The sequence below is a fragment of the Salvelinus namaycush genome, chromosome 26 (genome assembly GCF_016432855.1).
Source record: "Salvelinus namaycush isolate Seneca chromosome 26, SaNama_1.0, whole genome shotgun sequence".
Lineage (NCBI taxonomy): Eukaryota > Metazoa > Chordata > Actinopteri > Salmoniformes > Salmonidae > Salvelinus > Salvelinus namaycush.
Genome location: NC_052332.1, coordinates 1,531,335 through 1,675,513, shown reverse-complemented (window position 1 = coordinate 1,675,513; position 144,179 = coordinate 1,531,335). Strand labels below are relative to the sequence as shown.

The window sequence follows — 144,179 nt, the reverse complement described above, 5'->3', positions numbered from 1 at the left end:
ACTAGACAATGCATTGAAACTCATCACCATGCCAACAGCCCGGTGTGAATGGCGAGTAAAGCCACACAAAAAAACGTGTTGTGTCGTCATTCATTCACTTGATATGAAATAGTGGGGCTGCTGCTGTGTTTTCGTAGTTTTTCAAAATTGGGCCTTTATTAGTTCATTTATATATTATTTTATTCATATCCAGGTTGATGATAGGTGCAGTTTCAGTGGAAGAGAGCATTGAGGTTGATGACAGGACCAGTCCAGTTTCAGTAGAAGAGAGAGTCAGGGAAGGCCAGGATGCCAGACCAACTTTTGATTATTTCAAAGTCATTTTTATGCCAAGTCATTTTTATGTTTCCACCCTATGCAGGAATCAAAAAACTGTTTTAAAGACGGCACCAATCGGAAATGGCTGTCATACAGTGAAGAAAGCCATGCGTTATACTGTTAAATTTGTATGGCATTTGCGAAGCCTACTGACAGCAATATTTTTATGAGTGGAATGAGAGATTGGAAACATTTTCACCAAAGGGTAGAAGAGCATGAGATGAGCAACATGCACAGAAGTAGTGCTGAGGAAAACTTTCATTCATTCAAAGTCTGCTCAGTGGCAGTCGGGTGTTCTTGTATGCATTTATTTGAATGAGTGTGTGTATATGCATGTGTACAAACACCTGCACGGCATCAGCCTCAGGCAAACCGGCATTACTTGTAAAAACACTGCCCCTCAGTGTCATTCAAACATACTTTTTATTATGCTTTATTTAGACTTTAAAAAAAACTTGTATCTTTGACCATCATTCTATCTCCCGCACAGCAACTCCACTCCCACTTGTCTCCAATTCCACCTCCCAACCCTCAGCTTCCCTCAGCCCATCCCATCTATCACTGCTGGCCACCCACTTCGGGTTTCTATGGAACACATATCTTTCAACTATGCTGTGATGTTTAACGTACAATTTCAATCTATCTAATCGAATAAAATCCACAGATTGCGAGTTGAAGATAAATACTTTTACTAAGAGTATTAGTATATTAGCAATTGACTGACCCGGTCTCTCCAGATCTCCTAATAGTACTTTTCCTAGGGTCAATTTTAGATCAATGCTATGCATTTTCAGCCATTCCTAAGCCTGAGACCAGAAACAGGCTACCTGAGGGCAATGCCAAAATAAATGGTCTATTGATTCTGTATCCTCACAACGAAATCTGCAGAGCTTCGTTGATTTTATGCCTCAAATATTCAACATTTTGCTGGTGGCAAGAATTCTACATAATAATTTTTTATTATAATTGAAAAGCACAAAGTCTTGATTCTTGCGTTGTTTTATATATAAACTCATACACCCTGTACCATGGAATCGGTACATCAAAAATCTCTTCCCAACTATTTTGCAATCTGTATGGCACAGTTGTCAACATCCTGGTCCTCAAATGAAACTGGTATACTTTCCTATATATGCTATTTTTTATTCCTCCGCCAGTTTTGATCCTTTATATTGGGCAGACAGACCAGTTCCCTACCTCCTCCCGCTGCCACCTGCCTCCTCCATTTTGGGGGTAATGCTGTAATCAATTGGCTGTACTCTTGGATTGAGCAGACCTTCCCGTACAATTCTGATAACTCCATGAAGGACATAAATCTACCATTCCAATTTACAATATCATTTAAGAACAAATTACCCTTTTCAAACATCTTTCCCATAAATACAGGTATTTTATCAACCAGCACATTTAAGTTCAGCCATAATATTTGTTGTAATATTTGTTCTATCTTTTCAGGGGGATGAAATTGAAATTGCAGCCAGCTCTGCAATGCTTGTTTGAAAAAGAGAGATACTTTGAAACTTTTTTAAATGGATGCGCTTTTCTTAGCAATCTACTTGAGAACCATTTAGGGTTCAAGTAAAACTTTTGAATTAGTGAAGCTTTTAGAGAGATGTTTAGTGCTTTTATATTTAATAATCTCAAACCACCAAATTCATATTCATTATATAGATAGGCACATTTTATTTTGTCTGGTTTAGCGTCCCAGATAAAGCGAAATATTTTTTGCTCATATGATTTGAAAAACGAATCATCAGGTGTAGGCAACGTCATAAGTAAGTGAGTAAACTGAGATATGACTAAGGAGTAAATCAGGGCAATTTTTCCATAAATAGACAGGAGGAAGTAAACAAGCACAGGGAGCAGTGGAAGGAGTGATTACGTGAAGGTGTAACCCTGGGGGTTGGAATGTAGTAATAAGGCTTAAGACAGCGTTAAGTAGGTTTCAGTTGGAATGTGAATGAGGAAAAGTTAAATATTTAAGTTAGGAAAAGGGTCAAGGTTAAATTGGATTAAAGGTTGATGGTTTATTTAAGATGTCAGGATTCTAGTACGTTTAATAAGACACTGCTGTAAGGAAAACTCTGAAACAAAGAGCAACAAACCTTCCTAAATTATGTTTTTATTCATACTTTTGATTTATTTATTTAATTTGTGGTTGCAGGATCTTGTCTATTTTTACAAGTTTTCTATTGAAATTCATTGTGGAGAGCTTATTTATATATTTTGTGATATGAATACCAAGTATGTCTACTTCACCATCAGCCAATTTTATAGGTAAACTGCAGGATAATGTAAACTTTTTATTTTTTAAAGATCCAATACGTAATATTGTACACTTATCATAATTAGGTTTAAGTCCAGAGAGTACAGAAAAGTTATCTAGATTTTCAATGAGACATTGCAGGGATCTAGCTTGCGGACTTAATATAAAACTTGAGTCATTGGCATACATGGACACCTTTGTTTTTAATAGCTAGCATTTCGATGGCCATAACAAATAGATATGGTGACAGCGGACACCCTCGTTTAATAACTCCTCTTGACAATTCAAAACTCTCAGAGAAGTAGCCCTTATTTACTATATTACACCTGGGGTTGCTATATATTATTTTTACCCATTTTATAAGAGAATTACCGAAATTGAAAAAATCCAGGCATTTATGAATAAAGTCCAGTCTTACTTTATCAAATGCCTTTTCAAAATCCGCTATAAATACCAGGCCTGCTTCTTAGATATTTCATGATGTTCTATTATTTCTAGTAGTTGTCGTATATTATCTCCAATGTATCGTCCATGTAAAAACCTGTCTGATCAGGATGAACAATACCTGGTAAAACCCTTTTAGCTCTGAGTGCTATGCATTTCGCTAGTATTTTTGCATCACAACATTGCAGTGTAAGGGGCCTCCAGTTTTTAAGATAGACTGGGTCTTTATATTTGCCATCTGGGTCTTGTTTTAATAACAGAGAAATCAGACCTTCCTGCTGAGTACCTGACAGACTACAATTTCTATAGGAGTAGTTAAAACAAAACGAACAATGGAGCTTTAAGTATATCAAAAAAGGCTATATACCTCTACCAGTATGCCATCAAGCCCTGGGGTTTTTACAGACTGAAAGGATTTAATAGCCTCAAAAAGTTATTCCTCTGTAATTTGGCCTTCGCACTGATCTTTCTGTACATTTGTTAATTTTGGATTTTTAAAATATTATTTGGAAAGAATTCCTTACGGTAATCTTCATTCAGTCGGAGAGGATGAGACGGAAAAGAGAACATCTGCCTAAAATAATTAGCTTCCTCTTTTAAAATATAATTCGGAGAATCATAGATGACTCCGTCTTCAATAACGAGTTTCTGCAAATTATTTTTGTTAGCGTTCCTGTATTGGAGATTCAGGAAGAATTGTGTGCATTTTTCTCCATATTCCATCCAGTTTGCTTTATTTTTGTAATATATTACATTAGATCGTTCTTGAATAAGTTCAAGTTCTTTTTGTTTTTCCTCTAACTTATTTTGTATTTCTGTAGTATCGTTTTTATTGCTATCTACCTGTACTATTAGTTCATGGATTTCCCTTGTTAGTCTTGTCTCTTTAGCCAGAAACTGCTTTTTTATTATTGATGAATATTGAATGGAATGACCTCTGAAGGTACATTTTTAAAGGTATCCCAAACAATAAGGGGATTTTCTGAACCTATATTATACTGGAAAAATTCAGTTATAAATTATTTTGTCTTAGTTAAAAGTAATAAGTTGTCCTCCAATAAACTTTGATTAAATTTCCAATATCCCCGTCCACGTGGAAAATCTATAAGAGTTATGTGAAGGTCAATTAGATGATCGCATTCTGTCTCATATTAAAACTTTTTTTAACCTTTGATGCAAGAGAGAAAGAGACAAGAAAGTAGTCAAGACGACTAGCTTGATTAAGTCTCCTCCATGTATATCTCACTAGGTCGGGTTTTTTTAGTATCCAAGTATCCACTATGTCCATAATATTTCTGATTTCCTTAAGTGATGATAGTTTGTAGAGTGATTACCTTTACGGTCCATTGAGGTACTTAACACTGTGTTATAGTCTCCCACCATAATGATTAGATCACTGTTGCCTGTAAGTTCAATAAATTGGTATAAATGTTTTCGAAGAAGTATGGATCATCCTGACTTGGACCATATAGATTAATGAGCCAAATCTCTTTTTTGTCCACTTTCATATTCAAAAGGATCCACCTTCCTTGCGAGTCATTCCTGACTATTTGCACATTCAGATCGAAATTTTTGTCAATTAATATCATCACACCTTTTGAGTTCCTTTGTCCATGACAGAAAATTATTTCACCACCCCATTCCTTTTTCCACGCAACTTCATCTAAGGATGTAGAGTGAGTTCCCTGTAAACAGTATATGTTATATTCCTTTTCTTTTAGCCATGTAAAGACTGATCTTTTTTATAATCTGCTAAACCATGACACTTATAACTGGCTATACTTATTTCACCCCTTGTAACTTGATACTATTCTCAGTCTAAATTGACCATAATTAGGGCTTGTAAAGTTACTGCCATAAGAGATATTATGACGGTCAAAATTAGAGCTTTCAAATGTCTGATATTTAGAATTCAAGAAATAGGTTCTAGCAATATGTTATATTCCGTTGCCTGTTTGCCTGTGAGCCAATGCCACAGATGTTAGAACATTGAGACAAGACATGTGTGTTGTAAATCTGAGAAGGTTGATGTGTATGATATTGGATGTGATTTAGTGAGAATGTGTACAATGTCTATATAAGAGTAAGACTATATATGACTATATGTGTGACGTCCAAATAATTAATAAGTCCGCCAATTTGCATGGTTGAGTGTCTGTGTGTAACATGTAGTGCTGTCACGGTCGTCGTAAGGAGGAGACCAAGGCGCAGCGTGATAAGAGTACATAACTCTTTTAATGAACAAAGAATAGTTAACAAACGAACAAAACGAACCGTGAAGCAATATGTCTAGTGCAAAACAGGCAACTAAACATAGAATAACAACCCACAAAACCAAAATGGAAAATGGCAACCTAAATAGGATCCCCAATTAGAGACAACGATAAACAGCTGCCTCTGATTGGGAACCAATTCAGGCCACCATAGACTTACATATACCTAGACATACAAAAACCCAATAGATATACAAAAACCCTAGACAGGACAAAACACCTAGACAATACAAAAACTAAACCAACCACCCTTGTCACACCCTGACCTAACCAAAATAATAAAGAAAACAAAGATAACTAAGGTCAAGGCGTGACAAGAGCGTATAGCCTTAATATTCATGATGATAATTGTAATCCATATCGTATCACCATTATAGTTGCGTCATAATTACCTTTAACATCATTGAAAAACACATCCCAGCATTTCCATAGCAATTGACGTTTCACATGATCATCAAAGAGACCTTGCATTACTCTATGGACGCCTTCACTACAGTACAAATGTAATCCGTACAATATGTTATCATTCCCCAATGCCCCTATTCTGATATCTTTCCCTTGCTTGTTGTAAACATATATAAACTTGTAGACAAATACATAAAAAAGATAGACAAACAATAAACACATTAAATTCTAAAACAGTTCTCGACAATAGAGAGGGAGAGAAAAGAGAGAGTGAGAGAAGAGAGCGAGATCAGGTGTGTGTGTATATGTATAAGTCCGTATGTGTAATTGAGTACGTGTGTGTTCATATCCAGTTCATAATGTTCAGATATTTTTAGTTCCCATACTTTCTTTTTTTCGTAACCGGAAGTCTCTGTAGAATTTAGTACAGCCATGGTGTTATGGAGCTGTCTCGGAATAGCTGTCCATCTATAAAGAGTTTGTCCACAATGAGGAAGGCACGCCTACCATCCATCCTTTGTTGTCTTTGTACCGGATACAGTCTTACTACGTTCGTTTATCACCCTTGGAAATTGGTCATAGAGACCGAATTTGGTCCCTTTAAGCTCCCTTCCCCTGCTTTTGATCAGCTCCTTTTGTTATTGGTGTTCAAATTTTCCGGTGATCGATCGGGGACCCTTGGTCTTGTCGCTCCGAGCTCCAAGTCTGTGTACTCGGTGGAAAGCCACCTTGTTTACAGTCTCTATAGGAAGTTTCAAGGCGTATTGAATGAATTCTCTGATCGCGCCCTCTGGATTATTGGATGTGTCCTCAGGAATCCCAGAAAAAATATGATATTCACGCATGCTACGACTTTGTATGTCTAGTAGCGACTCCATCACACTGTTTTCCCTGAGTAGACAATCCATGTTGGAATCATGGATTTTTACCTTGGCTGTGAGTGCCTTGTTTTCTCCTTGGAGCGTGAGAATTTCACTCTGGCTAAACTCTTAACTCCCCTTCAGCCCTGATACCTCCAGCCAGAGCACTAGCCTCTACTTCAACGGTAAATAAATCGTCCGTGTCTGCAGATGAATCTGTTTCTTTTTTTTTCTCGGTTAAAGTTATTTTGTGAGGTAGTCGGATCTTTCCATGATGGAGTATGTTGTTCCTCCATAGCGTAAAGCTGTTGGTACTCGTCGATTTCCCTCAGGATCTCCATAGTATCCAGGTTGGCTCTGTTGTTTTACGAAAAGATAACAATGAGTCTTTCCCAGGACGACGACAGGTGTCTGTAGTACAGCCATCTAGCACTTGCGGAATCCTTGCAAAAAATGTAACACAAACTTGCAGTCCCAGGCGTAAAGGCTAACCGCGTCGTGGAATCCTTAGCAACAAAACTTTAGTTCTGATTAAAATTGTAATTTTTTTATTTTATTTAAACAACAAACCGAGTGTAGACATTACAACGTTCTGTTGCGCGCTCTGATGACGTATCTGATGACGTGTGGGCAGTTTTGTTACACCATACTTTGTTGACTACAAAATTTCTTTACCCAACCGTGGCACACTGTGTTTGTTCCCACACTCGGGACTCTGACTCTCTATTGGTTACACAGACTTTTGGCCTCCCATCCTATTCTAACCACCTCTCGCCGGCTTTGTATTCATGTTACCTGATGAAATTGCTGTACAATATGATCTTGTTGCCATCGAATGCACATTCAGATGTCATAAATCAGCACTGCAGAGCTCTCCCTGTACTATGCCATGCCTTGATTGTATTACTGTTGTTGATATCTGGAAATGTGCATCTACACCCTGGCCCATCTACAGTTGCAAGGCCCCAATTCTGACTTGTGCTCTGATTTATACCAATTTATTGAACTTACCTGTTTCACTGATTTCTGCTCTCGTAAAAGCCTGGGTTTTCTGCACGTTAACACTAGAAGCTTATTACGTAAAATGGATCAATTGAAAGTGTGGGTTCACAGCTCCAATCCAGATGTGTTGGTCATTACTGAGACGTGGTTAAGAAAGTGTGTTTTGAATACTGATGTTAACCTTTCTGGTTGTAACCTTTTTCAGCAAGACAGATCTTCCAAAGGTGGTGGAGTGGCAATCTTTACCAAGGATCACCTTCAGTGCTCGGTTGTCTCCACCAAGTCTGTCACCAAACAATTTGATTAGCTGGTTTTAAGCCTTAAACTTTCAAATAGCTCTTTGTTGACTGTTGCTGGGTGCTATCATCCTCCATCAGCACTGGCCTGTACCCTACCTGCCCTAAGCTCTCTCCTGGCCCCTTACACTAAGTCTGAATTTGTCCTGCTTGGTGATCTAAACTGGGACATGCTTAAGCCACCTGACCTAGTCCTAAAGTCCTAAAGCAATAAGACTCCCTAAATCTTTCTCAGATTATTACCAATCCCACAAAGTATGACTCCAAACACCCAGAAAAGGCTACTCTCCTCGATGTTATCCTCACAAATAATCCTGATAGGTATCAGTCTGGTGTTTTCTGTAATGACCTTAGTGATCACTGTTTTACAGCCTGTATTCGTAATGGCAGTTTAGTGAAACAACCTGTCCTGATTGTCATAGACGCTTGCTAAAAAACTTTAATGAGCAAGCCTTCCTTTATGAACTGGCCTCTGTGAAATGGTGTAGAATCAGCTTGATCCCCTCTGTCGAAGACACTTGGACCTCCATTTTTATTTTCAGTGGTATTGTTAACAAACACGCCCCCATAAAGAAAATGAGAATTAAAAACAAGACCGTGATCTTGCAGAGTTACTCCATCTCAAGAATTGCATTTGGCGAAAGGCTCGGCACACGCACACTCAAGCTGGCTGGCTATCGTTCAGGCAAATGAGAAATAAGTGTACTCAGGCTATCTGGAAGGCCAAAGTTAGTTACTTTAAGGAGCAGTTCTCTGTGGGTCTAACCCCAAGAAACTGTAACTGTTCTGGAAAACAGTTAAAGACTAGGAGAATAAACCCTTCTCCTCACAGCTGCCCATGTCCCTTAATGTTGAGGATGTGGTTGTTACTGACAAGAAGCACATGGCTGAGCTCTTTAATCACCACTTCATTAAGTCAGGATTCCTATTTGACTCAGCCATGCCTCCTTGCCCGTCCAACATTTCCTCATCTCCCACCCCTTCTCATGCGACGATCACCGGATGCTTCTCCCTATTTTTCCCCTGCCCCGCTACAAAGTTTCTCTCTGCAGGCAGTCACTGAATCCAAGGTGCTGGGAGCGGCAGCGTAGCCTAGCGGTTAGAGTGTTGGACGAGTAACCGAAAGGTTGCAAGATCGAATCCCCGAGCTGACAAGGTACAAATCTGCCGTTCTGCCCCTGAACAAGGCAGTTAACCCACTGTTCCTAGGCCGTCATTGAAAATAAGAATTTCTTCTGAACTGACTTGCCTAGTTAAATAAAGGTTAAATAACTAAAATTAAAAAGGAGCTCCTTAAACTTGACCCCAAAAACATCTGGGTCAGATGGTTTAGACCCTTTCTTGTTTAAGGTTGCTGCCCTTATCATTGCCAAGCCTATCTCCAACCTTTTTAACTAGTCTCTCCTTTCTGGGGAGGTTTCCACTGCTTGGAAGGCAGCCACAGTTCATCCTTTTTTTAAAGGGGGTGATTAAGCTGATCCTAACTGTTTTAGGCCTATTTCTATTTTACCCTGTTTATCAAAAGTGTTGGAAAATCAACGGACTGGTTTTCTTGACGTCTATAGTATTCTCTCGGGTATGCTAATCTGGTTTCCGCTCAGGTTATGGATGTGTCACTGCAACCTTAAAGGTCCTCAATGATGTCACCATTGCCCTTGATTCTAAGCAATATTGTGCTGCTATTTTTATTGACTTGGCCAAAGCTTTTGATACGGTAGACTATTCCATTCTTGTGGGCCAGCTAAGGAGTATTGGTGATTCTGAGGGGTATTTGGCCTGGTTTGCTAAGAGTGCAGTGTATAAAGTCTGAAAATCTGCTGTCTCAGCTACTGCCTGTCACCAAGGGAGTACCCCAAGGCTCAATCCCAGGCCCCACGCTCTTCTCAATTTACATCAACACCATAGCTCAGGCAGTAGGAAGCTCTCTCATCCATTTAAATGCAGATGATACAGTCTTATACTCAGCTGGCCCCTCCCCAGATTTTGTGTTAAATGCTCTACAACAAAGCTTTCTTAGTGTCCAACAAGCTTTCTCTACCCTTAACCTTGTTCTGAACACCTCCAAAACAAAGGTCATGTGGTTTGGTAAGAAGAATGTCCCTCTTCCCACAGGTGTTATTACTACCTCTGAGGGTTTAGAGCTTGAGGTAGTCACCTCATACAAGTACTTGGGAGTATGGCTAGATGGTGCACTGTCCTTCTCTCAGCACCTATCAAAGCTGCAGGCTACAGTTAAATCTAGAATTGGTTTCCTCTATCGTAATTGCTCCTCTTTCACCCCAGCTGCCAAACTAACCCTGATTCAGATGACCATCCTACCCATGCTAGATTACGGAGATATAAGGGTGCTCTCGAGCGTCTAGACGTTCTTTACCATTCGGCCATCAGATTTGCCACCAATGCTCCTTATAGGACACATCACTGCACTCTATACTGTAAACGGGTCATCTCTGTATACCCGTCTCAAGACCCACTGGTTGATGCTTATTTATAAAACCCTATCTGATATATCTACTGCAGCCCTCGTCCTCCCCATACAACACCCATTCTGCCAGTTACATTCTTTTAAAGGTCTCCGAAGCACACACATCCCTGGGTCGCTCCTCTTTTCAGATCGCTGCAGCTAGCGACTGGAACGAGCTTCAACAAACACTCTAAATCTAATATCTAAATCTCTTTTTTTAGACTGAATCTTGGACACTCTTACTGACATTTGTGGCTGCTTTGTGTGATGTATTTTTGTCTCTACCTTCTTGACATTTGTGCTGTTGACTGTGCCCAATGATGTTTGTACCATGTTTTGTGCTGTTACCATGTTGTGTTGCTACCATGCTGTGTTGTCATGTGTTGCTGCCTTGCTATGTTGTTGTCTTAGGTCTCTATGTAGTGTTGTGTTGTCTCTCTTGTTGTGATGTGTGTTTTGTCCTATATTTATATTTTATTTATTTATTTTAATCCCAGGCCCCCGTCCCCGCAGGAGGCCTTTTGCCTTTTGGTAGGCCGTCATTGTAAATAAGAATTTGTTCTTAACTGACTTGCCTAGTTAAATAGAGGTTAAATAAACAAAATATAAAAACTATTGGGGGAAGCAGTGGGGAGGGTGGGTTTCTCTGGGGCCTGTTACTGTGTTTTGTTTTTGTTTTCTGCTGTCAGACAAGTTTTATTTTAATTTGTACAGGTTTAAGATGTTTTATTAGAATACATTTATTTATATAAATGCCAGGAAACGATCATGGGAATCAGTCAGATGTTAAAGTTGCTGACATAATTTTCCTGCAAGAAACACACATAAAAGCCACGGACCAGCGGCATCTGAGATCCAACTGGACTTCAAGTTTATCAATTATCCTTCTCTTCCAAGGCTAGAGGTGTTGCTATTCTCTTTTGTAAAAACACCCTTTTTCAACTCTCGTCCATGTCTACAGTACATACCCACACGGTAGCTACATCATAGTATCAGGGAACATTAACTGTTTCCCTGTCACCCTATTGATTCATTAGTGCAACAGTTGCAAACGAGAGTTTCCATTGGACAATTTCAGGTATGTTTATCACCATTTCTCAGTGTTGTAAAATACTTTAAAGAACTACTGAAGTAGTTTTTGGGGGTATCTGTACTTTACTATTTATATTTTTGGACTACTTTTACTTTTACTTCACTACATTCCTGAAGAAAATTATGTATTTTTTTACTTTTTACTTTTCCCTGACACCAAAAAGTACTAGTTACAATTTGAATGCTTAGCAGTACAGGAAGAAGGTTAAATTCACACATTCCTGGTCATCCCTACTGCCTCTGATCTGGTGGACTCACTAAACAGAAATGCTTCCTTTGTAAATTATGTCTGAGTGTTGGAGTGTTCCCCTTGCTGTCAAAAAAAGTAATACAAAAGGAAATTGTTGCCGTCTGGTTTGTTAAATATAAGGAATTTGATATTTAGCATTTGCTTTTACTCAAGTATGACAATTGAGTACTTTTTACACCACTGTACTTAAGTACGTTTAAAACCAGATACTTTTACTCAAGTAGTATTTTACTGGGTTACTTTCACTTGAGTCATTTTATTTATGTTTTTATTTAACCTTTCAGATAAGAACAAATTCAATGATGATTTACAATGATGGCCTATCCCAGCCAAACCCTAACCTGGATGACTTTGGGCCAATTGTGTGCTGCCCTATGGGACTCCCAATCACAGCTGGTTGTGGCCTTAGACCACTGCACCACTCGGGAGCCCAAGTATCTTTACAAGTATGACAATTGAGTACTTTTCCCAACTCTGCCGTTTCGTTGGCTTCCGTTTAAGGAAAGTTGTTCAACAGAATTGGCCGAATGAATACACCCCCTGACCACACTCAAACACAGAACTAGCAGCCACATTTAAACCGCATGATCGCTTTTCTCGTTGTATATATCATTTGTGTTGGAAATTATATTCAAGTGAGAGAGAATTTGTCATTTCTTCAAACAATCATCTTTATTCAATATCGATTAATTATCGCAATAATGAAACCATCGACTCAACAGCCTTGACTGTTGAGCCGAGAGTCTAAAATTATACCACCCTGGGTTCATCCTGTCGTTTATCTGCACGGGGGGTGTTATTTTACTCCTCCATGCTAAGTTTCCCAGATGCAAAAATGAGAACAAACACTGAAATGTTTGTTCTATTCCTTCAGGCTATCTCATCTATAGAATGCAGGCCCAGTTAGACCGGAGACATTTGTTTCACATGCACCACTAATGATAGACTGGAATGTGGCTGTTTGAATTTTTTATCACCGAGACATCAATCAATTGTCAGCTTCAAGCTATCTCTAGTAAAACCTATGTCCTCGACACCCAGACTAGCTGCAGGAAGCTAGAGAGACCATAAAAAACACATTAATAGGACTATTCAAGTATATATTGTTAACTATTAACCTCAAACAAATAAGGTGAATACATAATTTTTCCCTCACAAATTCCTTCTCGCATCTACGCTCTCTCCACTTCTCACCTTTTGTCTTCGCTTGTGGACTTCAGTGCACAATAAAACAGCTGTCTGTGACCAGGCGAAAAAATCTTTCCAAGCCAAACTTTCAAACCAACCGCTACACACAGCCTACATCTTTGTCACCATATTAACTTTATAGTCAACATGCAGTGAATTCAGGAAGTATTCAGACCCCTTGACTTTTTCCAATTTTTTTTAAGATACAGCCTTATTCTGAAATGGATTAAATCGTTTTTTCCCTCATCAATCTACAAACAATACCCCATAATGACAAAGCAAAAAAAGGTCAAAATAAAAAACTGAAATATCACATTTACATAAGTATTCAGACCCTTTACTCAGTACTTTGTTGAAGCACCTTTGGCAGCAAGTACAGCCTCGAGTCTTCTTGGGTATGACGCTACAAGCTTGGCACACCTGTATTTGGGGAGTTCCTCTCATTCTTCTCTGCAGATCCTCTCAAGCTCTGTCAGTTTAGATGGGGAGCGACACTGCACAGCTATTTTCAGGTCTCTCCAGAGATGTTTGATTGGTTTCAAGTCCGGGCTCTGTCTGGGCCACTCAAGGACATTCAGAGACTTGTCCCGAAGCCACTCCTGCATTGTCTAGGCTGTGTGCTTAAGGTCGTTGTCCTGTTGGAAAGTGAACCTTCGCCCCAGTCTGAGGTCCTGAGCGCTCTGGAGCAGGTTTCATGAAGGATCTCTCTGTACTTTGCTCTGATCATATTTCTCTCGATCCTGTCTACTCTCCCACTCCCTGCCACTGAAAAACATACCCACAGCATGATGCTGCCATCACCATGCTTAACTGTAGGGATGATGAAAGAAGTGACACTGGAGGAAACCTGGCATTCAGGCGAAAGAGTTCAATCTTGGTTTCATCAGACCAGAGAATCTTGTTTCTTATGGTCTGAGAGTCCTTCAGGTGCCTTTTGGCAAACTCCAAGCGGGTTATCATGTGCCTTTTACTGAGGAGTGGCTTCCGTCTGGCCACTCTACCATGAAGGCCTGATTGGTGGAGCGCTGCAGAGATGTGTGTCCTTCTGGAAGGTTCTCCCATCTCCACAGAGGAACTCTGGAGCTCTGTCAGAGTGATCATCGGGTTCTTGGTCATCTCCCTGACCAAGGCCCTTCTCCCCCGATTGCTCAGTTTGGCCAGGCGGCCAGCTCTAGGAAGAGTCTTGGTGGATCCAAACTTCTTCCATTTAAGAATGATGGAGGCCACTGTGTTCTTGGGGACCTTCAATGCTGCAGAAATGTTTTGGTACCCTTCCCCAGATCTGTGTCTCAACACAATCCTGTCTCAGAGCTCTATGGACAATTCCTTCAACCTCATGGCTTGGTTTTTGCTCTGACATGCACTGTCAACTGTGGGACCTTATATAGACAGGTGTGTGCCTTTCCAAATCATGTCCAATCTTTTGAATTTACTACAGGTGGACTCCAATCAAGTTGTAGAAACATCTCAAGGTTGAGCAAAGGAAACAGGATGCACCTGAGCTCAATTTCGAGTCTCATAGGGTCTGAATACTTATGCAAATAAAAGGTATTTCTGTTTTTTATTTTTAATACATTTGCAAAAATGTCTAAAAACCTCTTTTCGCTTTGTCGTAATGGGGTATTGTGTGTAGATTGATGACACATTTTTTTATTTATCCATTTTAGAATAAGTTTGTAACGTAACAAAATTAGGAGAAAGGGAAGGGGTCTGAATACATTCCCGAATGCACCGTATCTACTAGAACTAACACGTTAGTAAACCCACTACAATCATGCAGTACCCAGGTAGCAATGAGGAATTGGCCCAAAAGCAGCCCTCTTCCGGGGGACTGGAACTGATTAAATTGGCCCGGAATCGGGTATCGGACTCGGCCCAGAATCAAAATGAATGACTGCCCAGAATTGGACCAAGTTCATCGGGCCGTTTCCGTTACACCGGTGGGCCCCGTGCCAATAAATGTATAAAACCAAAAGCTTACCTTGAAAGACTTCCAATATTGGATAGCCATAGCCAGCTAACATAGCATCACTCTCTGTTTGAAACGGGTGTTTGAGTAGGCTAAACTAGCTAGCTAAGTAAGTGAAAGTAAAAATATATATATATACACTAAAGTTTGGGGTCACTTAGAAATGTCCTTGTTTTTTAAAGAAAAACACATTTTTTGTCCATTAAAATAACATCAAATGGATCAGAAATACAGTGTAGACATTCTTAATGTTGTAAATGACTATTGTAGCTGGAAACGGCAGATTTTTTATGGAATATCTACATAGGCGTACAGAGGCCCATTATCAGCAACATTCACTCCTGTGTTCCAATGGCACGTTGTGTTAGCTAATCCAAGTTTATCATTTTAAAAGGCTAATTGATCATTAGAAAACACTTTTGTAATTATGTTTGCACAGCTGAAAACTGTTGTTCTGCTCCGGAAGCAGCACTGCTCCAATGCCATCTTTGGAGGCGTCCGTGGACACCTTAGTAGGCCTGTCAGGTTCGAAAAAAGTTAGCACTGGATCTTCAGCCAAAATGTTCTTTACATCGTTCCACTCTTTTTCATGTTCTCTGTTCCATGAGAACTCTGGCTTGTCCTGAATAAGTGCCCTTAAGTTCACTGGGCTGATAGGTTTGGTACAAACTTCCCTAAATAATTGACCATGCCCAAAACACGCTGAATGCCTTTCCTATGTGAGGGATTAGCCATCTCCCTCACTGCTTTGACCTTGGCATGATCAGGCTGCACACCATCCGAGGACAGCTTATCCCCAAGAAATGTGATTTCCTTCACACAGAACTGTCATTTAACTCAATTTAGCTTTAAACCATGCTTCTGAACCCTCTGCAGATTCTTTTCCAGCCGCTCAGTGTTCCTGAATGGTGGACCCCAGACCACGGACCATGGATGGCCTTGTGAAAGAGCTCAGGGTCAGAACTTATGCCAAAAGGTAACGTCTTATAGGAATATCTTGACTGTCCACAGTTTGGTGCTGGCTACATCCAACTTCACCTGCCTGAATCCATTTAAGCATCCAACTTGGAGAAATAGTGTGCGCCAGCCATTTCACCAACTATCTCCTCCCTCTTAGGAATCTGAAAATGCTCCCTTTTGATAAATGTATTAAGGCCCTTGGGGTCCATACAGACTCTCAGATCTCCATTCCTTTTCCGAACACACCCCATGGAATTGACCCAGTCTGTTGGCTCCTCTGTTTTCACAAGCACATTGAGTTTCACCATTCTTCCCAACTCATTCTTTAGATCCTTCCGTAGTGGCACCGGAACTCTGCATGGTGCATGAATCACTGGCTTGGCGTTCTCTGTGAGAGTAATAGAGTGAATGAGAGGCATTGCTCCAAATCCTGTGAACACATCAGAATATCTTTGAGCAAATCACCTCACCATTTTGATTACTTGTCACCCGTTGAACACTGTGCAGCCAGTAGAAGTCATTAATGGTGTACACTCGCTTAACCAGTCCCAACGACTCACATGCTGTATCCCCCAAAAGAGAATCATGCCCCTCTGGAACAATCACAAACGTAAGTGTGTGGCTTCTTGTTGTCCCCTTTAGAGTTAGCCGACACAAACCTTTAGTCTCAATTGCTTGGCCATTGTACGCTTTCAGAGCCACATGCTTTTGCATGACGGCTGGTTAATGCTTTAGTTCATGAAAATCCCTCTCATTGGCCACGAGTACTAAAACCCAGTGGTCACTAGCTACAGTATGGACCTGTGAGGGTTCTCGTCCGTCCTCCATGCAATCCACAGTGCCCACAAACAATTCACTTTGTTCATTCTCCTCCATTTCAATGGCGTGAACATTTTGTCTTCCATACTTGTCATATTCTTCCCCTTGCACTTGTTGCAACATTTTCCAAAGACTGGGCACTTCCTGGCCTGGTGCCACACCTATTAGTCATATTGCTTGTGACTCCTTTGGTCAAAGTCATACTGCGTGTGGCTCCTTTGGTCAAAGCGCCCCCTTGTGTCCTTGTCCACAAAATCCACTGCTGTGCTTTCCACCTCCACTGCAGTGTTTGCGGCTGTGGAGCTAAAGGTTTTAATATGCAATTGTGCCAGCTCATTCGTCTGACATATTTTTACTGCAGTGTCCAAATGTAACTCACTTTCCCGCAGCAATCTTTCTCTAACTCTGGAGATATTTATACCAAAGACAATCTGATCTTTAAGCATAGGTTAGGTCTAATTTCAAGTCCGTAAGAAAGACGTCAAACTTTTCACCTTGCTGTTGTACACGAAAGCGACACACATAACATTCATATATCATGTTCATCTCAGGTGAACAACATGCATCAAACTGATTCAGTACCTCTGTAAACTAGTCTTGATCCTCCTCATTTGCAGACATGAAGGTATTGAATATATCGATTGTCTGTGGTCCCGCTATAGTAAGAAAGAGAGCAACTTTACATTTATCCGGCTCCTTTGTAACTCCAATGGCAGACATACAGTGCCTTCAGAAAGTATTCAGACCCCTTAACCTTTTCCATATTTTATTACGTTACAGCCTTAATTCTAAAATACACTGCTCAAAAAAATAAAGGGAACACTTAAACAACACAATGTAACTCCAAGTCAATCACACTTCTGTGAAATCAAACTGTCCACTTAGGAAGCAACACTGATTGACAATACATTTCACATGCTGTTGTGCAAATGGAATAGACAACAGGTGGAAATTAGAGGCAATCCAGGCCTGTCTCCTGGTAGCGCCTCCATGCTCTGGAAACTACGCTGACAGACACAGCAAACCTTCTTGCCACAGCTCGCATTGATGTGCCATCCTGGATGAGCTGCACTACCTGAGCCACTTGTGTGGGTTGTAGACTCCGTCTCATGCTACCACTAGAGTGAAAGCACCGCCAGCATTCAAAAGTGACCAAAACATCAGCCAGGAAGCATAGGAACTGAGAAGTGGTCTGTGGTCACCACCTGCAGAACCACTCCTTTATTGGGGGTGTCTTGCTAATTGCCTATAATTTCCACCTTTTGTCTATCCCATTTGCACAACAGCATGTGAAATGTATTGTCAATCAGTGTTGCTTCCTAAGTGGACAGTTTGATTTCACAGAAGTGTGATTGACTTGGAGTTACATTGTGTTGTTTAAGTGTTCCCTTTATTTTTTTGAGCAGTGTAGTTTTTTTTAATCCTCAGCAATCTACACACAATACCCCAAATGTATCAAAAATAAAAAACAGTAATACCTTATTTACGAAAGTATTCAGACCGAGCAAAAATCAAGCTATGAGGTCAAAGGAATTGTCCGTAGAGCTTGTCAGTAAAGCTCTGAGACAGGATTGTGTTGAGGCAGAGATCTGAGGAAGGGTACCAAAACATTTCTGCAGCATTGGAGGTCCCCAAGAACATAGTGACCTCCATCATTCTTAAATGGAAGAAGTTTGGAACCACCAAGACCCTTCCTAGAGCTGGCCGCCCGGCCAAACTGAGCAATCGGGGGAGAAGGGCCTTGGTCAGGGAGATGACCAAGAACCCGATGGTCACTCTGACAGAGCTCCAGAGGTCCTCTGCAGAGATGGGAGAACCTTCCAGAATGACAACCATCTCTGCAGCACTCCCCCAATCAGGCCTTCATGGTAGAGGGGCCAGACAGAAGCCACTCCTCAGTAAAAGGCACATGATATCCGGCTTGGAGTTTGCCAAAAGGCACCTAAATACTCTCAGACCAGGAGAAACAAGATTCTCTGGTCTGATAAAACAAAGATTGAACTCTTTGGCCTGAATGCCAAGTGTCACGTCTGAAGGAAACCTGGCACCATCCCTACAGTGAAGCATGTTGGTGGCAGAATCATGCTGTGGGGATGTTTTCAGCGGCAGGCACTGGGAGACTAGTCAGGATCGAGGAAAATATTAAATTCACTGAGGAGGATGGTCCTTCCTCCTCTGAGGAGCCTCCACTGTTGGGGACTGGGCAGAGGCTAGGTGATCTATAAAGACTCAGGTGTTTGAACTATAAGGTGTAGATGGCGGGAGAGCTCACGGTTCTTACCGCAGTCAAACAAATGCAAGAAAACACCTCATCAAGATAGAAAGGATTAATACAGCCAACTCAACAGATCAACATTCATTCAAGTAACCACTTCTGCTAAGTTTGAGGTGCATAATGAAAAAGTACTTTTGCTACCATCCAAAAATTGTTAATTTTTTTCTAAGCAAATTGTCAAAACAATATACATTCCGGCTGTACACAAGTACACTGACATTCTCCTACCTTCCCTTTTATTTTTTATTTTTTATTTAACCTTTATTTAACCAGGTAGGCTAGTTGAGAACAAGTTCTCATTTACAACTGCGACCTGGCCAAGATAAAGCAAAGCAGTGCGACACATACAACACAAGGTTACACATGGAATAAACAAACATACAGTTAATAATACAGTAGAAAAAGTCTATATACAGTGTGTGCAAATGAGGTAAGATAAGGGAGGTAAGGCAATAAATAGGCCATGGTGGCGAAGTAATTACAATATACCAATTAAACACTGGAATGGTAGATGTGCAGAAGATGAATGTGCAAGTAGAGATACTGGGGTGCAAAAGAGCAAGATAAATAAATACAGTATTGGGATGAGGTAGTTGGATGGGCTATTTATAGATGGGCTATGTACAGGTGCAGTGATCTGTGAGCTGCTCAGACAGCTGGTGCTTAAAGCTAGTGAGGGAGATATGAGTCTCCAGCTTTAGGGATTTTTGCAGTTTGTTCCAGTCATTGGCACTGGAAGGAAGGAAAAGGGCCAAAGGAGGAATTGGCTTTGGGGGTGACCAGTGAGATATACCTGCTGGGGCGCGTGCTATGGGTGGGTGCTGCTATGGTGACCAATGATCTGAGATAAGGCGGGGCTTTACCTAGCCAAGACTTGGAGCCAGTGGTTTGGCGACGAGTATGAAGCAAGGGCCAGCCAACGAGAGTGTACAGGTCACAGTGGTGGGTAGTATATGGGGCTTTGGTGACAAAACGGATGGCGCTGTGATAGACTGCATCCAATTTGTTGAGTAGAGTGTTGGAGGCTATTTTGTAGATGACATCGCCGAAGTCGAAGATCGGTAGGATGGTCAGTTTTACGAGGGTATGTTTGGCAGCATGAGTGAAGGATGCTTTGTTGCGAAATAGGAAGCCGATTCGAGATTTAATTTTGGATTGGAGATGCTTTATGTGAGTCTGGAAGGAGAGGTTACAGTCTAGCCAGACACCTAGGTATTTGTAGTTCTCCACATATTCTAAGTCAGAACCGTCCAGAGTAGTGATGCTGGACAGGCAGGCAGGTGCGGGCAGCGATCGGTTGAAGGGCATGCATTTAGTTTTACTTGCATTTAAGAGCAGTTGGAGGCCACGGAAGGAGAGTTGTATTGCATTGAAGCTCGTCTGGAGGATAGTTAACACAGTGTCCAAAGAAGGGCCAGAGGTATACAGAATGGTGTCGTCTGCGTAGAGTTGGATCAGAGAATCACCAGCAGCAAGAGCGACATCATTGATGTCCCTCAAAGTCATTACAACTTATCCTAGATGTTCTAACAAAAATGGGAGTTTTAGATAAAAATTCTAAAGCAGAACGTTAAAGCCTTTTCTATGAACATTAACGTACAGTGGCTTCAGAAAGCATTCACACCCCTTGACTTTTTCCACATTTTGTTGTGTTGCAACCTGAATTTAAAATGGATTGAATTGAGATTGGTTGTAACTAGGCTACACACAATACCCCATAATGTCAAAGTGTGTTATTGTGTTTTTTAGAAATTTCTACAAATTCATAAAATTGAAAAGCTGAAATGTATTAAGTATGTATTCAACCCCTTTGTTATGGCAAGTCTAAATACTGTATGTTCAGGAGTCAAAATTTGCCTAAGTCAAATAATGAGTTGCATAGACTCACTCTGTGTGCAATAATAGTGTTTAACATGATTTTTGGATGACTACCTAATCTCTGTACCCAACACATACGGATAATTGTAAGGTCCCTCAGTCGATTGGTGATTTTCAAACACAGTTTGAACACACCACAAAGACCAATGCCTCGCAAAGAAGGGCACCTATTGGTATTGTAGATAGGTAACAATTTAAAAAGCAGACATTGAATATCCCTTTGAGCATGGTGAAGTTATTAATTACACTTTGGATGGTGTATCAATACACCCAGTCACTACAAAGATACAGGCGTCCTTCCTAACTCAGTTATCGGAGAGGAAGGAAACCACGCAGAGATTTCACCATGAGGCCAATGGTGAACTTAAAACAGTTAGAGTTGAATGGCTGTGATCATAGAAAACGGAGGATAGATCAACAACATTGTAGTTACTCCACAATACTAACCTAATTGACAGAGTGAAAAGAAGGAAGCCTGTGCAGAATAAAAATATTCCAAAACATGCATCATGTTTGCAACAAGGCATTAGACTCTGCAAAAAATATCACTGCAAAAAATATCGCAAAGCAATTCACTTTTTGTCCTGACTAGTGTTATGTTTGGGGCAAATTCAGTACAACACATTACTGAGTACCACACTTCATATTTTCTAGCATGGTGGTGGCTGCATCATATTATGGGTATGCTTGTAATTGTTAAGGGACTGGGGAGTTTTTCAGGGTAAAAAATAAACTGAACGGAGCTAAGCACTGGACAAATCCTAGAGGAAAACCTGATTCAGTCTGCTTTCCACCAGACACTGGGAGATGAATTCACATTTCAGCAGGACAAAAACCTAAAACAAAAGACCAAATCTACACTGGAGTTGCTTACCAAGAAGACAGTGAATATTAAATCTACTTGAAAATCTATGGCAAGACCTGAGTTGATCAGCGATGATCAACATTTGACAAAGCTTGAAGAATTTTTTAAAGAATGTTGAAATGTTGCACAATCCAGGTGTGGAAAGCTCTTAAAGACTTGTCCAGAAAGAGTCACAGCTGTAATCACTGCCAAAGGGGCTTCTACAAAGTATTGACTCTGGGTGTGAATACTTATGTAAATTAGATATTTCTGTATTTCATTTTCAATAAATTAGCAAAGAAATGTAAACAAATGTTTTAACTTTGTCATTATGGGGTATTGTGTGTAGATTGGTGAGAACAAAAAATTATTTAATCCATTTTAAATTCAGGCTGTTAAAAAACAGAAAGTGGAATAAGTCAAAGGGTATGAATACTTTCCGAAGGCACTGTACCTCATCTTTTATATGTCTGGGTGATACCTGTGGTGGGATGACACTCTGCCACATCCCAGATGCGCAGGCCCAGGTCAGAGGTGTTGGTCAGGGCCATACCCTTCACCTTGGTCGTAACAGAGCTGAGGACTGCATCTGTGTCCTTGTAGCCTTTGTTCAGCACGCATACATACCTGCATAGGTGTGCAAGAGAGGGATGCAATGATGTGGTCAATTTGAAAGACAAATAATAGTATATTTTAAACACCAAAAATGTATGAAAATAGTTGCAGTAATTCCAAAGAATCTATATTGTGACAGCTGTGGCTATACTTGTGATGGAAATGCCAGTTTTGGTGATGGGGCACTGAGCAAACATTTAGTTTGATAAGTAAACAAAAGTCCATATGTTAAGTGGTATTTAAAGCTAGAGTCCTTAGTTGCTACATCCATTCTTTGGATTCATATTAATGATATATACCCCTTAATTCTGAAATAATATATTTTGTAAATGTCTCATGAGCTAAGTTCAACAGTCGTACACCATCAGAACCTGAAATGTAAGCTTGTTTTACTCCAATGTTTGTAAACAAAGTAAATAAACAAACACTGTATAGCCTGAAAACATGGTTAAAACTATAATTTTGATATCATAGAATTGTCGGTCACTCCTTGCATTCATAGCTCTGTCTATACATTTGAGTGATTACATTTCTCTAAGCCCATTCCTCAGCTTTTTACCAAAACAGAGGGGGTTGACAGCTTTATTTTTCAATTAAGGGTTCTAGCTTTAAGAACTGATTTTAAAATCTGGTATTATTAGTCCTTATGCGACACTTACCTGATCACATATGCAATCCCTAAAGCCTGTGTGATTCTGTTGAGGGTTCCAACCTTGAAGCTCCTTATGACAATAATTCTCAGCGTTGAATATAAAAAATAAAAAAACATTGACAGAGGGACGCACAACATCCCCTATCTTCATCATGTTTGCTGCCTCATAGGATTCAAAACGCTATTTTGTATTGTGGTAAACCGTGGGGTGTTGGGTTGAGCATGCAGAGATTGACACAGAGACAGGGAGGCTTTAGTCAGAAAAACAACTTTACTTAAGACAGAAAATAAAATCCTTTTAAGTCTCATTTTTAGCCTCCACGGCTGGTTGGCACTTTCCTCTAATTACCTCCACTTAGTTGTCCGTTTCGGGGTGCCCAGCTCCCGTATTCCCAGCAGAGGGAGCCAACGTCACCTCACGTACCTCCCCTCTATTACCATCTGCCAGGGTAGACCTCCTGGGATACCACAGTATCCTTAGACAGAACCAGATAGCCCGCCCATTTTTTATATCTTTCCTGCATGTCAGACGTTTTGGAACAAATTAACATTCAGCTGAACTTTCACTCCCACTGGAAGTTCCCAGTGCCTTTTGTCTTCCACATACATTTGGATTGTAGCGGTTTACTTTTATTTCCCAATAATGAAACTGGCTACTTTGAGCAGACACGTTTCATATGGCCTACCATCTAGCATGGCATATGTCAAATGAGTTCACAGCGATGTAAAAGTCTGACTCAAAGAATGACAGGCCCATCATAGATTTGGTATAGGCAATAACCAATTTGCTTTGGACAAACTGTGGGTGATGGTAGGTGAGTAGATATGCTGACTGCATACCAATCTGTTACATACAAATGACAATTTACTGAATTACATCTGTCTAGTTAGTAGACATACAATGTGCATGGTTGCTACATCACATTATGCCAGGCTCTTAGAATCAAATAATATTGGTCTCTTGACGACCAAATCAGAATGGACACAAGGCGCTTTTCAGATATAAGGGGAAAGTGTACCACCTCTACCAAGATATCTGAACCTTATGGTACATGAGGTAGAGTGATGATCACCCATAATTGCAATTTGCAAGGTCAAGCCCCAGTCAAGTTACTCCACCTCAACTGCAACACTGGTGGTAGTGGTGGGATAATCCCCCAGTTTCTAAGGCTGGCTTTTGCATGAGGAATTTATTGAGAGAAAGGGAATAGCTTTGGGTTCATGTCCCGGGTCAGAAGTATAGTGTCAGTGACAAAACTCATGTGCTGTACCTCAACCAAGACATATTGATCTTTTTGGCACAGATAGGGCAATCCCCACTCTGGAATACTAAACAATCATAAGCACATTTCACAACATAGCAAGGAAACAATAACACTGTTAATTATAAAAGACCAACCACTGTGGCCTTCTGGTGTTAAAGTTAGTGGAGTGTCAACACACTGAACATTGTTTAGAAGACACATAAGACACACTATTTAACTCTTCCCCTAACACAAATGCACGTGCTATAGGGCTATGGGTACGACTTCATGAGGTCAGAAGTTAAATACCAGATGTGGATTCCTTCCCTCTCTCCCATGAGATAAGGAAGTATCCCTGCCAACATTTTACAGAACAGCCCACGCACCAAAACTTGCAGGAATCCACTAACTGTGATTACATTCCACACAGGGAGTGAGAGGAAAAGGTGTCTCATATTTCAGCTCCCCATCGGGGTGCATGATAGTTCTACGCAATAGCCAACGAGGCACTATTGCGTGCCAGACTTCTCTAGTCTGTGGTCGATTGTTGTGAAAGAAGAGCCAGTAGGAGTAAGTTGCAGACAGATTCATAAGAATGTAGACAGCAAAAAAATGGACACCCACCCAGTCAACTTTGAAACAGATAATATATTGTTTGCAAACGTTAAACCTAGTTGTCTGAATTCGATACGGTATTCAGTCAATCAAAAACAGTGAAAGGTAAAAACAGCTTTTTAGAACATTAGTGACAATTACATACATTATTTTTTTTATTCTAACAGGAAATGTTTTCCATAGAGGAAATGTAGACGTTTTTGTTATTACGTTACACTGTTCTGTTACATGCTGCATAGTGGCTAACTAACAGTTTGATTATTTATCTGAGGACCAGCTTCATTTCAATTCCTCTGCACTGTCATTGGAGCCTTCAGAGGAAGAATCTCAAGATCTTGGGTTTGAAGACCTGCATCTTGCTGCTGTCCATATTCTTGACCATTTCCTGGGACGCAAGAATCCCCCGGTGAGCCTCATCGAACAGCTCCTTCCCGATCTCCGCCTGAACCCTGTCTCGCCAGGCACTTAGCTTAGGTCTCCCCTCGAACACATCCAAGCCGGAACCGACAGGCTGTGGGACACCAAAACGCAGAAATACACTCAGAAGGCCCACAATATAACAATATATTACAACAAAATTGATTGTTGTTAGGTTTGTGATGATTCGTATATCAATAATTGTTTTAGTTAACACTTGTGGAAACAAGCAGCTCCAAACCAAAGACCTAAGACACAGGTTTAGTAATTGATTTGGACATTTCACTGCAGGTAGCTAAGGGGTTTTAAGAGAGTTTTTCCAGGAACCGAAAGGTCACTGGTTCGAACTAGGTGAAAAATCTGTCAATGTTCCCCTGAGCAAGGCACTAAACCCTAATTTCGCCTGTAAGTTGCTCTGGATAAGAGTGTCTGGTAAATGACAAAAAATGTAAATGTAAAACGATCTTGGTCTAATCTACTACAGTGAAGCAAGAAACTGAGAGAAGAGACAAGATCTGCAAAACATTCACCTGCATGATCTCAACAATGGCCACCAGGTCGGCCAAGGAGATCTGGTCTCCTGCGATAAAGGGCTTGTCCCCAATGAACTTTTCTTCAATGAGTTTCAGAGAGCCTTCCAGGTCCTCCAGGGCTCCATCCATCTTGTCCTTGGGGACCTCCACACCCATGATCTTTGGAATCAAGAGCTACAACACAGGCAGCCTTTTGATAATGTAAAACACAAACGTGTTGAATTCCCGAAACTTGATATTATGCCATGAAAAACGAGAAGGCATGAGATCAACCTCATCTCTCAAAATCTAACATAACAGGTATTTGGACACAGAGGTACAAAACAGCTCTGCATCAAATTCTTATAACAATGCTTGTAGTAGGATTTATTTTTTTCGCCAGTGAAACTCAAAGGGCCACAGTCACATGCTTTGGCAATGTGTACGCTGTAGTCTATTTCTTCACAAACTACTGCCCGCGCACACACATCTAACATGGAAAACTGGAAACATTTACCGGTTTATAATACCATTATTATTACCTAAATCTTCTTGGTGTGTGACTTTATTTGACCACAGGAAAAAAGGATGTTAATATGCTACTGAGTAAACATTGCTATCTAGGTTGGACTGAACAAAGTCCAAAGAACAATTTGAAAACAATTCTAAATCCAATCATGTAATAGCATCACTTACCCTGAGCCAAAACATCTTTGAGCCATGCATACGTATGCCCATGTGCTGCCAGGACAGGTATTCATTGACACGGGCCCGCTTTTGCAGATCGGCTGGATACCAGTGGTCTGAGGTCTGGTACTTCTCTGCCAGATACTTCATGATGGCAATGCTGCAGGGATGATTGGCCCGTTTAGTCATTGAAACGCTTTACCTTGCCACTGTATTAGAATCATTACTAAAATCAGAATGAGGATATGTTTAGCTACTCCAGGGATCACAAAGGATTTGTTAAGTAGTCATATTACATTGCCTCATCAGATAAGGTAGAGATGGTTGATCTCAACTCAATGTTGTCATTCCAACCTTTCAGCCAAGCAGAAGTCTCCATCTCGGATTGCAGGAGCTTTCCTGATCATGTTGATCTTCCCAAACTCTTCTCCATACTGCTCTCCTGAAATGTAGTGAATGACAGAGATACATGACAGACTTACTCCTGTAATAAGCCACCTACACTGAATGTACTGTACATTAGGAACACCTTCCTAATATTAAGTGTCACCCCCTTTTGCCCTCAGAACAGCCTCAATTTGTAGGGGCATGGACTCTACAAGGTGTCGAAAGCATTCCATTGGGATGCTGGCCCATGCTGACTCCAATGCTTCCAACAGTTCTTTCCAGTTGGCTGGATGTCCTTTGGGGGTTGGTCCATTCATAATACACACAGGAAACTGTTGAGCATGAAAAACCTAGCAGCGTGTCACATTGTTCAAAATAATGGTCGGACCAAGGCGCAGCGTACGTAGAGTTCCACATATTTTATTCGAAAGTGAAACTTAAAAAAACAAAAACAATAAAGAATAAACTAACCGTGACGACAATGCAGTGCTAACAGGCAACTAAACATAAACAATATCCCATAACCCACTGTCACGTTCCTGACCTGTTTTCTGTTAATTTTGTATGTGTTTAGTTGGTCAGGGCGTGAGTTGGGGTGGGCATTCTATGTTTTGTGTTTCTATGTTTAGGTTAGTGGTAATTAGCCTTATATGGTTCTCAATCAGGGACAGGTGTTTGACGTTTCCTCTGATTGAGAACCATATAAAGGTAGGCTGTTCACACTGTTTGTTTGTGGGTGATTGTCTCCTGTGTCTGTGTATGTTGCACCACACGGGACTGTTTCGGTTTGTTCGTTCGTTTGATGTAGTCTGTTCCTGTTCGTGAGTTCTTCGTGTATTTATGTAAGTTCCATGTTCAGGTCTGTCTACGTCGTTTTGTTATTTTGTAGTTTGTTGAAGTGTTTTCGGTTTTCGTCTTTACTTTAATAAACTTCGTTATGTCAAACCATCATGCTGCGCTTTGGTCCAATCCTTACTCCTCCTCTTCGTCTGGAGAGGAGGAGGACACCCGTTACACCCACAGGTGGAAAAAATGCTACTTAAGTATGATCCCCAATTAGAGACAACGATAACCAGCTGCCTCTAATTGGGAATCATACAAATCACCAACATAGAAAATAAACCTAGAACCCCACATAGAAAATATAAACTAGAACAACCCCCTAGTCACGCCCTGACCTACTCTACCATAGAAAATAAAAGCTTTCTATGGTCAGGACGTGACACAGCGTTGCAGTTCTTGACACAAACCGGTGCACCTGCCACCTACTGCCATACCATGTTCAAAGGCACTTCAATATTTTGTCTTGCCCATTCACCCTCTGAATGGTACACATACACAATCCATGTCTCAGTTGTCTCAAGGCTTAAAAATCCTTCTTTAACCTGTCTCCTCCCCTTAAACAAATCAAATCAAATTGTATTTCTCACATGCGCCAAATACAACAGGTGTAGGTAGACCTTACCGTGAAATGATTACTTACAAGCACTTAACCAACAACAAAGTTAAGAAAATATTGACTAAATAAACTAAAGTAAAAAGTAAGACAATAAAATAACAATAACGAGGCTATATATAGGGGGTACCAGCTTTGCACACTGTTGGAATCTTCTCAACCAGCTTATTTCATGGATGCATTTCAATTAACAGGTGTACCTTGTTAAAAGTTAATTTGTGGAATTTCTTTCTTTCTTAATGTGATTGAGCCAATGTAACGGTCGTCTTTCGGTGAGAGAGTGGACCAAGGCGCAGCGGGTGATGAATACATAATGATTTATTTAAAGAGACGAACACGAAATACACTTGATAATTTACAAATTAAAAAAAAATCGACGTAGACCGACCTGAACATGAGAACTACATATAACGAAGAACGCACGAACAGGAACAGACTACATACACGAATGACAACGAAACAGTCCCGTGTGGTGCGACATACACAGACACAGGAACAATCACCCACACCCAAACAGTGAGAACAACCTACCTTAATATGGTTTCTCAATCAGAGGAAATGTCAAACACCTGCCTCTAATTGAGAACCATATCAGGCAACACATTTAACCCAACATAGAAACACATAACATAGAATGCCCACCCCAACTCACGCCCTGACCAACTAAACACATACAAAAACAAGAGAAAACAGGTCAGGAACGTGACATAACCCCCCCCCTCAAGGTGCGAACTCCGTGCGCACCACCAAAAGTCTAGGGGAGGGTCTGGGTGGGCATCTGTCCACGGTGGCGGCTCAGGCTCTGGGCGTGGTCCCCACCCCCCCATAGTCAATCCCCGCTTTTGTAGCTTCCTCCCAATGACCACCCTCCAAATTAACCCCACTGGATTAAGGGGCAGCACCGGACTAAGGGGCAACACCGGAATGAGGGGAAGCTCCGGACTAAGGGGCAGCTCCGGACTGAGGGACGGCAGCTCCGGACTGAGGGACGGCAGCTCCGGACTGAGGGACGGCAGCTCCGGACTGAGGGACGGCAGCTCCGGACTGAGGGACGGCAGCTCCGGACTGGCTGACGGATCTGGCTGCTCATGGCTGGCTGACGGCTCTGGCTGCTCATGGCTGGCTGACGGCTCTGGTTGCTCATGGCTGGCTGACGGCTCTGGCTGCTCATGGCTGGCTGACGGCTCTGGCTGCTCATGGCTGGCTGACGGCTCTGGCTGCTCATGGCTGGCTGACGGCTCTGGCTGCTCATGGCTGGCTGACGGCTCTGGCTGCTCATGGCTGGCTGACGGCTCTGGCTGCTCATGGCTGGCTGACGGCTCTGGCTGGTCATGGCTGGCTGACGGCTCTGGCTGCTCATGGCTGGCTGGCGGCTCTGGCTGCTCATGGCTGGCTGGCGGCTCTGGCTGCTCATGGCTGGCTGGCGGCTCTGGCTGCTCATGGCTGGCTGGCGGCTCTGACTGCTCCTGTCTGACGGAAGGCTCTGGCTGCTCCTGTCTGACGGAAGGCTCTGGCTGCTCCTGTCTGGCGGAAGGCTCTGGCTGCTCCTGTCTGGCGGAAGGCTCTGGCTGCTCCTGTCTGGCGGAAGGCTCTGGCTGCTCCTGTCTGGCGGAAGGCTCTGGCTGCTCCTGTCTGGCGGAAGGCTCTGGCTGCTCCTGTCTGGCGGAAGGCTCTGGCTGCTCCTGTCTGGCGGAAGGCTCTGGCTGCTCCTGTCTGGCGGATGGCTCTGGCTGCTCCTGTCTGGCGGAAGGCTCTGGCTGCTCCTGTCTGGCGGAAGGCTCTAGCGGCTCCTGTCTGGCAGACGGCTCTAGCGGCTCCTGTCTGGCAGACGGCTCTGAAGGCTCAGGACAGACGGGCGGCGTTGAAGGCTCAGGACAGACGGGCGGCTTTGAAGGCTCAGTACAGACGGGCGGCTTTGAAGGCTCGGGACAGACGGGCGGCTTTGAAGGCTCGGGACAGACGGGCAGCTCTGACGGCTCGGGACAGACGGGCAGCTCTGACGGCTCGGGACAGACGGGCAGCTCTGACGGCTCGGGACAGACGGGCAGCTCTGACGGCTCGGGACAGACGGGCAGCTCTGACGGCTCGGGACAGACGGGCAGCTCTGGCGATGCTTGGCAGACGGGCAGCTCAGACGGCGTTGGGCAGACGGCAGACTCTGGCCGGCTGAGGCGCACTGCATGCCTGGTGCGTGGTGCCGGAACTGGAGGTACCGGACTAAGGACACGCACCTTCAGGCTAGTGTGGGGATCAGCAACAGGGCGCACAGGGCTCTGGAGGCGCACAGGAGGCTTGGTGCGTGGTACCGGGACTGGAGGTACTGTGCTGGAGACACGCACCACAGGGCTAGTGCGTGGAGGAGGAACAGGGCTCTGGAGACGCACAGGAGGCTTAGTGCGTGGTGCCGGAACTGGTGGTACCGGGCTGAAGACACGCACCATAGGGCTAGTGCGTGGAGGAGGAACAGGGCTCTGGAGACGCACAGGAAGCCTGGTGCGTGGTGTAGGCACTGGTGGTACTGGGCTGGGGCGGAGAGGTGGCGCCGGAAATACCGGACCGTGCATCCTGTGCGTTTTTTTTTCAAAAGGACAATGACCTAAAACACCTCCTGGCTGTGTAAGGGCCATTTGACCAAGAAGGAGAGTGATGGAGTGCTGCATCAGATGACCTGACCTCCACAATCACCCGACTTCAACCCAATTGAGATGGTTTGGGATGAGTTGGACCGCAGAGTGAAGGAAAAGCAGCCAACAAATGCTCAAGCATATGTGGGAACTCCTTCAAGACTGTTGGAAAAGCATTCCAGGTGAAGCTGGTTGAGAGAATGCCAATAGTGTGCAAAGCTGTCATCAAGGCAAAGGGTGGCTACTTTGAAGAATCTCAAATATATTTTGATTTGTTTAACACTTTTTTGGTTACTACATGATCCCATATGTGTTATTTCATAGTGTTGATGTCTTCACTATTATTCTACAATGTAGGAAATAATAAAAAATAAAGAAAAATCCTTGAAGGAGTAGGTGTGTCCAAACTTTTGACTGGTACTGTATAGGTAGGAGTAAAGTGACTATGCATAGATAATAAACAGCAAGTAGCAGCAGTGCAAAAACAAAAGGGGATAGGGGGGGTCGATGTAAATAGTGCGGGTAGCCATTTGATTAATTGTTCAGCAGTCTTATGGCTTGGGAGTAGAAGCTGTATCGTGGAGTTGTGAAACCCAGGACAGGGTTAGGGTAGACTAGGCCTACAACACACTAGGCTACTTGCGTGCAAGTAAGAATAGATGCCTACCTGACTTAAACTTCCACCTTCAGAAAATTACATTTTCAGGCTACTTCTGTAAATTACTTTTTACTGAACTTTAGATAACCTTCTATTAACAGTAAAAAATTATAGAATGAAGTTGGCTACTCTAAAAGCACAGTCTCTAAATTAAAAACAATAACCTACCTTCCAAAAGCGAAACCTTCATAAAATCAAAAGAAATGTTGTTTTTCTTGGCAAAGATATACACCGAGCGACATGGCTGTGAGAAAAGGTCTAAATAAATTTCTAAAGCCATCTTTAATACGAAGAAAATTTAAAAAATGTTCTTCACGGTCACGTTTTCTAAACCCGACTGACTTCTAGAATTTCTTGGAACCGTTCTACTTCTCTTCAGGAACTATATACCACACCCCTGGAGCGTGAGGACTCACTGAAACTCGCGTGCAAGCCCACTTTCCAGAACGCATAGAAAATGATAATGCGTGACTGAGTGGTTAAAAATGCACACATGTAACACGAAACAAGATTTTCATCAATTGAAATGATTGCATAATTGTAATGTTGCGTGGACTTCCGTATAACTTAAGTAGGCTACATGCAGACAGTTAGCTCATGATCTATGTAACATTGATAAAATCAAACTTTATTTCTATAGAACATTTCAAGGTGATGTGTAATTTATTGTGACCTACTATGAATAATGTTACAAGAATTAAACTAAAATACAATTGTTCGGTTACCCTTTTTAGTTGGGGTTGCCCTAAAATAGTGTGGCTGCTTTTTGACTACATCTGCTTGCCAACTAGGGGAGCAACAGCCTGACTTCTCTGCAGCCTCTTCTCCGCACAACATCAGGCTATGTATGGTTGATTTCGCAAATACGGGCACTTTTGGATATTGAATGTCATAATAAATGCTATTTAAGCTATATAAAGATTTGTATCGGTTTCCACAAATACCCGAGGGGAAATGTCATTGCCTCCACGTCAAAAAATTTGCTATTTTAGTTGAAAAGGAAATTACAGAAATTGTGTGTAAGGTATTTTATAACATTCCACATTGTTTTTTTAAATCAAGTTTTTTTTTTGAAGTTTTCTTAATTATATGTATTTGTCCTGTCTAAATGTCCATATATGCCTTGGTGAGACTCATTTCAATATGTTAAATTATTTCAATATGTTAAATTATTTTAGGAATTATCTTAATAACAAGCATATCAAAGGTTCACATATGGGAAAAATCATCAATATAAAAACTATGTACCGTGATGGTAATGACTTAGCGTTGTGGTAATGACAGTGTGGTGGAAATTACATTTCATATAAAACAACTGATGAAAAATACCATTCAATATTTTAATGTCACAGTTGTACATGTTTCATTTTATTGAAGACATAGAACACACCATTCAAAACCTAAAAAAAAACAAAGATACATGCCTCAATAACTTAAGTGTCTTTTAGAACAATTTTGGGCTTCAATGCATTAGGCAGAAATACATGTACAGGGTTGGAAATACTGGTTGACATTAAACAAATTATTGTTCACTGGCTGCAGTCTATTGAGTCAAACTCATGAGCGACTGGAACGAGCTGCAGCAAACACTCAAACTGGACAGTTTTATCTCAATCTCTTCATTCAAAGACTCAATCATGGACACTCTTACTGACCGTTGTGGCTGCTTTGCGTGATGTATTGTTGTCTCTACCTTCTTTCCCTCTGTGCTGTTGTCTGTGCCCAACAATGTTTGTACCATGTTTTGTGCTTCTAACATGTTGTGCTGCTGCCATGTTGTGTTGCCACCATGTTGTCATGTGTTGCTGCCATGCTATGTTGTCTTAGGTCTCTCTTTATGTAGTGTTGTCTCTCTTGTCATGATGTGTGTTTTGTCCTATATTTTTGGTAGGCTGTCATTGTAAATAAGAATTTGTTCTTAATTGACTTGCTAAGTTAAATAGATAATAAAGGTTACATCAAATAAAATGTAATAAATGAGACAGGTGTGTGTGCTCACTCAAGATGAGGTTTTGCCCTTAATGCACTCTATTGCTTAACGAGAGCGTAAATTTCCACCCAGACTGCGTCATAAAGCATCATATGCCATTTTGTCGCTGGATGAGGCTCAGGGACAAACCCAAGCACATTCTCTCATTGGCCAAAATAATCAGTTGGCTCCCACACAACTCATCGTCTTGACTAGAGCGCAGCTCTCTGCATCAACATCTTGTATAATACCAGGGTGAGGGTCTTCATTATATTACACAACACTTTCCAGTCCCTCATGTCTACAATGGGCTGTATTGCGCTAGAAGATGGCTGTACAGGTGGAAGGTTGGGGTTTGTCTGCCTCTGAATTATCACGGTTTGTGCATGGGCCAAAACATTAACATAGATGTGGAGTCATGTGAGGGGCAGCTAGGTCATCATTCTGTAGCTGTAAGACTTCAGGTGAGTGTGGTGGTGTGTTCCTTTACAGGTATGACTCCATAACCACAAAATTCTGGACAGATGACCTGTTTCTTTGGTTTATTTTCTATGGCCTCCTATTTTCATTTTTTTCTCACTGGGAAAGTTGTGAGATGGATTTCAGTTCACCACTTTATTTTCTCTTGTGTTAACTTTCTTTTTGTTTCTTAAGATACTCCTGGTATTTTATAGGATCTTGTTGGATTTTGTTTATATACACTTCATGACCAAAAGTATGTGGACACCAGAGGGCACCATTTTCTTGCTTTTTTATTTACAGATAGCCAGGGGCACGCTCCAACCTTCAGACATAATTTGCAAACAAAGCATTTGTGTTTAGTGAGTCCGCCAGATCAGAGGCAGTAGGGATGACCAGGGATGTTCTCTTGATAAGTGTGTGAATTTGACAATTTTCCTGTCCTGGTAAGCATTCAAAATGTAACAAGTACTTTTGGGTGTCAGGGAAAATGTATCATTTTCTTTAGGAATGTAAATGTAAAAATATAAATAGTAAAATACAGATACCCTGAAAGTACTTAAAAGTTTTTTTTACTTAAGTACTTTACACCACTGAGGATGATGACACTAAGGGCCCATACTTATTTTTTCTCGGTCTTAAAATGTGCCAATTAAAATTGTTGACGTCGTTGCGCATGATGAAATGCTACACGTTAGCTGTTTTCATTACATAACCTGGCACATTATGCCCTGTTAATCACTGTCACCTGCTCAGGTTATTTCCTGTAACAAATTCTGCATCAGCCTATCAAATATCTTAAACTTTAAAACCACCAATGAATGGCATTTCTTAAAATATGTAAACCTGGCCACCAGAAGGATATTTCAAACCTCCAAATTCAAGGTTTACTTTTGTTCCGCTTGGTCTGTCAAGTGTAGAGTTCCAATATTGCATCATGCATCCTTGACTACGCTACTAGCTACTAACGTTAGACAAAATTCAAAAAGGCAAGTTTTAACATATGATAAAATCCCACGTTTTTTGCTCATCCGTTTCTTACACATTCATGTACTTTTACCAAACAAAAGATAAAGGTCTATACAACATTTCAGTTTATTATACATCATACAAAAAAAATTGTTGAGGCTTTTGGACTTGTCAAATAGCTGTCATGTACCATCTCCATCATTGCTTCTGGGTGGCACAATATCGGGGATGTAGGTCGGGGTGCCTTGTAAGGATCCGACAGAGAGTGGGTAATCTGCCTCTACCATCAGTCCTATTAGCCAAAGTGCAATCATTGGATAACAAAAAATAGACGAGCTACAATCTCGAATATCCTACCAACGGGACGTTGAACTGTAATGTCTTATGTTTCACCGAGTCGTGGCTAAACAACGACATGGATAAAATACAGCTGGCGTGGTTTACGCTTCAGCAGCATGATAGAACAGCTGCCTCCAGTAAGGCAAGGGGTGGCGGTCTGTATTTTTGTAAACAACAGCTGGTGTACGAAATCTAATATTAAGGAAGTCTTGAGGTTTTGCTCATCTGAGGTAGAGTATCTCATGATAAGCTGTAGACCACACTATTTACCAAGAGAGTTTTATCTATATTTTTCGTAGCTGTTTAGTTACCACCATAACTTCTCACGAGTCACCATCCCGGATCCGGGAGCACCCTCATCAGTAAAAAAGCTGACTAGCATAGCCTAGCATAGCGCCACAAGTAAATACTAGCATCTAAATATCATGAAATCACAAGTCCAAGACACCAGATGAAAGATACACATCTTGTGAATCCAGCCATCATTTCCGATTTTTAAAATGTTTTACAGGGAAAACACAATATGTATTTCTATTAGCTAACCACGATAGCAAAAGACCCAACCGCATATTTCCACCATTTTTTTACTGCATAGGTAGCTATCACAAATTCGACCAAATAAAGATATAAATAGTCACTAACCAAGAAACAACTTCATCAGATGACAGTCTGATAACATATTTATTGTATAGCATATGTTTTGTTCGAAAAATGTGCATATTTCAGGTATAAATCATAGTTTTACATTGCAGCCACCATCACAAAATCTTACCAAAGCAGCTAGAATAACTACAGAGACCAACGTGAATTACCTAAATACTCATCATAAAACATTTATGAAAAATACACAGTGTACAGCAAATGAAAGACAAACATCTTGTGAATCCAGCCAATATTTCAGATTAAAGAATAAACCAGCAAAAGATATACATTTTTTCACTAACCTTCTCAAACTTCATCAGATGACAGTCCTATAACATCATATTACACAATACATATATGGTTTGTTCGAAAATGTGCATATTTAGCGGTACAATTCGTGGTTGAACAATGTGAATACTAGCCAAACTGCCCAAAATAATCCGGATATATTTCTGACACTCACATCATCTAATCAAATAACTTCTTGCGACTACAGGGGGTGCTGTTCCGAATTAGCATTTTGTCGTCTCCAAATTAAACTGCCTAGTACTCAATTCTTGCTCGTACAATATGCATATTATTAATTCTATTGGATAGAAAACACTTTCTAGTTTCATACAAAGTTGGAATGATGTCTGTGGGTGACCCAGAACTCTTTCTACAGCGAAATCCATGACAGACAGTGAAAGGTCTGAGAGCGAAGCTCTGGTTTCAGATCAGTTTTTAAGGTCTCTGTCTATCCTATGGAACGACACGAACTGCACCCGCCTTCCCCTGGATGTCAGTAACCAATGAGAAGTGGAATGGGCCTTCTCCGTAGCTCTCAGAGGTTATAAAAGACCAAGGAGTGAGAGTAGCCCCCCTTTCGACGCTCGCCCTTACGCAGGAGGGGACCTCCGGATGCCATTTTCACAGGCTCGGTTATCAACTTGAAATGTATCCGTCTGTAATTTAATTCGATATAGGACTTAGAAACATCATAAGGTAGTTAATTTAAACCGTTTTATAGCAATTTATATCCGTTTAGTGCGATTTTGATGCATTTCTATGTGAAGCACCGGGCACATTTCGGGGTCCCGGTCGAACGTTAGCGGGCATTTAGACGGACAAAGGACATCTTTCGACCAAAAGAAGATTAAACCCAAGAAAGAATACATTGCCCAAGAATCTGATGGAAGAACAGCTCAAAGTAAGCAATATTTAATATGATAAATCGTTGTTCTGTCGAAATATTTTAAACGCATATTTCGCCATTTTGTTTGTTATCGCGTCACTTGGCGAACCCTGTATTGAAAAGTAAGGATAATTTTAAAAATGTAAGTCAGCGGTTGCATTAAGAACTAATTTGTCTTTCGATTCCTGTCAACCCTGTATTTTTTAGTCAAGTATATGATTAGCTTTCAATTAAACTAGATCACTCTGATAGATGACGTCAGACATATTGAGGCTTGATTTCCTAGTATTTTTATTGTGTAACCACGGTTTTGTATGGCTAAATATGCACCTTTTCGAACAAACTGTATATGTATGTTGTAAAATGATGTTACAGGAGTGTCATCGGAAGAATTCTGAGAAGGTTAGTGAAAAAATTAATATATTTTGGCGATGATAACGTTATAGCTCCCTTTGCCTTGAATTCATGCTCTACTAACGTTTGTACATGTGGTATGCTAACTTATCGATTTATTGTGTTTTCGCTGAAAAACGCTTAGAAAATCTGAAATATGGTCTGAAATCACAAGAACTGTGTCTTTCCATTGCTATGCTTTGTCTATTTTTATGAAATGTTTTATGATGAGTAAATTGGTCATACACGTTGCTCTATCTAGTAATTCTAGTCGATTTGTGATGGTCGGTGCAATTGTAAACTGTGATTTCTACCTGAAATATGCACTTTTTTCTAACAACACCTATCCTATACCATAAATATGTTATCAGACTGTCATCTGATGAGTTTTTTTCTTGGTTTGTTGCTATCAATATCTTAGTTTAGCCGAATTGGTGATAGCTAGTGGTGGAGAGAGAAAATGGTGGACAAAGAAAGATGGTGTATTTTGCTAACGTGGTTAGCTAATAGATTTACATATTGTGTCTTCCCTGTAAAACATTTTAAAAAACAGAAATGATGGGTTTATTCACAAGATCTGTATCTTTCATCTGGTGTCTTGGACTTGTGATTTAATGATATTTAGATGCTACTATTTACTTGTGAAGCTATGCTAGCGATGCTAATCAGTGTGGGGGGGGTGGGGGGTGATCCCGGATACGGGGTTGATACTCGTGAAAGGATAACTAATCATATACTTTACTAAAAAATACAGGTTGGACAGCAAATGAAAGATACACTAGTTCTTAATGCAACCGCTGTGTTAGATTTTTTTAAATAACCTTATTACGACATACAGCTTACGTTATAGCGAAACAGCGCCCGAAATCTGGGCGGAATATAGTCTAAACATTTTTCGACAGAAATACGAAATAATATCATAAATGGTTCCTACTATTTGATGAGCTTCCATCAGAATCTTGTACAAGTTGTCCTTTGTCCAGAATAATCGTTGTTTGGTTGTAGAATGCCCTCTTCATCTGTAGAATTAGCAGCCAACGCTAGCCATGTGGCGCAGCAGTGTCCAACGCACCATAACGCAAGACAAAGAAATTCCAGAAAATCGCAATCAACTGATATAAACTGCTATAAGTCGGTTTAATATAACTAGTTTATGATGTTTTTAACACATATATCGAATAAAATCAGAGCCGGATATATCTAACGCCTATAACGACAGCTTTTCAGAACGCAATCCTGAGGTCTGTCTCGCGCCAAGACGAACGGTGAAAAGACCAGACCTTCCGTTCCAAGACGTCTTGTTCAGCCTCAGATCTAGCTAGACACCCCATTCCAACTCTCACTGCCTACTGACATCTAGTGGAAGGCGTATGCAGTGCATGTAGACCCATAGATTCCATGGAAATTAATAAACTGACCCTGGAACAGAGCCCTCGATTTCAGATTTCTCACTTCCTGACAGGAAGTTTGCTGCAAAATGAGTTCTGTTTTACTCACAGATATAATTCAAACGGTTTTAGAAACTAGAGAGTGTTTTCTATCCAATAGTAATAATAATATGCATATTGTACGAGCAAGAAGTGAGTACGAGGCAGTTTAATTTGGGAACGATTTTTTACAAAGTGGAAACAGCGCCCCCCCTATTGAGAAAAGGATAAACCGATGCTGACACTAAGTCTGCTGACACTAAGTCCGCACTCAATGAGCTGTATAAGGCCATAAACAAACAGGAAACTCATCCAGAGGCACTCCTAGTGGCCTGGGACTTTAATGCAGTCAAACTTAAATCCGTTTTACCTCATTTCTACCAGCATGTTAAATGTGCAACCAGAGTGGGAAAAAAAAAAACTCTAGACCACCTTTACTACACACACAGAGACACTTATAAAGCCCTCCCTCACCCTCCATTTGGCAAATCTGACCATAACTCTATCCTCCTGATTCCTGCTTACAAGCAAAAACCATAGCACGAAGCACAAGTGACTCAATAAAGATGTGGTCAAATGACGCAAATGCTAAGGTACAGGACTGTTTTGCTAGCAGAGACTGGAATGTGTTCTGGGATTCTTCCAATGACATTAAGGAGTACACCACATCAGTCACTGGCTTCAGCAATAAGTGCATCGACAACATCGTCCCCACAGTGTCCGTACGTACATAACCCAACCAGAAGCCATGGATTACAGACAACATCAGTACTGAGCTAAAGGGTAGAGCTGCCGCTTTCAAGGAGTGGGACTCTAATCCGGATGCTTATAAGAAATCAGACGAACCATCAAACAGGCAAAGCATCAATACAGGACTAAGATTGTACTACACCGGCTCCGACGCTAGTCGGATTTGGCAGGGCTTGCAAACTATTACAGACTACAAAGGGAAGCACAGCCGCGAGCTGCCCAGTGTCTGCCCGAGCCTACCAGACGAGCTAAATTGTGAAGCATGCATGAGCATCAGCTGTTCCGGACGACTTTATGATCACGCACTCCGTAGCCGATGTGAGTAAGGGCGCGGGGCCAGACAGATTACCAGGAAGTGTACAGATGATGCAATCCACACTTCCCTTTCCCACCTGGACAAAATGAAAACCTATGTGAGAATGCTATTCATTGACTACAGCTCACCATTCAACACCATAGTGCCCTCACAGCTCATCACTAAGTTAAGGACCCAGGGACTAAACACTTCCCTCTGCAACTGGATCCGGGACTTCCTGACGGGCCCCCAGGTGGTAAGGGTAGGTAACAACATCTGCCACTCTGATCCTGAACACTGGGGCTCCTCAGCGGTGCGTGCTCAGTCCCCTTCTGTACTTTCTATTCACACATGACTGCATGGCCAGGCACGACTCCAACATCATCATTAAGTTTTCCGACGACACAACAGTGGTAGGCCTGATCACCAACAATGATGAGATTGCCTATAGGGTGGAGGTTAGAGACCTGGCTGTGTAATGCCAGGATAACAACCTCTCCCTCAACGTGATCAAGACAAAGGAGATGATTGTGGACTACAGGAAAAGGAAGACCGAGCACTCCCCCATTCTCATCAACGGGGCTGGAGCAGAGCAGGTTGAGAGCACATTACCAACAAACTATAATGGTCCAAACACACCAAGACAGTCGTGAAGCCTATTCCCCCTCAGGAGACTGAAAAGATTTTGCATGGGTCCTCAGACCCTCAAAAAGTTCTACAGCTGCACCATCGAGAACATTCTGACTGGCTGCATCACTGCCTGGTATGGCAACTGCTCGGCCATCGACCGCAAAGCACTACAGAGGGTAGTGCGTACCGCCCAGTACATCACTGGGGCTAAGCTTCCTGCCATCCAGGAGCTCTATACCAGGCGGTGTCAGAGGAAGGCCCTAAAAATTGTCAAAGACTCCAGCCACCCTGATGGTAGACTGTTCTCTCTACTACCGCACGGCAAGCGTTACCGGAGTGCAAAGTCTAGTCAAAAATAATTCTTAACAGCTTCTACCCCCAAGTTATAAGACTCCTGAATAGCTAATCAAATGGATACCCAGACTATTTTCATTGTCTCTCCCCTCTTTTACGCTGCTGCTACTCTCTGGTTATAATCTATGCATAAGTCACTTTAACTCTACCTACATGTACATATTACCTCAATTACCTTGACTAACCTGTGCCCCTGCACATTGACTCTGTACCGGTACGCCCTGTATATAGCCTCGCTACTGTTATTTTACTGCTGCTCTTTAACTATGTTATTTTTAACTTACCTATTTTTTACCTAACACTTATTTTTCTTAAAACTCAATTGTTGCTTAAGGGCTTGTAAGTAAGCATTTCACCTGTTGTATTCAGCACAAGTGACAAATAAAATTTGATCTATGGATTATATTTCTATGGTTGGTTGCGGCTGCCACTTTTACAAATTTTACAAATTTTACAAATGTCAAAATACAATCATGAGAAAAAACGTAGGCCTACCATTTAGAAAGAAAATGCCTACCGCTGTAAGGCCTGGGTGTCGGAGTGCATAGTCAAGCGCAGGGAAACAGCAGGTGCAATAACAACTGTTCTTTAATGAACACGGAGAAACCAGGCCACCCTACTAACACACTGGGTGTACTCCTCAAACAACCCCAGACACGGGGGAAACGAACACAGTCCAGTAAACACGAAGAACGAAACAAACACCACTCTTACTAACAAACAATCCCGCACAAAGAAACGTGCGGGCCGGCTGACTAATAAGCCCAACTAATTACACCCTAATACAAAACAGGTGAACCCAATAAACACATAGGGAGGGGGAGAAAAGGATCAGTGGCAGCTAATAGGCCGGTGACGACGACTGCTGAGCGCCACCCGAACGGGAAGGAGAGCCTGCCTCGGTCGAAGTCGTGACAACCGCTGAAAGGAGAATACTTCTCTGTCTGTATTAGAAAATATAAAAAATATATAAACTTTTGAGAGATTCTGAGCGAACAGTACTGTTTTTCAAAGTAGCTTATCTTCAGATATTGGCACAAGCCATTGGCCAATGAGCAAATAGCCTATGCTTCGTCTTCATCATTGGGTGAGTGTGTCACTGGAAAGTTTATTTTGTAGCCTACTGTAGTCCATACTATATATACAGTTGAAGTCGGAAGTTTACATACACCTTAGCCAAATATACTGTATTTAAACTCAGTTTTTCACAATTCCTGACATTTAATCCTAGTAAAAATTCCCTGTCTTAGGTCAGTTAGAATCACAACATGCATTTATGCAGTTTGTATGATGGCAATTTGCATATACTCCAGAATGTTATGAAGAGTGATCAGATGAATTGCAATTAATTGCAAAGTCCCTCTTTGCCATGCAAATGAACTGAATCCCCCAAAAACATTTCCACTGCATTTCAGCCCAGCCACAAAAGGACCAGCTGACATCATGTCAGTGATTCTCTCATTAACACAGGTGTGTTGATGAAGACAAGGCTGGAGATCACTCTGTCATGCTGATTGAGTTCGAATAACAGACTAAAAGCTTCAAAAGGAGGGTGGTGCTTGGAATCATTGTTCATCCTCTGTCAATCATGGTTACCTGCAAGGAAACACGTGCCGTCATCATTGCTTTGCACAAAAAGGGCTTCACAGGCAAGGATATTGCTGCCAGTAAGATTGCACCTAAATCAACCATTTATCGGATCATCAAGAACTTCAAGGAGAGTGGTTCAATTGTTGTGAAGAAGGCTTCAGGGCGCCCAAGAAAGTCCAGCAAGCGCCAGGACCGTCTCCTAAAGTTGATTCAGCTGCGGGATCGGGGCACCACCAGTACAGAGCTTGCTCAGGAATGGCAGCAGGCAGGTATGAGTGCATCTGCACGCACAGTGAGGCAAAGACATTTGGAGGATGGCCTGGTGTCATGAAGGACAGCAAAGAAGCCACTTCTCTCCAGGAAAAACATCAGGGACAGACTGATATTCTGCAAAAGGTACAGGGATTGGACTGCTGAGGACTGGGGTAAAGTCATTTTCTCTGATGAATCCCCTTTCCGATTGTTTGGGGCATCCGGAAAAAAGCTTGTCCGGAGAAGACAAGGTGAGAGCTACCATCAGTCCTGTGTCATGCCAACAGTAAAGAATCCTGAGACCATTCATGTGTGGGGTTGCTTCTCAGCCAAGGGAGTGGGCTCACTCACAATTTTTCCTAAGAACACAGCCATGAATAAAGAATGATACCAACACATCCTCTGAGAGCAACTTCTCCCAACCATCCAGGAACAGTTTGGTGACGAACAATGCCTTTTCCAGCATGATGGAGCACCTTGCCATAAGGCAAAAGTGATAACTAAGTGGCTCGGGGAACAAAACATCGATATTTTGGATCCATGGCCAGGAAACTCCCCAGACCTTAATCCCATTGAGAACTTTTGGTCAATCCTCAAGAGGCGGGTGGACAAACAAAAACCCACAAATTCTGACAAACTCCAAGCATTGATTATGTAAGAATGGGCTGCCATCAGTCAGGATGGTGCCCAGAAGTTAATTGACAACATGCCAGGGCGGATTGCAGAGGTCTTGAAAAAGAAGGGTCAACACTGCAAATTATGAACTTTTTGCATCAACTTCATGTAATTGTCAATAAAATTATACTTCAGTATTCCATAGTAACATCTGACAAAAATATCTAAGACACTGAAGCAGCAAACTTTGTGGAAATTAATATTTGTGTCATTCTCAAAACTTTTGGCCACGACTGTACAGCGTTTGTAGACTTTAAGAAAAAAATATGAAGTGACAGTTTCATCATTACGTGCTTAAAGAAAGTCATATCACAAAGATCACAGATGACAGTGCCCACCAAATCTATGACAATAGAGAACTAATTGTAAGCACCAAAGTGTGTTTGTCAAAATAATATCTGAAAATGTCAGTTGTTGAACATAATACTTCTATTTGCAATAGCAATTTATGATGTATGCAGTTGAGGAATATTCCATGTACCAGCACTACATGTAGGACGGACATAAGACATTCCCACATACAGTATTTTTTTATTTTTTTATTTCACCTTTATTCAACCAGGTAAGCCAGTTGAGAACAAGTTCTCATTTACAACTGCGACCTGGCCAAGATAAAGCAAAGCAGTGTGACACAAACACCAGAACATTACACATGGAATAAACAAATGTACAGTCAATAACACAATACAAAAGTCTATATACAGTGTGTGCAAATTAAGTAAGATTAGGGAGGTAAGGCAATAAATAGGCCGTAGTGGCGAAATAATTACAATTTCGGAAATACTGGAGATGTGCAGAAGATGAATGTGCAAGTGGAGATACTGTGGTGCAAAGGGGGAAAAAAAATATATATATATGTAAGTAAAATAAATAACAATATGGGTATGAGGTAGTTGGATGTGCTATTTACAGATGGGCTACGTACATGTGCAATGATCTGTAAGCTGCTCTGACAGCTGATGCTTAAAGATAGTGAGGGAAACATGAGTCTCCAGCTTCAGTGATTTTTGCAATTCGTTCCAGTCATTGGCAGCAGAGAACTGAAAGGAAAGGCGGCAAAAGGAGGAATTGGCTTTGGGGGTGACCAGTGAAATATACCCCTGCTGGAGCATGTGCTATGGGTGGGTGCTGCTATGGTGACCAGTGAGCTGAGATAAGGCGGGGGATTACCTAGCAAGGACTTATGGATGACCTGGAGCCAGTGGGTTTGGCGACGAATATGAAGCGAAGGCCAGCCAACGAGAGCATACAGGTCGCAGTGGTGGGTAGTATATGGTGCTTTGTTGACGAAATGGATGGCACTGTGATAGAATGCATCCAATTTGCTGAGTAGAGTGTTGGAGGCTATATTGTAAATGACATCGCGAATGTCAAGGATCGTCAGTTTTACGAGTGTATGTTTGGCAGCATGACTGAAGGATGCCTTGTTGCGAAATTGGAATCCGATTCCAGATTTAATTTTGGAATGGAGATGCTTAATATGAGTCTGGAAGGAGAGTTTACAGTCTAATCAGACACTTAGAATATGTGGACAACTACAAATACCTAAGTCAGAACCGTCCAGAGTAGTGATGCTATGCGGGTGGGCAGATGCGGGCAGCGATCGGTTGAAGAGCATGTATTTAGTTTTACTTGCATTTAAGAGCAGTTGGAGACCACAGAAGGAGAGTTGTATGGCATTGAAGCTCATTTGGAGGTTAGTTAACACAGTGTCCAAAGAAGGGCCAGAAGTATACAGAATGGTGTCGTTTGTGTAGAGGTGGATCAGAGAATCACCAGCCGCAAGAGCTACATCATTGATGTATACAGAGAAGAGAGTCGGCCCGAGCATTGAACCCTGTGGCATCCCCATAGAGACTGGCAGAGGTCCGGACAACAGGCCCTCCCATTTAACACACTGAACTCTATCTGAGAAGTAGTTTGTGAACCAGGCGAGGCAGTCATTTGAGAACCAAGGCTGTTCAGTCTGCCAATAAGAATGCTGTGATTGACAGAGTCGAAAGCCTTGGCCAGGTCGATGGATACGGCTGCACAGTATTGTCTTTTGTCGATGGTGATTTTGATATCGTTTAAGACCTTGAGCTTGGCTGAGGTGCACGCATGACCAGCTTGGAAACCAGATTGCATAGCGGAGAATGTACGGTGGAATTCGAAATGGTCAGTGATCTGTTTGTTAACTTGGCTTTCGAAAACCTTAGAAAGGCAGGGTAGGATAGATATAGGTCTGTAACAGTTTGGGTCTAGAGCGTTTCCCTCTTTGAAGAGAGGGATGACCGCGGCAGCTTTCCAATCTTTGGGGATCTAAGATGATATGAAAGAGATGTTGAACAGGCTAGTAATAGGGGTTGCAACAATTGCGGCGGATAATTTTAGAAAGAGAGGGTCCAGATTGTCTACCCCAGCTGATTTGTAGGGGTCCAGCTCTTTCAGAACATCAGCTATCTGGATTTGGGTGAAGGAGAAATGGGGGAGGTTTGGGCAAGTTGCTGTGGGGGGGGTGCAGAGCTGTTGACCGGGGTAGGGGTAGCCAGGTAGAAACCAAGCCCAGCCTTAGAAAAATGCTTATTGAAATTCTTGATAATTGTAGATTTATCGATGGTGACAGTGTTTCCTAGCCTCGGTGCAGTGGGCAGCTGGGAGGAGGTGCTCTTATTCTCCATGGACTTTACAGTGTCCCAGAACTTTTGGAAGTTTGTGCTACAGGATGTACATTTCTGTTTGAAAAAGCTAGCCTTAGCTTTCCTAACTTCCCTAAAAGGTTGCATTTCACAGGGGCTATTCGATGCTAATGCAGTACGCCACATGATGTTTTTGTGCTGGTCAAGGGCAGTCAGGTCTGGAGTGAACCAAGGGCTATATCTGTTCCTGGTTCTACATTTTTTGAATGGGGCATGCTTATTTAAGATGGTGAGGAAAGCACTTTTAAAGAATAACCAGGCATCCTCTACTGACGGAATGAGGTCAATATCTTTCCAGGATACCCGGGCCAGGTCGATTAGAAAGGCCTGCTCGCTGAAGTGTTGTAGGGATTGTTTGACTGTGATGAGGGGTGGTCGTTTGACCGCGGACCCATTACTGACGCAGGCAATGAGGCAGTGATCACTGAGATCCTGGTTGAAGACAGCAGAGGTGTATTTAGAGGACAGGTTGGTCAGGATGATATCTATGAGGGTGCCCGAGTTTACGGATTTGGGGTTGTACCTGGTAGGTTCCATGATAATTTGGGTGAGATTGAGGGCATCTAGCTTAGATTGTAGGACGGCCGAGGTGTTAAGCATGTCCCAGTTTAGGTCAACAACATTACAAACAATGAAGATAAATGAGGGGCAATTAATTCACATATGGTGTCCAGGGCGCAGCTGGGGGCTGAGGGGGGTCTGTAACAAGCGGCAACAGTGAGAGACTTATTTCTGGAAAGGTGGATTTTTAAAAGTAGAAGCTCAAACTGTTTGGGCACAGACCTGGATAGCATAACAGAACTCTGCAGGCTGTCTCTGCAGTAGATTGCAACTCCACCCCCTTTGGCAGTTCTGTCTTGGCGGAAAATGAATACACACACATAAAGGCATTTTTCAGCTATGATTTTACCACTCAGAATCCAGAATGGATATGACAATGTGGCCAGCACAGGATGTAATACACCCTTTCAACAATCTACTTTTTGATCTTCTTGACTTGTTATCTGGTAAACTGCTACTATGTGTCAAGAAAAGAGCCCCAATTAGGGGTTAGTGTACTCCAGTAAAAAAGGTTTGGTTTAGATTAAAAACTATTGCCCTGTGTCCCCGTTCACAGGGGCATGAGAGACTAGTCAGTGGTAGAATTAAGTTGGCACTTTATTGGCCCAAACACCCATAGACCCACAAGGTTGAGGTTACTCATGGACAGTAATTAGTAATACATTGTTTTTTGCATTGATGCATTGTGTCTTCTAACCATCCAAGAATAGGATCCGAAGTGTTAGGAAATATTTGTTCCCATAAATACAAAGGAGGATGTCTCTCCTCATACCTCTGGCACTTTAGTCAGACTGCCAGACTGTGCACCACAGAGCCAATCAGGAGAGAATACATACAGGTCACCGGTGCCAATTGAAAGTCAAGGGGTGTGTCTGTGCCTTTTGGATTACTCTCTCTTTACAGAGAACCCCTGTGGTTCAAGTGAAGAGCTACCCTTCCCATTTCAATCTGCTCTGCGCATGTCTGAAAGTGACAAAGCCAGCAGCCAAGAGAGTTTTTCACAGTATGTCATATAAAAGTATTACGCTTATGAATGTATGTAAAATGCTAATATGTCTTATATCCAGTATAATGGAAAAACTAAGACCTGAACTTGAATGCAGCGTGTTCCGATTCCTCCTTCTCTTTATGTTCAGCCGGGTCAACCAAAAACACTTGGACTGATGGTTCATGCAGATACTGGGGAAACAATATAGAAATGTATTGATCCCTTAAATGATTTTACTATTAAATGACCCATATCACAACCCTCATACCTCTTCACAAAAATGTACCTAAATCAATTTTGGAAAAAGCATTTTACTCACAAAAGACGTAGGAATTTATTTTCCCTGTTAGAAATAGTAGGCCATGCATCAAATACGTATTTATCAGAAAAACAAACCCTCAAATGCAATATTGCATTTTGTAAGTTGTCTGCAGGTGGCTTGTTGTGAATGCACTCAAATATCAAGTCAATATCAGGTTATGTAAACTGCGTTCTAATACTCAACGTAGAAGGATTTGTCTTAATGTACAGTATATGAAAGTGATGCTATAAAAAGGATTCTTTCACGTTATCAAGCTCACTGTGACTGACAAATCACTGCCTATTACTGTGATTACCTGCCTATTACCTGTGCGCCTTCCTTTAAGCACCTCTGTTTGAACACCTCTCCTGTCCTTCATCCATTCCACATACAGCCATTTGCGGATCTTTTTAGTGTCCATGTGAAAGATAGTTATTGCGAGGATGGAACATTTGTTGACTTAAAAGTTTTTTTTAAACACCCATGTAAAATGAAGGCCTGCAAAGCTTACAGATTTAAGTCTAATAGCATGAGATGAAAGTAGACAAACATCAGAGTGTGCAATATGAAGGTATAGTCAGTGGACATTCTGAACCTTGTTTGAGGTCAGTAGGTCACATGACCAAGGAGCTATTGAAATTCTACATTTTGAAAAATTCATGGAAAACCATGTGAGATGAAAATGGATAAACTAAAGGGTGTGCAATGTGTAGGCCCACTGAGTGGACATACTGGACCTTGTTTGAAGTCACTAGGTCACATGACCAAGGAGCTATTGAAATTCTACATTTTGAAAAATTCATGGAAAACCATGTGAGATGAAAATGGACAAACTAAAGGGTGTGGAATATAGAAGGGTAGTCAGTGGACATACTGAACCTTGTTTGAAGTCATTAGGTCACATGACCAAGGATCTATTGAAATTCTACATTTTGAAAAATTTATGTAAAACCATGTGAGATGAAAATGGACAAACTAAAGGGTGTGCAATGTGTAGGCCCACTGAGTGGACATTCTGAACCTTGTTTGAAGTCACCAGGTCACATGACCAAGGAGCTATTGAAATTCTACATTTTGAAAAATTTATGTAAAACCATGTGAGATGAAAATGGACAAACTAAAGGGTGTGCAATATAGAAGGGTAGTCGGTGGACATTCTGAACCTTGTTTGAAGTAAGTATGTCACATGACCAAGGAGCTATTGAAATTTGAATGTAAAAAAAGTTTGCACTTTGTTCACGCTCCCTAACTATTTCAACTAGGAATACAAGACGCTGCTCACATTTCCACATGTCTACGTGTCGTTCACGTGCCTTTCATTTAAGGTTACAAACGCTATCATCTAATTTCCCCATCAATCTCCCTATGCCTATCCACTATTTAAACTTACAGTCTGCAAGTCAATGAAGGACTTTCTGGTTTCTTCGAAGCTGGGTCAGAATGTCTTCCTGACAATCTTGTAGACTGGTGTTGGGAGGACCACTGGCAGATGTCTAAAAGTATCACCTTGTGTATCTGGAGTGAAGAATGTTTAGTGAATAATTTGATTGTTTCCTGCTAAAAATGATGAAGGAATTTGTTTCCTATATGTTCATTAACCAATTTAATTATACAAAGCAAACACTCTGTCCGTTTCTAAGAATTTGTAAGATCCTTATTTGCATAAAATAGACAGACCCGTGTCCAAATTAATCAATAGCGTTTATTCTCGGGAGATCTCTCCTTTAAAAACCATGTACCTCACATTATATATTACAAACAGCGTCATAGAGTCCCTCCCCCTCCGACGAGGACAAAGCTGATCAAAAGTTCATTCCAACACACTTACGCACATACCTTACACAACATATCTGGATTATCTCCTGAAATCTCTCCTCAGTTTATTACCACTTAGCTGACAGTTCCAGTCCCCCCCCCCCCCCCCCAGATACGGAAAACCTAGAGGGCTTGAGCTATTCTCCCTGATCTCCACAGAGTTATAGCTTAGTGGTTCAAACATAGGTTAATGATCCATTTAGTTTTCTTTAGGCACACACACAGACATTCCTTTCTACCCCCCTACATGCTACCTAACAAATAATCCTAATGGTTAAGTTTCTGGGTAGAATTATTTAATCATTTATCTTAAACCTTGATAAAAATATTCTAACAATGAGGCACCACCAGAAGGGTAATTTAAAACTATATCTGCACTTCAAAGACAAGATCTTGGCCCTGCTTCTCTTGGCTGGTGAAGCAATTTTTTTTGTCCTTGAAGACCACGATCCAGTTCTCAAAGGGTTTTCCTGAGTAGTCCAGGATTAAAATAGAAAAGTCCTGAGTAATCTGTAGTAAAACAGACATTTACTTTTCCATTGCAGTTAATCATTAGTCTCGCCAACACCTAACTCTCAAAGTCCTCCGGACCTCAGTCTGGAATGGCTCTTTGATGTTGTCGGCACAATGCGTTGATAATGAAGGGGGCTCTGCTTTTACTGGTTTGCTCTCCTCTGTGTCTTTCTCACTACAACACCCACACAGACACACTCAGCTCCCAAACGCTGGCCCCTTGTACTACAATGGTTGGATTTTCAAATCCAATCAATGAGAGGTCTCAACAATCTTGACTGTCTTGGCCCCATTCTTTTTGGTCCACTGAGCCCTCTGGATAGTGGTCTCCTTCATGTACTCCGCAACCTGGTTTGCTGGCCAGATGTTCTTCAGCCACTCGGTCATCTGGGCGGCCCTCACACATTTGACTTTGTTGTGAGCACTCAATTATAAATTCCTTTTAACAATCAATTTTCAAAATACACAACAAATCTTTCAACAAATACCTGGCAAGACCTTGCTACTGCTCAGGCTTAGTGTGTCCACACTCCTACAGCATTTGTAAAGTATTTAGACCCCTTGACTTTTGCCACATTTTGTTACGTTAAAGCATTATTCTAAAATGGATGAAATAGTTTCCCCCCCCCCCTCATTAATCTACACACGATACCCCATCATGACAAAGCAAAAACAGGTTTTTAGATTTAAAAACTGAAATATCACATTTACTTAAGTATTCAGACTCTTTACTCAGTATTTTGTTGAAGCACCTTTGGCAGTGATTACAGCCTCGAGTCTTCTTGGGTATGACGCTACAAGCTTGGCAAACCGTAATTTGGGGAGTTTCTCCCATTCTTCTCTGCAGATCCTCTCAAGCGCTGTTAGGTTGGATGGGGAGCATCGCTGCACAGCTATTTTCAGGTCTCTCCAGAGATGTTAGATCGGGTTCAAGTCTGGGCTCTGGATGGTCCAATCAAGGACATTCAGAGACTTGTCCCGAAGCCACTCCTGCATTGTCTTGCCTGTGTGCTTAGGGTCCCTGTCCTGTTGGAAGGTGAACCTTCACCCCAGTCTGAGGTCCTGAGTTCTCTGGAGCAGGTTTTCATCAAGATTCTCTCTGTACTTTGCTCTGTTAATCTTTCCCTCCATCCTGACTAGTCTCCCAGTCCCTGCCGCTGAAAAACATCCACACAGAATGATGCTGCCATCACCATGCATCACCGTAGGGATGGTGCCAGGTATCCTCCAGATGTGACGCTTGGCTTTCAGGACAAAGAGTTCAATCTTGGTTTCATCAGACCAGAGAAACTTGTTTCTCATGGTCTGAGAGTCTTTAAGTGCCTTTTGGCAAACTCCAAGCATGCTCTCATGTACCTTTTACTGAGGAGTGGCTTCCGTCTGGCCACTCTACCATAAAAGGCCTGACTGGTGGAGTGCTGCAGAGATGGTTGTCCTTCTGGAAGGTTCTCCCATCTCCACAGGGGAACTCTGGAGCTCTGTCAGATTGACCATCGGATTCTTGGTCACCTTCCTGACCAATGCCCTTCTCCCCCGATTGGAGGCCACTGTCTTCCTAGGGACCTTCAATGTGGCAGAAATGTTTTGGTACCTTTCCCCAGATCTGTGCCTCAACACAATCCTGTCGTCTCAGAGCTCTACAGACAATTCCTTCAACCTCATAGCTTGGTTTTTTCTCTGACATGCACTGTCAACTGTGGGATCTTATATAGACAGGTGTGTGCCTTTACAAATCATGTCCAATCAATTGAATTTATCACAGGTGGACTCCAAGATGTAGAAACATCTTAAGGATGATCAATGGAAACAGGATGCACCTGAGCTCAATGTCGAATCTCATAGCAAAGGGTCGGAATACTTAAATGTTTTGTTTAATTTTGACATTTGCTAAAATATCTAAAAACCTGTTCTTGCTTTGTCATTATGGGGTATTGTGTGTAGATTGATGAGGAAAACATTTTTTAAATCCATTTTAGAATAAGGCTGTAATGTAACAAACTGTGGAAAAAGTCAAGGGTGCTGAATACTTTCCGAAAGCACTGTATGTATTCATGTGTGTCACGAGGACCTCCCCTCGTGTATAAAAAAAAAAGTAGAGGTTAACAGAATACTCACTATGTAAGTCTTATGTTCTTTAACTTCAGGCTATGGTCGAGTCGTCCAAAAGCAACAGCGTTCCTGGTCTATATCCTCTGCTGCAAAAGAAAAGGGGTTACCTAGTCAGATGCACAACCAAAATATGTCTTCCGCATTTAACCTAACCCCTCTGAATCAGCCTGGTTGTTGTTGTCGGGGGTTAACTGCCTTGTTCAAGGGCAGACTGGCAGATTTGAGGAAAGGGATAAATTAATAGGGGCCGCAGTAGCTTCGAGGTTAGAAAGGCAGGCCAATAACTGGCGGGTTATCGGTTCGAACCCCTAGCTGCCTGTGGGGAAATCTGCAGGGAATGATCCGGCAGCCAGAGGGTTACCACCTACAATATTTCTGTATACTACCTACTGCTGTTGTGCTCTTGAGCAAGGCACTTTACCCCTAAGTGCCCATGAGCTGCTCACAGCCTGTGATGTGTGTGTTGTGTGTCTGGTTGGTCGCTGTGACAGAATATCTGTGCTAATAAAGCAAGTATGGTAAAATGAAGGCCAGACGATCTATGGTAGCTGTGCATGTAACGTATCTAGTCCCAAAGTGTCTGCAGGGTTCTAAGAGGCTCTGGTGAAGTTACGTTTTCAAGTTTCCATTCAGGTTGGACAATTGTAATGGCTTAGCAGAAAATAAGAACAATATTTACCTGGCTCAAAGAGAAGGAATATAATATATATTGTTTACAGGAAACTCATTCAACAATTTCAGATGAAGTTGTGTGGAAGAAGGACTGGGGGGTGAAATATACTTCTCCCACGGGCAAAGACACTCAAAAGGGGGGATATTAATTAACAGTAATTTTGATCCGAATGTGCAAATTGTCCAAACAGATCCGCAAGGTAGATGGATGATTTTAAACATGTTATTGGACCATAAACAGACTCATTAACCTTTACGGACCAAATAACGATGATCCACGCTTCTTTGAAAATATACACTACCGTTCAAAGATTTGGGGTCACTTAGAAATGTCCTTGTTTTCCATGAAAACATACATGTAATGAGATGCAAAATGAATAGGAAATATAGTCAAGATGTTGACAAGGTTATAAATAATGATTTTTAATTTAAATAATAATTGTGTCCTTCAAACTTTGCTTTCGTCAAAGAATCTTCCATTTGCAGCAATTACAGCCTTGCAGATCTTTGGCATTCTAGTTGTCAATTTGTTGAGGTAATCTGAAGAGATTTCACCCCATGCTTTCTGAATCAGCTCCCACAAGTTGTAGAGGCTAGATGGGCATTTCTTACGGACCATACAGTCAAGCTGCTTCCACAACAGCTCAATAGGGTTGAAATCCGGTGACTGTGCTGGCCACTCCATTATAGACAGAATACCAGCTGACTGCTTCTTCCCTAAATAGTTCTTGCATTGTTTGGAGCTGTGCTTTGGGTCATTGTCCTGTTGTAGGAGGAAATTGGCTCCATTTAAGCGCCTTCCACAGGGTATGGCGTTGCAAAATTGAGTGATAGCATTCCTTATTCAAGATCCCTTTAACCCTGTACAAATCTCCCACTTTACCACCACCAAAGCACCCCCAGAACATCACATTGCCTCCACCATGCTTGACAGATGGTGTCAAGCACTCCTCCAGCATCTTTTCATTTTTTCTGCACCTCACGATTGTTCTTCTTTGTGATCCGAACACCTCAAACTTAGATTTGTCTGTCCATAACATTTTTTTCCAATCTTCCTCTGTCCAGTGTCTGTGTTCTTTTGGCCATTTTAATCTTTTCTTTTTATTGGCCAGTCTGAGATATGGCTTTTTCTTTGCAAGTTTTAGAAGAAAGATCTTTGTTCATTAAAATAACATAAAATTGATCAGAAACACAGTGAAGACATTGTTAATGTTGTAAATGACTATTGAAGCTGGAAACAGCAGATTTTTTATGATATATCTACATAGGTGTACAGAGGCCCGTTATCAGCAACATTCACTCCTGTGTTCCAATGGCACGTTGCCTTAGCTAATCCAAGTTTATCATTTTAAAAGGCTAATTGATCATTAGAAAACCCTTTTGCAATTATGTTAGCACAGCTGAAAACTGTTGTTCTGATTAAAGAAGCAATAAAACTGGCCTTCTTTAGACGAGTTGAGTATCTGGAGCGTCAGCATTTGTGGGTTCGATTACAGGCTCAAAATGGCCAGAAACAAAGACTTTCTTCTGAAACTCGTCAGTCTATTCTTGTTCTGGGAAATGAAGTCAGTCCATGCGAGAAATTTCCAAGAAACTGAAGATCTCATACAACGCTGTGTACTACTCCCTTCACAGAACACGCACAAACTGGCCCTAATCAGAATAGAAAGAGGAGTGGGAGGCCACGGTGCACAACTGAGCAAGAGGACAAGTACATTAGTGTCTAGTTTGAGAAACAGATGCATCACAAGTCCTCAACTGGCAGCTTCATTAAATAGTACCCACAAAACACCGGTCTCAACGTCAACAGTGAAGAGGCGACTCCGGGTTGCTAGCCTTCTAGGCAAAGTTCCTCTGTCCAGTGTCTGTGTTCTTTTGCCCATCTTAATCTTTTATTTTTATTGGCCAGTCTGAGATATGGCTTTTTCTTTGCAACTCTGCCTAGAAGGCCAGCATGCCGTTTCCAGCTACAATAGTAATTTAAAACATTAACAATGGGTTAATGTCTGGGTGAATGGAACAGGAATGACAGCCATCCAATATGCTGTAATAGAAATAAGGCCATGCTCATTAAAAATGAATCGCCCTCCCTCATCTTAAATGGCACCGACCGCCACTGATGTCACATCATTCATTGTGCAATCTCTCATTCATTGTGGGACATCCATTATTTTATGGCTACAGTATGTGTCTCTCTCTGTAACAGTCATCAGCATTTCCCTGGATGTGCACAAAACAACTTGCTGCTACTCTTTTTAAATTATGTCTCATGTTTTAATGCAATGGTTTAGAAATAAAGATACATGGGGACAACCACTGTGCGCACCCTCATATTTATGCACAGCTCCCCAATAGGGCATCCCCTCAAACTTGGGCTCTGATCTGACGTTTGCCAACGACTTGAAGTTTACTGTATATATCAGTACAAGACCTGTTCAAACTGCAGCAAAATGTGAGCATTCCTCGACTATTATGGTTTGCCATATAAGGTTGTGGAAGTCAACCGTATCATGCGCACGGAGATCGAATGCTTGTCGGAGTACCAAGGGGGGAAAAAGTGTGGTGAGCTTTACAAACTTTAAGCAAAATGCTATTTTAAAATATTTTTAGATTTCAATTTAGTTTAATAGAACCTTCCCCATCTTCCTTTACTTGCCTGTTTATCAGCAACTGAACAACTCCTCTGTCATCATCAGTGCAAAGACATGCATGGTTGACTAGTAGGCTAAATATATGTAATTTAATCAGACGAGGGTACAAAACATTAACACCTACCTAATATTAGTATGAAGAATGACAAAAATGTATGCAGTCACTACTGTAAATCGCTCTGGATAAGAGCGTCTGCTAAATGACAAAAATGTAAATGTTAATAAATTAGCAAACATTTCTAAAAACCTGTTTTTACTTTGTCATTATGGGGAATTGTGTGTAGATTGTTGAGGGGAAAAATGTATGAATACATTTTTGAATAAGGCTGCAACGTAACAAAATGTGGAAAAAGTCAAGGGGTCTGAATACTTTCCGAAGGCACTGTATGTGAGCCCTGAAGCACTGAGTGGTGCGGTGCAGAGCCATTTATTGGATGCATTTGACAGCTCCCAGAAGCGCGAGAAGTATGAATGCCATGACTTCTGTGGAGGCCGCATTGCAGTCATCGGCTTGACCATGCAGAGCCTTTTACCCAGAAAGACTCACAGCTGTAATCGCTGCCAAAGGTGATTCTAACATGTATTGACTCTGGGGGTTGAACACTTATCTAACCAATTTTCCATAATTATTTATTTTATTGAATTTCTTTTCACTTTGCTTGGACATTCGTATTTTGTGTAGATCGTTGACAAAAAACATTACAATTAAATCCATTTTAATCCCACTTTGAAACAACAAAATGTGGAAAAAGTCAAGGGGTGTGAAGACTTTCTGAAGGCACTGAACATAATATAGCCCTAATTTCACAATTTTTCTGAATACATAGCTCTTATGAAGACTTAGAGTGATGTCAAATAAGGGTTACCTACATTTTCCTCAGATGCCCCACATTTACAACTGAATTGTCTCCTTTTTATTAACTTACTGTACAGTATGTGATATGTTCATTAAGTGCTAAAGAGCCTGAAAGACCTACACAAATCAACCAAGACCCATCCTCCCTTTGGTGCTATGTAACTCTACCCATTTATTGAATATTAGAGAATCCAACATCAGCAAAATTCTTATGAAGTGAGGTTCTAACAACAATAATATGTTTTCCATTTCTACAGGCCTTGCCCAATTCAGCCTCCCATTTGGAAATAACCTCCCACCATAATTGTAAAATAACAATATAAATATGGTTGAACGAGGCATACAGTGCATTCGGAAAGTATTCAGACCCCAATACTTCCCCCCCCCCAAAAAAAATCTTTACAGCCTTATTCAAAAATGGATTCAATTGTTCTTCTCCACCTCATCAAACTACACACAATACCTTATATAGACAGGTGTGTGCCTTTCCAAATCGCATCCAATCAATTGAATTTACCACAGGTGGACTCAATCAAGTTGTAGAAACATCTCAAGGATGATAATTGGAAACAGGATGCACCTGAGCTCAATTTTGAGTCTCATAGCAAAGGGGCCGAATACTTATGTAAATAAGGTATTTTATTTTTGATGTTAAATAAATTTGCAACAATTTCTAAAAACCTGTTTTTGCTTTGTCATTATGGGGTAGTGTGTGTCGATTGATGAGGAAAAAAGTATTTTATCAATTTTAGAATAAGGCTGTAACGTAACAAAATGTGGAAAAATTCAAGGGGTATGAATACTTTCCTAATGCACTATACAAACATACAAAATCACATGAAAAAGTATTAAGACAATGTACATGGAAAAGCAAAGATTAATGAATTCTATATCTAGTGGACCAGAGAGGATTTCTGTTCAAGAAGCGAAGGAAAAATCCATGTTTGAATGTGTTGGGACTTCATGTGAAATATCAAAATAATAATCCAACTAAAGATCAATCTATGAAGAGTAAGTGTAGTGTGGAACAAATTCCTTCTACTGATAAGCTATTTATTTCTACTGACATCAAGGTCTGTAGGGGGAAATTAGTTATTAGTTCTGAACAAAGACCCATGGATGTCATCCATTTTAAGATGGCCGCAAGTGGAACTTCCAGCAAGACATCAAAATCCACAAAGAAATTGTTAATTGGCTTCAAAATCAACATTTTGGAATAGCTATCTCAGTCTCTGGACTTGAAACCCATTGAAAACCTGTGGTTTGCATTGAAGAGGGCAGTCCATCAGCGCAGACGAAGGATATCAAGGATCTGGAAGGATTCTGTATTTAGGATGGGGATGAGATCCCTCCCATTGTGTTCTCCAACTCATAAAACATTTTAGAAAATGTCTCTGTGCCGTTATCCTCGCACGGTATTGAAAACAGGGGTGTCAATCTTAACCCCTACCTTTGAGAAAAAAAGTATTACTTGTTAAACAATATCTATTTCTCTGAGTAATTGTATTGGTATAAAATATAATTTCCCTTTTTTTAGCATAAAATATAGCTCAGTATTTTTATTATTTATTTTACAGTCATTTATGCTCATCTTTATCAAGGGTGTCAATAATTTCCGACCCCACTGAATGTTACAATACAGCATGAATTCTTGAATTAATGTTGCGTAAAAATCTGAGGTCAGCATTTTATGAACTAATCTTCACATTTGTTGTTGGCTTTTGGAGACCAAGTATACCACTGCATCACTCGACTACCTTACCGAATCATGTGCAAATGTTAGGCTAAAGATTTCTTACATGGCAACTAAATGTTCAGAAATGAGATACAGGCTTTCCTAAATGTGTCAAATCTAAATATATGACGCTAAGACTTTATAGTTGAAGGCATTGTATCCACATACATGAAAGACACAAAGTTAAAATCATCCACCTTCAGATTTTCCTTAACATTTTAGAACATGGGCATTTTTTTGTTGAGATTCCAAAAACCCTAACAGTATAGTCCTTCCTGATTTGTTTCTCATCATTCAGCTTCTTTGTGGGTTATATATGTAAGGAATGGGGAACAAAGCCTAGATTTACAGATTAAATCATAGGAATGTTTATAATCATATAACAAAAAAACTGACAAACAATGATGGGACAGATGGTAACTCCAAATACATACAACGAAAAACAAAAAGTCCTTCCCCATGCCACAGGATCTAGGAAGACTTCTACTGGGTGTCATTGTCACGGCTACACACCTCCACGGTTACGCTCTTGATCAGTGTGGGATAGAGATGCATCCACAGACATGGCAACTTCACTGCTCAATAACAACTGTCCACAGATCAGTGCTGTTTGGGATAAAACTAATCGACCGTCCACACCTCATGGCGTCATCCATTTGAAATTTCTGCATCAGAAATGGCTGTGGAGGGCCTCCCGGGTGGCGCAGTGGTCTAGGGCACTGCATCGCAGTGCTAACTGCGCCACCAGAGTCTCTGGGTTCGCGCCCAGGCTCTGTCGCAGCCGGCCGCGACCGGGAGGTCCGTGGGGCGACGCACAATTGGCATAGCGTCGTCCGGGTTAGGGAGGGTTTGGCCGGTAGGGATATCCTTGTCTCATCGCGCTCCAGCGACTCCTGTGGCGGGCCGGGCGCAGTGCGCGCTAACCAAGGGGGCCAGGTACACGGTGTTTCCTCCGACACATTGGTGCGGCTGGCTTCCGGGTTGGAGGCGCGCTGTGTTAAGAAGCAGTGCGGCTTGGTTGGGTTGTGCTTCGGAGGACGCATGGCTTTCGACCTTCGTCTCTCCCGAGCCCGTACGGGAGTTGTAGCGATGAGACAAGATAGTAATTACTAGCGATTGGATACCACGAAAATTGGGGAGAAAATGGGATAAAATTTATTTTAAAAAAAAGATTTAAAAAAAAGAAATGGCTGTGGACTGAGAATTCTGAGAAGGAGCATGATGGGCGTTGACGGTGCTGTGTTGGAAATTAAGCTTATACAACGGAGGGCCTCTCACGAGACCCAATATAACAGACTAAGGTGGGAAAAATACCATAACAACCTCCATTTTTGTTTCCTATTTGTCAGAGGCAAACATCTCCCTGGTGTTTTGATCCTTATTATAACACACATACGTCCTTCCACACACACACACACACACACTCTTATTACACACACTCATTACACACGCAAACACACTCTAGCACACTCACACCCAAACGAGGACAAGCACGCACACCAAAAAGCAAAACAAATCAATAAATGAACACAAATACATTATACAAATTATGCTTATCATGTGCAACACAAATAACACACACACACACGCGCAAACACACACAGACACACACAAACTCGGTGCACCACATCTCAACTTCCTAATAGTGTCGCATAACAAGGTTCTGTCCAAAAAGCCTGGCTGAGAGGCAAAGAACAGTTGCTCTGCTCTACAGTAAATTGATGCACACAATTGACACTTGAGGTGAGAATATAGTGAAGGATTCCTATGAAGTTTTGCCTTTTTTGTTCGTCTAGCGGTACTGCTCCCCTGACGTCGTCGTCTGTTGGCCGTTGTCCTCTGTTGGCCGTTGTCTACCTCGTCGTTTCCATGGGGCCTTCTTTGAAGTTCTCACACTGCTCCATCACCTTCCTGAAACAGAGAGAGGGAGGCTTCAGCATTTTCATTAGGGGGGATTATGGAAGTCCTCAATGTATGAACAAAATGTCAACTCATTGCTTGAAATGAAAGTAAATGCAATGTAATAGAGCCCAAATTGATCAACAACCCCTCCATAAATAGCGCATTGGTTATAGCATTTGGATGGGTTAATAGGTGAGTTCATACCGCGCCATGTCCTTGGTCTCTTCATGTGATGTCTGGAGCTCCAGCACCTTCTCCAGGAGAACAATCCCTCCTTCTTTTATCAGCAGAGGGCAGTACTTACTCGCTGAGGGAAGAGAGGAAGAAAATAAGGGAGAAAAAAAATTCTCGAAAGCAGACATATTTCCCTGATGAGTGACAAAGTGTGGGTACTGGGCTGTATTCTCTTAGAATAAATACTCCAAAAGTCAATCCACACTTATTTGATTAATAATATAACAACATAAAGAAATTGATACAGTGAGGCAAAGACGGATCCCACCACTGACACCAATAAGCAAGTTTACCCAGCAACTTGCTTACTGGTGTCAGAAGTGGGATCAGTCTTTGTATCAATACTCACGGTAGACCGACACCAGGTTGAAGAGTGCCCACGTGGCCCAGTGCTGACTGACTGGGGCGACGCTCTGGGGCAGCAGGCGCAAGATGGGTTCAAAGGATCTGAACAGAAAAAAGGGAGGGAGAAAGCCAGGTAAGTGTTAATTCAGAAAAATTATTCAGAAAAGTTTATTTATTTATTTATTTTTTACATCTTTATTTAACTAGGCAAGTCAGTTAAGAACACATTCTTATTTTCAATGACGGCCTAGGAACAGTGGGTTAACTGCCTTGTTCAGGGGCAGAACGACAGATTTTTACCTTGTCAGCTCAGGGATTCGTTTTTGCAACCTTCCGGTTACTAGTCCAACGCTCTAACCACCTGCCTTACATTGCACTCCACGAGGAGCCTGCGTGGCAGGCTGACTACCTGTTACACGAGGGCAGCAAGAAGCCAAGGTAAGTTGTTAGCTAGAATTAAACTTATAAAAAACAATCAATCTTCACATAATCACTAGTTAACTACACATGGTTGATGATATTACTAGTTTATCTAGCGGTTCCTGCGTTGCATATAATGTTGCATTAATTTCTCATCGAATCACAGCGTACTTCGCCAAACGGGTGATGATGCACTGTTGTTGCACCAAACCTAACCATAAACATCAATGCCTTTCTTTAAAATCAATACACAAGTATATATTTTTAAACCTGCATATTTAGTTAATATTGCCTGCTAACATGAATTTCTTATAATTAGGGAAATTGTGTCACTTCTCTTGCGTTCCGTGCAAGCAGTCAGGGTATGTGCAGCAGTTTGGGCCGCCTGGCTCGTTGCGAACTGTGTGAAGTCCATTTATTCCTAACAAAGACCGTAATTAATTTGCCAGCTTTGTACATAATTATGACAACATTGAAGGTTGTACAATGTAACAGCAATATTTAGACTTAGGGATGCCACCCGTTAGATAAAATACGGAACGGTTCCATATTTCACTGAAAGAATAAACGTTTCTTTTCAAAATTATAGTTTCCGGATTCGACCATATTAATGACCAAAGGCTTGTATTTCCCCCCCCCCCAGGTAGGGGCGAGGAGAGGGACGGAAGCTATACTGTTACACTGGCAATACTAAAGTGCCTATAAGAACATCCAATAGTCAAAGGTATATGAAATACAAATGGTATAGAGAGAAATAGTCCTATAATTCCTATAATAACTACAACCTATAACTTCTTATCTGGGAATATTGAATGTTAAAAGGAACCACCAGCTTTCATATGTTCTCATGTTCTGAGCAAGGAACTTAAACGTTAGCTTTTTTACATGGCACATATTGCACTTTTACTTTCTTCTCGCATTATTTAAACCAAATTGAACATGTTTCATTATTTATTTGAGGCTAAATTGATTTTATTGATGCATTATATTAAGTTAAAATAAGTGATCATTCAGTATTGTTTTAATTGTCATTATTACAAATACATTTTTTAATATATTTTTTTAAATAAATCGTCCGATTAATCGGTATCGGCTTTTTTTGGTCCTCCAATAATCGGTATCGGTATCAGCGTTGAAAAATCATAATTGGTCGACCTCTAGTTGTAACACAATAAAATGTGGAAAAAGTCAATGGGTGTGAATACTTTCAGAAGGCACTGTATATATTATATAATTGATGGATTGTTTTAAATGTGGTAAATGTGTACATGATCCTTTTTCAAAAATATTAAAGATTCCCTGGTCTGATGAAACCAAGATCGAACTCTTTGGCCTGAATGCCAAGCGAAATGTCTGGAGGAAACCTGGCACCATCCCTACGGTGACGCATGGTGGTGGCAGCATCATCATGCTTCGGGGATGTTTTTCACCAGCAAGGACTGGCAGACTTGTCAGGATCGAGGGAAAGATGAACCGAGAAAAGTAGAGCGAGATCCTCAATGGAAAGCTGCTCCAGAGTGCTCAGGCTCTGGGTCTAAGGTTCAACTTCCAACAGGACAACGACCCTAAGACCACAGCAAAGAGAATGCAGGAGTGGCTTCGGGACACGTCTCTAAATGTCCTTGAGTGGCCCAGCCAGAGTCCAGGCCTGAAACCGATTGAAAAGAATGACCTGAAAATGGCTGTGCACCGACGCTCCCCACCCAACCTGACAGAGCTTGAGAAGATCTTCAGAGAATAATGGGAGAAACTCCCCAAATAAAGGTGTGACAAGCTTGTAGCGTCATACCCAAGGCTGAAGAAATTTGGCTTGGCCCCTAAGACCCTCACAAACTTTTACAGACGCACAATTGAGAGCATCCTGTTGGGCTGTATCACCGCCTGATACAGCAACTGCACTGCCCACAACCGCAGGGCTCTCCAGAGTGTAGTGCGGTCTGCCCAACGCTTCACCAGGGGCACACTGCCTGCCGTCCAGGTCACCTACAGCAGCCGTTGACACAGGAAGGCCAAAAAGATCATCAAGGACATCAACCACCCGAGCCACTGCCTGTTCACCCGTTGCCATCCAGAAGGCGAGTACAGGTGCATCAAAGCTGGGACAGACTGAAAAACAGCTTCTATCTCAAGGCCTTCAGACTGGTAAATAGCCATCACTAGCTGGCTACCACCCGGTTACTCAACCATGCACCGTTGAGGCTGCTGCTCTATATACATAGACATGGAATCACTGGTAACTTTAAAAATGTTTACATACTGCTTTTCTCATTTCATATGTACAGTTGAAGTCGGAAGTTTACATACACCTTAGCCAAATACATTTCCTGACATCAGGTCAGTTAGGATCACCACTTATTTTAAAAATGTGAAATGTCAGAATAATAGTAGAGAGAATGATTTATTTCAGCTTTTATTTCTTTCATCACATTCCCAGTGGGTCAGAAGTTTACATACACTCAATTAGTATTTGGTAGCATTGCCTTTAAATTGTTTAACTTGGGTCAAACGTTTCAGGTAGCCTTCCACAAGCTTCCCACAATAAATTGGGTGAATTTTGGCCCATTCCTCCTGACAGAGCTGGTGTAACTGAGTCAGATCTGTAGGCCTCCTTGATCACACACGCTTTTCCAGTTCTGCCCACACATTTCCTATAGGATTGAGGTCAGGGCTTTGTGATGGCCACTTCAATACCTTGACTTTGTTGTCCTTAAGCCATTTTGCCACAACTTTGGAAGTATGCTTGGGGTCATTGTCCATTTGGAAGACCCATTTGCGACAAAGCTATAACTTCCTGACTGATGTCTTGAGATGTTGCTTCAATATATCCACATAATTTTCTTTCCTCATGATGTCATCTATTTTGTGAAGTGCACCAGTCCCTCCTGCAGCAAAGCACTCCCACAACATGATGCTGCCACCCCCATGCTTCACAGTTGGGATGGTGTTCTTTGGCTTGCAAGCCTCCCCCTTTTTCCTCCAAACATAACAATGGTCATTATGGCCAAACAGTTCTATTTTTGTTTCATCAGACCAGAGGACATTTCTCCAAAAAGTACAATCTTTGTCCCCATGTGCTGTTGCAAACCTTAGTCTGGCTTTTTTATGGAGGTTTTGGAACAGTGGCTTCTTCCTTGCTGAGCGGCCTTTCAGGTTACGTCGATATAGGACTCGTTTTACTGAGGATATAGATACTTTTGTACCTGTTTTCTGGAATTTTCCAAGCTGTTTAAAGGCACAGTCATCTTAGTGTATGTAAACTTCTGACACACTGGAATTGTGATACAGTGAATTATAAGTGAAATAATCTGTTAGTAAACAACTGTTGGAAAAATTACTTGTGTCAAGCACAAAGTAGATGTCCTAACCAACTTGCCAAAACCATAGTTTGGTAACAAGAAATTAGTGGAGTGGTTGAAAAACGAGTTTTAATGACTCCAACCTAAGTGTATGTAAACTGTATATACTCTATTTTAGTCAATGCCACTCTGACATGGCTTGTCCTAATATTTATATATTTCTTAACTCCATTCTTTTACTTTATATTTTTGTGTATTGTTCGATATTACTGCACTGTTGGAATTAGGAACACAAGCTTTTCCCTTCACCCACAATAACATCTGCTAAATATGTGTATGTGACCAATAACATTTGATTTGAAGACTCAAGGCTGCAATCGCTGCTAAAGGTGTTTCAACAAATTACTGAGTAAAGGGTGTGAATACTTATGAATACATTTGCTAAAATTACGAAAAAGTTGTTTTTGCTTTGTCATTAAGGGGTATTGTGTGTAGATTGCTGAGGGGAAAAACAATGTAATTCATTTTAGAATATGACTGTAACGTAACAAAATGTGGAAAAAGTCAAGGGGTCTGAATACTTTTCTACATAAGGGACTCAAGTGGCATTTCCCGTATTGTTGATGAGGATCTCCATATTGCAAATGTACGGTCCCTTTACTAGACGTCCGCGGGTGTTATTAAAATAGGCAGACGGCCTCAGGTCGTCCCCCAGGGCCCGGTCTTCCGGGAAGTCATCAAATAAAGTATCTCGGACATTTGGTTTCCACTTTACACATTTTTTACTTTTTGGACAATTTTTAGCTGTACTGGAAAATTCCACCAGATGGAGACTGGCTGCTTATTGCAAATGGACAAAACATCACCAAATGGACATGGCCGTTTCTCGTAAATGGAAAAGACTTCGAAGACGAAACTCGGTGAGCACAGGTTTGGCCAAATGTACTTTTAGCCCAAAAACAAGATGGCGTCGAGGCCTCAACGCTCTTTGAGTTAATGCCCATTTTCTGGGATTAAAGGTCGAAAACGGTAATATAGCGCTAATTTCACCCCTTCACGTCAAAGTACATAATCCTATGGTGTAAGAAAAAATAGAACCAGACAATTATCTATTGTAATTTACGTGAAATCGTACAATGTTCGTTTGATGATGGTTAAACAAATGTGTTTTTCCCCCAAAAAAGTTATAGATCCAGTTGCGGCGTGTTTAGGCGAATCCATTAAGGCTGGTTTCGGAGCACTACGTTATTTCTGTGATTTTCTGTACTCACACACACACTCAATGTGGTCGGTAGTGCACGGTGAGTTATGTGGCTCTAGAAGGTTCTCAGGCCGAGAAAAAGCCTTGTCCATTTGCAATAACTTCACTTCATTTTGAACGTCGTGAAAATAACGACATTTAGAAAAGTCACACAACTAGGTGCATTGAAACTGCCTCAGCCCATAGAGACGGACCCTAACGTTTGTCCGATAGCTCTTTCAGGAACCCCGTAGCAATGGCCGGAAAAAGTTAATTTTCAGCACTAATTAAGGTCGCTGCTCGAGCTCCGAATGACCTATCGAGCCGAAACTCGGGATTCGTGGTCGCCTAAGCTAGGCCTACACATAATGTCAGAACTGGACCCCCAGCTAGAACGTAACTACGTGTTGAATTTGTTTTAATGGTTTTAACAGAAGGCGCTGTGAATTTTGATAGTTGGCTTCTAAAAGAGTTGGACAACGTGGGTTTGGTGTCAGTATGTATCAGTTTGGTGTCAGAATGATATCTTATTGACTGATGGACGCTGACTAGATGGCTGACTTTTGTCCATTCCCAATCAGTTTAAACAGTGATACACCAAATGGACAGGCTGAAATCCACACAGAGGGTTGGCAAATGGCATCACCGTAGTCTCTAGGCCGTGCCGAGTTCAACGAGGTGCCCCACTTGACCGTAGCTCGCTCGGTCTGACCGCAGCGACCGTGCAAATAGTATTTCATATCGAACCTTCATAAGGTCCGAGACCCAATCCTTTTGTTCCTCAGTCTTCCCGCTCTTTCATTCAAACCCAACCCCCTTTCTTTGTGTAACCAGCTGTCATATCGGTTTCGTCCACTAGGGACGTTTTCTTCTATGACATGATTTGTAATCAATGTATGATCCATCCTGTGTATATGTCATTCTGTGTGATTATTTAGGTATTTAGTAAATAAATTATTAAACAAACTGTTGTGTTGCTGATTCAACTTGTTAGCCAGGGTTTGTGAAGATAACCAAGAATTTTACGACGTTCAGATGAGACTCAATAAGGTGACGATTAATAATTGACTGCTATTGATATAAAAGATTACCAGGTCTTTAAGAGTTTATTCAGAAGACAACAGCTCTATAAACATTATTCCGTGGTGCCCCGACTTCCTAGTTAATTACATTTACATGATTAGTTCAATCAGGTAATATTAATTACAGAGAATTGATTTGATAAAATAGCATGTCATATAACTTAATCCAGAGTAAAGACACAACACGAGTTTCTCCCTAAAGATAGCATGGGTTTACAGGTTATTTATGCTCTAACTCTACTTCGGTGCAAGTCATTTTCAAAATTCCTTTTGCCACATGTTCAGGGTCACCTGTACCTCTACAGAAATCAACACGAAAAGATTGAATGGTCCCCATCATATCCTAAAGGGGAAATGTGAACTTTACCATCAAATAGGGCTGAAATCCCAAAATGGGGAGGCTTAAATCAAAGAAAGAGAAACAAACGGCATCACCATAGTCTCTAGGCCGTGCCGAGTTCAACGAGATGCCCCACTTGACCGTAGCTCGCTTGGTCTGACCGCAGAAACCGTTCAAAAAAGTAGGCCCAAAATGAAGCCTGACCTAAATTTGAGGTGCTTTTGGGTGACAGCGGCAGAACCGTTGAGGCTAGAAACACAATCCAACCACAGGAACGTTCCTAAGGTCCTCCCGATCTGTGCAAGCCTAACCTTGACCGTGTGGAATTAACCCTTAACAGTGAAAACAGGGTGTTTCCTTCTAACAGGGTGAGTTATGTGGCTCTAGAAGGTTCTCAGGCCGAGAAACAGCCTTGTCCATTTGCAATAACCTCAATTCATTTTGAACGTCGCGAAAATGACAACATTTAGAAAAGTCCCAGAATCACAAGATTAGGTGCATTGAAACCGCCTCGGCTCATCGAGACAGTCCCTAAAGTTTCTGTCTGATAGCGCTTTCAGGGACCCCGTAGCAACACCTGGAAAAAGTACATTTTCAGCACTAATTAAGGTCACTGCTCGGTCTCCGAATGACCTATCGACTAAGGATTCGGGGTCGCCTCAGCTAGGTCTACACATAATGTCAGAACTGGACCCGCAGCTCGAATGTAACTATGTTTTTGATTAAAAAAAAAAAAATGGTTTTAACAGAAGGCGCTATGAATTGTGGGCCGGCCCTGAAATATGTGATAGTTGGCTTCTAAAAGAGTTGGACAAAGTGAGTTTGGTGTCAGTATGATATCTTATTGAATGATGGTTGACTTGATGGCAGTATAATATATTGGCATTGTACATTTTATATTGCAAATGGACAGTGTACATTTCCAATGTATTTAATGATGGATTTTCCATCAGCAAATGGACAGGCTGAAATCAACACCAACGAGCGATGGAGAGGAACCACTATCACTGCTCGGCCATCCCGAGTTCAAAGAGCCAGTCTATTGGGCATTTCTGCAATATTTTAGAGCATGTCCAATTTGTGATCCAATTTGTGATGGTAAGCTATTGCAAATGGACAGTTTACATTTGTCCATTTCCAATGTATTTAATGAGGGATTTTCCAGCACCAAATGGACATGCTGAAATCAACACCGACGAGCGATGGACAGGAACCATTATCACTGCTCGGCCACCCCGAGTTCAACGAGCCAGTCAATTGGGCATTTCTGCAGTATATTAGAGCATGTCCAATTCGTGATGGTAAATGCCCATTGTAAGACATTGCAAATGGACAGTGTATAATTGTACATTTCCAATGTATTTAATGAGGGATTTAACATCACAAAATGGGCAGTGTCCATTACACATATGCTATATGTCAGTGTGAACATGCTCTTCTGCAAGTTGACAGTGTCCATTGCCAATGTATATCCATAAAAAAATCTAAAATTTCGAAAAATGGTGCAAAAAACATTTTTTATGAGGTTGAACATTTTTGAAAAACAATTGAGATTTTGAAAATTTCACCCTTGGGACCTGACTTTGTGACCATTTCCCATTTGAAAATCTACGGTGGAACACGCTCGCCATCTTTGGGATTTTTGGAGTATGACACTTGGCATTTGCCATGTTCCGCTTGCAATATGGTTTTGATGAACTGCCGTCCATTTGAGTGGTATTTGCAATTGTGTATATGGTTCCCCCAATGCCAATAAGATGCCATTCATTTTTGTACATTTCATGGGGTCTTCCCTTACCGAATGTACTGTATAGACTGGTGTGTGCCTTTCCAAATCATGTCCAATCAATTTAATTTACCACAGGTGGACTCCAATCAAGTTGTAGAAACATCTCAAGGATGATCAATGGAAACAGGATGTACCTGAGCTCAATTTCGATTCCCAAAGCAACGGGTGGAAAAAGTGAAGGGGTCTTAATACTTTCCCAATGCACTGTACTACTCTGCCCCTCAGTGACAGCTAGCTCCGCCTCCGTGGGCACATAGGTCATGCGAACATTGCTTCCATTGTTTTGCCAGCTATTTGCTATGAGGGGGAACTGCCCCAATGAAATCGCAGGATATCATAGCATAAATTATAATAGCACAAAGTAAATGGACCGTCCGGGGGTGCTCAAATGTGCGTCCGTTCAGTCAGAACTTCTGGGTCTGGCCTAGTCTCTTCCTCCCAATGAGTCTCTCGCGCCAGACGACTTACTTCTGCACGTGAGACTAGATCTGCTTTATCAGGTGCAGATGGCCCTAAAGCAAAAAGATAATTGTAAGTAACTTGTAAATAAATAATCATAACAGTCATGAGAGCTTGGGACCTGATAAACGGATCAACTACATCCAACAGGAGTCCAAGGACAGAGGGATACACTAGCTAGAACCTTCTCATTGTGGATCTGGTAGAAGAAAAAGCATGGGCAATTTTATTGTTTCCCCCTGATGTTGTTTATAAGGTTTTACTGTAGGTGACAGGGTGACATGTTGTGTGGACTAAAACAACATAAACCAGGTGTATCACAAAGCATTACCAAATTAATTAGCCAGCTACAGAACATTTTTGAAATAATTTGGTTGATTTATTGGTCAAATTAACCAGTTAGCTATCTACTTTTGATAAGCAGCTAGCTAGCTCCTAGCTAGTTAGCTCTCATGTCAAACTCAAGTCTTTCAAAACGAATATCTGACTAACTCGAAAATTATAAGTTATTTCAGAATGAAAGTTAACTGGCTAGCGCATTATGCTTTGTGACATTATGTTAGCTCGCTATCCTGGTGCATTCGTTCTTTCGTGAGCTGGCTGCTCTTTCTAAATAGCATAATCAAATCTGTTCGAAACAGTGGCAGGAGGTGCAGCAGTGGTTTTTAACATGCAACGGTGAAATAGGTGTATTTATGCTGTTATTCAAATGCAAAGATTGCTTTATATATCTTCTCAAAGAAACTATCGGTAGCTCGAAAACTTGGCATCATATTTCTGTCATGCTGCTTTGTTGACAACTCCAACCACCTCGGGTATTCAGCCAATCAGCGGCCACCGCTGTGTCTCAAGAGGCCCGTCTCGATTGAGCTCTCTGTTTACCTGTAGTTGATATTCCGGCGGGAGGTGACGTCCCAGCTCTGGATAGCGTCCATCATCTTGTCCATGACCGTGTCCCTCAGTGGCTCTTCCATGGCCCACGCCTCTGGCCCATCAAACACGATGTGGGACAGCACCCCGCACGCATTATAGGACACCTCAATCCCATCTGCCTTGCTGTCCAGCAGGTTACTGTCACCAGAGAACAGTCACAGTAGCAAAGCAGAATCCAGCTTTATTTATCCAGGTTAGTGTCAATAGTATTGCAATCTCTATTGCAAGACGAACCTGGGTCCGTATGCATCAAGCAACTCATAGTAGAAGTGCTAATCTAGGATCAGGTCCCCCCTATCCATGTAATCTTATTTACTGTGATCCAAAAGGCAAAACTGATCCTAAATCAGCACCCCTACTCTGAGATGCTTGATACATACGGCCCCTGGTCCAAGATAGCAGCAGGATCAGCATTTAACCATTTAATATAGACAAAGGACCTTCTCTTACCTGAAGACAGAGATGAACTGTGGGGTGAGGAGTTGTGGTCGCAGAGCCCTCACTTCTGCCACATTACCCAGCAGCCCCAGCATGTTACGGTGGAGCTCCTGCTTGTCTGGAAACTCCTGAGAGCCAGGGGAGGACAAAGAGGACATACTAAAGCAACACACAGGATGATGAGATCGAGAATCTTCAGTGGAAAAGACTGTTTGAGGGGCAAAACCTAGCATTCCCTGACAGAACAGAACCCTTCAGGTGTTGTAGATTCAAACAAATCCCTGAGGTGTGCTAACCTTCAGGCAGTCCAGGAAGAGGCTCATGCCCTTGCAGTTAAGGAACATCTGACAGTTGTCTGGCGTCTCGTCAGTGATGTTCCACAGGGCACTCCAGGAGAACTCCATCACCTGGTCACACTGTAAAAAGGGCAAAAAAATGTGGTTGGTATTTGTTTTTATCCAAGGTGAACTCTAGGTAGCCTGCCAGGCAACGCCATTCCAGACAATACACTTGAATTGGCTTAACACACAATGTTTCCTTAAGGATTGCATGTAAAAATACTATTAGGTCTGGAATGAGCTAAGACTCATCACAATCCAAATGTGATGTGGTTCAATCCAGTTTTACAGGTTCTGCCAGGTCATTTCAGACTTGTAGAATGGTAGGGATGTACAAAATATGGATTTTTGATTCACAAGAAATAATCCAAATGAGACTCACCATCCTGTCCTGTAGCTTTTTCTGGATGAGATTCAACATTGTCTGAGAAAAAAAAAGTGAGCATGAAAATCATACGTGACAACTTCACGAAGCATCAATGACCTACTGCGGGCTGTGTTTGAGAGAATCTATGAATCTGTGTATAAGTATATGGATACATCAGTCTTCCCTACCTTGACAAAGCCCATCTTGCCCACAGCCTCCTTGTGGTGGTTGTCCACCTGGCAGACCAGGGCGTTGCAGAGGTGCACGGCGATGCGCTGGATGGACTCATCCTGCCGGGCTGGCTCCAGGATCTTCAGCAGCAGCAGGTTGACCCGGCCGTACTGGAACTCCAGCTCCTCAGGGATGCTGAAGTTACACAGCGTCAGGCAGCAGTTCCTCTGGACCTGGGTAGGAGATTGGTGAGGAGGGGGGAAAGGGGTAGCTGAGTTGAGGGATATGGTGGAAACTCCTTCAGCCTTAGTTTATACCAATCCATTCCTTTACAATTTGTGAAGGGAATAAACTTTGCTTTAACCTGAGAAGGGAAGAGACTACTAGGGTGACATGCTGGTTGGCGTGATGGGTCAGTTGACTTTTTAAAGTATCTCAATTTCACTTACATTCGAAGTAAATATTCAGATATATTTTATTTGAAAAGACAAGTAGTTGAATGTTTGGTCCCGCTTTAAATGACGTTCACCTTATAAAGGCTTCATAAAGCCTTTATAATCCCTTCATAAGCACTACATAAATGTGTTGAAAAGCATATATAAGCGTATGTCATGCTTCATAAATGTGGCATAACTGTGACAATCTCCAATGTCAAATGTGACATAACCCACTTTGTTGAATATGATATAAACATGTGCTTTATAAAGGCATGTGACATGTTGCGCTAAAGGATGGGAAATGCTCTAAAGCAGGGGTGTCAAACTCATTCCACGGAGGGCCTAGTGTCTGCAGGTTTTTGGTTTTTCCTTTCAATAAAGCCCTAGACAACCAGGTGTGGGGAGTTCCTAACTAATTAGTGATGTTAATTCATCAATCAAGTACAAGGGAGGAGCGAAAACCCGCAGACACTCGGCCCCCCGTGGAATGAGTTTGACACCTGTGCTCTAAAGTGATGTCATGTTAGTCACATTACACCTAATCCCGTTCCCAGACACTTCCGCCCTAATGCGCGGAAGGTCTGGTGAACCAACACATCAAACTTGGCCTTCATTAGTTAGGGTTAGGTTTAAAATCACATTTTAAGAAGATACATTGTGGAAATGGGCAGGGTTTAGCCATAACTATGACATTTTTACCTTGTTAAGTAGGGACGATGACAAATAATTTACTCAGTAAGGTCACTCTGATGAGGCTTATATGTGCGGTCTTCGACACAATCACCCACTCCCCCACTGAAAGATCAGCCACAAAATTTTGGCACCATTGTAACAGGTTGTAATCAAGCCCTGGTCGCCAGCATGGGAACAGAAGAGGAATGAATACCTGGTGCGGTAATCTCAGGTTGGACTACTCCAAATCATCTTGGTTTTGGCGCGCACACACACGCTTTGCAGGTCCATCAACCCATTTAAATACCTCTCACATCCTACAGTAACCTGTGGATCATGAGAGAACTTTCATAAATCAGCAGAACGTTAATAACCTATTTATTGACACGACGTAGTGTCATGTACTCCTTAGTTTGAAGTGAGACACCATTCATTCATAACACATCCACAAAGACTAAGGCATGACACTGTACTTAATTTGAAGTCAGACCCCTTTGATCATTTATAACACATACCTAAATGCCTTCTATCATATGACGCTGTACTTACTATAAGGTCAGACAGACACCTTTGGTCGTTCATAACGCATACATAAAGGCTTAATGATGTAAACAAATGTATTAACATTTAGGGAATTATCACTAACAGCTAAAACAAATAAACATTAAATACATGTTTAAACCATATATTTCCTTTAATTTTCACAATTTTTAAACAATACAAATACATTAATTTTTAAAAAGTCCAGCAATGCAATTAATTACATTGAACATTAGACAGGGCTGTGAATAGTGTTTGCTTGTCTCTGAGCTGGTGGACAAACGGTTCTTGCCTCTCTTCCTGCTGGAGGTGCTGCATGTTGGTTCCAACCTTAAAGTAACAACAAAGAAAGTTAGGTCTGTTAGGAAATGCCTTTGTCACAACATCCGGATAAGGGCATTTCTATGCTGTGACAGAAACTCTAAACGGGAATATGGGAAACTGCATTCCATTCGTATTATTCCATTCCTCTTTCATTTAAAAATCTCATGACGTGACTATGAGACATAGCTGTATCTAGGGGGATTTGTATTTAGCTGATCATACTACCTAACTAAATTTCAGCTAGCTAGCAATTGCTGTAAAGTCACCGAAATTATTGAAATAAACGATTGAGGTAGCTACAGTATGTAATCTAACTAATATAAAATAACTTAAATTGCAATAAATAAAAGTTCACTTACTTGTTTTTCGCTGTCCAGTGGCAGCATAAGTGGGGCATTTGATATGCGAACTCGTCACATGATCAGTGTCTCGTCAGCAACACAAAAAAAATAACTTCCGGGTCATGGAATTATGGACATTTTCCAAATAAAAGTTACCCAAGTAATAGTAGAAAAGTGTCAACCATTCATGATTTGAAAAATAATTGTCAAAAAATGTACAATGATTCATATTTGTTCATATTTAAGTGACATTTTAATTAAATTGTGGTTTTAAAACATGTTCCAATGCCAAATAAATGCCCCAAAGCAAAACATTGTATATGGAATACATATTGGCTTAGAGCAAGAACTATTCTGGGTGCAGATATAAAATACGTGTAGGGAATATTCAGTAGGGTCTGTAGAATGTATATAGTGCCTTCGGGAAGGATTCAGACACCTTGACTTTAAAAAAATGTTTATTACGTTACAGCCTTATTCTAAAATTGATGAAAATTGTTTTTTCCCCCCCTCATCAATCTACAAACAATACCAAATAATGACAAAGCAAAAAACGGTTTTTAGACCTTTTTAGCTAATTTATTTAACATAAACAGAAATACCTTATTTACATAAGTATTCAGCCCCTTTGCTATGAGACACGAAAAATTTAGCTCAGGTGTATCCTGTTTCCGTTGATCATCATTGAGATGTTTCTACTACTTGTTTGGAGTCCACCTGTGGTAAATTCAATTGATTGGACATGATTTGGAAAGGCACACACCTGTCTATATAAGGTCCCACAGTTGACAGTGAATGTCAGAGCAAAAACAAAGCCATGAGGTCGAAGGAATTGTCTGTAGAGCTCCGAGACAGGATTGTGTTGAGGCATAGATCTGGGGAAGGGTACCAAAAAATGTCTGCAGCATTGAAGGTCCCCAAGAACAGAGTGGCTTCCATTATTATTGGATCCACCAAGACTCTTCCTAGAGCTGGCCGCCCAGCCAAACTGAGCAGTCGGGAGAGAAGGGCATTGGTCAGGAGGGTGACCAAGAATCTGATGGTCACTCTGACAGAGCTCCAGAGTTCCTTTGTGGAGATGGGAGAACTTTCCAGAAGCATAACCATCCCTGCAGCACTCCACCAAATCAGGCCTTTATGGTAGAGTGGCCAGACGGAAGCCACTCCTCAGTAAAAGGCACATGACATCCTGCTTGGAGTTTGCCAAAAGGCGCCTAAAGACTCTCAGACAATGAGAAACAAGATTCTCTGGTCTGATGAAACCAACATTGAACTCTTTGGCCTCAATGCCAAGCGTCACGTCTGGAGGAAACCTGGCACCATCCCTACGGTGAAGCATGGTGGTGGCAGCATCATGCTGTGGGGATGTTTTTTCAGTGGCAGGGACTGTGAGACTAGTCAGGATTGAGGCAAAGATGAACGGAGCAAAATACAGAGAGGTTCTTGATGAAGTCCTGAGCGCTCTGGAGCAGGTTCTCAGACTGGGGCAAAAGTTTACCTTCCAACAGGACAACGACCCAAAGCACACAGCCAAGACAACGAAGGAGTGGCTTCGCGACAAATCACAATATCCTTAGACGGCCCTGAAAAGACCGGACTTGAACAGGATTGAACATCTCTGGAGAGACCTGGAAATAGCTGTGCAGCAACACTCCCCATCCAACCTGACAAGAACTTGAGAGGATCTGCAGAGAATAGGAAAAACTCCCCAAATACTGGTGTGCCAATCTTGTAGCGTCATACCCATGTCGTGTCTTTGCTATCATTAAATTGAAGACTTATAGTTTATATCAAAGATTCCTGTAATTATGGATTACGCGATCAACTTGATTAATAACGTAACTAATTAACTATGAATTTGGGGGCACCAGGGAAAGTAGTCAGATTACAAAGTTATAATTTCCCAATATAACCTTTCAGATATCTGATCAATAGTCTTCTGATTAATGATTTATTTATTTTACCTCACGTTAGTCTCATTCCAAACGTCGTAAATTGTTGGTTATCTGCACGAACCCAGTCTTTACTATGAGTCATCCATACATCAATTGTCTTAAATCATTTATTTATTACTAACTAAGTAATTCACAGAAATGCATAAACAAACAAACAAACTTAAAATGGTTACATGAAATGATGGGAGAAATATGCCCTAGTGGGCTGAACCGGCATGGCGGCTTGTTAGACAAAGGGAAAATTGGGGGTCAACCAAGAAGTCACTACAGAGTTCATAATTATAACAATTGACATGCTAATCCTTTACACATGAACGCTCACTCATTCGGGAACAATTGCAATCAATATATATATATATTTACGCTGAGTGTGTCGTCCTGAACGCTGGAGAAAAGTTAGTTTCTGTTGGAGAGATTCGTCCGTCTCTGTCTTGGTTATTGTGGATAGTTCAGAGTGACATTTGTTATAGAATGGATGTTTCGGCGGTTGTCGTTCTTCGCGTTCAATGATACCGAATTCCTAGCTGCAGACTAGTAGTCAATATCAAAGACTTGTTCTTATTCGTCTAAGAGTTTAACCACGTGTTATGGTTAAACGATTCAGCAATGGTACACAACCTTCGTTCTCCTCCTAATGGAGAAAAAACATGGTCTACTGATAATTTCTCAGAGTTGGGTTTTTATTCGGATTGCAGAGAGGGGTTGTCCCAGGATGTCTGACCCAACTGGCTCAGGGGCAGGTCCTCGGATTTAGTTCAAATCAAAAGGGATTTGTATTTTTCTTCATTAAACAGTCCAAAATCATATTACACAATTATACAAACAGTATCATACTCACTCATTCATTTTATACAACAATCAGATGTAAACCTCATATCTGAGATTATTATACAAACAGCGGTATGGTAATGTAGCCACACAGTCTCCCATGAGTTTCCCACGTGGTGACAAACGGACATGTTAATAGCTGGAATCTTCACCGATCTTTTATACTTTTTCCGGAACATGAAATCTGTTCGTACCTCAAGTTCTGTGAGGTGGAAGAAACCCCTTTGTCCTGAAAGTTTACCCTCTCTCTAATACTGTTTGAGGAGATTCTCAGGAATTTACGACATCTCTCTGTGACCACAGCATGGGTTGAATGAGGAAAGGGGGAGGCAGGGAGTGGCAGGGAGAGGGGGATGGGCTTTATGTACCTAAACAGGCAACGTCATGACACCCAAGAAGACTTGACGCTGTAATTGGTGCCAAAGGTGCTTCAACAAAGTACGAAGTAAAGGGTCTGAATACTTATGTAAATGTGATATTTCATTTTTTAAATTGTATTTTTTGCAAAAATAAATTGCTTTGTCATTATGGGGTATTGTGTGTCGATTGCTGAGTACTTTTTTTTTTTTATATATATACATTTTTGAATGAGGCTGTAACGTAACAAAATGTGGAAAAAGTGAAGGGGTCTGAATTATTTCCAAATGCACTGTACATTCCACATTTGGTGTCTTTTGGCCCTATGGTTCATAAGTTAAGAGATATACCAGAGGTACATTTCATTTGTTCAGCATGATGAGACACCTACATACGAAGTTTGAAGTGTCTCAGTCAAACAGGTGATGGATGAGGGTTTAAGTGAGACTGCTTATAACAGCGCCACCTATAGGCCAATCAGTGCCATAATTTTGACCAAGTTACTCATGGCCTGTAGTTTCTTTGCCAATTAATATTTTTCTTCAAACTCTGCTTGAGTTCTTACAAAGGTTTTGTGAAATACAATTTGGCAGATTATTTGGTTTTTACAAATAACCATTAAAATACTCAAATAAATGTACTTGTTTTGAGCTGTGTATATATATTAAAAAACAACTCCAATACACAGAAATAGCATTTTAAATACCAGATTCTCAAATACACATGTATTTGAACCCTAGTCTGGACCCTTCCCTGTGACCTTACCGTGACCTCCTGGTACTGCTCCATGCCGTTGAGCACCACCTGGATGACCTGCCGACGCAACCGCACACTCTGGTCACTGCGGTACTCTGTGTTGGTCAAGTAGAAGAGGGCCGCGCTGCCCGTCACCTGGATGCTCTTGTCGTACTTGTGGCACTTCAGTGCAGCGATCACCAGCTGGTTGATCACGAAAAGACAGAAGGGTTATAGCACAAGGGGGGTATAGGAATAAAGAACGCAAACCCTTGAGGTGCTGAATAAGGAATACGGGTAACTTAGAAAGATAAAAACTCCATTCTTCTTTGAAGTTCACTGCAAAATTATAAAGGAGTGTGCGACTTTCATTTATAAAGCAGAAAACCACAGAGGTGTGATAAGTAAACAAATGGCTGGGCTCTTACGCTATCTAAAGCATTAAAGAAGCATTTCTTTGATGAGAAATGCTGACACACCCTACTTTAATTTAAACCAAAAAGGTCCCTAACCTGCAGTGCCCGCAGTAGCTGGCTGCAGTGCTGTATCCTGGCGATATCAAACAGCTGGTTGATGGCTCGGTGGGCCAGCTCCGGGCGGAACTCTGTGTAGACCTCGATGGCATTCAGGACCTGGTCTTCATTCTTAGAGCCTGTGACCTGAACACAGGCATGATAGACAGATTATGTATTTAAGGGGTAATCAGCAACTGCTACATATATCTTTTTGACTTATGATATATACCCATTGGTTCTTGAAGAATATAACGTATGCATGCCTCATGAGCTAAGTTCAACTTTCCTACCGGTTGAAGGAAATAGTTTCCTATATGTTCATTAACCAATTTAATTATAACAAAGCAAACACTTTGTTTGTTTCTAAGAATTTGTAAGATTCTTATTTGTATAAAATAGACAAAGACCAGTGTCCAAATTAATCAATAGCTTTATTCTCGATAGAGCTCTACTCAAAAAACCATGTACATTAGTTTATATATCACACACAGCGTCATAGCTTTCTAAATGTCCCTCCTCTTCTCCGACAAGGACAAAGCTGACCAAAAGTCCATTCCAACACACTAACGCACATACATTACACACAATATCTGGATTATCTCCTGAAGTCTCACCACAGTTTATTACCACTTAGCTGACAGTTCCAGTGTGTCCCCCCCCCAGATAGGGAAAACCTAGAGGGGCTCTTGCTGTCTTCTCTTATCTCTACAGAGTTATAGCTTGGTCGGTTCAAACATAGGTTAATGATCCACTTAGTTTTCTTTAGGCACACACAGACATTCCTTTCTTCCCCCGTACATGCTACATAACCTCTTTCTTATGAACTAACATTATTTATCAATATAGAAAAACAGGGTAGAATTCAATTAGTTATAGTTATAGTTAAATGTATACATCGTTTAGTCATTTATTCATAAAATTCATAACACTACCCCATCAGAACCCAAAATATGAGCATGGTTAAAACTAGAAGTACATTTCCTGAATAAAATCTGGTGTGCATGCTAGCTTGTGAGGGATCGATTGATTGATAGGATTGCCTGAACATGTGAAACTTCGTTTGGTGCCATAGCTTGAACGGTTCCAGACAATGTTGGTGGGTTATTTTATGCAAATGTTTACAAAATGTATATCGTTATAAGTTGATACAAGTTCTAGAATTTGAAGTTAGGATAGCCTGAACATGAGAAAGTTGGTTTGGTGTCTCTAGCTTGAACGGTTCAAGAGTTACTGTTGATTTTGCTACACCCGCAATAACATCTGCTAAATAAACTACATTACCAAATGTATGTGGACATCTGTTCGTCAAACATCTCATTCCAAAATCATGGGTTAATATGAAGTTGGTCCTCCATTTGCTGCTATAACAGTCTCCACACTTCTGGGAAGGCTGTCCACTAGATGTTGGAACATTGTTGTGGGGACTTGCTTCCATTCAGTCACAAAAGCATTAGTGAGGTCGGGCACTGATGTTGAGCGATTAGGCCTGGCTCGCAGTGGGCGTTCCAATTCATCCCAAAGGTGTTTGATGGGGTTGAGGTCAGGGACTGGTGCAGGCCAGTCAAGTTCATCCACACCGATCTCGACAAACCATTTCTGTATGGACCCTGCATTTGCATTGCGCATGGTGATCTTAGGCTTGTGTGCGGTTGCTCGGCCATCCAAACCCATTTCATGAAGCACCTAACAAACCATTACGTGCTGACGTTGCTTCCAGAGGCAGTTTGGAACTCGGTAGTGAGTGTTGCAACCGAGGACAGACGATTTTTATGTGCTACGCGTTTCAGCGCTCGCCGGTTCCGTTCTGTGTGCTTGTGCGGCCTACCACTTTGCGGCTGAGCTGTTGTTGCTCCTAGATGTTCCACTTCACAATAGCAGCACTTACAGTTGACCGGGGCAGCTCTAGTAGGGCAGACATTTGACGAACTGACTTCTTGGAAAGGTGGCATCCTATGACGGTGCCAGGTGAAAGTCTCTGAGCTCTTCAGTACGGGCCATTCTACTGCCAATGTTTGTCTATGGAGATTGCATGGCTGTGTGCTCGATTTTATACACCTGTCAGCAACGGGTGTGGCTGAAATTGCCGAATCCACTCATTTGAAGGGATGTCCACATACTTTTGTATATATAGTCTATATGAAAACACCCTGAAATATTGCGTACATTACACAGTCATGGTGTTTTGAGACTTTCCAGTTTGACAGTGTAGCTGCCTGCTCCAGAGACCTATATACTATACCTATTTTAGAAACACTTAAAATAAGGGCTGTGTTTCGTGTAGTCTTACCCTGGCATGACATTTTGATAACCATGTAAATCTCTCTCGGACAAGGTGACTATTATCAATATATTCGCTCTATTTACTCTCAGATTTCAAAATGATAATTAGCATCAAAGTAGACATCATGCAAAACTAGAAATCCCTGCAAGCTCCTGCACATCATCTCTAGCTGATACTTTTGTGTCAATTTAAAACTTGCACAAGACAGTTCACAGAATTGTCCATTTTAAGAAATGTAGCCAGTTTATTATTTACTACATTTAGCTAACAGATAGTTAATCCAGAGGTTCTTACCTTTGCCTTGATTCAGCAGTCTCGTCCATATCATCATGGCATTTGTAGTTCTTTATGATAGCCACATTAGCAGCTAATTAGCATTTCATTTTTGGGTGGTAAATACAAGTAAATATATTGCTAAAAGTCACTTTGTCCAAGAGAGATTTACACAGTTACCAAAACGTCACACCTACACGAAACACAGCCCATATTTGAAGTGTTTCTACAATCCCCTATTGGAAAAATGAATGGTGGAAAAACAAATTAGAACCATTTCTCTGTTTGACCACTAGGTTTTATGGGTATTATGACTCATTCTGTGGTACACTATAGGCTCAAATACATACGGAGGCGAGTGTACGTACATACATACATACATACATACATACATACATACATACATACATACATACATACATAGTTTCCATGTTTTACCATTCCATTTCAGCCATTATTATGAGCCGTTCTCCCCTCACCAGCCTCCTCTGATCATACAAACATACATACACACCAGGGTGGTATTCATTAGCGCACACTATGGCAAAACGTTTTGCAATGGAAAGCGAAAACAAATGTTTCTTATTGGGCAATCTCAGGTAGTTGTTTCCTGTTTCAGTCAGTTGTCTTCTGTTTGTGCAGGTTTTTGGTTCAACCCTCCTCTAGCATTTGTTCCAGCTCTGTAGTAACACAGCTAATTTGGCTAACCATGGACCTGAACGAAGACCTTGATAAGAAAATATTTGAATTAGGGGTGTTAGTGATGAGCTGGAGCAAAAGCCTACGCACCGCACCCAGTAGTTCTCCAGGACCGGAGTTGGTCAAACTTTACCTTGTAAGCAGGGATGTGTGTCACATTACAAAGGGTGGTGTTGTAGAGCCCCAGAAACTGCAGAGGCCTCTTTAGCTCCTGGAAAGGGTAGATGCTGCTCTTGCAGGGCTCGATACTAAAAAAGAAAAAGAGGACATGAGTCCGTCATACTTACATAACATGGAAAACGTACAGAGAATACATCAACCAGTCCTACTATTTACATGACAAAGTCATTAAAACTTGTTTTTCAACCACTCCACAATTTTCTTGTTAACAAACTATAGTTTTGGCAAGTCGGTTAGGACATCTACTTTGTGCATGACACAAGTAATATTTCCAACAATTGTTTACAGACAGATTATTTCACTTATAATTCACTGTTTCACAATTCCAGTGGGTCAGAAGTTTGCATACACTAAGTTAACTGTGCCTTTAAACAGCTTGGAAAATTCCAGAAGATGATGTCATGGCTTTAGAAGCTTCTGATAGGCTAATTGACATCATTTGAGTCAATTGGAGGTGTACCTGTGGATGTATTTCAAGGCCTACCTTCAAAATTTGCTTGATATCATGGGAAAATCTAAATAAATCAGCCAAGACCTCCAATTGAACCAAGTCTGGTTCATCCTTGGGAGCAATTTCCAAACGCCTGAAGGTACCACATTCATCTGTACAAACAATAGTACGCAAGTATAAACACCATGGGTCCACGCAGCCGTCATACCGCTCAGGAAGGAGACGTGTTCTGTCTCCTAGAGATGAACGTACTTATGTGCAAAAAGTGCAAATCAATCCCAGAACAACAGCAAAGGACCTTGTGAAGATGCTGGAGGAAACAGGTACAAAACTATCTATATCCACAGTAAAATGAGTCCTATATCGACATAACCTGAAAGGCCTCTCAGCAAGGAAGAAGCCACTGCTCCAAAACCGCCATAAAAAAGCCAGACTACGGTTTGCAACTTGTCATGACGTTGCCCTCTTTGGTTACAGCAAGCCCCATCCCCCTCTCCTTACCTACTACAACTAGGCTGCTGTGGTCAGAGAGGTCGTAAATTCCTGGAGGAGATGATCTCCTCATGGCCACAGTATAGAGACAGATTGAATTTTCATAGTGAACAAAGGAATTTCTTCCACCTCACAGAACTTGAGGTCCGAACAACATTTATGTTCCAGAGAAGGTATAAAAGATCGGTGAAGAATCCAGCTACGAACTGGTCCGTTTGTTACAACTTGGTGAAACTCATGGGAGACAATAGGACCACATTACCATAACGCTGTTTATTAATAACCTCAGATATGAGGTTTACATCTAATTGTTGTATAAGATGAATGAGTGAGGATGATACTGTTTGTAAAATTGTGTAATGTGATTTTGGACTGTTTAATGAAGGAAACTCCAATTCCCTTTTGAGTTTAACTAAATCAGAGGACCGCCCATCAGCACAGTTATGGGCGGGCATCCTGGGACAGGCCCTTTCTGACCTTCCGAATAAAACCCCCACTCGGGTTTTCTATCACCAGACCATGTTTCTCTCAATCACGAGAGGACAAAGGTTGCAGACCAGCTGACCTTGATAACGAGAGGGCCAAGGTTTGAGACCAGACTGCTGAATCTTTTAACCATCCCACGTGGTTAAACTCTTAGACTATCGATACCGACAGAATAAGAACAAGTCTTTGATATTAATTACTAGTCTGCAGCTAGGAATTCGGTATCATTGAACGCGAAGAACGACAACCGCCGAAACACCTATCCATAACAACATGAATGAATGTCACTCTGAACAATCCACTCTAACCACGACAGAGAGAGAGAGAGAGGACAGAAACTCTCCAACAGAAACTAACTTTTCAGCAGAGATCCCGACGACACACTGAGCGTAAATATATATATTGATTGCAATTGTTCCCGAATGAGTGAGCGTTCATGTGCAAAGGATTAGCATTTCAATTGTTATAATTATCAACTCTGTAGTGACTTCTCATCTGACCCCCACTCCCCTTTTGTCTAACAAGCCGCCATGCCGGTTTACCCCACTAGGGCACATTCCCCTATCATTTCTTGTAACCATATTTACTTTGTTTGTTTGTGTGTGCACTTCTGTGATTGTTTAGTTAGTTAATAAATAAATGATTTAAGACAATTGATGTATGGATGACTCATAGTGAAGACTGGGTTCGTGCAGATAACAAACAATTTACGACGTTTGGAATGAGACTAACGTGAGGTAAAGTAAATAATTAATTACTTAAGAATACTAATTGATCAGATATGAAAATATCTGAAAAGTTATATTAGGAAAATTATAACTTTAATCTGAATATTTTCCTTGGTGCCCCGACTTCCTAGTTAATTACAGTTACATGATTAATCAGTTTAATCGCGTAATAATAATTACAGAGAATCTTTGATAAAACTAAGTCTTCAGTTAATGATAGTAAAGACAAGACAAACTGCACATGGGGACAAAGATCGTACTTTTTGGAGAAATGTCCTCTGGTCTGATGAAACAAAAATAGAACTGTTTGGCCATATGTTATGTCGTTTTGTTTGGAGGAGTTAGGGGAAGCTTGCAAGCAGAAGAACACCATCCCAACCGTGAAGCACGGGGGTGGCAGCATCATGTTGTGGGGGTGCTTTGCTGCAGGAGGGACTGATGCACTTCACAAAATAGATGGCATCATAGATGGCATCATGAGGAAAGAAAATGATGTGGATATATTGAAGCAACATCTCAAGACATCAGTCAGGAAGTTAAAGCTTGGTCGCAAATGGGTCTTCCAAATGGACAATGACCCCAAGCATACTTCCAAAGTTGTGGTAAAATGTCTTAAGGACAACAAAGTCAAGGTATTGGAGTGGCCATCACAAAGCCTTGACCTCAATCCTATAGAACATTGTGGGCAGATATGAAAAAGCATGTGCAAGCAAGAAGCTCTGTCAGGAGGAATGGGCCAATATTCACCCAACTTATTGTGGGAAGCTTGTGGAAGGCTACCCAAAACGTTTGACCCAAGTTAAACAATTTAAAGGCAACGCTACCAAATACTAATTGAGTGTATGTAAACTTCTGACCCACTGGGAATGCGATGAAAGAAATAAAAGCTGAAATAAATCATTCTCTCTACTTATTCTGACATTTCATATTCTTAAAATGAAGTGGTGATCCTAACTGACCTAAGACAGGGCATTTTTACTAGGATTAAATGTCAGGAATTGTGAAAAACTGAGTTTAAATCTATTTGGCTAAGATGTATGTCAACTTCCGACTTCAAATGTAGATGCTTTGCGAGTCATCTAAACTCAGCAAAAAAAGAAACGTCCCTTTTTCAGGACCCTGTCTTTCAAAGATAATTAATAAAAATCCAAATAACTAAACAGATCTTTAATGTAAAGGGTTTAAACACTGTTTCCCATGCTTGTTCAATGAACCATAAACAATTAATGAACATGCACCTGTGGAACAGTCGTTAAGACACTAGCAGCTTACAGACGGTAGGCAATTAATGTGTCAGTTATGAAAACTTAGGACACTAAAGAGGCCTTTCTACTGACTCTGAAAAACACCAAAAGAAAGATGCCCAGGGTCCCTGCTCATCTGTGTGAACGTGATTTAGGCATGCTGCAAGGAGACATGAGTACTGTAGATGTGGCCAAGGCAATAAATTGCAATGTCCGTACTGTGAGACGCCTAAGACAGCGCTACAGGGAGACAGGACGGACAACTGCTCGTCCTTGCAGTGGCAGACCACGTGTAACAACACCTGCACAGGATCGGTACATCCGAACACCACACCTGCGGAACAGGTACAGGATGGCAACAACAACTGCCCTAGTTGCACCAGGAACGCACAATCCCTCCATCAGTGCTTAGACTGTCTGCAATAGGCTGAGAGAGGCTGGACTGAGGGCTTGTAGGCCTGTTATAAGGCAGGTCCTCACCAGACATCACCAGCAACAACATTGCCTATGGGCACAAACCCACCGTCGCTGGACCAGACAGGACTGGCAAAAAGTGCTCTTTACTGACGAGTCGCGGTTTTGTCTCAGCAGGGGTGATGGTCGGATTCGCGTTTATCGTCGAAGGAATGAGCGTTATACCGAGGGTCTGTCATGGTCTGGGGCAATGTGTCACAGCATCATCGGACTGAGCTTGTTGTCATTGCAGGCAATCTCAAAGCTGTGCATTACAGGGAAGACATCCTCCTCCCTCATGTGGTACCCTTCCTGCAGGCTCATCCTGACATGACCCTCCAGCATGACAATGCCACCAGCCATACTGATCGTTCTGTGTTTGATTTCCTGCAAGACAGGAATGTCAGTGTTCTGCCATGGCCAGCGAAGAGCCCGGATCTAAATCCCATTGAGCACGTTTGGGACCTGTTGGATCGGAGGGGGAGGGCTAGAGCCATTCCCCCCAGAAATGTCCGGGAACGTGCAGGTGCCTTGGTGGAAGAGTGGGGTAACATCTCACAACAAGAACTGGCAAATCTGGTGCAGTCCATGAGGAGGAGATGCACTGCAGTACTTAATGCAGCTGGCAGCCACACCAGATACTGACTGTTACTTTTGATTTTGACCCCCCCCCATTTGTTCAAGGACACATTATTCCATTTCTGTTAGTCACATGTCTGTGGAACTTGTTCAGTTTATTTCTCAGTTGTTGAATCTTGTTATGTTCATACAAATATTTACACATGTTAAGTTTGCTGAAAATAAACGCAGTTGACAGTGAGAAGACGTTTCTTTTTTTGTTGAGTTTACAAGCTAGTGTCATAGAAGCAGCTCACCTTGGACGTCCCATGGCCTCCTCGAAGTGTGGGACTGTGCAGTTGTCCAGCATGATATGACCTGAGATGTCCAGTGACACCAGGTTGACTAGGCCCTGCACAATGGCCGTCAGGATCTTACGGGTCATCTTGCACTTGGAGGTGCGCTCTCTGGAGATATCCAGGTGCCTAGGGAACATAGAAAGAAGGGTACAAAAAAATGTAACAAGTCTATTGCACAACGAGTGATGTTTGCTTGATTTAGATAATTCAATTTGAGAAGCTGAGAGTTCAAGATAATAAATTAATCATCATGATGAACAGTTATTGTTGATTACTTATTGCTCAAAACCCTACATCTATAATCATCACCTAGCCATAATCTAGGACTTAAAACAAACAATGACACACACAGTATCCTGCAGCATATCTTGAACTCTCAACTTGAACTCTCTAAATCAAGCAAATTCTGATGGATATTCCAGAACCAAGGTGCCCGAAAAAGAAACAATTTTGAGGCAGTTATCAAGATTAAACCCTTTACCTCACCCTTCCCAGCTCACCTGAGGTGTCCCAGCTCCACCACCGTGTTGATTAGCTCCTCGGAGAGGTCCACATTGTAGAGCACTAGCGAGGCCAGCCTCTCCTTCCAGTGGGCCAGGAAGGCAGCCTTGGGTAGCGGCACCCCGGACAGGTCTAGGGAGGTGAGGGCCGGCAGGGGCTTGAGCAGAGCCTCAGCGTCCACCTCCTCAGGCAGACCCCCGAGGTTGAGCAGCCGCAGCCGGTTGAAGCCCTGGAAGCTGAAGTCTGTGTCCAGTGCCTGTCTGGAGGCCGGCCTATCTTCCTCCTCTTCCTCGTCGCATGCCAGTGGGGCACCACCCTTGCGATAGAAGATGCGGCTGCAGCCGAACAGGCTGAGGGAGACCAGGGTCTGGCGGAATCTAGTTAAAGTCCTGAGGCTGTGAGCTGATAGGTTGTTGCAGTAGGTGAGGTGGAGCTCTATCAAGTCCTGGTTGGGGCAAAGAGTGGCTGTGTTAGTTCAAAACAAACGTTGAATGTCACTGTTTCATTGCTTAGCCTATGTTTCCTGAATTGGTCATGTAGAAAGGCAACATTGACCTGTTTTGGTAACACTTTACCTAAAGCCTGCAGGTATAATTCTTTATACAGTGCCTTCGGAAAGTATTCAGACCACTTGACTTTCCCCACATTGTTATGTTACAGCTTTATTCTAAAATGGATTAAATAAAAAAATGTGTCATCAATTTACACACAATATCCCATAATGACAAAGTGAAAACAGGTTTAGACATTTTTTGCAAATGTATTAAAAATAAAAACAGAAATACCTTATTTACATAAGTATTCAGACCCTTAGCTATGAGACTCGAAATTGAGCTCAGGTGCATCCAATTTCCATTGATCATCCTTGAGATGTTTCTACAACTTGATTGGAGTCTACCTGTGGTAAATTCAATTGATTGGACATGATTTGGAAAGGCACACACCTGTCTATATAAGGTCCCACAGTTGGCAGCGCATGTCAGAGCAAAAACCAAGCCATGAGATCAAAGGAATTGCGCGTAGAGCTCTGAGACAGGATTGTGTCGAGGGACAGATCTGAGGAATGGTACCAAAAATGTCTGCAGCACTGAAGGTCCCCAAGAACAGAGTGGCCTCCATCATTCTTAAAAGGAAGAAGTTTGGAACCACCAAGACTCTTCCTGGCACTGGCCACCCGGCCAAACTGAGCAATCGGGGGAGAAGGACCTTGGTCAGGGAGGTGACCAAGAACCCAATGGTCACTAACAGAGCTCCAGAGTTCCTCTGTGGAGATGTGAAAACCTTCCGGAAGGACAACCATCTCTGCAGCGCTCCACCAATCAGGTCTTTATGGTAGAGTGGCCAGGTGGAAGCCACTCCTCAGTAAAAGGTACTGTACATGACAGCCTGTTTGGAGTTTGCCAAAGGCACCTAAAGAATCTCAGACAACGAGAAACAAGATTCTCTGGTCTGATGAAACCAAGATTGAAGTCTTTGGCCTGAATGCCATGCGCCACTTCTGGAGGAAACCTGGCCCCATCCCTACGGTAAAGCATGATGGTGGCAGACTAGTCAGGATCGAGGCAAAGATGAACGGAGCAAAGTACAAAGAGATCCTTGATTAAAACCTGCTCCAGAGCGCTCAGGACCTCAGACTGGGGCAAAGGTTCGCCTTCCAAAAGGACAACGACCATAACCACACAGCCAAGACAATGCAGGTGTGGCTTCGGGACAAGTCTCTGAATATCCTTGAGAAGGCCAGCCAGAGCCCGGACTTGAAGCCGATCGAACATCTCTGGAGAGACCTGAAAATAGCTGTGCAGTGTCACTCCACCTTCTAAACTGACAGAGCTTGAGAGGATCTGCAGAGAAGAATGAGAGGAACTCCCCAAATACAGGTGCTTGTAGCGTCATACCAAAGAAGACTCAAGGCTGTAATCGCTGCCAATGGTGCTTTAACAAAGTAGTGAGTAAAGGCTCTGAATACTTATGTAAATATGGCATTTCAGGATCATAAATATAAGTTAACAATAAGATGATAAGGGAGGTCATGCATGCTCATGACAAGTCTTATAATACATTATACCTGCATCATACCATACACTGGTGAAGGGCCAATTGACCTTTTATGAGTACCTGTGATTGTGTGCGTGAGCGAGTGACACACACAGCTTATAACCCAGGCAGTGTGTGTGTACCTTTTAAAATGGTTGTGAGTGTATATAAATGGCCTAACCCCACTTGATCCCTCACGAAGATCTGAAAGGCCCAGAATGGTTGAATTATATGGCCGCAATTTGATTGGTTTAACTATATAGGGGCAATTTGAAAATGGGCTTACATATGACCTTTTTGAGTTGCGTTATGTTATGAATTTCCCTTCTGCTGGTGGGGTGTACTGTACAAGACAAAACCCTTTGGTATCAATTATCAAGTCTAGCCTCACAGTACCAGGTGAACTAACGCTGTCGGACATTAAGGGGTTTGTGAACCGAGACCTTTCCAGCCTTGACCCTGCTCATCCCCTAATAGTTGTGCTACTGTCAATGTAAGCAGTGGAAACACTACTCCATTAGCCTGTTAACACCTGTAGCTGAAATAAAGACAACAGTGGAAAAAGAGACAGGATTCACCTAACCAAAGGGGTTCCAGCATTAATTCCAGCAACATTGCAAACTGTTTTAGAGACTGATGGTCCGGGTCTGTTAGTGCTCCAGTCCTCCATATCATAATTAGCAACAGCAGACATGAAAAGCATGTTATGTCCCGCAGAAGTGCAGCAAAGTACCCTCATTTATGTTTCTGTAACTCCCCTGAATGTCTGTCAATCCAGGAATACCTCTGTCAATCCAACAGCTAGTGGTTCTCTCAACACGTGCTATTAGTTCTATTGTGAATTTCACAAATATGGAGACTAGCTAGGTTTTCAAATCACGTAGAGGGCTTGGGCTGTTGAACGTAAACGTGCAAAGCTTGATGTCAAAGATGGACCTTCTTGATGTCTGGATGCATGATGTGGCATCATGATCTATAAGTGTCACTATCCCCAAAAAGTTTGAGTGTTTGGTTATACGCATGTGTTTGTAGCGGGGATTTCCCACCCCCCTGCTGCAATAACAGATGCTTTGATAATATTTCTGAATATTTCAAACCTTTCTGTCATCTGAATTAATTATTTGAGGAGATTTTAACCTGGATCGATTTACCCCTGCCTCTGATCATTTGAAGAATATTTGTTCGTCTTGGCTTTAACCTGACTTAGATGAATGTAAGACACCCATCAAAACTCCTCACTAATTTTGACAAACAAGTACTTATTTGCCTCCACAAGTACTTATTGAGTGGTGTCTTTGCTAATGACATCAGTGATCACTGTCCTATTGTATGTATTCAAGATACCAAACAGAAAAACATTGTTCCTCGCATAATGTTTTTATTTTTTATTGCTCTGAGCTTTCCTTTATCAGCTGCATGCCGGACCCTGAATTGGCTCTAGAACTTAATCTATTTTGATCTCTGGCAGACAAATACACCCCCTTTAAACACCTTCGAGTTAAAAATAGATTCTTAAAAATGGTTCTCTATAGAACTTTCAGATCTCATTAGGATGCTAAAAATCAGGCCTGGGCCAAGGCTAGAAAAACTGACTCGATAGCTGATTGGCAGTGTTTCAGGCAATTGAGAAATAGATGTACTTCCTCATTTAAGAAAAGTGATCCGTCTAAATTTGGGAAAACAGTTAACGCATGTGGCGTGGAAATGCCTTTCCTGACTAAGCAAGTTGTGTCAGACTCTCGCATCATTACTGAGAAAAATTAGATGTGATGCTTTTAGTCAACAGCCAGAAGAGGACTGGCCACCCCTCATAGCCTGGTTCCTCTCTAGGTTTCTTCCTAGGTTTTGGCCTTTCTAGGGAGTTTTTCCTAGCCACCGTGCTTCTACACCTGCATTGCTTGCTGTTTGGGGTTTTAGGCTGGGTTTCTGTACAGCACTTTGAGATATCAGCTGATGTAAGAAGGGCTATATAAATACATTTGATTTGATTTATCTCTGCAGGCTTTTTATTTGATCTTTTCATGCTGCAGCTTTCTGCTCCCTGATTGTAGAGTCATTGACATTTTTTTATCTGACGATAATCTCGGGTACTTTCCCCAGGGTTTGAAAGGCAGACCATGTCCTCCCTCTCCACAAAGGTGGTGACCCCTCCGACCTAAATAATTATCACCCTACCTCGAAATGATCTTGGCTAGCAATGTTTTTAAATCATGAATCAACTGTCAGCTGAGATCCTTCCTAGCCACGAGATGTATTCTAAGTGTTATTAAACCAGTCTGGTTTCAGGCCAGGTCATAGCACCATCTATGTTACAACCTTGGGTGTTAAATTATGTGGTAAAGGGTATGGATCGGAGGAAGCAATGTGCTGCCCTGTTTATTGACTTATTGAAAGCTTTTGATATTGTTGACCACTATATTGATTCAAAGATTGTCTGCAATCAGTATGGATCAGAAAATGACTTGACAGACAGGACACAATGTGTTTTTGTGGTGGTGTTAAGTCAGGTTTTGACATTACAAAAGGTGTCCCACAGGGATCGATTTTAGGTCCTGTACTTTTTTCGGTTTATATAAACACACCATTTGTTTTGTTTTTTACATACACCTGTATGCAGATGACACTGCTGTGCATGCTATTGCCGCCGTGGTTGACCAGGCTCTTTTGGAGATTTAATCTGCCTTCATTGTTTTGCAGAAAGCCTTTGTTGAACTAAAATTGGTACTTAATGCAAGTAAAACCCAGTATATGTAACGTCGTGCGCTGAGAGTCAGGAAACAAGTTCAGGGAGAGTGTTTTAATAAAATAAATGGAACATAATACAAAACAAGAAACACTAAGAGCACACAGACATGAAACTGAAACAGAAGCAATGGCGCCTGGGTAAGGAACCATAGGGAGTGACATATATAGGGAAGGTAATCAGGGAAGTGACGGAGCCCAGGTGAGTCTGATGTTGCGCAGGTGCGCGTAACGATGGTGACAGGTGTGCGCCATAACGAGCAGCCTAGAGGCCATAAAAATGTATTTGATGATTTATGCCCTCATTGATCGTGTCCCCGCTTATTAATATCTAGACATCTGGATTAACAAAAACATATCTTCAAAAAAATTATGTTGATGAGTTAGTCAAGAAATTAAGAATTGAAATGGGCTTATTTTATAGGAATAGGCCATGTCTTTCATTAAATAGCAGGAAACAAAATCATGCAGTTAACATTCATAGCGGTTATAGACTATGGGGATATTGTCTATATGAATGCAGCTGCCACTGTACTGAAGCCATTGGACGCAGTTTATAATAGCACTCTACGCTTTATTATGGCCGATAGGTTCAGTACACATCACCGCATTCAGAAAGTAGGCTGGCCCTCTTAGAAGTGTTGTAGATGGATGTATTGCGCTCATTTTTTTTGTATAAAGCCCTCCTGCATAAACTTCCGCAGTACCTTACTTCATTATTCATTTATAGACTTATGAGATACCCGACCCGGTCTCAGGGATGGCTAACTGGAGATCCCTTCTATCTCCACCGAGTTGGGTAGATCTGCTTAAAAAGAAGTTGCACCTTACACGCCGAATGATCGCCAATGCGCTTTACAATTGGAGGAACTGGTGCCTCCAGGGCATTTCAGATAGCTGGGATCTTTTTTACTGAAGAATGTGTCCTTTTTATGATTGTGTTTTGCTTTTCATGCATTGTTGTTTATATAGATGTGCATTTTAATGTGTATATACATAGATGGATGTGTCGTTTAATGTGTATATTTTATTTTATGGCATCAAATCAGCCTCAAACAGTCCACCGAAGCGAGATGGCGCTGTCGAGCAAAGATGAAGCATCTTTGAGCAAGCAAACACTGTTGAGAAAGCGCAGCAGATGGCTCCCGCAAGCAGAGGATGAGTGCAACGAGCGCACAGACCAGGCAAATATAAACATTTTAAAACATTACAATACATTCATGACATAATTCACAACACACTAAATGTGTGCCCTCAGACACATACTCCACTACCGTATATCTACAACACAAAATCCTTGTGTACGTGTGTATAGTGCGTATGTTGTGTGTGTAAGCATGTGTCTGTGCCTATGTTTGTGTTGCTTCACAGTCCCCGCTGTTCCATAAGGTGTATTTGTATCTGTTTTTTAAAATCTCATTCTGCTGCTTGCATCAGTTACCTGATGTGGAATAGAGTTCCATGTAGTCATGGCTCTATGTAGTACTGTGCGCCTCCCATAGTCTGTTCTGGACTTGGGGACTGTGAAGAGACCTCCGGTGGCATGTCTTGTGGGGTATGCATGGAAGTTTAAACAGACAGCTCGGTGCATTCAGCATGTCAATACCTCTCACAAATACAAGTAGTGATGAAGTCAATCTCTCCTCCACTTTGAGCCAGGAGAGATTGACATGCATATTATTCATATTATTCATTTGCTGTCTGTGTTCATCCAAGGGGCAGCCGTGCCGCACTGTTCTGAGCCAATCGCAATTTTTGTAAGTCCCTCTTTTTGGCACCTGACCACACGACTGATAGTCCAGGTGCGACAAATAGTCCAGGTGTGACAAAACTAGAGACTGTAGGACCTGCCTTGGTGATAGTGTTGTTAAGAAGGTAGAGCAGCGCTTTATTATGGACAGACTTCTCCCCATCTTAGCTACTGTTGTATCAATATGTTTTGACTATGATAGTTTAAAATCCAGGGTTATACCAAGCAGTTTAGTCACCTCAACGTGCTCAATTTCCACATAATTTATTACAAAATGTAGTTGGGGTTTGTTGAAAGATTTGTCCAAAAATACAATTCTCTTTGTTAAGTGTTGCAGTCATTTCAGTTGCTGTAGTAGCTGAAGTGTAAATCAAATCAAATTGTATTTGTCACATGCGCCGAATACAACAGGTAGACCTTACAGTGAAATGTTTACTTACAAGCCCTTAACCAACAACGCAGTTTTAAGAAAATACCAACAAAAATAAGTAAGAGATAAGAATAACAAATAATTAAAGAGCAGCAGTAAACAACAATAGCAGGGCTATATACAGGGTGTTACGGTACAGAGTCAATGTGGAGGCTATATACAGGGTGTTACGGTACAGAGTCAATGTGGAGGCTATATACAGGGTGTTACGGTACAGAGTCAATGTGGAGGCTATATACAGGGTGTTACGGTACAGAGTCAATGTGGAGGCTATATACAGGGGGTACCGGTACAGAGTCAATGTGGAGGCTATATACAGGGGGTACCGGTACAGAGTCAATGTGGAGGCTATATACAGGGGGTACCGGTACAGAGTCAATGTGGAGGCTATATACAGGGGGTACCGGTACAGAGTCAATGTGGAGGCTATATACAGGGGGTACCGGTACAGAGTCAATGTGGAGGTTATATACAGGGTGTTACGGTACAGAGTCAATGTGGAGGTTATATACAGGGTGTTACGGTACAGAGTCAATGTGGAGGCTATATACAGGGTGTTACGGTACAGAGTCAATGTGGAGGCTATATACAGGGGGTACCGGTACAGAGTCAATGTGAAGGCTATATACAGGGGGTACCGGTACAGAGTCAATGTGGAGGCTATATACAGGGGGTACCGGTACAGAGTCAATGTGGAGGCTATATACAGGGGGTACCGGTACAGAGTCAATGTGGAGGCTATATACAGGGGGTACCGGTACAGAGTCAATGTGGAGGCTATATACAGGGGGTACCGGTACAGAGTCAATGTGGAGGCTATATACAGGGTGTTACGGTACAGAGTCAATGTGGAGGCTATATACAGGGGGTACCGGTACAGAGTCAATGTGGAGGCTATATACAGGGGGTACCGGTACAGAGTCAATGTGGAGGCTATATACAGGGTGTTACGGTATAGAGTCAATGTGGAGGCTATATACAGGGTGTTACGGTACAGAGTCAATGTGGAGGTTATATACAGGGTGTTCCGGTACAGAGTCAATGTGGAGGCTATATACAGGGTGTTACGGTACAGAGTCAATGTGGAGGCTATATACAGGGGGTACCGGTACAGAGTCAATGTGGAGGCTATATACAGGGGGTACCGGTACAGAGTCAATGTGGAGGCTATATACAGGGGGTACCGGTACAGAGTCAATGTGGAGGCTATATACAGGGGGTACCGGTACAGAGTCAATGTGGAGGCTATATACAGGGGGTACCGTTACAGAGTCAATGTGGAGGCTATATACAGGGGGTACCGGTACAGAGTCAATGTGGAGGCTATATACAGGGGGTACCGGTACAGAGTCAATGTGGAGGCTATATACAGGGGGTACCGGTACAGAGTCAATGTGGAGGCTATATACAGGGGTTAACAGTACAGAGTCAATGTGCGGGAGCACTGGTGTCGAAGTAATTGAGGTAATATGTACATGTAGGTAGAGTTATTAAAGTGACTATGCATAGATAATAACAGAGAGTAGCAGCAGTGTAGAAGGCGGGGGGGGGGGGGGGGGGGGGCAATGCAAATAGCTGTTCAGGAGTCTTATGGCTTGGGGGTAGAAGCTGTTTAGAAGCGTCTTGGACCTAGACTTGGCGCTCCGGTACCGGGAACAGGTTTTTTTCTTCTAGTTAGGCTGTATTGACCTCTGGCTCCCTCTAGTAATTTGTGTCTTAATTTTTAAATCGCAGTGCTTAACAAAAAAAAAAATCTGACAAGCTCAGTAGCCTACATATAGTTGATTTTATTAAAACATAGGGTGTGTCTATATATGAAAAGAAATTGACCAATCCATTTTTGTTTTTTTGTCGGGGACAACCCTAATCACCACACCGGCTGCCAATCATGTCACCCGACACTCCCTTGGAGCCATTCAGTCTTGTTGTTTATGTATGTAGCTAGTTGGCTAAGCTGTAGCATTAGCAAGGTCTTTCAAAAGGAGACAACTCATAAATGCGGCAATTCGGGAGATTCTGACAGTGAGGAGTTGCCCCCCAAGCTTGTGGCCATTGAGCATCCTGAATCTGAGGACCCATAGCCCACTGACAAAGTCCCAGGTCCCTCTGAAGATGCTGGTGGTGATGTAGGCAGATCAACAGTCGGTAAAGTACAGTAGGTTGGCGGTAGCTGGAAGACCTCTAGCCATTTCATCCCTCCTGGCCCTGCTGTTGGCTTTGATGAGTCCCAGTCTGGAGTTCAAAGCCCCCTTTTTTGTAATTGGACAGACAGTTCACATAAATTAAATACAGTTCCATTATGCAATTATATTGACAATATCTTATCCACTTCCCCACTCCCAAATCATCCTCTCCACTCCCTACTCCCTCTCCAAACAGTATGTTGCTAGCATACAAAAGCTGTCTTCGATCTTCGGGCACAAAATATGTCCAGTTCCACTTATGATGTTGGCAAGTTATGTTCAATACTGTGTGTGTGTGTGTGTGTGGTTTCTGAAAGTACAGAATCAAAGAGGACTTATTAGCAATTAGAATACAATATCAGGATATAGCAATAAAACAATACTACAAATAACATAATAATTGAAGAGCTCCACAAGGGGGCAGGGCAGAGCTATGTAGGCCAAATACAGGACAATGCAATGGTCAAGATAAGGCCAGCCTGGGCAGCTTCAGGATACAACACAAGCTAATACTTATTTAATGCTATTAGCATGAACATTGTTTTACAGAACTAATAGAAAAGCGTAACTACATAAGCGCAATTGAGTATAACACCATAGAGGTTATGAAATCAGTACCTTGTGTGGCCGCGGTTATAAAGGAACACACCGAATGCGTTATGTTCCACACATAAATACGGTGTGCTACAGTAGCAATTACATAACACGATATACAGAAAGTGGATAACACACAGGAATTATTAGTAAGGAAAACAACAATGAGGCAATGCGGGCACCAGGGGGAAAACGTTTGGGCAGGTACTGTTCTGACTGGAGATGTGCAAATGTCTGCATACAGTCAATTAATTCTAACATCCCACGCATTAGAATCCTCACTCTGGTGGGACCGTTAGAGACATTTGGAATAGAGAACAACCGATAAATTGGCCAAGCCAATATATCAGGCCGATATCGGCCCTTCTTTATCAGCTTAGCCGATAGTACCTCTACAGAGCAAAGAAGCTGCTATGACAGCCGCCACTCAACCCCTGAGCCACAAGCACTGTACAAGATCTTCATCAGCAGAGGCAAGCTAGCTCATTCTCCAACAGAAAGGAGCAGTATTGAGAAATGGATGAATTGACAGTGACCTAAATCAAACTCCTGTTGAAAATATTAGTTTAGTTTTTCACTAATAATAAGGCTCGTGTCGACGTCCCGGGACATGCATGCAATAAGCAAGCCAGCTAAGCAGATAGCTATGTGATCAGTTAGTAAAGATTACAATAACTAACCCTTAAATCTGTTGTGTTAGCTAGCTAGCTGGCTAGATAAACATGGTGCTAAGATATTAGATAGGAGCTGATTGCCAACTTTTGGTTCTACCAGATGTACGATGAGAAGGTTCTAGCTAGTGTATCCCTCTGTCCTTGGACTCTTGTTGGATGTAGTTGATCCGTTTATCAGGTCCCAAGCTCTCATGACTGTTAGGATTATTTATTTACAAGTTACTTACAATTATCTTTTTTCTTTAGGGCCATCTGTACCTGATAAAGCAGATCTAGTATCACGTGCAGAAGCAAGTCGTCTGGCGCGAGAGACTCATTGGGAGGAAGAGACTAGCGCGCCTGGTACGGCAACTGCAAGGCCCTCAACTGCAAGGCTCCCCGGAGGGCAGTGAGGTATGCACAACGCATCACCGGGGGCAAACTACCTGCCCTCCAGGACACCTACAGCACCCGATGTCACAGGAAGGCCAAAAAGATCATCAAGGACAACAATCACCCGAAACACTGCCTGTTCACCCTGCTACCATCCAGAAGGCGAGGTCAGTACAGGTGCATCAAAGCTGGGACCGAGAGACTGAAAAACAGCTTCTATCTCAAGGCCATCAGACTGTTAAACAGCCATCACTAACATAGAAAGGCTGCTGCCTACAAACAGACTTGAAATCATTGGCCACTTTAATAAATGGATCACTAGTCAATTTAATGCCACTTTAATAATGTTTACATATCTTGCATTACTCATCTCATATGTACATATCATATTTTATACCATCTATTGCATCTTGCCTATGCTGCTCTGTCATTGCTCATCCATATATTTATATGTATATATTATTTTTCCATTCCTTTACTTAGATTTGTGTGTATTAGGTAGTTGTTGTGATATTGTTAGATTACATGTTAGATATTGCTGCACTGTCGGAACTAGAAGCACAAGCATTTCGCTACACTCGAAATAACATCAGCTAACCATGTGTTATGCTGGTGAATGAGGACCCAAAAGCGACGTAATAGTAACAGAGTCTTTATTCCAGTAATAAACAAATAATGATTCTCCTGGATATTATCAATGGTCAATCCAAAACAGGAACTGAAATCCTCTCGTCAATAGAGAGGAACGACTGGAGACGCGACCACAGACTGCAGGTCGCTTCAGGAAGGCACTGGCCGTAGCTGACATAGACACCTGCTCACACGCAGCATCTGAAGAAGGCAAAGAACACGACAGGGCGGAACAAGGACACAGGAACAGCAAACATCAAACAAGAATCCGACAAGGACAGAAGCGGAAAACAGAGGGAGAAATAGGGACTCTAATCAGAGGGCAAAATAGGGGACAGGTGTGAAAGAGTAAATGAGGTCGTTAGGAGAATGAGAAACAGCTGGGAGCAGGAACGGAACGATAGAGAGAGAGAAAGAGGGAAAGAACCTAATAAGACCAGCAGAGGGAAGCACAGGGACAAGACATGATGAAAGACAAAACATGACACCATGTGTATGTGACCAATAAAATTAGATTTAAATGTACACGGAGAGCTAACAATATGCATGTCAATCTCTCCTGGCTCAAAGTAGTAGAGAGATTGACTTAATCACTAGTTCCGGACTTGTCTCCGTTCTGTCTGTTGTTACTTGGCTATCTGCCAAGCGTTTCGTTTTTTACTTTTAATACATTTACCTACATCTCTGTTTTTCATCGCTAAACTTTTTTCATTCAACTTTCTCACCCCGGACGCTTTATCTGGGCTCCCAAGTGGTGCAGCGGTCTAAGGCACTGCATCTCTGCTAGAGGCGTCACTACAGACCCTGGTTCGATTCCAGGCTGTATCACAACCGGCCATGATTGGGAGTCCCATAGGGCGGCACACAATTGGCCCAGCGTCGTCCGGGTTAGGGTTTGGCCGGGGTAGGCCGTCATTGTAAATAAGAATGTGTTCTTAACTGACTTTCCTAGTTAAATAAAGGTTAAATAAATAAATCTGGACATGGTTCGACAGGCCCTCCACCACCCAAAAAAGCTAAGTAGTAACATTAACATTTCGCCATCAAATAATAGCAGTCGCTGTACTCATAATATACAGGAGAACTATGGTCTTATGGTGAGGATAGCCGTGTTGCAATCGTTAGGCAAGGGCAATTTAACTGTAGGAAAGGATGAAACAGCGTCTGTGCCACCAGTAAGTACAGATAGTAGTATAAATCACCCCCGCAGCCTCTTCTGGAAAGAAAGCTTGGCATGCTCAACTGGTGTCGCTCATTCAGCCGACAGAAACTTTCAACCGGTTCTCCCCATTAGGCAACGAATCGGAGTCAGAGGCCTAGCTTTCTCAGGTCTCTCCTCCACCCGTTACGGGGTCTGAGCTGCTTAAAAAGAATCCTAGAGTGATCATACACTGTTAACCGGGGGCAGCGCTACCGATGTTAATCTGAAGATGGTGCTGGCTAAGGCTAAAACTGGTGAGTGTAGAGAGTATAGGGATATTGTTATCCACGTTAGCACCAACGATGTTAGGATGAAAAAGTCAGAGGTCACCAAGTGCAACATAGCATCAGCGTGTAAATCAGCTACAAAGATGTGTCGGCATCAAGTAATTGTCTCTAGCCCCCTCCCAGTTAGGGGGAGTGATGAGCTCTACAGCAGAGTCTCACAACTCAATCGTTGGTTGAAAACTGTTTTCTGCCCCTCCCAAAATATAGAATTTGTATATAATTGGTCCTCTTTCTGGGACTCGCCTACAAACAGGACCAAGCCTTGCATGCTGAGGAGTGACGGATTCCATCCTAGCTGGAGGGGGAAAAAAACATCTTATCTACGAACATAGACAGGGCTCTAACTCCTCTAGCTCTACAATGAGATAAGGTGCAGGCAGCAGGGCGTTAGCGTAGTGGAGTCTGCCACTAACACGGTCAGTGTAGTCAGCTCAGCTATCCCTGTTGAACCCGTGACCGTGCCTCAATCTAGGTTGAGCAAAACAAAACATGGCGGTGTTCGCCTTAGAAATCTCACTGGAATAAAGACCTCCTCCATTTCTGTCATTATTGAAAGAGATTGTGATATCTCACATCTCAAAATAGGGCTATTTAATGTTACATCCCTCACTTCTAAGGCAGTTATAGTCAATGAACTAATCACTGATCATAATCTTGATGTGATTGGCCTGACTGAAACATGGCTAAAGCTTGATGAATTTACTGTGTTAAATGAGGCCTCTCCTGGTTACACTAGTGACCATATCCCCTGCGCATCCCGCAAAGGCGGAGTTATTGCTAACATTTATGACAGCAAATAAAAATTTACACACAAAAAAAAAATACTGTTTTCATCTTTTGAGCTTCTAGTCATGAAATCTATGCAGCCTACTCAATCACTTTTTATAGCTACTGTTTACAGGCCTCCTGGGCCGTATACAGCGTTCGTCACTGAGTTCCCTGAATTCCTATCGGACCTTGTAGTCATGGCAAATAATATTCACATTTTTGGTGACTTTAATATTAACATGGAAAAGTCCATAGACCCACTCCAAAAGGCTTTCGGAGCCATAATCGACTCAGTGGGTTTTGTCCAACATGTCTCCGGACCTACTCACTGCCACAGTCATACCTTGCATCTAGTTTTGTCCCGTGGAATAAATATTGTGGATCTAAATGTTTTTCCTCATAATCCCGGACTATCGGACCACCATTTTACTACATCTGCAATCGCAACAAATAATCTGCTCAGACCCCAACCAAGGATCATTGAAAGCTGTGCTATCAAACCACCCAAAGATTCCTAGATGCCCTTCCAGACTCCCTCCACCTACCCAAGGACGTCAGAGGACAAAAATCGTTTAACCACAAACTGAGGATCAAAATGTAACCTTGCGTAATACCGTAGATGCAGACGCACCCCTAAAAACAAAAAACATTTGTCACAAGAAATTTGTTCCTTGGTATACAGAAAATACCTGACCCCTGAAGCAAGCCTCCAGGAAATTGGAACGAAAATGGAGCTCCACCAAACTGGAAGTCTTTCGACTAGCTTGGAAAGACAGTACCACGCAATATCAAAGAGCCCTCACTGCTGCTCGATCATCCTATTTTTCCAACCTAATTGAGGAAAATAAGAACAATCCTAAAATTATTTTTGATACAGTCGCAAAGCTAACTAAAAACAGCATTCAACAAGAGAGGATAGCTTTCACTTCAGCAGTGCTAAATTCATGAACTTCTTCGATTTAAAAGATCATGATCATTAGAAAGCAAATTACAGACTCCACTTTGAATCTGCATATTTCTCCAAAGCTCAGGTTTCCTGAGTAAAACAGAACTGCCAGGACCTAGGATCAATGGAGACACTCAAGTTGTTTTAATCCTGTATCTCTTGACATTCATCAAAATAGTAATGGCCTCTAAACCGTCAAGCTCCATACCTTACCCTATTCCAACTAGAATCTCCCATTCCTCTCAAAAAAAAAATTAAAAGCTGTTGCGTAGCAGCTCACTGCTTTCCTGAAGACAATGTATATGAAACGCTTGTCTGGTTTTAGTCCCCATCATAGCACTGAGACTGCACTCGTGAAGGTGGTAAATCACATTTTAATGGCGTCAGACCAAGGCTCTGGATCTGTCCTCATGCTCCTAGACCTTAGTGCTGCTTTTGAAACCATCAATCACCACATACTTTTGGAGATATTGGAAAACCAAATTGGTCTACACGGACAAGTTCTCGCCTGGTTAAGATCTTATCTGTCGGAAAGATATCAGTTTGTCTCTGTGGATGGTTTGTCCTCTGACAAATCAATTGTAAATGTCGGCATTCATCAAGGTTCCGTTTTAGGACCTCTATTGTTTTCACTATATATTTTACCTCTTGGTGATGTCATTCGGAAACACAATGTCAACTTTCACTGCTATGCGGACGACACACAGCTGTACCTTTCGATGAAACATGGTGAAGCCCCAAAATTGCCCTTCCTGGAAGCCTGTGTTTCAGACATAAGGAAGTGGATGGTGGAAAATGTTTTACTTTTAAACTCGGACAAAACAGAGATGCTAGTTCTAGGTCCCAAGAAACAAAGGGATTTGCTGTTGGATCTGACAATTAATCTTGATGGTTGTACAGTCTCAAATACAACTGAAGGATGTTGGCGTCACTCTGGACCCTGATCTCGCTTTTGACGAACATTTCAAGAATATTTCAAGGACAGCTTTTTTCCATCTTCGTAACATTGCAAAAATCAGAAACTTTTTGCCCCAAAATAATGCAGAAAAGCTAATCAATGCTTTTATCACTTATAGATTAGACAACTGCAATGCTCTACTCTCTGGCTACCCGGATAAAGCACTAAATAAAACTTAAATTAGTGCTAAACACGGCTGCTAGAGTCACCGTGAGCTATAGTCAGTCAGCCTTGTCTCAGGGTAGTAAATTGGTAGTCTGTTGATATCCCTCGAGTGGTGTGGGGGCTGTGCTTTGGCAGAATGGGTGGGATTAATTCCTGCCTAGTTGGTCCTGTCCGGGGGAATTGTCGGGCAGGGCCACAGTGTCCCCCAACCCACCCCTTTCTCAGTCTCCAGTATCTATGCTTTAATAGTCTATGTGCCGGGGGCTAGGGTCAGTCTGTTATATCTGGTGTAATTTTCCTGTCTTACATGATGTCCTGTGTGAATTTAAATATGATCCCTCTAATTCTCTTTCCCTCCCATCCCGGAGGACCTGAGCCCAAGGATCATGCCTCAGGACTACCTGGCCTGAAGATCCTGGCTGTCCCCAGTCCACCTGGTCGTGCTGCTGCTCCAGTTTCAACTGTTTTGCCTGTGGCTAGGGAACCCTGACCTGTTCACCGGACGTGCTACCTTGTCCCGGACCTGCTGTTTTCAACTCTCTCCACCGCACCTGATGTCTCGACCTCTAAATGTTCTGCTATGAAAAGCCAACTGATATTTACTCTTGAGGTACTGACCTGTGCACCCTCTACAACCACTGATTATTATTTGACTGTGGTGGTCAACTATGAACATTTCAAGAACAATCTGACCTTAAATGGCCATGTACTCTTATAATCTCCACCGGCACAGCCAGAAGAGGACAGGCCACCCCTCAGAGTCTTGTTCCTCTCTAGGTTTCTTCCTCGGCTCCTGCCTTTCTAGGGAGTTTTCCCCTAGCCACCATGCTTCTACATCTGCATTGCTTGCTGTTTGGGGTTTTAGCACTTTGTGACATCTACTGACGTAAAAAGGGCTTTATAAATATATTTGATTGATTGATTGAAAGCACCGAGCTGTCTGTTTAAACGACTAGCACAGAGCTTGGACACCCATGAATACCCCACAAGACATGCGACTAGAGGTCTCTTCACAGTCCCGAAGTCCGAAACAAATTATGGGAGGCAGACAGTACTACATTGAGCCATGACTACATTGCTCGTCCATATATTTATATATTCTTAATTCCATTCCTTTACTTAGATTTATGTCTATTGGGTATATGTTGTGAAAAATACTCATGCAAGCAGTACAATCAGATTTAAAGAACAGATAAAAATACAACTTATGGAACAGCGGGGACCGTGACGAGACAAACACAGGCACATGCACACACACACACGATAACATTCGCACTATACACACATGTACACATGGATTTTGTGTTGTAGATATGTGGTAGTAGAGTAGTGGCCTGATAGCACACACTTATTGTGTTATGAAATCTGTTCTGAAATGTATTTTAATGTTTTAAAAATGGTATAACGGGCTTAATTTTATTGGACCCCAGGAAGAGTAGCTGCTTCCTTGGCAGCAGCTAATGGGGATCCATAATAAATCCAAATAAATACATGCTGGAGTAATGACTCTATGCAAATGTTGTTGATCAGTAGGCTAATAAGTCCCAAATGGAAGGCAAACAGGTTGTTTGTCATCCGAAGCACCATAGACTCCACTGATCAGCCAGAACAAGCTCATTAACTCAATGCATGCACACACTCCTATTGAATATGCATTCACCTGAATTGTGAGTAGGCCTACGCCATCTTATTTTAATCATTATGCTATGTAGTTTGGTTAAAACAATCTAAGTCACATTTTAAAATGTGTTATTGCATACATGGCTGCTTCTGGGAAATGTTGTCATCCAAATGTAATGATATTGAATATCATCCTCCTTTTTTGTAATACACCCCCCACCCCCAGGGCAACAACAGAGGGTTGAGCCTTGCCCCACCATAGAGCTCATGACCCTCTTCAACAGCTAGAAGAGGGGCTTACAGGAGCAGGCATAACACCACAACCTCTCCTGTTGTAATTCCCTTCTGCCAGTGAAAAGTCAGAGGGTGAGTTACAGCGTCAAGTTGCTGGTTCAAGATCTGGAGTCAGAAAAGGAGTTGCAGGTTCTAGATCAGGATGGATCACAAGATCAGTCACCATCACCACTGTCTCACTTCACCATCACCACTGTCTCACTTCACCATCACCTTATCGGCCTCTTCCTACACTATGACCGAAACCATCTATCACGTCCTGACCATAGTTCTTATGTGTGTTGCTTGTTTTAGTGTTGGTCAGGACGTGAGCTGGGTGGGCATTCTATGTTGTGTGTCTAGTTTGTCTGTTTCTGTGTTCAGCCTGATATGGTTCTCAATCAGAGGCAGCTGTCAATCGTTGTCCCTGATTGAGAATCATATATAGGTGGCTTGTTTTGTGTTGGGGATTGTGGGTGGTTGTCTTCTGTCTTTGTGTTCTGCACCAGATAGGACTGTTTCGGTTTTCACATTTATTGTTTTGTTGTTTGTAGTGTTCAAAATTATTCTTTATTAAATCATGTTGAACACTAGCCGAGCTGCGTTTTGGTCCTCTCCTTCATCCCAGGAAGAAAACCATTACAGAACCACCCACCTAACCCGGACCAAGCAGCGTGGCAACGGGCAGCAGCGACAGCAGCGACAGCAGCGGCAGCAGGAGCAGAGAAAGGAGGAATGGACATGGGAAGACGTTTTGGACGGCAAGGGTTGCTACACATGGGAGGAGATCCTGGCTGGAAAGGATCGCCTCCCATGGGAACAGCTGGAGGCAGCTAGGAGAGCAGAGGCAACCGGAGAGAGGAACCGGCGTTATGAAGGTACGCGGCTAGCACGGAAACCCGAGAAGAAATCCCAAAAATTTCTTGGGGGGGGGGGCTAAAGGGTAGTGTGGCGAAGGCAGGTAGGAAACCTGCGCCCACTTCCCATGCTTACCGTGAAGAGCGGGAGTACGGGCAGACACCGTGTTATGCGGAAGAGCGCACGGTGTCTCCTGTACGTGTGCATAGCCCGGTGTGGGTTATTCCACCTCCCCGCACTGGCTGGGCTAGATTGAGCATTGAGCCAAGTGCCATGAAGCCGGCTCAACATATCTGGCCTCCAGTACGTCTCCTCGGGCCGGTGTACATGGCACCAGCCTTACGCATGGTGTCCCCGGTTCGCCTACACAGCCCAGTGCGGGTTATTCCACCTCCCCGCATTGGACGGGCTACGGGGAGCATTCAACCAGGTAAGGTTGGGCAGGCTCGGTGCTCAAGGGAGCCAGTACGCCTGCACGGTCCGGTATATCCGGCGCCACCTTCCCGCCCCAGCCCAGTACCACCAGTGCCTACACCACGCACCAGGCTTCCAGTGCGTCTCCAGAGCCCTGTTCCTCCTCCACGCACTCTCCCTGTGGTGCGTGTCTCCAGCCCAGTACCTCCAGTTCCGGCACCACGCACCAAGCCTCCTGTGCGTCTCCAGAGCCCTGTACGCACTGTTCCTTCTCCCCGCACTCGCCCTGAGGTGCGTGCCCTCAGCCCGGTACCACCAGTGCCGGTACCACGCACCAGGCCTATAGTGCGCTTTGAGAATTCAGTGTGCCCTGTTCCTGCTCCCCGCACTAGCCTTAAGGTGCGTGTCTCCAACCCAGTACCTCCAGTGCCGGTACCACGCACTAGGCCTACTGTGCGCCTCAGCAGGTCAGAGTCGGCTGCCTGCCCAGCGCCGTCTGCACTGCCTGCCTGCCCAGCGCCATCTGAGCCATCCGTCTGCCCAGCGCCATCTGAGCCATCCGTCTGCCCAGCGCCATCTGAGCCATCCGTCTGCCCAGCGCCATCTGAGCCATCCGTCTGCCCAGCGTCATCTGAGCCGCCCGTCTGTCCCGAGCCGTCAGAGCCGCCCGTCTGTCCCGAGCCATTAGAGCCGCCCGTCTGTCCCGAGCCGTCAGAGCCGTCCGTCAGTCAGGAGCCGCTAGAGCCGTCAGTCAGTCAGGAGCCGCTAGAGCCGTCAGTCAGTCAGGAGCCGCCAGAGCCGCCAGTCAGTCAGGAGCCGCCAGAGCCGCCAGCCAGTCAGGAGCCGCCAGAGCCGCCAGCCAGTCAGGAGCCGCCAGAGCCGCCAGCCAGTCAGGAGCCGCCAGAGCCGCCAGCCAGTCAGGAGCCGCCAGAGCCGCCAGCCAGTCAGGAGCCGCCAGAGCCGCCAGCCAGTCAGGAGCTGCCAGAGCCGCCAGCCAGTCATGAGCTGCCCGCCAGTCATGAGCTGCCCGCCAGTCATGAGCTGCCCGCCAGTCATGAGCTGCCTTCCAGTCATGAGCTGCCTTCCAGTCATGAGCTGCCTTCCAGTCATGAGCTGCCCTCCAGTCATGAGCTGCCCTCCAGTCATGAGCTGCCCCTCAGCCCGGAGCTGCCATTAGTCCGGAGCTGCCCTTCAGTCCAGAGCTGCCTCTCTGTCCGGAGCTGCCCTTCAGTCCTGAGCTGCCCTTCAGTCCTGAGCTACCTCTCTGTCCTGAGCTACCTCTCTGTCCTGAGCTGTCTCCTCTATCTAGGGGGGACCTTTGTGAAGGTTCCTAGACCAGGGTCGGGGGCGAGGGTCGCCACTCAAAGGACGCTAAGGAGGGGGACAAAGACAATGGTGGAGTGGTGTCCTCGTCCTGCGCCGGAGCCGCCACCGCGGACAGATGCCCACCCAGACCCTCCCCTGGAGTTTTAGGGGTGCGTCCGGAGTCCGCACCTCAGGAGTGGGGTACTGTCACGTCCTGACCATAGTTCTTATGTGTGTTGGTTGTTTTAGTGTTGGTCAGGACGTGAGCTGGGTGGGCATTCTATGTTGTGTGTCTAGTTTGTCTGTTTCTGTGTTCAGCCTGATATGGTTCTCAATCAGAGGCAGCTGTCAATCGTTGTCCCTGATTGAGAATCATATATAGGTGGCTTGTTTTGTGTTGGGGATTGTGGGTGGTTGTCTTCTGTCTTTGTGTTCTGCACCAGGACTGTTTCGGTTTTCACATATATTGTTTTGTTGTTTGTAGTGTTCAAAATTATTGTTTATTAAATCATGTTGAACACTAGCCGCGCTGCGTTTTGGTCCTCTCCTTCATCCCAGGAAGAAAACCATTACACCACCTCCACAGACCAGTGGTGTCCAAACTCAAACCCCAACTAGAGTGCATTCGGAAAGTATTCAGACCCCTTTCCTTTTTCTACACTTTGTTACGTTATAGCCTTTACACCGAACCCAAACCGGCTGCGCGCGTGCGCCATAATGCGCTATCGTGCATACATTTATTTTGTCCCCCTACACCAAACGCGATCACGACACGCAGGTTAAAATATCAAAACAAACTGAACCAATGACATTAATTTGGAGACAGGTCGAAAAGCATTAAACATGTATGGCAATTTAGCTAGTTAGCTTGCACTTGCTAGCTAATTTGTCCTATTTAGCTAGCTTGCTGTTGCTAGATAATTTGTCCTGGGATATAAACATTGAGTTGTTATTTTACCTGAACTGCACAAGGTCCTCTACTCCGACAAATTAATCCACACATAAAACGGCCAACCGAATCGTTTCTAGTCATCTCTCCTCCTTCCAGGCTTTTTCATCTTTGAACTTATATGGTGATTGGCATCTACACTTTTACCACGACGACCGGCAACACAGTTCGTCTTTCAATCACCCACGTGGGTATAACCAATGAGGAGATGGCACGTGGGTACCTGCTTCTATAAACCAATGAGGAGATGGGAGAGGCAGGACTTTCAGCGAGATCTGCGTCAGAAATAGAAAGGAGTTCTATTTTAGCCCTTGGCATCGCAGACGCTCGTGGGCCGCGCGAGCAGTGTGGGTGCAATAATTGAATAACATAGATTTCAAAAATTATTTTGCAACGCTTACGCACGCGACGTGTCCAGTCTGGTCAGCATGTCATTATAAAATATATATATATATTTTTAAACATCATTCTACACACAACACCCAATAATTACAAAGCGAAAAACTGTTGTCATTTTTGCAAATATATAAAAATAAAACAGAAATACCTTATTTACTTATGTATTCAGACCCTTTGCTATGAGACTCAAAATTGAGCTCAGGTTCATTCTGTTTCCATTGATCATCTGTGAGATGTTTCTACAACTTGATTGGAATCCACCTGTGGTAAAATTCAATTGATTGGACATGATTTGGGAGCATTAAACCAGGCCGCTTTGAGTCTTTGAGGAGTAAGAGCAAAACCAGCAAAGACAGTTTTTTTTGGAGGCGGCTGTAGAAAAGGCTCTAATTTTTCTTATACTTTTTAGGGAACTGTCACTTTAATTAGACTTTTTGGTTAACTTTACCTTTAAATGCAGGCACCTCTGAGCCATAGAGATGTATAGAGATCGCATGGTATCAACGCTGCCCATGTTAAGATATGCTTTTGGGCACTAGAGACCTCTATACATATCCTTGCTCTAAACGCACCTGCAGCCAATTCCCTTAATAAATACCAAAGTTCTTTGTCTTTTAGTTCAGTGTCAAACAAGCCATGCCTTGGAAGAACTCTCCAGCATTTACCCCTTTATCTGTGTGTCCAATATCCAACCACAAACATATGGAAATGCAATGGATCATTGTTTGGGACAAATAAATGGGAGCTAAATCTCTCTAAACTGGAACCTAAAAGTCTCTCTCCCTATCCTTGTTCTCTTATTGAAAGGGACACCTGCAACCTGTATCAGCTCCTACGTCACTCAGTGCATTCTTAAATAAGCAACCTGCCTTAACACACAGTGACGTCTGCCATTCCATATTGAGACAAACATGCAACAGCTCTGCCATTTTATCTTTCCTCGATTCCTTGCCTTTTTTTGTGCCTCCTCGGAGAGGACCCAAGGTTCCTCCCCTCAGACCTCCAATGGGTTTTGAGAAGGAGGCGAGTAGCGAGGAAGTTCATGTCATTTTAGGTGGAATCTTATGTGAATGATACAATTTTTTTTTGCACGTATACACTACATATACACAGCACAAAAGTATGTGGACACTCCTTCAAATTAGTGGATTCGGCTATTTTAGCCAAACCCGTTGCTGACAGGTGTATAAAATTGAGCACACAGCCATGCAACCTCCATAAAGAAAAATTGGCATTAGAATGGCCTTACTGAAGAGCTTAGTGACTTTCAACGTGGCAGTGTCATAGGATGCCACCTTTCCAACAAATCAGTTCGTCATATTTCTGCCCTGCTAGAGCTGCCACGGTCAATTGTAAGTGCTGTTATGGTGAAATGGAAATGTCTAGGAGCAACAACGGCTCAGTCGCAAAGTGGTAGGCCATACAAGCTCACAGAATGGGACCACCGAGTGTTGAAGCGCGTAGTGCGTAAAATCATCTGTCCTCGGTTGTAACACTATCGAGTTCCAAACTGCCTCTGGAAGCAACGTCAGCACAAGAACTCATGAAATGGGTTTCCATGCCCGAGCGGCCACATACAAGCATAAGACCACCATGCGTAATGCCAAGCGTCGGCTGGAGTGGTGTAAAGCTCGCCGTTATTGGACTCTGGAGCAGTGGAAACCGCGTTCTCCGGAGTGATGAATCATGCTTTACCAGTCCGACGGATGAATCTGGGTTTGGTGGATGCCAGGAGAACGCTACCTGCCCGAATGCAGTGACAACTGTAAAGTTTGGTGGAGAAGAAATAATGGTCTGGGGCTCTTTTTCATGGCCCCTTAGAAATCTTAACTCTAGACAATATTGTGCTTCCAACTTTGTGGCAACAGTTTGCGGGAATGCCCTTTCCTGTTTTAGCATGACAATGACCCCGTGCACAAAGCGTCGGAAATGGTTTGTCGAGATCGGTGTAGAAGAACTTGACTGCCTGCACAGAGCCCTGACCTCAACCCCATCGAACAACTTTGGGAAGAATTGGAATGCTGACTGCGAGCCAGGCCTAATCACCCAACATCAGTGCCCGACCTCACCAATGCTCTTGTGGCTGAATGGAAGCAAGTCCCAGCAACAATGTTCCATCATCTTGTGGAAAGCCTTCCCAGAAGAGTGGAGGCTGTTATAGCAGCAAAGGGGGGACCAACTCCATATTAATGCCAATGATTTTGGAATGAGATATTTGACAAGGAGGTGTCCACTTACACTGCATGACCAAAAGTATCTTAAATCAGGCCCCCCAAAAAATCTGCCAATTTCTAAAATGTAAATTTCTGTGAACATTTACTTGTGGATTTTGAAAATAAAAAATTAACTCAAGCTATGTCAATGTGTTTGACTACATGCTGCCATTTTAAAAACAATGCAGATATTGGAGTAAACCTATTATGGGTTAAGACAAGTAACTATGATTAAGGGCAAACATAAGCATGAAAGCTGAGTTTGAATAAGACATCCGATTAAAACATTGTATTTATAACAGTTGGTTTTACTATATCTATTAAATAACCGAATCATTGACGGAGTAATAGATACAATAAATGCATGTCTTTAGTCTGCCCCTGCAAGCCGGTCGGCATATGTGTCATGACACTCCCTCATCTGATTGGTCGAGTAGGCGGGCCTTCTGACTTTGTGGCTGTGGTAACTATTGATGACCCACTGGACAGGTCAAGGGCAAGCATTTGTTAGTTCGTCCATCACTCCAGTGTAAGTGACCATTCTAGACACCCACCGCCTCTAAGCCCGTCCCCCACCAGCCTGAAATCCAATCGGGGAAAAAAGACCCAAAGATACCAAGACTTGAGAGAGCAACTTAAGAAATTGAGAGTGAAAACTTGACAAAGACGTGATTATTGTTCAACAATTTGATGCTTTCAAATAAAAAAAATGTGCATGTTTCTTTGCTTGCAGTTTTATATTTTGGGATTCAGGCATTTTTCTTTTTGATCTGCGGCAATGATGTTCTGCTCGCCCAGAGTCACACTTGCAAGCTCAAGTTTGGCATGTCCGCTCGCAGACCAAATTTCTGCGCTCTCGACTCAGCGTTTGCTTGCTCAACGTTGTTTCGTCTTGCTCGACAGCGCCTTCTCGCGTGCAATGAACTTTAGAGGCCGATTTGACGCCATAGTATTTTGATATGTATTGTTGTGATATACAGGGCTCATCTGGAAAAGAGACCTTGGTCTCAACATTTCCTCCCTGTCAAAATAAAGGTTAAATACATTTTACAAAATGGTGCATGAATGTCAAAGAATTAAGGATATTAACCTACTACAGAGTGACACCGTAAAGGCAGCATAGCATAATCGCTCCGGTAAATTCTGTAAAATATTAGTAAATATGTGTTGTTTTTGATTGCATTTTTTAAATTCGTATTATTAACAGTGTATTTCATTATAAAACTGTCAAGTAAGATCAGAAGGATGGTTGGTTTGGCAAGCTAGCTAACTGGCTAGCATGTTATGTTTTTTGAGCAGAGAAGCCCTAAGCAAGAGGAAAGCAGAGATGTGGACAAATGCTCGGGAAGACAACAGGCTGCTTTAGAATACCCCTGAGGTGCGGTGAGCCTTCCAGCGGCCCCATCGGCTGCTGGGGCATCACCCAAGTGGGTGCTGCGTGATCAGTGGTGGTCAAGGGGTAGCTTTCTAGCTACAGAGACCAGACTGCTCTGTTTAATGGCTCTGGACCACAGTCTTCATTGCTCCAAGACCAGACTGACCCTGATTGAGGCTCCCGGGGCTTACCCCCTGGCTATGACCGTGATGCTCTCTCCCAAGAACATTTAGCACTTGATTTGTTTATTTAATTATTTGTTTATTTATTTAGGCATGGACTGTACACTGCAATTCAGTTTTTAGCTGCCAATGTTGTACACCATGACAAACTAAACTCTGAATACAGGGTGATTAGTGAAAACAGGACACCACTTGGTCCCTGTCCTCCAAATGGGAGGGTTGGATGACACAAGGTGACAGGTGTCCTTTACCACGGTCTCCCCCACCACGGTTTCCCCCAACCATTATATATGATGTATAGGCATTCATGTCAAGGTCTATTACTATATAAACTGTGTCAACACTGGACAGTTGGTTTGAATCTTTGCGCACAACAGTTATTATACAGTGAGTCGTTTTGCACTACATTTTGTTATGAAATAATGCATTTCTGCTAATGAATTATCCTTATTAACATGACAGTTGAATTATTAGCATTATGCTCACTATGCACAATGTACAAAACATTAGGAACGCCTTCCTAATAATTGCACCCTTTTGTCCTCTGAACAGCATGGACTCTACAAGTGTTCCACAGGGATGCTTTGGAACAGCATTGCATTTCTTGACACACTCAAACCAGTGCGCCTTGCACCTACTACAGTGGTTCCTCCTTTAAAAGTTGCGAGCTTGCACCGCGGGACTGAGAGGTACCCAGCGTCACAGCTTCATTGCTCCAGAACACCACAAGGGGGAGTTAGAGCACTCATTATGCATTTGGGTCCCAAGGTTTTTATATGACCAATCATATCGAGTGGTTCCAAAGACGAAATTGACGCGAGCCACCCGTCCCTGGGTGAAGATGGCTGACAAAACATTACGGTGGAACCAAATGTGAAGTGGTTATAACGTCATAACGAGTCAAGCTAAAAATTTACAATTGAGAGGAATAGATTAGTTAATGTAGAGACAAACATTTGTGCATATTTTTTTGTCATAAAGTTAATTTACGGAAATTGCTATTTAGCAAGTTAGCTGACTAGCTAACATTAGCCAGCTAGCTAGCTAGTGTTATGACAGGAGAATTAATTTATAATTTGTGTTGTTTAATGTTTTAGGGACTCTTGAGAAAACCAGCAAACCAGGCTGTCGTCACGTGAAACAGTGGATGTAAAGAATCTAGCTAGCTAAAGCATTTACTGCAAAATGAATATACAATTGTGTAAGCTTGCCTTCCAATGCAGCTGAAGTAACATATCTAGCTAACTATTTACTTGTTATTATGTAGTGGAGGATAAAAAATAACTGTATACCTATGGATGTGTAGCTAGCTACAGTATGTAGCCGATCTGTGTATGGACCCTAAAATGTTTGCTATGAATATTAATTCAGAACTTATGAACCTCAGCTATCATAGTTGTTGTATCAAGTCCGAATGGCATTAATGAAGCCTATGGATAGAGTATAATAACTTTATTGTGCCACGGATGCAAGTCCTATATACATGTACTGTAGTTATTACCGCGCATGAGATTCCCACATTGTTGCCTGTACATTGAATATATTCACTGATAATGTACTCTTCCTTGGCAAATAAAGGTGCAGTTCAGGTATGAATCTCTGAGATATTATTTTTCAGTCATTTCAAACTCCATTATTTGAATGATGGAATGTCTGCATGTATGTATTACAATTATACACTTCAACAGTGTTTACCACTCCTGCTTCTGGGACATCAATGATTACACACTGTAACTATGCAATAGACTAGAAACATGATTTAAGTAAAGGCTGATTTGTAATTCATATATACAGAAAAAAAACGATGCATATCTAACTCCCTTCATTTGCATTAATCTGAGGACACAGGATAGTATTTCAATGAGATACTTAATTTCAACCAGTGGAGAATGTGACACGCTTTATTGAAAGAAGATCATTATCCAGGTGTTATAAATACATAATACATGCATTATAATTGTAATATTATATTATAAATACAAGTTCAATCTGTACTTCAATGCACCTATGGTGTGTATTATAAAACGAGGAAGAGAGAGGTGTAGAAGACAGAAAGGGAAATAGGTAAGAACAGCGGCAGGCAGCATATGATTAATGAATTACAGTGCTACCCTAATATTCTCTCAGTTCATAACCAGCGTTTGGCCCCCAGTCAGCCCGAAGGTTATCTTAAGAGCGGGTGAGGTGGCAATGACGGGACTGGCTTCCTCTCTCACATCAAAACATACCTGCAGACGAGAGACAGGTGGATAGAGAGAGAGCATGATTAAGCCTTGTTTTTTTTTATTCTAACACGGTCAGTGATCATAATCATCAGGAGGTGAAATGCAAAACTGACCTTGGATCATTAACTCTGGGACTACTACATCTCTGTCTGTATTTCAATGTAAAGCACATCCTTAATAATACTTCCTGTTGACCCGACCAAGTGACCTCTCACCTATGATCATGCTGTGCCCTCTGTGTCAGCCAGTTCAGATGCGGGAGGGGTTCACCAAAACAGCTGATATAACCTAGAGGATTTAGGGAGAAGGGGGAAAGGGATGAAGTGAATTAGAGAGATGTTATTGTGTGTGTGTGGGGTCCCACCTGGTGTCCACACCAAGTGGCTACAGAGCACTTTATGCTGAAAAACAGACACATGAGGACAAACAATAGAAGATAATGTCAATAGAAGATACTGTATGTGACGCAGACACCTATCGGAGTGTACCTGAAACATTTAAATATAGAGGGCTATGTGTCTCACCACTTGGTTATTGCAAGGTTAACCCCCAGGGAAATCATGACATGGCAGCAACAGATAGTCCAGTGAAAATTGCTGTGTGTTTATGTGGTGTAAATCTGAAAATTAGCAGCTGACATCTTCAGGGTTTTTTAATTAATACATGTGAGACAGGTTCCATGTACAAAAAGACAGGCAGAGATGGAGAGAGAAAAAGAACACAGAACAGTTTAACTACCTCTGGTTGCACTTCTGCCAGCAATAAAGCTTCCACGGCCTGTTCCTCGGACAGTGAACATCTGGAAAAATCTACATTTTCGACCCCTTGATCAGCTCGTACTCTGAAAGTAAAGAAAATAGTTATTGTTTTCATATCTACAAAAAATAAGCTGAGTTATGACCGTTCAATATAAAGCAGCAGATGTCGTTTTCAGGATACATCAATACAGCACAGAAAGCTTAACACCAGACTGGTATTGTGGTTGTTCATTAGGTGATGGGAAATATGCAATGATACCTGCACCATCTACACGCTGCAAAAACTCTTCGTGACAGACATAGTGTTCTTTCATCCATCTGTAAAAAAAAAAAGCTAACCGTTACACTGTCATGAAATATGTTTATATATCAACTATGAAACAAATATGACATGGCCTGCTTATGAGTTGCCATGAAAGAAAGTTAAAATAATTCAACTGAAAATGGCGAGAACAAAAGCATTTAGCTCAAAACGCCTGATTAGCTTGAGAATAATAATTGCATGATTTATCATTCTACGGTATGCATGTATGTAATATAGTAGAATGTTATGAACATACACTGAATCGTAGGAGCTAACTGCTAGCTGTGTAAAAGTTGGACTGAAGAACGCCCAGTGCTGCTTACCTGAGATGCCATCATCACACAGTCCTTCTTCGTAGGTGTCCGCTATGACTTCCTTTGTGTCGGAAAAAAGTTGCTTTCAGAACAATTATTTTTGATTGAAAATAAAGTTTTGCTCTCGACAAAAAGACACAACTGTACCTCAATAGCATATAACAATTTGCCTGTGAATAACCACACCTTCATACAAACGTGCTACTGTATGCAGAATTCTTGACGCACAACCGAGTGAATTCTTGACGCACAAAGTGCGTCAGAGGGAAAGGAACGAGATGGGAACAACAACAATTTGTTGCAAGTTGGGGAGGGGGGCTAATAGCTGAACAATAGACGATGCAACCATTACTAAAGAATAGTCTAATAGCCGAGGTAGGTGTGAAAAAAAAACTCCTATCACAGACCAGATTTGCCCTAATGACCAAGGGATAGCTTGCTACTCAATGTAATAAAGTAATGACTTTTCAAATAAGTTACCTTACACGTTATGTTGGCTGACAATTTGTTAGCTACGCTGTCCTTACGAACCACATAGCATATCATTACAGCAGTATGTACCGGTATGTTAGCTAGCTACCTAACGTTAGCAGATATACATCAAACTTGACAGAATATTAACTAAAGGCTATCTGACTAACCAACGTTTACTGACTTGATTAATTCCTGTCATTCTTAGCTTAGCTAAATGGTATAGTCGTTGTGCGTTCTCAATGGACATTTGGGTGCTTTCGTAAATTCGCTCTGGCTATCTACACCGATTTCAGAGCACTCTCATCTGAGTGTACCAGAGCACAGAATAATGACCTTACTCAACACCGGTTGAATATGGCCGGTGTCAGTAAAGTCGGCAAAAAAGCGTAATTAAATTGTTTCCAGCAGCACAGTCACTAACGCTCCGGTTAACACAAAAACTGCCTGACTAGTTCTGCTAGAGCAAGTAAATTTGTGTCTGGAAGTAGCAAGCCAACATTAGCTTGGGTGCTTGACTGCCGTTGTAAGGCCAGAATGCTCAAATCAACCCTACTCATCGGCCTTAACGTCCAGTTCACGCACCGAGAGCTCAACAGTCTGAATTTACAAACTGACAACGCTCAGAATTTATGAGCGTCACGTTGTACAGCGCCATATTTTCTGTTCCATCCTAACGGAAGCCCAGAGGGTTTTTCATTTTTCATAGAATAGAATCACCGTAATATTAATCAAATTAATTAAGCAAGTACCAGTCAAAAGTTTGGACACGCCTACTCCTTCCAGTATTTTTATTTGTACTATTTTCTACATTGTAGAATAATAGTGAAGACATCACAACTATGAAATAACACCGGTCTCCCGCGTGCCCTGCATTCTGTAGTATAGACATGGCCTGCTCTCCCTTATGTAAGGAATTATTCACTTTCCCATGTTTACTACAGTATGCATTGTAGACTGCAGAGTAGCCTAATAAACAAATAAACACATTTCATTAAAAAATACTCTTTCAAATTGCAGATGTTGATTTAGTTATGGATCCATAACGAATTACTATGGGAATAAATATCACTGATTTACAGAAATATTGGAACAAAGTTGTCTCTTGAAGGTAAACAATTTAGAATCCTCCAATCCTGTAGCCTACTCCCTACCGTCACGTTGTACAGCGGGATATTTTGCATTCCATCCTAATGGAAACCCTGTGGGTTTCGTTTTTCTCTGAATAGAAACACCATAATATTAATCAAATTAATTAAGCCAAATTTCTTAAAATCAATCCCATATACTATGTTATTACAAAAATGTTTTTAAATTCTCTGGTAATGCCAATACGGAATAGTATCAAATGCTTCTCAAAGATGCCCTCTGGTGGTCAAACTAGAAATAACTTGCAGCAACAAAAAATGGCTGACAATTTAATGACGTGCCACAGAATTCTGCGGCAGCACGCAAGGTGTGGCGCAGTATGACGCAAGTTTTAAAGGAGGAACCACTGTACCATACCCCATTCAAAGGCACTTAAATATTTTGTCTTGCCCATCCACCCTCTGAATGGATGAATACACAAACCATTTCTTTAACCTGTCTCCCCCCTCCCCCCTTCATCTACACTGATGAAAGTGGATTTAACAGGCGACATCAATAAGGGATCATAGCTTTCACCTGGATTCACCTGGTGAGTCTATGTCATAGAAAGAGCAGGTGTTCTTAATGCTTTGTTCACTCATAGTATGTGCTTTTTTTCAATGAGTAAAATTTTGCCATTGGACATAATTATACTTTTTTTTGCATCAGTGCATCTGGCTGTTGTTTTGGTCCTGATTAGAAAGAAGGTATTGTCATGGCTTATTTGTTTAGAAAGAAGGTATTGTCATGGCTTATTTGTTTAGAGGTTAGCTTAGGCCTAAGGTACTTGGAGAAACCATTCCAATGCCCTCCAGAAGGAAACACTGCCACCCCACCCGTTTCATGTATGAAAAACGCAGCAGGGGCACTTGTGGGATTTCAATGTATTTTTTTTATTCACCATCACTCGAAAACCCATGAGTGCCCCTGCTGCCTTTACAGGAAATACAAAAGCAGTATGACATTTTAGGGCACTCTAGTCTACCTATAGCCTGCTCTCAGATCTGTTTGTACTGTATAGCCAACCCCTATGGTCCACAGGGGCTATACAGCACAAACAGAACTGGGACCAGACTAATCTACCTCCACAATGTCCCACCTGTTTCCCAATGGCCTCCAGGTCCCTGTCACGCACAAAGTCCTCCCTCAGCTGTACCCGGGTGAGCCTGGTGCTGTGCGGGTCCGAGAACAGCTGGAAGAAGCCGTCCTGCGGCTCAAAGTTACTGTCCATATGGACCAGCTCCATGTATCTGTGAAGATAGATACATAAAACAGCAGAAAAATAATTATTCAAGACATAAGATCAAATTGATATATAGTATCAAACTATGGTTGGCATTTGACAATTCATTTACATACATTATACATTGAGATTTGAAGCAAGTCATAAATCAATGCTCAGGAGCTGCTGCTAATAAAGTGATTGATCATGAAAGCATCCTTGACACCTGATAAGACCATAGCAACATAATGTGAAAAATTAGACAAACCAACAAGCAAAACCAGTCTGACATTGCTTAATTGAACATTAGGATTAGCAATTATACGTACGTGTTGACCAGCTTGTCACAGATCTCGCTGGGCAGGAAGATGTCTGAGCGCAGGCAGAGCTTGTTCCTCTCTCCCAGGTAGCACATGGTCCTCCTCAGGTTCCTCAGGCAGAAGGCTGTGGTCAGTGCCATGAGGCTGTCGGGGTTGTCCCCTGCCTTGGCTGCCATGTCGGCTGCTGCTTCTCACTTCCCCTCTGTTTGACAACAGGGCAAAGCAGGTGGCCTCAGGAGGTAGGTGCCAGGCAGCTCTCAAAGGGTAGGCATCGGGATAGATGAGGTGGTCACAGAAGAGGCAGTGTGTGCTCAAGATCTCCCTAACTCCGGGGTTAGATCTACAAGAAGCTGCTGGGGACAAAGACAAGTTGTTGTCATTAGGATACTTGACATTGCTTTGATAGAAATATCAAAAAGTATATACTTCATGTTTAGGGAAATGGTAATTACAGTCTAATGATGCAAGTTATTATCATAAACTCATTGTTAACACTGTAAATCGTGTCATAAAAAAAGTATGATTAAGACTGTAAACAAAGTATTTGGCTAGCTAGTTCGCTAAATAAAGAAAGCGTTTCCATTTGAGCAACACCTAAACAAGTGGTACTTGGCAGGTGAAATTCGTACCAGTTTGTCTGCTACATGGCCAAACTAAATGGAAAATCCAATTGAATCTCAGCTTACATAGTAACTTACTTTCAAGCCGGTATGTCTCCATTTGAGCAAAACCAATTAGGAAAAAGTCGGTGCTTGTATTCGATAACATATTTTATTAGAAGTATGAATTTCAGCAACCCGCGAAACAGCCTCAGTTGTACAGGACCAAAATAAGTACATGTAAAAAAAAAAAAAAAAAAATACAATTCTGAAAAAGCTTACAAGTATCGACTAAGGGACTCAATGTTGTTGCTAGCAAATCGCGCAACGGAGTTGAGAGTTCGGTCCTGACCTCAGATAGATGAGCGTACAGTGCGCCATGGCTGGCTAACTAACTACTGTAACGTTAGCTGTATCAAAAGTGTCAAGTACGAATGTATATTTATGTAGTGTAACCTGCAACCATGACATATAGCTATTTTGCTAATAACGTTAGTTAGCTACATCAAATCCATTGCTGGCTAGCTCAGCTACTGTAACTCGCGTTAATTAGATTCATTAGCTAGCTAGTGAATCAATGTTTGGCGATCTAGCTACTTTATACAGGATTTGTCCACATTGCTCATTTGCAGTTTATCGGACACTGTCATACCTTAGCATTCTTTGGTTGATTCAATTCATTTATTGTTTTATCATTTATATTCTTTCGTGTTCGTCTGATGTCAACAAAACAAGCTCCTTTTCCGGTTCATCTGTGTTGTTAGGAATTGCTTCCTGCTTCAGGGGAAGGTTCTGTTAATTATTTCCCATTGAATTTTAAGAAAGCATATTGTTGCATGTTCACTGTTAGTTAAATCCTCTCCACATTTTGGATAAGGAAGGTAGCGGACTATTTGCATTGACACCCTTATTTTATTATTATTTTTTTGCACTGGCTCGATGTACAGTCACTTGACTCTAACCACACACACTGTCCATTGGAGGCTGCTGAGAGGAGGACGGCTCATAGTAATGGCTGGAATGGAGTCAATGGAGTGGTATCAACCACATGGAAACCACATCTTTGATGTGTTTGATACCCTTCCTCCCCTCAGCAGCCTCCACGGAAACACAGACACACGCACTCTCTGTTTATTATCTATGCATAGTCAATTTACCCCTAACTACATGTACAATTACCTCAACTACCCTGTACTCCTGCACATTGACTCGGTACAGGAACCACTTCTATATAGCCTCGTTATTGTTATTTCAAATCAAAGTTTCTTTGTTATTTACAAGCACTAACCAACAGTGCAATTTTTAAGTACAAAAATAGGTATTAGGTAAACAATAGATGAGTAAAGAAATACAAAATAAAATAAAAAACAAAAATGACAGTGAAAATAACAGTAGCATGGTGGTACCGGTACAGAATCAATGTGCGGGGGCACCGGTTAGTCGGACTAATTGAGGTAATATGTACATGTAGATATAGTTAAAATGACTATGCATAGATGGTAAACAGAGAGTAGCAGCAGCGTAAAAGAGTGAGTTGGCGGGTGGGGGGACACAATGCAAATAGTCCGGGTAGCCAATGTACGGGGGGCACTGGTTAGTCAGGCTAATTGAAGTACTATCTACGTGAATGTATTTTTATTGTGTTACTAGTTTTCCTTTAGTTTATTTAGCAAATTTGTCTTACTTACTTTTTTTAAAACTCTGCATTGTTGGTTAAGGGCTCCTAAGTAAGCATTTCACGGTAATACAATTTGTTTAATGTTTTTTTATTAGCTATCTCAAACTGATGAGTTTTAATGAACTTGTAGCCAGGTCTGGCATAGCACACACTACACAAAATATGTGCATAGTTACTGCAATAAGCTAATCTAATTATTATTTACATAAAATAATGCAAAGTAGAAGATTAACGATTGATTATGGTGACATGGAATAACAAAATAATAGCAGTGGTAATCCTAGCCCTAATTCATAAGTCAAATTCCATTAGGCCATTGTTACACTTTTCTTTTATATATATATATTTTTCACCTTTATTTAACCAGGTAGGCTAGTTGAGAACAAGTTATCATTTACAACTGAGACCTGGACGAGATAAAGCAAAGCAGTGCGACAAAAACAACAACATAGAGTTACACATGGGATAAACAAACGTACAGTCAATAACACAATAGAAAATCTGTATACAGTGTGTGCAAATTAAGTAAGGAGGTAAGGCCATAGGCCATAGTGACGAAGTAATTACAATTTAGCAATTAACACTGGAGTGATAGATGTAGATGAGGATGTGCAAGTAGAAATACTGGTGTGCAAAAGAGCAGAAAAAAAACAAATAAACAAATATGGGGATGAGGTAGGTAGTTGGTTGGATGGATGGGCTATTTATAGATGGGCTGTGTACAGCTGCAGCGATCAGTAAGCTGCTCTGACAGCTGATGCTTGAAGTTAGTGAGGGAGATATAAGACTCCAACTTCAGTGATTTTTGCAATTCGTTCCAGTCATTGGCAGCAGAGAACTGGAAGGAAAGGCGGCCAAAGCAGGTGTTGGCTTTGGGGATGACCAGTGAAATATACCTGCTGGAGCGCGTGCTACGGGTGGGTGTTGCTATGGTGACCAGTGAGCTGAGATGAGGCGGAGATTTACCTAGCAAAGACTTATAGATGACCTGGAGCCAGTGGGTTTGGCGACGAATATGTATCGAGGACCAGCCAACGAGAGCATACAGGTCACAATGGTGGGTATAACTATCAACACATGAAAGGTCCTTACCAGGCTTTACAAAAAGGTAATATTACTGCACGTTTCCAACCAGAAGGTATAACCCCCTCACTCCAACTCGTATTAAATAATCCCAGGAGAACATGTATGACCTCATCAGGTAGATACTTAAACATTACATAGCACAACTGATCATGACCTTGGGCTGTATACCCACAGCCTATTAAGGCTGAACGCATCTCATGTATGGTAAAGACAGTGTAACAGTATTACTTTAGTCCGTCCCCTCGCCCCGACCCGGGCGCGAACCAGGGACCCTCTGCACACATCAACAACAGTCACCCACGAAGCATCGTTACCCATCGCTCCACAAAAGCCGCGGCCCTTGCAGAGCAAGGGGAACCACTACTTCAAGGTCTCAGAGCAAGTGACATCACCGATTGTAAGGCTATTAGCGCGCACCACCGCTAACTAGCTAGCCATTTCACATCCGTTACAACAGCATCTAAAGAAGAGTCAACAGTGTCCCGTTTCTTATACACATTAACGTGAGCATTTAAAATCTCACACCTGCGTTGCTTATATACTTCATCCAAAGTAACCCCACTATGTACCCTAGCAAATGTCTTCCCCAACAAGTCATATTTTTCTTTATCAGTTACGGCCATTTTTTGATCCACAACCAAAACTGGAATTCAAGTGAACTTGCTTCTTCCAGTCATCTTCTTCAACATAAACCATACATCCCCCAGCTCAGTACCCCTGCCTATTGTAGAGCAGAACTGTCTCTATGCATTTCTCTTGACAGACTTAATGACCCTACGTACTAAAGCTCTCTTCCTTTGGAAATCAAGTAGATTCTCAGGAGTCATATTTCTACGCAACACTCTGTAAGCCCTATTTCTTTATTGAATAGCTGCAGTGCACTCTTCAGTCCACCATGGAACCACCTTCCTTTTCTCACCCACTTCATTCACTGGTAAGATCATCCCTCGCTGCCAAATGTTGATGTGCTGGTGAAGTTTACAGTGAGAAATAGTCAGAAATAGTGATTTTCAAATATTAATGTTCATATTTTCAGTCAAACTTTTATAAGTTTGATTGCAAGAGAAATACACCTGATTTGTTTCTAATGAAATTGGCAGGTGAGATCTGAAAACAAACAGCAAAGTAATCTTTCCCAAGTGTCGTTGCGGATGTTTCACCATCGGAGTATTTTTCTTGTGGCACACAGGTCTTGGTTTTGGATTCATCCAACATGTCTAGCTCTTACAGAATCAGGTGAGATGTAGATTTGATGTATAAATGGAAAGTAGGCCATAACAACACCTTCGATTAAATGTGATATAGCTATGTTTGTCAATCGTAAATGTCATGTGATGCGTTCACTGTAATTGATCGTGGATTATGACGTGGTGGACTCTGAAAGCCCCGTAGGCTAATGTTAACTAGCTAGCTCTGCCCGTTGCGTTGTCTCGAGGAAATGGGAAATCATCTGCTAGCAACATCGAGGAAAATGTTAGCTTCATTGTACTGTACGACACTGCAGACAATGTTTTTAAATTCCAATCCGCTTGAATGGATTTGTTTTTCTCCTAGCTATCTGCTCTAGCTAGCTGGCTCATTCATAGGCTCAAGCAGTCCTCCCCCTAAAGGAGCATTTAATTCGAGATTTTAATGAACGATGTAGTGGCAAACACGAGGAAGGAATAAGAGAAAATGCAGAACTGGTGCTAGCTACCTAATTCCTCAAATACAATTATGCAACTAAGCAAGGTTGCTAACATCATGCACACATTCTTCACTGATCAAAACAAACTTGAGACCCTTTTAAACGAGACAGTCAAACCTGTGCGTTGTATTTGACTTCATGTTAATTATAAGCCACAAATACAGGGAGAAGTACAAACGAGTCTACTCAAGATGCAATGTTGCTATATAGCCTATTGCATAACATTTGGCCTATGCAATGGACATACTAACAGGACATCCTTTTAAATTCTTGCGAGACAAGGGCAGTTCAAAGCAGGACGCACTAATTCACTTGTATTAAATATATTTACACTCCCGCTATTTGGCAGTATCAAACAGTAGCCAAGAAAATGCAGACTCTTTGTAAATAAAACGGTTCAAATGCCTACTACAGTAACCTATTTTCTTTGATGGCTGAAATTTTGCTGCAAGGCTTAGTTGCAAGAAGCTGAAGGTTACTCATTATAAAGCTTCCCTGGCGTTTAGGCTACTATTCACTCATGCTTGTGGACTTTCTCGTTCCAGGAAAAGACTGGATCCAATGTTATGAAGGGCAATCAAAGTTATGGTTTAACTGTGACAGCAAAGCACTTTTGCCTGGTGTTCGTTAATGATCTGAGGTCAGGGCTGGTGTCTCGTGAGCACTGGTGTTTGATGGAAAAAACAGATGAACTGTTTTCCCTTTGAATAGCCCCAAGCTGAGTAACTTTGCTGATCATCTGCAGTTTTCCAGAGAGCCATGACAAACAGGATGTAGCTGCCGGTGAAGTCAAGGAAAGAGAATAGGAAAGAGAAATTGCTATTACAGGAGAAAGGCATACTAGATTGAAATCAAATAACTTTTTATTTGTAGGTAGGTTGGTTAGAACAACCTACCTACAAAGGTTAGAACAAAATCTGAATATCACAGATATGATGTATGAAGAATGGACACAACTCTGATGTTGAATCGCTGAATTGCCAATCCTGTCAGTTCTACACACACTTCTTTCTATAAGACCTGCTGTAGCCTATAACCTACGGTCTGCTGTATAGACTAGGCCTCTGAGTTTTTTTGGCTAAATCGTTCACAATCAGTCCGCCCGATCTATTTTGAGTTCCTCTGGGAGAGTCAATACTGCTTTTCCTGGTAGTGGTAATGTAGCCTAACCACCACATCAATGGGTCCTGTTATTTGGCTGGAGAGTCAGCTGATCAGAACAGCAGGACAGCCCGCATTGATCATGGGGAGCACATAGGTGTCACTGTCTCCATGCAGTCCAGCTGTAAGAAGGGTGTTTCAGTGAATAGGCTAGTGACAGTACTTCCGTTTTGAATGAGTCATTTAGCAGTGTTACAAAACAATAAAGGGCCACTTTGACCAAGTCCCTCCATTGAATATGTTATGTTGTACCATAAGAACAGTTGGAGCAGGTTGTGTTGGTAAAATCAGAACGTCAAAGACCGTATACTTAGCAGTTGTCTAGATTGGAAGTTGAACTACTTGACGATGTTGCTATGGGGGTCTATGGCTATAGGTACCAAGTTAGGGGGAGGGTATTTTGGTCACCCCCCTCCTTTTCTGGGCACATGATTTGACCCCCCCCCCCCACACACACACACACACACACACACACACACACACAGTCAATGCACAAGGTAAACAAATGGAACTGTGCAGCCCTTTGTAGATTGTGACACAAAATAATGTGTTTTGCAATCTTTTGGATCCTTTCCTCCTTTATTTGTGGTTGTCACAGTAAACATATTAGTCTACCCACTCAGAACACCCAGTCCTGTATTGTTTATGTCTGTCTGCTGCATGTGTAATGATCTGAATGAGGCATTATAGGAATGTTACCTTCCTCTTTCTTGATGGGAGGCATTATTTTATGATCTACGATGAATGCAAACAAACAATATGCCTCTTACAACACAACCTACTTTGAGATGTTATTTTTCCCTTTCTTGTGCAAATGAAGGATCCAGGATTTCAAGGTGGCCTTGAGTGAAGAGAAGCTTGACTTAAAGGTGCTTCGGGAACTTTGCTTCAGCGGTAAGCAAGAACTTTGCTTTCACCATAAAAAAAGAAATGTATTTTTCCATATTTTATGAACACATTTTCATGTTTCCTATCTCTCTCCAGGTATCCCGTTTGAAGGAGGCATCCGTGCACTTTGCTGGAAAGTGAGTTGCTCCAGCCCTTTAATAGACAGAGTGCATTCGGAAAGTATTCAGACCCCTTGACTTTTTTTCACATTTTGTTACGCTACAGCCTTATTCTAAAATTGATGATGAAAAATTATTTCAATCTACACACATAATGACAAAGCAAAAAATCTGATATCAAATTTGCATAAGTATTCAGACCCTTTACTCTGTACTTTATTGAAGCACCTTTGGAAGTGATTACAGCCTTGAGTCTAGTTGGGTAAGATGCTACAAGCTTGACTCACCTGAATTTGGGGAGTTTCTCCTGGCTCTGGCTGGGTCACTCAAGGACATTCAGAGACTTGTCCCGAAGCCACTTGTTTGTTGTCTTGGCTGTGTGCTTAGGGTCGTTGTCCTGTTGGAAGGTGAACCTTCGCCCCAATCTGAGATCCTGAGCGCTCTGGAGCAAGTTTTCATCAAGGATCTCTCTCTGTACTTTGCAGTCCCTGCCGCTGAAAAACATCCCCACAGCAGGATGCTACCACCACCATGCTTCACCGTAGGGATGGTGCCAGGTTTCTTTGACGTGACGCTTGGCATTCAGCCCAAAAAGTTCAATCTTGGTTTCATCAGACCAAAGAATCTTGTTTCTCATGGTCTGAGAGTCCTTTAGGTGCCTTTTGGCAAACTCCAAGCAGGCTTTCATGTGCCTTTCACTGAGGAGTGGCTTTTGTCTGGCCACTCTACCATAAAGGCCTGATTAGTGGAGTACTGTGGAGAAGGTTGTCCTTTTGGAAGGTTCTCCCATCTCCACAGAGGAACTTTGGATCTCTGTCAGAGTGACCATTGGGTACTTGGTCACCTCCCTGACCAAGGCCCTTCTCCCCGGGCGGCCAGCTCTAGGAAGAGTCTTGGTGATTCCAAACTTCTTCCATTTAAGAATGATGGAGGCCACTGTCTTTTGGGGACCTTCAATGCTGCAGAAAAATGTTGGTACCCTTCCCCAGATCTGTGCCTCGATACAATCCTGTCTAGGAGCTCTACGGACAATTCCTTCGACCTCATGGCTTGGTTTTTACTCTGACATGCACTGTAAACTGTGGGGCTTTATATAGACAGGTGTGTGCCTTTCCAAGTCATGTCCAATCAATTGGATTTACCACAGGACTCCAAGTTGTAGAAACATTTTAAGGATGATCAATGGAAACAGGATGCACCTGAGCTCAATTTGTAGATGATAATGGCGCCGGAGGGGATGGCTGCCAACGTGCAATCATTGGAAAACAAACTGGACGATCTACGATTAAAACTATCCTGCAAACGGAACATTCTAAACTGTATCTTATGTTTCACCGAGACTTGGCTGAACGATGACATGGGCAATACAGAGCTAGCTGGCTTCTCCGTTTTTCGGCAGGACAGAGCAGCTATGTCTGGTAAAACGAGGGGCGGGGGTGTGTGTCTATTTGTCAATAACTGCTGGTGGTGCCCAATGTCTAATATTAAAGAAGTCTCGAGGTATTGCTCGCCTGAGGTAGAATACCTCATGATAAGCTCTCGACCACACTATCTACCAAGAGAGTTCATATCTATATTATTCGTAGCCATCTATGTACCACCACAAACCGATGCTGTCACTAAGACCGCACTCAACGAGCTGTATAAAACAAGAAAAAGATCATCCAGAAGCGACGCTCCTAGTGGACGTGGACTTTAATGCAGGCAAACTTAAATCCATTTGACCTAATTTCTACCAGCATGTCACGTGTAACCAGAGGAGAAATACAACTCTAGACCACCTTTACTCCACACACAAGAGACGCATACAAAGCTCTCCCCCGCCCTCCATTTGGCAAATCTGACCAGAATTCTAACCTCCTGATTCCTGCTTTCAAGCAAAAACTAAAGTAGGAAGTACCAGTGACTCGCTCAATACAGAAGTGGTCAGATGACGCAGATTAGAGGTCGACCGATTATGATTTTTCAACGCTGATATCGATTATTGGAGGACCAAAAAAAGCCGATACCGATTTTATATATGTATGTAATAATGACAATTACAACAATACTGAATGAACACTTTTATTTTAACTTAATATAATACATCAATAGAATCAATTTAGTCTCAAATAAATAATGAAACATGTTCAATTTGGTTTAAATAATGCAAAAACAAGTGTTGGAGAAGAAAGTAAAAGTGCAATATGTGCCATGTAAAAAATCTAACGTTTAAGTTTGTTGCTCAGAACATGAGAACATATGAAAGCTGGTGGTTCCTTTTAACATGAGTCTTCAATATTCCCAGGTAAGAAGTTTTAGGTTGTAGTTATTATAGGAATTATAGGACTATTTCTCTCTATACCATTTGTATTTCATATACCTTTGGCTATTAGATGTTCTTATAGGCACTATAGTATTGACAGCTTAATCTCGGGAGTTGATAGGCTTGAAGTCATAAACAGCGCTGTCCCTCAAGCATTGCTAAGAGCTGCTGGCAAACGCAGTAAAGTGCTGTTTGAATGAATGCTTACGAGCCTGCTGCTGCCTACCACCGCTCAGTCAGACTGCTTTATCAAATATCAAATCATAGACTTAATTAGAATAAACACAGAAATACAAGCCTTAGGTCATTAATATGGTCAAATCCAGAAACTATCATTTCAAAAACAAAAAATGTATTCTTTCAGTGAAATACGGAACCGTTTCGTATTTTATCGAACGGGTAGCAACCCTAAGTCTAAATATTGCTGTTACATTGCACAACCTTATGTCATCATTTTGTAAAATTCTGGCAAATTAATTACGGTCTTTGTTAGGAAGAAATGGTCTTCACACAGTTCGCAACGAGCCAGGCGGCCCAAACTGCTGCATATACCCTGACTCCTTGCACTGGAACGCAAGAGAAGTGACACAATTTCCCTAGTTAATATTGCCTGCTAACATGAATTTCTTTTAACTAAATATGCAGGTTTTAATAAATATACTTGTGTATTGATTTTAAGAAAGACATTGATGTTAATGGTTAGGTACATTGGTGCAACGAATGTGCTTTTTTTCACGAATGCACTTTTGTTAAATCATCACTCGTTTGGCTAAGTAGGCTGATTCGATGATAAATTAACAGGCACCGCATTCATTATATGCAACGCAGGACAAGCTAGTTAAACTAGTAATATCATCAACCATGTGTAGTTAACTAGTGATTATGTTAAGATTGATTGTTTTTGATAAGATAAGTTTAATGCTAGCTAGCAACTTACCTTGGCTCCTTACTTCACTCCTGTAACAAATGGTCAGCCTGCCACGCATGGATTGCAATGTTATCGGCATCCAAAAATGCAGATTTACCGATTTGTTATGAAAACTTGAAATCGGCTCTAATTAATCGGCCATGCCGATTAACGCAGATGCTACGCTACAGGACTGTTTTGTTAGAACAGACTGGAATATGTTCCGGGATTCATCCAATGGCATTAAGGAGTATACCACCTCAGTCGCCGGCTTCATCAATAAGTGCATCGACAATGTCGTCCTCACAGTGACCGTACGTACATTTCCCAACCAGAAGCCATGGATTACAGGCAACATCCATAGCTAAAGGGTAGAGCTGCTGCTTTCAAGGAGCGGGACACTAATCCGGGCGCTTATAAGAAATCCGGCTATGCCCTCAAACAAACCATCAAACAGGCAAAGCGTCAATACAGGACTAAGATTGAATCCTGCTACAGCGGCTCTGACAGTCGTTGGACGTGGCAGGGCTTAAACTAGTTCCGGACGACTGTGTGATCACGCTCTCCGTAGCCAATGTGAGCAAGACCTTTAAACAGGTCAACATTCACAAAGCTCGCGGGGCCAGACGGATTACCAGGACGTGTACTCAAAGCATGCGCGGACCAACTGGCAAGTGTCTTCACTGACATTTTCAACCTCTCCCTGGCTGGGTCTGTAATACCTACGTTTCAAACAGACCACCATAGTCCCAGGTGCCCAAAATAGCGACTGTAACCTGCCTAAATGATTACCGCCCCGTAGCACTCACCTCGGTAGCCATGAAGTGGTTTGAAAGGCTTGTCATGGCCCATATCAACACCATCATGCCAGAAACCCTAGACCCACTCCAATTCGCATACCACCCCAACAGATCCACAGATGTCTCAATTGCACTCCACACAGCCCTTTCCCACCTGGACAAAAGGAACACCTATGTGAGAATGCTGTTCGTTGACTACAGCTCAGCATTCAACACCATAGTGCCCAAAAAGCTCATCACTATGCTAAGGACCCTGGGACTAAACACCTCCCTCTGCAACTGGATCCTGGACTTGCCGACGGGCCGCCCCCAGGTGGTAAGGGTAGGCAATAACACATCTGCCACGCTGATCCTCAACACTGGGGCCCCTCGGGTGCGTGCTTAGTCCCCACCTGTACTCCCTGTTCACCCACGACTGCGTGGCCAAATTCGAATCATTAAGTTTGCTGACGACACAGCAGTCATAGGCCAGATCACCGACAACGATGAGACAGCCTACAGGGAGGAGGTCGGAGACCTGGCAGTGTGGTGCCAGGCCAACAACCGCTCTCTCAATGTGAGCAAGTCAAAGGAGCTGATTGTGGACTATAAGAAAAGGAGGGCCGTACAGGCCGCCATTAACATCGACAGGACTCAAGTGGAATGGGTCGAGAGTTTCAAGTTCTTTGGATTCCACATCACCAACAAACTATCATGGTCCAAACACACCAAGACAGTTGTGAAGAGGGCACGACAACACCTTTTCCCCCTCAGGAGACTGAAAATATTTGGCAATGGTCCCCAGATCCTTAAAGTTCTATCGAAAGCATCCTGACCGGTTGTATTACCGCCTGGTATGGCAACTGATCAGCATCTGACCGGAAGATGGTACAGAGGGTTGTGTCTACGGCCCAGTACATCACTGGGGCAAAGCTTCCTGCCATCCAGGGACTCTATACTAGGCGGTGTCAGAGAAAGGCTCAAAAAATTGTCAAAGGCTCCAGTCAACCAGGTCATAGACTGTTCTCTCTGCTACCGCACGGCAAGCAGTACCGGCACGCCAAGTCTAGTACCAAAAGGCTCCTTAACAGCTTCAACCCCCAAGCCATACGGCTGCTGAACAATTAATCAGATGGCCACCCAGACTACACCCTCCCCCTCCCTTTTTTTTATTACACTGCTGCTACTCGCTGTTTATTATCTATGCATAGTCACTTCACCCCTACCGACATGTACAAATTACCTTAACTAACCTTTACCCCCGCACATTGACTTCTTGTAATTGAGTCTAGGCTACTGTTCAAATGTGGCTGTAATAGGCCTACATGTTTCTCCTTGCATGGTGTTGTGTTGCAAGTTTAGTTTTCTGGAAAGTCATTGTCAAGCTTTAAAAACCGAAGCCAGACTGCAACATTTTAGTAGCCTAGGACTGTGGCATGTGTCTGTACAGTTTATGTACACTTTCCCTCCGCTGCCCGCTGTAAACGGGACACACGAAAGTAGCTCAATTGACATTGAATTCACGGATGCGAGTGCATCAGGCTGTAATTTCCTAAAGTAGTTGACTCAACTGTTGACTCATTTACACACATGTGTGTTTAGTAGTAAGGTGTACCCCACGTGTGAATGCTTTATTTTAGAACTTTTTTTGGTCAGTGCCATGAGTGATGATATGATGCAGCGCACTGGCTTGTGTGTGGATCTGGGAGGAGGAGTGTGTCTGTGGCAATGCACTGCCTTTTGGCGTGCAGCACGTTTGCAATGCAGTGCATCGGGGGTGGTATGGAGGCGGGCCAAAATGAATTGACAACCCAAATAATTGCACGGCTGGATGGAAACGTGTCACGGGCCGGATTCAGCCTGCAGGCCTTTTGTTTGACACGTGATCTACAGTATGTAGCATTAGCCTTAGTTCTAGTCTTAGTTTAAGCCTGTTCTAATGAATGGTTGGGATTCAAATTTCTGATAACTTGCTTCAATGTTTCCAGGTCCTGCTCAATTACCTGCCTTTGGACCAGATGATATGGGACTCCTTCCTCAAAAAGCAGAGGTAAAAATGTCTCCCAACAGTGCTAGTGGACATCAATTCTTTATCAACGGGAGGAGATTAATGGACATGTTTTGTACTCTGTGTATAAAGTGCATGAAAACATCTACTGCTCAAGACTTAGTCACTGAGTGTGTCCTTCCATCTATGCCTGAATTATACCTTGGTAACTAACCGGTTCTTAGTCAAGTATATCCCTCCTGTCCCACTGGAGTTTTGAATCCTTCAGATTTTACCAAGTGTTTCTAGACAAACAGCTGAGTCATAACCTGACCTATTAAAATCTCACACTAAAACACAACACCGGACAGCTATATCAGGTCTGCTCGGCCAGGGAAACAGTGATGGTGATGATGAGTCATGCTTGTCTGCTGCTTCTATTGGCTCTCTCCTCACATTATTCAAATACTTCAAATACTTCAAGTGTTTTTGGTTGATCATGCCTGAAGTGCCTGTACTGGCCCTGTCAAGAAACAATGCCTAGCCCCTAGTCAATTCATGTAAAACAGAGAATTGAGTCAGTATAAGAAATATGTTGGTATCCATGATATCATGGCTGTATCTTTGAGGACTTTTCCCCCCAAGTCAAAATCAAGTCAAATTGAACTCCTTAAAGGAAACTACTAAGTGTTTCAGACCTCCGATGGTCCCTGTCTCTTGCGGTTACCCACAGGCATAGAGATGATTGTATTTATTTGTGGCCCACAGGGAGGTGTATTCCCAGTTCCTAAAGGAGATGATCATCCAACCAGGCATCGCTAAGGCCAACCTGGGCCTCTCCAGAGAGGACGTGACTATGGAGGACCACGTGAGTTTCCCCTCTCCTCTCCCTAATTGTTTTGCCCTCAAAACATTAACATTTCTTACTCTGATACACACTGCTGGACTGTCTGAGCTAATGTGTATATGTGATTTTTCGCAGATCAGTCTCCCATACATTAATTTTCATGCCCTCTTTCTATCTTTCTCGCTCTCGCAGCCTCTCAACCCCAACCCAGACAGCAAGTGGAACAACTACTTCAGAGATAACGAGGTGCTGCTACAGATTGATAAAGATGTCCGGTAGGTCTGACTGCCTGGGCAACAAGCTAGGTACTTCTTTGGCTGACTGACGTGCATCTCCTTGTAATTTAAGTCACTCATCCTTCAGAGCAGGGGCGAGCAACTTGACTGGTGATTTAAAGTCTTAATGTATTCCAGTACCCAGTCATGTAATACCATCTCCAAAAAGGCAGAAGATTGGAAGCAGTGGCTCTCTCGTGGAAGCCTTATGTTCCACATAGGAATACACTAACTAGTGTATTTCATGACGGCAGGCGCTTGTACCCCGACATGGCGTTCTTCCAGCGGCCCACAGACTACCCCTGCCAGCTGATCCTGGATCCCCAGAACGACTACGAGACACTCAGGCGCCGTGTGGAACAGACTACCCTCAAGGCCCAAACTGTGGACCGCAACCGCAGCGGGCTCACCAATGTGAGTGAGAGGGGGAGAGTCGTGTGCGTTTTTTGTTTCTCATGTGTATGAACAGACATATTGCTCTGTCAATGTTAATGCCTCCACTTCCGGAGGCTGCAGGGTGACCTTGTTTTGGTAATGCTAGGGGAAACACTATTCAGATGGGGTGACTCTACCACCCTGTGTTATGTTCAATCCCCCTTCTCCTGCTTTAAGCAATGCAGTCATGATGTGCACGCAGTGGTGCGTGTGTACTGCAAGGTCCAGGTGAGTGTATTGGCTTGACGATGGTGGGTCGATAACCTTTATTTTACTTATGGGTGTTTTCAGTTTGTGCCCATTTCCATCCCATAACAATTGACTGGATGCCCCTCCAATGGTCTTCTATGGCCGAGAGCTGTAATGCTTCAACTGTTTAAAGAACTCTCACGAGTGGCTTAAATCTGTTTTGTCACCCTAAGCAATAATGGTAGTAGATCCACGTTGCCCTCTGATTAGCCTCTGCTGAGTCCCCAACAACCGGATATTCCGGTTTTCAGGGAAAGAGCCTGTGACGTGACATCCGCTTTTGGACGTTAACAAAGCGACACTCCATCTTAACTCCTCTACATTTACTGGATTAGTTGAACAGTGCAGAAGAGAACCTCCCCCAACAGTTATTTTTCTTCTAGTTTCAGGCATTTATTTTACTCCTGCTACGTTAGCTTACCCTCTGATAAGCGTGGTAGAAATTTGGCCATATTGTGTATACCTAATCCAATCCTTTCAGAACCAGGACTTGTTTCTCATCCGGTCCTAATTCTTTCCTCTGTTTTCCCCTCCCCATCTCCAGGTGAGCTCCCCGGGCAAGGCCCTTAACCTGTACCCGTCCAACGAGTACGAGGTGCTGCCCAGCGGCTGCGAGGCACACTGGGAGGTGGTGGAGCGAATCCTGTTCATCTACGCCAAGCTCAACCCGGGCATCGCCTACGTGCAGGGCATGAACGAGGTGGTGGGCCCTATCTACTACACCTTTGCCACCGACCCCAACAACGAGTGGAAAGGTGGGTGCAGGAGGGGATGTGTGTGTGTGCGTGTGTATTTTGGGAGCAGAGCAGAAGGCACATTTTCGTCTAGTGCAGATGGACAAATAAATTCCTATTGTATTAAATGCAAACATCAGCCCAATCTGCTGCTGCCTGCTGCTACTTCCCTATTTTAGCCCCATTCCACTGGTTTCTGCATCTGAATGCTAATGTTCTGTGATGGAATGGATCAAGCTGAGTCAGCACTGCCACCTACAGGACAAATGAGGGATGGCCAACATTTCATATGCTATATCTACAGATATTTATTGTGCCACCTCTAAAGAAGTATTTTACTAGCTAGATTTCAGTCCAATTTGCGACAGATTTTCATGCAAATATTATTAAAAAGGCTATGCGTGATGACGTAATGCACATAAAAACCACTTTTGCTCTAAAGTTCTCATGCAACAAATAAAAATTCAAATAAGTCCAGTATGTTTCCATTGCATTTTCCACTCTATCTATGGTTTTATCACAAACTGTTGGCAGATAAATGGCAAACTTGCCGAGTCTTCTCTCTAGACAACAGTTCACTGACAAAGTGGACAGGTTAGGATGTAGGATGAGATGGATAAGATCAAGATCATTCTTATTTGTTAATTGGATGCTAATCACCGATCATCATGTCACTAACATACAAATTAAGACCCAGGATATTTATTGGTAATGAGCATCAAGCTCATCACTGTGTACTTTAGCCTAATAAACTGCATGCTTTTTTAAGTCGTAGTCGGACCACCACACAACATAGTATCACGTGACTGCAAATCTACCTCGACATGATAGTTATTCTATCAACAATTGCACAAGAAATCGTTTTCACCCCATAATTCATTTTACAGACACAAAAAGATCCCACAATGTCGAACGAACACATTTTTACCCCTTTTTCTCCCCAATTTCGTGGTATCCAATTGGTAGATACAGTCTTGTCCCATCGCTACAACTCCCATACGGACTCGGGAGAGGCGAAGATCGAGAGCCGTGCGTCCTCCGAAACCCAGCCAAGCCGCACTGCTTCTTGACACAACGCCCGCTTAACCCGGAAGCCAGCCGCACCAATGTGTCGTAAGAAACACCGTGCACCTGGCGACCGTGTCAGCGTGCATTGCGCCCGGCCCGCCACAGGAGTCGCTAGTGCATGATGGAACAAAAACATCCCTGCCTGCCAAACCCTCCCCTTACCCGGACGACACTGGGCCAATTGTGCACCGCCCCATGGGTATCCCGGTCGCGGCCGGCTGTGACAGAGCCTGGACTCGAACCAGGATCTCTAGTGGCACAGCTAGCACTGCGATGCAGTGCCTTAGACCACTACGCCACTCAGGAGGCCTGACATTTTTGAAATTGTACCGACACTTCCTATTTCCATCACAGCTGTCTTGATTTGTTTTGATATGGTATGACTTTAGTTGCATAAAAACTGTTGTTGGAAACATGGTTACTGTCTATAATATATTTGATTGACTGGCAGTCGTTGAACAGTCAGACACAATTGACACTAGGTAGGGCATGATTGATCGACTGATTTGATTTGCCTGTCCAACCAATCAGAGCACGCCGAGGCAGACACCTTCTTCTGTTTCACCAACCTGATGTCAGAGAACCGGGACATGTTCATCAAGAGCCTGGACGACTCGCAGTGCGGCATCACCTACAAGATGGAGAGCGTCTACTCCATGCTCAAAGAGAAGGACATGGACCTCTATATGAAACTGGTGAGCAAAGGCCTCCTGGGCCCAGTCCCAAAACCATCCCTAGGCCCTTTCCCTAGGCCCTTGTTGACTCCCCTTCATGGCTCTGAAAGGATACAAGTTCGTATGGACAGGGGAGGGGGGTAGATTTTGCAAAAGGTGACAGGTGCATACATTTATTTTCATGTAATTACAAAAAGTGTGTTGGATTTAGTTAAATGACTTAATTTAGTGGGCTAATGTTTTGTTTGTAGTAATGATGGGGGCTAGTTAAATTGTTCAACCTCTTTCCCTCTTTCCCTCCCTCCCTCCCTCCCTTCTCTCTAACAGCAGGAGCAGAACATCAAGCCGCAGTACTTCACGTTCCGCTGGCTGACCCTGCTTCTGTCCCAGGAGTTCCTCCTGCCCGACGTCATCCGCATCTGGGACACGCTCTTCTCCGACCAGGACCGCTTCGACTTCCTCATCCTGGTCTGCTGCGCCATGCTCGTGTGAGTTCCCCCTTCTGTCCTGCCCAGCAATGAACCACTACCCCCTGGACAAACCCGCTTCCATAACCCCAGATTGACCCCATACCCAATTCCCCAAGTCTGTTGATTTTTTTTAAGGAATGCAATGCAATTCCTGAATTGACTTGAATTTGGATAGGAATTTGATCTTACCGTATAATGTGTTATGTTTGTTATTTCTGTCCTGATTGGCATGCTTGTCCTGTGTGGTTTCAGACTGATTCGAGATCAGTTGCTGGCAGGAGACTTCACGGTCAACATGAGACTGCTGCAGGTAAGATCATCTAAAAAGGTCTATCCAAATAGTGGGGCCAATATAGGCAATGCTTGGGCAACTAAGGAGGTTTTATTTGACATTTGACTGATTGTCCATGTTCTTCTTCAGGACTACCCCATCTCAGATGTCCACACCATCCTGGCCAAGGCCAAGGAGCTTCAGGGTGGCTCATAGCCACCCCTCCCCCTATCTCCCTCTCCTGGATTTGGGGGATGCACCATTGAAACTGGTAACCCTAGGTGACAACAAGGCCCCATTGCACCCTGGGAGGGAGAGGAAGCCACCTGGTGCCGGGGTGGTGCACGGTTGGTCAAAGCAACCAAACTCGATACTTAGACTTCTTGTCTCACTCTCACAGCCCGACAGTATTTCCACTCTCTCAGAGAGGGTGTGTGGGCTCAAGCTATTTATTTTTGCACTGAACACTTGAAAAAATGACAATCTACATATATGAAGCAGAGAAACCAGTTACCCATACAACAGCGTCATTATAAAGTTTGTCAGTGCTATTATAACACTCCTAGGTTATTTTCAAACTAAGGTTTATTTTTTTTCAGTTTGTTTATTTTTACATGTGAACATGGTTCTTTTTATTGTGGTGCTCGTACGAAAGACGAAATATAATGCTACCGTGTAAAATCTAACCACAACAAAAAATAAGTATAGATTGTTACTAGGATCGTATGCCTTTGGTAATGGGCAATTGAAACGTGAAGGTCCTCTCTGTTTGTTTTCAGTTAAACTCAGTCTGGCCAGTTTAACGCCAGCCAGTTGTGTCCTCTCCCTTGAATTTCCAATATTAATGTATGTTTGAAAATGTTGGTATCAAATGAATGGGGTGTGAAACCTGTACCTTACTCACTAACCCAAAGTGCATGCTTATACGTTAGCCCAAAAGCTAATGAAGCAACAGGCAGGAAGGAAACGCTAAATTAACCCTTTCATTGTCTTAAATCTAGCCTTAGGGGGAAATTGATATGATGATGATGATGATGGTCTATTTTATTGTAAGGGCATTACTTTGCAAACAAAACAGTCAGATTAAATTGGGCATTCAAGTTTTTAATATATTTTGAGTAATTTCTTAATATATTTTTAGTCATTTCTGGTCGCATTAAAATAGTGGTTCACGTGTAAAGCATAATAAATGGAACATTAATGACATGTTAAGTGAGGAATAACACATTTTGCTCTGCATACTGTTGGATAATTAGAGAGAACAAATTATTTGATAATAATAATTAAATATGTATAATTAATGACATTAAAATGCTATGATAACATTTCTGTTTTCAGATAATGGAATTGACAGATAACAGAGTTGACAACTGAAAATCACTAACATTTAATGTGTTACTGTTTTTTATCTCAAAACGCTAACAGTTACCACAAAGTTAATGCACCATTGAAATGTACCTTTTCAAACCGTAGGACCTAGATAATAATGTGATACTTCGTTAAGTACACAGAGAATGGCTTGCTTTGTAATGACAATTTAATCATTATTGTGACAATGATACAGCTCACGAAACAGTTACCTTTTTACTGTTTGCGTTTCAGTTTTATTGGCACTCTCTAGTATCGCCATCCATTTCGGTCTACAGTACATTCGGAAAGTATTCAGACCCCTTAACTTTTTCCACATTTTGTTACATTCCAGCCTTATTCTAAAATTGATTAAATGTTTTTTCCCTCAATCTACACACAATACCCCATAATGACAAAGCAAAAACAGGTTTTTAGAAATGTTTGCAAATACATGTATTTAATCACATTTACATAACTATTCAGATCCTTTTCTCAGTACTTTGTTGAAGCACCTTTGGCAGTGATTACAGCCTTGTCTTCTTGGGTATGATGCTACAAGCTTGGCACACATGTATTTGGGGAGTTTCTCACATTCTTCTCTGCAGATCCTCTCAGGCTCTGTCAGGTTGGATGGGGAGCGTTGCTGCATAGCTATTTTCAGGTCTCTCCAGAGATGTTCGATCGGGTTCAAGTCCGGCCTCTGGCTGGGCCACTCAAGGACATTCAGAGACTTGTCCCTAAGCCACTCCTGCCTCGTCTTGGCTGTGTGATTAGGGTCATTGTCCTGATGGAAGGTGAACGTTCAGCCCAGTCTGAGGTGCTGAGCGCTCTGGAGCAGGTTTTCATCAAGGATCTCTCTGTACTTTGCTCCGTTCATCTTTGCCTCGATCCTGACTAGTCAGTCCCTGCTGCTAAAAAACATCCCCACAGCATGATGCTGCCACTACCATGCTTCACCGTAGGGATGATGCCAGGTTTCCTCCAGATGTGACGCTTGGCATTCAGGACAAAGAGTTCAATCTTGGTTTCATCAGACCAGAGAATCTTGTTTCTGAGAGTCTTTAGGTGCCTTTTGGTAAACTCCAAGCAGGCTGTTGTGCCTTTTACTAAGTGGCTTCCCTCTGGCCGCTCTATCAAATCAAATAAAATGTATTTATATAGCCCTTCTTACATCAGCTGATATCTCAAAGTGCTGTACAGAAACCCAGCGTAAAACCCCAAACAGCAAGTAATGCAGGTGTAGAAGCACGGTGGCTAGGAAAACTCCCTAGAAAGGCCAAAACCTAGGAAGAAACCTAGAGAGGAACCAGGCTATGAGGTGTGGCCAGTCCTCTTCTGGCTGTGCCGGGTGGAGATTATAACAGAACATGGCCAAGATGTTCAAATGTTCATAAATGACCAGCATGGTCAAATAATAATATTCACAGTAGTTGTCGAGGGTGCAACAAGTCAGAACCTCAGGAGTAAATGTCAGTTGGCTTTTCATAGCCGATCATTGAGAGTATCTCTACCGCTCCTGCTGTCTCTAGAGAGTTGAAAACAGCAGGTCTGGGACAGGTAGCACCTCCGGTGAACAGGTCAGGGTTCCATAGCCGCAGGGAGAACAGTTGAAACTGGAGCAGCAGCACGGCCAGGTGTACTGGGGACAGCAAGGAGTCATCATGCCAGGTAGTCCTGAGGCATGGTCCGAGGGCTCAGGTCCTCCGAGAGAGAGAGAGCGAAAGAGAGAGAGAATTAGAGAGAACATACTTAAATTCACACAGGACACCGGATAAGACAGGAGAAGTACTCCAGATATAACAGACTGACCCTAGCATCCCGACACACAAACTACTGCAGCATAAATACTGGAGGCTGAGACAGGAGGGGTCAGGAGATACTGTGGCCCCATCTGATGATACCCCCGGACAGGGCCAAACAGGCAGGATATAACCCCACCCACTTTGCCAAAGCACAGCCCCCACACCACTAGAGGGATATCTTCAACCACCAACTTACCATTCTGAGACAAGGCCGAGTATAGCCCACAAAGCTCTACCATAAAGGCCTGATTGGTGGAGTGCTGCAGAGATGGTTGTCCTTCTGGAAGGTTATCTCATCTCCAGAGAGGAACTCTAGAGCTCTGTCAGAGTGACCATCGGGTTCTTGGTTATCTCCCTGTCCAAGTCCCTTCTCCCCCGATTGCTCAGTTTGGCCGGGCGGACAGCTCTAGGAAGAGTCTTGGTGGTCAAACTTCTTCCGTTTTAAGAATGATGGAAGTCACTGTGTTCTTGGGGACCTTCAATGCTGCAGACATTTTTTTGGTACCCTTCCCTAGATCAGTGCCTCGACACAATCCTGTCTCAGAGCTCTGTGGACAATTCCTTCGACCTCATGGCTTGGCTTTTGCTCTGACATTCACTGTCAACTGTGGGACCACAGGTGTGTGCCTTTTCAAATCATATCCAATCAATTGAATTTACCACAGGTGGACTCCAATCAAGTTGTAGAAACATCTCAAGGATGATCAATAGAAACAGGATTTCAAGTCTCATAGCAAAGTGGCTGAATTATTAAGTAAATAATGTATTAGTTTTTTTATTTGTAATAAATTTGCAAAAAATTCTAAACGTGTTTTAGACTTTGTCATTATGGGGTATTGTGTGTAGATTGCTGAGGATTTATTTTTATTTAATCCATTTTTAGAATAAGGCTGTAACGTCACAAGATGTGGAAAAAGTCAAGGGATCTGAATACTTTCCGATGGCACTATACATTCTAACACTATTTCATTGGCAAGATGGTATCCTCCAACTGACAAATCCCCTAGGCAGGAATTGGTACAAATTAACAGTCTGTGACTAACTATAATTCAATGTAGCATTATTGTACTAAAGTGAGGTACTAAGGGATACTACACTACATGACCAAAAGTATGTGGACACCTGGTCGTCGAACATCTCATTCCAAAATCATGGGTATTAATATGGAGTTGGCTTCCCCTTTGCTGAGAGTGGCTTTCAGTGTTGTGTTGGATTTTCCCCAAACATTACTCTTTGTATTCAGAACAAAAAGTTAATTTCTTTACCATATTTATTGCAGCATTACTTAAGTGCCTTGTTGCAAACAAGATACATGTTTTGGGATATTTTTATTCTGTACAGGCTTCCTTATTTTCACGCTGTCATTTTGGTTAGTATTGTGGAGTAACTACAATGTTGTTGATCCATCCTCTGTTTTCTCCTATCACAGCCATTACATTCTGTAACTGTTTTAAAATCCCCATTGGCCTCATGGTGAAATCCCTGAGTGGTTTCCTTCCTCTCCGGCAACTGAGCTAGGAAGGACGCCTGTATCTTTGTATTGACTGGGTGTATTGATACACCATCCAAAGCTTAATAACTTCACCATGCTTAAAGGGAAATTCAGCATCTGGTTATTTATTTAGATTTTTTATGTCAATTGGAGCCCATTTTTGCGAGGCACTGAAAAACCTCCCCGGTCTTTGTGGTTGAGTGTGTGCTTGAAATGAACTACTCGATTTGAGGGGCCTTGCAATTCATTGTATGTGTGGGGTACAGAAATTAGGTAGTCACTCAAAAATAATGTTAACCACTGTTATTGCACACAGTGAGTCCATGCTACTTATTATGTGATTTGTTAAGCACACATTTACTCCTGACTTATTTAGGCTTGCTGTAACAAAGGGGTTGAATACTTATTGACTCAAGACATTTCAGCTTTTCATTTTGTGTAGATCAGTGACACAAAATCTAAATTTAATCTGTTTTAAATTCAGGCTGTCAAGCGAAACAAGGTTGAAAAAGTAAAGGGCTGTGCATACTTTCTGAATGTGTTGTGTATATAAACAGTGATACATTCCCCCTTGGAGATTCACCAATGACAAAGAAGGATAGTCTCATCTTCCTGTAATTCACAAATGTCTGTTGTCAACGATTAATGATTTATCGTTCTCCATCTTTTTCTCATTCTTGTCTTGCTCAATTGTGATTTATTTGTTTTCCCTTTTTTTCCCTTCTTTCATCATTCCCTTGTCTCTTGCCTTTCTGGACTTCAAACAAAATCTGTTTTACAGCAATATGGAGACTGTTTCAGAAGGCAGCTCGCGGCTTCTGGTCTCTCATCTCTGCCAACCATTTGATGGGAGCCAGTATAGCCTATATGTGGCAAAAAGCTCCTATAATTGTGGAATAACAGGGCTAGAGAGGGAGAGTATGCATAGTCGATACAAAGTATAAGAATAGCAGACAAGTGGGTTAGGAAAAGCAGAACACTAGTAGTTCAACCATTTTCAAAGTTGGTTTTGGTTTTTGGGAGTAATTTGCTTTCACAATAAAAATTATTTTAAAAAAGCCATGGGAACTTTGTCCATCTGGTTCTTGGTAATGGGCATCATGACATTATGGCCCATTTTCAGACAACTGACCAGTCAGAAAGTTCAGCTGCTCTCCTGCTAACTTTAAAATCCTTTACATAAGAGAAGCGCTACCAGTCAAAAGGGTGTCCAGTGAAAAACCGTAGCAACCTTTTATTTTTGTTTACAGTCATGATCATTCTGATTGGTTGACTGACTGGGTGATGCAGACAAAATGGCCACTCCTCTCACCCAACAACAAGATTTATCAGAGTGCATTGTGGTTAGTTGGTGACCATGGTGGATAGCAGCATGGCATTGTGGCATGTGTCTACTTGCCTGGCACAACCAATGTTTCTGTACTAATGTTTCTTAAACGAACGCCTTCCTCCCATCCCTTCCGTTTAATAGCTAGTGAAATTGGAGAGACTGGCGAAGAGAGGGACGTCATGTTTAGATTGATCATTTGTGCTTGAAGTGCTCTTAGCTAAGGGAGACTTAATCCCAGCTGCATTTTCTCTGGCGAACTGGAGGGATTGGCTGAGTTGAATCCCTTCCTTGCCATGTAATGTCTTCTTTCCTTATCCTGATCGGTGAACAGACCGGATAGGTTTCCACAATATTGTTTCTTCTGAGAAGTCCTCAGATCAGCGTACATGAAGGAAATGAGATAAAGGAAGCAACTGAACAAAGGAAGTGGTTTAAGACCCTCAAATTGTTGTAGAGGAATTTATTGAAGGGCAAAGAAAGTCAACAGTCATTATGTTTGGTTCAGCATTATTCATTTTCTGTCCTTATCTCCTACCTCGTCTGTGTTCACAGAGCTGAAAGGACAAAACCATGAATTTCAATTCACTCAATTCAAAAACGCATGCAGGCTCTTGTAAACTTGTAGCAGTACTTATTTGTTGCTTCTTTTTTTGTTGTTGCTCATCTCACATGTGCCTGAACAAAAAGTGCAAGAGAATGATTTTATTCTTCTTTTTTTAAATTTTTTAAAAACAAATTAAGGAGGCGGGTGGGATGAGTGAGAAAGTGAGTCGGAATGAATGTCGAGCATATAAATACATTCTTCTTGATTGTCTAACTTGTTTTGTATTTGTGTGGTGGAAAACACCAGCGTCTCTGGTTACTTAACACCAAGCTTTACTCTGTCTCTTTC

General features: G+C 42.3%; 3 protein-coding genes across 3 annotated transcripts; 1 reads left to right on the top strand and 2 right to left on the bottom strand.

Moving 5' to 3' along the window:
* Positions 1-24,742: 24,742 nt before the first annotated feature.
* On the bottom strand, positions 24,743-31,940 carry LOC120021577 (glutathione S-transferase theta-3-like). Its single transcript, XM_038965374.1, has 5 exons — positions 31,639-31,940; positions 26,700-26,787; positions 26,355-26,505; positions 25,677-25,853; positions 24,743-25,240 (listed from the first exon to the last, which is right to left on the bottom strand). The coding sequence occupies exons 1-5, from the start codon at positions 31,748-31,750 to the stop codon at positions 25,043-25,045; spliced, it is 726 nt and encodes a 241-aa protein (XP_038821302.1). The 5' UTR covers positions 31,751-31,940; the 3' UTR covers positions 24,743-25,042.
* Positions 31,941-59,808: 27,868 nt separating this feature from the next.
* Positions 59,809-120,448, bottom strand: LOC120021679 (protein zer-1 homolog). Its single transcript, XM_038965509.1, has 16 exons — positions 120,346-120,448; positions 119,104-119,444; positions 118,652-118,802; positions 87,030-87,475; positions 86,488-86,655; positions 81,712-81,826; positions 78,323-78,469; positions 77,841-78,014; positions 71,639-71,854; positions 71,466-71,507; positions 71,042-71,161; positions 70,758-70,873; positions 70,257-70,445; positions 60,753-60,850; positions 60,374-60,476; positions 59,809-60,178 (listed from the first exon to the last, which is right to left on the bottom strand). The coding sequence occupies exons 2-16, from the start codon at positions 119,268-119,270 to the stop codon at positions 60,121-60,123; spliced, it is 2,310 nt and encodes a 769-aa protein (XP_038821437.1). The 5' UTR covers positions 119,271-119,444; positions 120,346-120,448; the 3' UTR covers positions 59,809-60,120.
* Positions 120,449-123,647: 3,199 nt separating this feature from the next.
* LOC120021431 (TBC1 domain family member 13-like) lies at positions 123,648-139,011 on the top strand. The gene is made up of 12 exons (XM_038965196.1): positions 123,648-123,693; positions 126,126-126,199; positions 126,290-126,330; positions 132,292-132,353; positions 133,059-133,158; positions 133,330-133,412; positions 133,667-133,826; positions 134,641-134,851; positions 136,430-136,593; positions 136,900-137,060; positions 137,295-137,352; positions 137,464-139,011. Exons 1-12 carry the CDS (start codon positions 123,671-123,673, stop codon positions 137,527-137,529), a joined length of 1,203 nt encoding a protein of 400 aa, XP_038821124.1. The 5' UTR covers positions 123,648-123,670; the 3' UTR covers positions 137,530-139,011.
* The last annotated feature ends 5,168 nt before the right edge of the window (positions 139,012-144,179 follow it).

Coding starts and splice junctions, on each gene's coding strand:
- LOC120021577 (XM_038965374.1), bottom strand. CDS start 31,750: ATGGCTTTAGAAATTTATTTAGACCTTTTCTCACAGCCATGTCGCTCG. Junction 26,506..26,699: donor GACTTCTGCTTGGCTGAAAG/GTTGGAATGACA, acceptor TCATCCCTGCAG/CATTGCCATCATGAAGTATC. Junction 25,241..25,676: donor CCATTGTTGAGATCATGCAG/GTGAATGTTTTG, acceptor GGTGTCCCACAG/CCTGTCGGTTCCGGCTTGGA.
- LOC120021431 (XM_038965196.1), top strand. CDS start 123,671: ATGTCTAGCTCTTACAGAATCAG. Junction 123,694..126,125: donor TCTAGCTCTTACAGAATCAG/GTGAGATGTAGA, acceptor GTGCAAATGAAG/GATCCAGGATTTCAAGGTGG. Junction 134,852..136,429: donor CCCCAACAACGAGTGGAAAG/GTGGGTGCAGGA, acceptor CCAACCAATCAG/AGCACGCCGAGGCAGACACC.
- LOC120021679 (XM_038965509.1), bottom strand. CDS start 119,270: ATGGCAGCCAAGGCAGGGGACAACCCCGACAGCCTCATGGCACTGACC. Junction 86,656..87,029: donor GTGGAGCTGGGACACCTCAG/GTGAGCTGGGAA, acceptor TATGTTCCCTAG/GCACCTGGATATCTCCAGAG. Junction 81,827..86,487: donor GAGGCCATGGGACGTCCAAG/GTGAGCTGCTTC, acceptor TTTCTTTTTTAG/TATCGAGCCCTGCAAGAGCA.